The following is a 144179-nucleotide window of genomic DNA, read 5'->3' on the forward strand; positions in this document are numbered from 1 at the left end:
GATAGACTACCTATTTATCTAAAGTTCCATTAAACCAATATTCTTTCTGCCAGAAAATTTGACTTTGAAAAATCCATAGTTTAAGCAACTATCTGAATCATATAACAAGACTCAATTACACCAGGTGGTATTGACTGATATATTTGGTAATGTAATAAAGATGCCAACCCTGACAAAATTTGTTAGTTTGAAAATAGGGCAAAATGCCATTTTATTGCAAAGCTAATGAAAAATATTGCTTACGGAATGATGAGACCTATCAAGTAGATTTATAGTATACAATGTTTGAATGATCTCAAATTTTTCAAAAAGATTGGAAAGTTTATGCAATGGGCGATATGACTATTGTCTCTGCAGTATAATAAACACAAGAAAAAGAGGAGGGGTGATCTCTGACATTCAGACTTGCACGGTAGAGGGCTAGAAGCTTTCTGTGTAGTAAAACTCTTAAACAGAGCATGCTGTTTCTGGAGCTTATGCAAGCACTGTCATGGCTGGACCACCACCTGGATGTTTTGCAAGCTCCACAATTCAAAAAGATACTGCTTGGGGGGATTAAAGACTGTGAGTCGGATTCAGTGAATCCAAATCCAAGCAGAAGTTTGGCAGAGGACTGAGTCGGTTCCTGGGATGCCAGCATTAATGGCTGAGGGCCAGACACTAATCTCAGATGCACGGCACGTGTCACCTCCTATCTTGATTAAGCCACGTCTGTGGCTTGCACACACAACACATAACAGCAGATTTTCTAAGGCATATGCTGCTTCCAGTGACATACATCTTAGTTTAAAATCTGGTCCGTAAGGTATGACTATTTCTTCTCTTTTTTTCTTCAGCTGTTTGATGAAGAAATAAAAACAAAAGAAAAGGAAAGTAAAAATTTGTTAACAGCACTCACCCTGTTTTACCCCTCTGGCTTTTTCTTCATCTCCTATTCCCCTCCTTCCAAAGGATTCAATCTGTACTCACCAAAGATGCAAAGAAATTAAAGTAATAATAGAAGCAGCTCGAGAAGATTATTTTCCTTCATTCGTTCTTCAGTATATGTGAGACATGACAGGATTCTATAAACTCACAAGTATTTACTCTTTAAGCTAATTCTGCAGTGTTGTAAAACAACATGCAAACTGCAGGCTAGAGAGAAATAAGAGAGTCAGCATAGCAAAACTCGATTAGAAAGTTTGATTTGATTATCTGTTCCTTATTTGCATCACACTGCTGTTTCACTCAGAGGTACCTGACTGGAATATTTTCACTGCAATCTGAGCATGGAAACTGAAGCTATCGGCAGAATACCAGGCTGCAGGAAGCACAGCGTTTTATGCTCGAACATTCCAGCACTCTAATTGCTGCTTTGAAAATCATACTCCAAACAGTTTCTTGCTTTATTTTGTTTCTTGGTTTTGACAGAAAATGTCCAGAAGTTATGTGGTTGAGCTTGAAGATGAGAAATGGGAGACTGAGAGGCTGAAAGGTACCGTATGAGTGGATTGATGCAGTGTCTTAATGTACTGGCCTTGAACTATACGAACTTGATGGTGAATTCAGCCAGATTAAGGAGAGTGAGAATCAATCAGTTTCTGATGGCTCTAAAAGTCACAATATAAAGGAAGATGGTTGTGTATTTATTGTCTAAGAGCTACACAGAAGACCCTCTTGTGCAATAATAATTAAAAAGGCTCAACTAGAGAGGTTAGCTCGAAAAACATGGAACAAAAACACCTGACCTTTCTGTTCCTAGAAGAAAGCCCATTAACTGAATGATTGATTTTGTGCTTAACTTTTTCCTTTTTTCCTCAGCATGTATTTTTCCTCTTGGTCTCATTCTCCACATTACAATAAACACCCCAAAGTATTTTTAACCATTGGATACTTAGCCCAAACTGGGGACGGGTAAGTGGGGGGGTAATTAAAAAGTCCTGTTGTATTGAATTTCACTTTCAATAAGCTACTTTTAGCCCTTCACATTCTAGCAGGACAGGCACCAGAAAATATGCTGCTTTTGATTATTTTTTAAATACAAGGAAGAATCTGTATAGATTATGTATCAATTTTTAAAACCTTATCCCTATTTCACTGATGCATGACCACCAAATATAAATTAAAAATTAGAAGAAAATGACACCCTTCTTCTTCTGAAATGTTGTAACAAAGAATGCTCTTTGCTGTCACTGGCCCTGACTTCGCATAAGCCTCTCTCATGCACAGTGGAATAATATATAATGTAGATGAGATTGGTAGAGCCAGAAATCTTAATTTATTTATTGTATAAGTGTAATGTCAGCCACCTCCTGTTTTCATTTTACCAATCTAATGCCAGCCATTTCCTGTTTTCATTAGACCATTGTAATGCTAGACTCCTACTGTTCTCATTAGTGCAGGACTGTGTAATGGCAACCACCTCATGTTTTCATTATAACAAAACTGTATGGTGCCAGCTGCCACTTATTTTACTTTACAGAATAGCATTTGAACGTAGTCCATACTCTAACCAAGAGAATATATACAGAGATGTCAATGATCTTTAAGTCTAAGGCCCCTACGAAAATGTTGGGAAACACCCTTCCTGACTATTTTGTCTCTGGAAACATGGCAGAGAAATCATACCGAATATGCAGAGAAGAGGTTAAGGCTGGAGTTAACCTGTTGTGGAACACGGTTAAATTCTAGCAACTGCATTTCTGATCCATAACCTATCTGGGCTTCCAGAAGAAGACAAAAAGGTGGTTGTAGTAGTTCAAAGTCTTGGATTAGGCTTCTAGGGAAATCCAAGTTAAATTCCTGGCTCCAGCACATATTGCCTGTGCAGACTGCAACTTGTAAATTCTCAGTCTTACCAGTCCAGCTGTGACTGGTCTGGAGACAATAAGATTTCTTCTGTCCAAAGCATTGGATTGTTTTGTTTTGTTTTGCTTTGCTTCTGTATTATCTATGCAATACAAATTTTTTCACCCCTTATTAGAAGTGCTTCAAAAGAACTGTGACTCCTTCTTTGGGGTCTTCAAATTCTATTTTAATGATTTTAAATAGTACTAAGAACTGCATGCACAAAAATCTTCCATTGAGAGATCTTAAAAATGTAGCTTATTTCAAAGCTGGAAGGGTTCTGTTACTAAAGTGCAGTTAATCCAAAGGAATATGGCTATTTTAGTTTTTGAAGTAGGGACCAGAATAAAAAAAGCCAAAACCTCTAATTCTAAAAGGAATGAGGTGTTGTGAAAATAATTTTACTTACGTGTTTTCTAGTTATTTACTAAAAGTTTTCATTTAGATGCTCAGATTTCTGCTGATATTGAATTTATAGATCTCAAAAAGAAACCCAGTGTCATCGCTCTGTAATGACTATGTAACTGCTTTTTGGATGTCTTGTAGTATCATTGCAAATAAATATCTGGTTTACATAAGGGGACTGTGGCCTCAGGTCTATAATGAATGAGCTGTGTTTTAGTCATGAGGCAGAGCCACCACTTCTAGTGGTACACATACATCTACTGTCTCGATTCTGAAGCCTTGGGAGCTTGAAGTGCTTGCTATCAGGACCAGAAAAAGCACCACAGTGAAGGCCCTTATTCTGTACCTGACCAAAATTATCAGTTCTGAGCAGTGACTTTGGTTTTAATTATTCATGTGATTCCAGCTTGTCATGTTTTATCTGTTGTATGTTTTAATGATTTATAGCTTCACTGTAGCTTGTGAGGAGAGGAAAAAAGCTCTATGGGCAGGTACCACGAAAATAAAATTTTACTGTTATTATAAATACTGGTACTTATATTCATTTCTCTGGAAGAAAACAGCTCTTCAAAAGTATTTTTGTTCCACTCTTCCAGTCTTGATGGAAAAGTTGTAGTTTCAAGAAAAGGAAAGTGTTCTTTGTCATTCTCAGATTGCTGTATTATTAACATCACTGAATAGAGTAATTGACAGATGTGTACAAGTTTTGTTAAAATGATTAAAAGCTCTGCAAATCATAACCTGTCAGTGTTCCCTGGGAAACAAAGACCTTTCCATCTGTTAGGGGACTCTCTAAATGAATGTAATGAGTCACCTTTAAAATGACAGCTGTCACCCATAGGATTTGAGCCTTGAAGGAAGTACAAAAATATAATGAAATACATATAAACCGTCGATCAAAAAAGTATCTTTAATTTGTTATTATTTTGATCACCTCACTGTGGGCAGGGCATGATAGCTTGTAATTTGTCTGTGATCTCTAGTGTCTGGATTACATCCAAGTCAATAGGAAGATAGTTATGTTTAGCGATGTTACAGTTTGATAAGGCACTATATGCCTGCATATATCTTTGCACATTCTCTGTCACAGTCTTCACAATGAATAAAATTTTATGAGGATAGTGGCATGTGATAGTAGCACATTTGAAAATTACTTCTTCTGAGCTGTGGAAACCAAATAAAACAGAAACTGAGGGACGGAACTGAGGGGGGGGTGGGCTGGGTGCACTTTTGGTTCATTTGCAAAGATGGTACACCTGTATTCCCTTTCCTTTCAATATTTAAGTTGTCTTAGTAAAGGTAAGTGATTCATCACTCCTTTGCTTGTACCATTGTTTCCCCTTTCTGATACATTATCTGAACTAAGGCAGGTGGAGTCATAACATTTTCTGTGGAATAAAATGCAAATTCTGCTATGCAAATGGACCATTAAGAACTGAATTAGATTAAGCAGTGGTGGTAAATCAGCAATTATACTGCTTTTTCTTTCTTTTTTTTTTTTTCTTTTTAAATAGCAAGATTCCAGCACAAATAAAATCCAACAAGTCTGCAAAAAATGTTGTGTTAGTAATGTGATGCTAGTCACCACTAGAAGAGAAATCCTAGGGCTGCTGATGTGCTTTTCTGAATCTACTGTACATTTTACTACTGCTTTGATGCAGTCTTTAAAGCTAAGGATGCTGAGCAAAGTGCTTTGAGTCGGCTGGAAACACAGTATATTAATTACAGCTCATAATAACTTCCCTTTTTACGTAATTGCTGCATAGTTGTGCATGTTATGCCAAATAAAATCCTGAGTCTGGATTGGTGATTGTGATTAATATTTATGCTGCAGTTAAAAATGAGCATGTTTTTAGCTTCATCGATGCTGAAGATTTTCTGGATTGTTTAGAAAATAAAACAAATATAATAATGAAAGGAATCCCCAAAATGAGCAAACAGGTGGTTCTTCAAATACAATTCCAACTGAATTTTATCTGGCTGCAAAAGTGTGTTCCATGCTAACCAACACATGCATTGAACAAGGGTTGGTCCTTCTCCAGACCACCCTTTGAGGCTTGGAAACGTGGACTGGCATTTTCTAGTATGCCTTACAAACACTCAGGATGAAGGAAATAAAGAAAGTGAATGAGGAGAGCTGGCATCCACTTACAAGAATCTATAGGATTCAAGATTTGGCATCAGCACCTGGTGGCTCCTCACAGTTGAGTGTTGTCATTGCCCATAGAAGCTTGAATTTCTTCCAGGCAGGAGGTGATGTGAACAGCACCTTAGACTAGACAAATTACTGGTTATCAGCAGAGCCGTCTCAGGTTTACATTCTTGATCCCACAGTAAGCTTGGCAAATCTCCATGAAAGCTTTTTGAACATGAGCACTTGATTCAGGTGTCCTCCAATTGTTCCTGCTTCTCCTACTGTTGCAGTAATATGGTGGTTCCCTGATATTTCACCTCTGCTAAAGGGATAAGAAGTAATAGGAACTTAGAGTCTATCCAAAGCATCATATTCTTGTTCCTCCTCAAGCTTGATTTCTGCCTCCAACCACAATAACTTTTGCAGTTGCTGTGGTTTTAAATCTTAGCAGTCCAGAGAAGATTATTAAAAAGTACTGGAGAATGAATCATTTTTAAAGGACTATTTATTTGGAAAGTACAGCACTGAATGTACTTACTGGCATTCTGCAGGCTTCACCTTTTTTTCTAGATCTTCCGTTCCTCTCTCCTATTTCAGTCCACTGGAACAGGTGTACTTAGAAAAGAATGGTGGTGTATGTATAGTCATCAACAATGCTAATCAACTGTGTTGTGGAGGAAAAAGTGTCCATCAACAAGGTTTTATTTGCCTTTTTTCCTGTTTTTTTTTTTTTTTTTTTTTTTCTTTCCTTTTGGGTTCTGGAGACTACTTTTCAAAGCCTGCTACTTTTTCAGAATATAATTGTTCTTTTCCTTTTAAAGGATTGCAGTGTCTTTGACACGTACAAAAAGATTGTCAACTAAACAAAACCACTTTCTATCCACATTGCATCCCTAAATGAGTCAACTGAACAGACTCTCCTGAGGTAGCATTGGAGCACCGAGTGGCAGAGAGCTTGGTTCACTTACTTACACTGGTGCATGCAAGTGTAAAAGTTATTATGGAAGCATAATTACCAAACTCTGGAGTCTCTTACAGAAGAATATAACATGAAAGAAGCCCAGAGTCTGGGCAGTGCTCTTATTCTGGCGCTTTCCGCTACTATAGACTTTGAACTGAGGCAAAGCTTCAATGTTTTTAAGAAGCTTATCTTGTGGTCAATGATAAAGACTTATTAACAGTTGCTAATCTCTATTTTAAATCTCTTTTAGCACCATGGTACCATAATGTTATTAAAATAGTTTCACATGTATTCTCTTCTGCTATATTTACTATATTCACTTGGTGTTATACAAATCCTTATTAAATGACATAGCAGTAGCTTATATTCATTTTGTTCTCAATTTAGAATGAGACACAAGGGAATAGAAAATCATCGTTATAGCAAATACAGCTTTAAGCATAGAAACTTGTAAGGGTATTCAGAATAAATGCAATTTCTTATCTGGTCTAAGACAGTCCCTAAACATGTACTCATAATGAAATACATAGTTATGAGCCATATTATAGTTAGAAGATATTAAATGCATTAGTTAGTTATCCAGAATATACGTATCAGATGATTTTTTCTCATTATTTCAGTAAAAAAAAAAATCTAAAAAGAAATAATTTTCACTAAAGATGAAGTAGCTATATGCTTAGTTATCAAGGAAATATCCTGATTTAGAGCTGACTAGTTTACTAAGTGTGATACTACTTTCAACAGGATCTCCCACTGAACTCGCAATAACAAATGAAGTATTTGTTCACAAAATGATGTGGTTTATTCGGAAAAAAAAAAAAAGTTTTAATATATTTTGGTAACTTTAATATGATCAAATTTTAAAACAAAGGATTTTAAGAAATAAATGGAGGTCTCATCTACAAATATTATGATAAATATTTTTTAATTGTATGGTATGAAGTGTGAAACTTCTTTGAAGACATGAGAAATCTGCTCTAAATTCTCTACATGACATAAATTTACAATGCAAAGTATTTTAAATGGACATATGAGAAGGAGGGAGCGGTAACTAAGAAAAGGAATACTCGCAGAAATCATTATAGCACGTAGCATCATAAAAGATGTCTGTTGTAAAAGGGTTAAAAAAATAGATGCATGGAACATTTTCCCAAAGACAGTAATAACAGAAATAGATAAATGTCATTTTCTGGTGGTCAGACAGATATGGTGTTTCCATTTTAACATTGATGCCAGCACAGTAATCCATTTTTTATCACTTTCAAATCAAACCACTGAAAAGAGTTCTGTATGTGATTGCCCCTAAAATGATGGAAAATTTGCAGCTATTACAAAATGTAATTGCAAATTTTTTAAGGAGTATTTCTTCTTGCAAACATATTAGAAATATGTTTTCTGTACTCCACTAACAATCAACTGATTTCCACAAGCAACTTCAATGTTGGTTTTGGCTTGGAAAAAGTTGAGGATAACGGATCCCCTGGTTCTCCGGCAGCAGTGCAGTAGGTGCATTTTAATAACAGTTCCATAGAGTTAGTGTTCAAGACACTAAATACAATATGTTTTCAGAAATGGAATTTTAATTATTCTGTTTCTCAGTAGGTCAAAAACTAAATTTATTGTCCAATAATCTATGTTTCAAGCGATGTCTATAGTCTTCCTTCTTACCAGATAAATCACAGAATGTTTATGGACGTTTTGGTCTTGCCTCAATAAAAGGTATTATCTTTAGCCCCAAAGTATTAGAGGAGCCCTAAATAATCTAAAGGAGGGAACAATGTCAGAACACTATTTTCCTTTTAAAACTAACAAAAGACCCACAATTTGACCAGAATATATTTAGTAAAAAAAAAAAAAAAAAAAAAAAAAAAAGAAAAGTTTAGAAAAAGACATATTAAAAAGGAATAGTTCTCCCAATCAGAGAAAAATGTTTCTCCAAAACATGAACTAAACATTTTTGTGAGTCAAGCATTATCAGGAACCATCAGCAATAAATAAACCAAGATACTGTGCTCTCTCCCCTGAATTATAACATATGCATTATGGAATATACATCTCAGAAAATTCTTAGATGGCTCATTAATTCCCTGTTCCATTTCTGCATGCACTACTGATACTAAGGTGACCTTTCACAAATCAAGCTATACATACAGCAGAGAGCTGTCCCTTCTTTCTACTGGAGAAATTTCATTTTTAGGGAAACATTACTAACTGAAGAAATAAGCTTTCAGCTGCTTTCATGTCTTAGACTCAATAAAGGATAAGGATAGGGTATTTATCCCATGAGTGAACACCCTGAAGCAGTTATACGTGGTTGGCTTAAAGGAGATCTAAAAATCTCTGTCTGACAGACTGGCCATTTTCCAAATGAGAAATCAATGACTCTGTATTCTGGGTAAAGAAAAGCCAGGATGGTTTATGACTTGTTCTACATATACTGTGGATCCAGCCAAGCTCTGAATTACACACAGTTGAAGACAGCAAGACAGTAACAACCCATGTCCAATGAGGCCTTCAGCAACATAAGGTACATTCTGGCAGGGCTCTGCACAGACAGTGGCTTGCTAGATTTTGGAATTCAGCCTGTAGAAAGACAAATATATGTAGCAGGAAAAAGGGAAGAAAACAATGGGGGGTTTCTGTGCCTAGGATAGCCAGCTATATAGATGCAGGCTGGTTTTGTTTCTGGCAAGGAGACTTGCAGAAAACATGCAATGGGTAAAAGGTAATTCTGCCTGCAGGACTAGTACATATCCTCATAATATCTATAGTATTTTGAACAAACTAAAATTCTATTTTGCTGTCAAAAGCAATACCAATTTACTCAATTACTGGTAAAAAAACCCAAACAAACAAACAGAAGAACCCTAAACCAAATTCCCCAGCCCTCCCAAAAAATCCCGTGTGGAGGCTTTATACTATTTGGTATGTCATTTCTACAGTCACACAGAAGCAGACAGAAAGGGCCACATAAGCTGAGGGGTAGATCATGCTGCTCAAACAGAACAAAAAAAAAAAAAAAAAAAAAAAAAGGAAGAGGTTAATAAAAGTGTTAAATTATAACAACAAACTCAAAGAACCAGACATAGAACTAGTCATATTTTTCCCAGCATTTTGTCATGTTGTTTACAGCAACATGAATAAAATTATTTACCTCTTTTACTCAAGCTCTAAAGAAAGACACATTAAAAAAAAAAAAAAGAAAACAAAACCCCCAACCCTTTACATTTTTCAGATTTTTTTCTCCACTTGTATACTCAAGCAGTGTTTTGATCTTTCATGTTGGGCTGACAGTCTTTAAGAACTTATACCCGCATTTATAATGCTTTTGGTGAACTAGCACCAGTGTACTAAACCAAACTATCCTTTATTCAGCTTCATGTTCGTATGAGCAAATAACAGCCCGTAGGGATTCAGCACATCAGCTGCTTAAAAGATAAACCTACCCAGCTTGATGAAAACTCTTCACCACCTTCCTGTTGAGAGAAAACGGTTACACATTTCTAATAAATGAAACAGGAACTGTCATTTTTTTGGCAAACTGATAACTAGCTGTAACAACCGCATTGCCACAAGTTGCTTTTCCAAAGTAATTACCATCAGGCTCCCTGTGGTATGCAGTGTTTAACACATTTCTTCTGTGTTAATGAATGCAAAAGCAGGCAACACCACTATTAGTAATTGCTTTTTATTTGTAGTCCTCATTTTCCAGATAGGTCACATTAAACACAGCCATTAAACAATAGCGGTTGAGATAATCCATACAATGTATGCTGCTTTTGTTTGTTTTTTGTGTCATTCACCAGTCATTGGTGCAACTTTGAGCCATATGGGGAGACAGGGGCTGATAAATGTGAATGCCAACCTGTATCACAATTGGGCCAGAGAAGTCAAAACCATAATCAGGTTTCATTCAATTACACTTCAAATCAACAAATCTTGATAGCCAAAACTCCCATTTGAATTAATGCAATAATAATCACTGCCTAATGTTAAAAGAAAGTAATTAAACAATAATGAGTGGACGTATATTATGCTAGGCTTCAGACCCCTTCTTGACCTCAGCAATTTCCCTTCCATTGGATAGCAAGCAGCTTGAAAGTTTATTTGAATGATGTATCTTGCTCCACTATGAGCAATGTTTGTCTTCTAGGGGTAACTTGGACTGGGAAACCTATACTCTCAAGTGGCAAATCACAGTTCAGGAGAATCTGTTTCCTGATAAATATGCCAAGAAAAAAAAACCCAAAACAAAACAGAAAAAGAAAGTTCTGATTTGAGCGGGCAATTGTTTAAGGAACTCCCAGTTGATGGCTTCCATTAATTAGAAAAAAAAAAGATACTGAATGCCTTATTTGCTATTCACAGTGTACAGTACAATTTTATTAGTTACTTAGCTTGCGTCCCTTAACTCTGCCATTCTTTTTATAATCATGTGGCAGATATTTTCTTTCAGTCTTATAAAACATGTATGTAAAGAATGAGAGAAATAAACTATCTTTCATTGCTGCCTTTTTCTCCAGTGGTGATAGTCGAGATACCATGGAGAAAAAATACTTTTTGAATTCTTGTGTGTGTTGTACTTCCTTCACACACAATCGTGTTAATTTTAACTGAACGAGCAAAACTCACATTGTATAAGCTCTGCAGGTTTATTGGTTCATTACATGTCAAACAGATCTTTTAACCTGGGATATCCTTATTGGAAGCAGTATGCCAGAGATCTACAACAAAAGGCAGTTGTCAGCCAACTTAAATAAAAGCAAGATTTCCTAAACTCTTCTATAAAGCTGTGAGTCATGAATTCTGAATTACCTCAGAGTGGTAAATAAATAATCACTACTAAATACAGATAATGTGTTAAACAGCTAAAGCTAGTAAATCACTAGTGACAGAGAGCCTTAAGGTAAATTCCTCTTACATTGGCACAGCCCTTTCTCAGAATGTTGTGGTTTTATGTCTTCAGAAACATACATGAATTGTACAATTGGTTACTCAGTGTTAAAATAATTTATAAAATACACAAATTTCCATCACTTGACTGCATTTACATACTGGCTTAGATTTTGCTGAATAATGGATCTCACTGGCAGAGCTAAAGACTTGGTGCACAGACACTGAAGTGATGGGCACCACAGAAATACGTATAAAAGACTGATCAAACAATAAGAAATCCTCTCCACTATGGAATTTCAAGCTATCAAGCTATCAAGCAAAACCAATCTCGGGTCTCCTGGCCAAAAAAAAAATAATATAAAATTAACACAGACAACACCACATTTTAGATACATAAATTGTCCAAAACATGGAGAGTAGCTTAAGACATGTACAAGATCCCTTTTTTACATGTAGTTGTAGACTTTTTTAACAGGAGGAGCTAAAAGCAAACTGTCAGAATGGTTGTCTCCCAAAGATAATTCATTGTAGGACTGACTAGTTAAAATCACCATTTAACAGCAATCCCAACATCAAAACAGGCTGTTGGGTCAACTTTCTTTCTTGAACTGATGAAACCTATGGCTTTGAGGGATTTGAGATTGGCAACCTCTTTTACATATGTGTGTCTAGTACAGATTAAATTTAATAAACCCAATACAACATTTTTAAACACTGCGCCATAGTGGTATTTTCAACAGACTATCTGAAGTATATATGGGACAAATCCTGAGCTAAACATTATATTCATTTGCTTCTTCTTGTTCTGTGCAAGTTCATTTTGAATGTGGGTTGGTTTTTAACTTCCGTCTGAAGGGATTTTTGAATTTTTCAAATGCAATAAAAGTACCCTTAGAAAAAACAGTAAAAAGTAGAAACTATATCCCAAGTTATTTTGCAAATACTTTTCAGAACAAATGAAAACCAAACTAAAAACACCCTCCAAAAAAAGCAGTGTTTATCTAGAACTGCAGTAAACAATTGCACGTTCTAAAGAATCAGATAAAATACTGCCCATGCCCCATTGGTAGTGACATGTTTTTCATCTCTATGAACCTAACAACAAAACTTTGAAAATGGTGGCATCTCTTAAGAGGTCAATCAAATATTCTACATTAAACAAGGTGGCTGAATGTGTTTTAAAAAAAAAAAAACAAAAAAAAAACCAACCAAACAAACAAGCAAAAAACAACCAAGGAGGTTCCAGATGTTGGTTCGAGTGTAATTTTTTGTTGTTAAACATGGGCTAGCAATAGAAGCTTCTACAAGGACTTGCACATAACCATGACTGATGGATGTATTTGTAGGCCGTTCAGTTAGCTCCATCAGCTCACTCAAACACATTTTGAACAGATTATGTACTGCAGTACTTCGTAGACCATACATTAAACAAGAGACTTTGCTCTGAGGCGCTGCTTCCCACAATCCATGGGGAAAAGGAAGCAGGAAAAAACAAAACTCATAGAGTTCGACAGCTACTGAGGCAACACTTGCCATTTACAATATAAGCCCAAATATTTTTGCAACACAACTATATATTAATTTAATAAAATACACAATATAGCTCTTATACACTCAACAATTTGGCTCATATGCACTGAATCTGCAATAAATCAATAAAAATATGTCATTTGATGTAAACACACTGAATCTTCTTACATTTGCACATTTAAATGATCATGTGATTTTTGTGGATGTCTAAGACATTTTCACTTTCCTGAGCTATTTTAGTGTCCAAAAATGAATAAAAAAGTGTTAATAATGTTAATTTCTTTTGTGTATTACCCTTAAAGGTAACTTTTTTTTTTAAACTTTATTTTACTTCAGTTTTTTTAAAAGTTACTGCTAGCTATTTATAGGTTGTTGGACACTAAAATGCTAAATAGATATTAAAATCTTTTTTTTTTTTTTTTTTATCAAGTGAATTAGCTTATGTCTGTGCAGGACAAAATGGACTATATCATTTTACATTTAATCTTAATATGATATGAAGTGTTTTACTAATGATCAGGATATGCTTTGTTGAATAATGACCTGGAATGGGTTTTTTTGTTTTCTTGTTCTTTTTTTTTCCATATTTGTGGCAGATAACTTTGTACATAAATGTTTACCACAAATGAATGTTAATGTTTGGTGTCACTTGGACTACTACAAGAACTCTTTTTAGGACTTTCAGTAGAAGCCTGTGGTGACTGCTGGAAATCCACCACAGATCAGAATTATTCAACCCTGTTTTTCTTGGGGTTTATACGTAAACAGTAAAGTCAGCATCAGCTATTGAGGACAGTCTTAAAGTATCGGACGTATTTCCATTCCACCTTTCTCACACCTTCCTATCAGATTGTCAAAATGGCATGGTCTCTCCTTCTTTCATTTTGTTCTTAGTGTACTTGACTCTGTCCTAATGAAAGCTTGGTCAAAATGAAACCAGTGTTATCTGTCAAAAAGAAAGAGCAGTGAAAAGAACATACTTGTGGGCACTTCAGATGTTCACTAAAAGCCTTAAAGCAGCATTGGTCTTCCTTCATTCCTGTAAATCTGTTACAACCAGGGGATTTATTTATTTATTGACTTTTAATCAGCAGAAGAGGAACGTAACTGCCAGCCTGTCCTTATTTTCCCCCTCACTTTCTGACAGCCACAGGGTCGCTTCCCCGACAGTCCTGCAAGAGCTTGTCTATTTCTCTCACAACTTCCTCGGCATCCACCGACTCCCTGCCTAGATCCCGGGCTGAACGGTCTAACTGCTCCAGAACAGAGTCCATCTCACTTGAGTCTCGGCTCACTCGGGAATGCACATCTGCAAAGGCCCTAGCCATCTGATCTGATGCAATGAAGGGAGCGTCTTTTGACTGTTTACTAGGCGATAGATACTGACTGTCAGTTGACAAGTACTGGCTGCTTGGTTCAGCCAAGGCTCCTGATTTCACTTCACAACCATCCAGTGGTCCTTTTGTTGAGGTGCAAGGCTCGATGCATGTCTTGGTTGGGCTGCTCGATGCTGAGGGAACCTCCTGAAGCAGAGGACTCAGGGCACGTTTGGCTTTTAAGTAAGGTTTAACATTGGCAATGAGAATTGTGTGCTCTCTCTTGTCTTTCCCAAATGTACAAAAAGTCTTTTTCCCGGTGGGATTCACAGTTTCGTATGTCTCAGTCTCAACATTAGCTTCAACTGTGGGTACAAAGAGATTTGTGCGATAATCTGCGTTCTCAGCCTGACTGGCTGCAGGGAACTGTGGCATCCAACACCTGTCAGAATGACCAAGCACTCTGCATTCATCTGTGCAGTTAACACATTCTTCTTGCTCTGTAAAACAAAGGAGAAAGAGAAAAAAACTCTAATTATAAGTGGATTTCTCTAAACTAATGGATGGGCTATGATCAACACGTGATGGGCTTACTTGACATCTGGTTTCTTAATTATGGAGAAAAAGAAGAAGCTATAATTAAAATATTTCAGAAGGACTGCATAAACCCGTTAGTTGAGACAATAGATTTATTTAACTGTTCTGTATGTATTAAAGCATTCACACAGCCCAATGGAAGTATAAAGGGGTCATTAGAGAATCATTCTCAGTGGAATTGAGCTTCATCTGTAAACTAATCTGCTGTAGAAATCTGTTAGGCTTTGTTCTGTAAAACTCATCCTAGAAAAGAGTGAACAGTACTTAAGGAACTCAAAAGGCATTATCAGGATTAATTTTTCAAATCAAATAACTGAGCAATGACTGCCTTTCTGGAAATACAAACACTCATAAAAATCAGCAAGCTGGCTTTTCATTTTTGTCACCTCCATTTCGTTTATAATTTTTATGTTGTGTGACAGTCACAAAATAAAAAGGTTTTCTTAAAAAGCCTACTTTTCCTGCTGAGAACAGAGAACTAGAATTTTCCATCAGTATGCATTAAATATAAGCTTGTCAAAAAGTGCATATTGCAATTTTATTAGACATGAGTATGGATCATGTAATCAGTTTTCCCCTTTTTTATTTTGGTGCAAGTAAGTGAAAATGGATTTGCTCAATACATACAATTTGGAAGAATGACAAACCGTGACACACTATTTGAACTGATAATGTTTTCAGATAGGATTTCTATATTCCTATTTCTTTCAAAGAATATAGTTAAAGAAGACTTTTTTATTCATTACATTTTTAGAACATAAATTTTGATACTTTCGGTTCTATAATAAAAAGACATAAAGAAAACTTTCTGTTTAAAGACCTGAGGTTGTCTGTCATTTTACACTAATAAATATGTTTGGATCACCATTTACTACTTTATAATTGTATACATGACTCTAATCCAATGTCAGGGATAAGGAAAATTCCTAAAATACTCTTGAAATCTGTTTTTTAGAAAAACACAACTCTGATTCAAGTTGCTTTATTTTTCTTCTTCTTATCAGTACTCTCTAGTAAATACTGACAGAATAAATCCTTTTATCATCTCTAGGTTTCAATCAGCTATACATTGGTCTTTAGCTATTAAACATTTTCTTCCACAAAATAGGCAGATGGGTTCAAATATTCATTTTATTTGAGGAATTTAGTATTTACAAAATGCCTGGAATTCCAGTTAGACAAATAACTATGAGTATACCTTTAAATGTATGGGTGAAACATACACAAACAGACATGCATAACAGGTCTTCAGAAAAGCAGAACAAACTTGCTGACCCAAAGATAGGGAAAATTTAAGTGATCATCATCTTTCTAAATTAGGAAAAAGATTCCTAGTAATCTAATAATGGCAGTACTAGATTCATGGACAGTTGTACAGCAGAAGCCTGACACAGAAGAAACACCAAAGATGATCTGTTAGAATCCAATAGTGTAAACAGTTTTGACTGTTCACATTTCTAAAAAGACATGAATATATGTGACTTAAATTTAAATCAGACTCTGTTATGTCACAATGATCAGTTAAATCAGGGTGAGATAATTTACTCAGAACTGATACTTGCTAATGATACAGTTCTATGAAAAAAAGTTGTTCTGTATATGTGCTCCCTTCATTGAAGATTTTAAGATCTAAGACTGGTGTAAGCCCTAAAAAAATATCAAAAGCAAGACAGAATGAGGTACAGAGAGAGGAGGACAGAGAGTGATTCTTGAGGAAAAGAATGCAATGGAAAGTCTTTAAATATAAAATTCACAGACATGAATCAGCCTCACCTCTGTGCCTGCTAAGATCATGGAACAGGTCTTTCTGGAAGATATATAAAAACATATGGAATACAGGGAGATGATTAGAGACAAGCTTGACCAAGGGCAGGTTCTGTCTAACTAGGCTAGTGTCCTTCCACAATGGAGTGACTGCATCAGCAAACAAGGGAAGAGCTATGGATGTCATTTACCTAGACTTTTGTAAGGCCTTTAATACGGTCCCTGATAATATTCTTGCTGCTAAATTAGAAAGAAGTGGGTTTGATGGATGGACTGTTAGAGGGACAAGGAATCGGCTGCATGGTCGCATGCAAAGTGTTGCAGCCAATGGCTCAATGTCCAAGTGAAAACTAGTAATGAGTAGTGTCCCTCAGGGGTCCACACTGGGATAACATTATTTAGTATCTGCATCAATGACATAGACAGTGGAATTGAGTGCACCCTCAGCAAATTTGCAGATCACACCAAGCTGAGATGTGCAGTTGATTTACTAGAGGAAAGGGATGCCATTCAGAGGGGCCTTGACAGGCTTGAGGAGTGAACCCCTGCGAACCTCATAAAGTTCAACGAGGCCAAGTGCAAGGTCATGCACCTGATTCAGGGAAATCACCAGTATCAATACGGACTGTGGGATGAATGGATTGAGAGCAGCCCTGTGGAGAAGGGGGGTACTTAGGGGTACTGGTGGAGGAAAAATTGGACATAAGCTGGCAATGTGCACTCACAGCCCAGAAAAAACATTGTATCCTGGGCTGCAGAAACTGAAAGAGGAGAGATTTAGATTGTAAATCAGGAAGAAACTTTTTAATATAAAGGTGATGAGACACGGGAACAGGTTTTCCAGAGAAGTCGTGGATGCCTCATCACTGGAAGATTTCAAAGTCAGGTTGGACAGGGCTTTGAGCCACCTGATCTAGTGAAAGGCCTTCCTGCCCATAGCAGGCAGGTTGGACTAGAAGATCTTTAAGGTCCCTTCCAACATAAACCATTCTATGAATCTATGACTTCCAGGAAAAAGTAAGCTGCACGCTGGTTTTAATGTGCAATAAAAGTCAGAATTATAGTAACAAAAAGCAAGGGTAAAAGACATCCCCTACCCGGGCACCATAACATCGTGACAGAACTGAGAAGAGTTTAATGAAGAGATTTAACTTTGTGGTCTTTGATTTTACTTCACTTGAATGAGATGTCATTGGTATGCATAACCATAGAGACAACATATGTGGTGACAATTGCTTAATGAAAAGGGAGCCACACAAATACAAGACATTGCTACACACCTCGTGCTATACACCTCATCCCACCCATCAGTTCACCTCCACTAAAGTTCTCTGTATCTAGTTTTCCGGAGCTTCTACAGCATCAAACAGCTGCTGCTTAAAACAGCCAAGTGAAACTGCTACTCTCTCTCTCTCTCAAAAAAGAAAACATAAAACTCCACAAACCAAACAAAATCAATATATTTTAAAAGGTACATGTGGCAAAAGCATTGGAGAGAAAGGTTCCAAACTTTAGCATGGGATGGGCTAGTTAACACTAGCCAAATTTGATTATGTTTTATCACAGAAATCCAAGAGAAATAAACAAAAAAATTGCCCCAAGACCAACCCTTTCAATATTAATTCTAGAACTTCAGATTTTACAAATGCTTGCTATTTATTAATTTTATTCTTTTTCTCTTCCTCCTAATCCTACCAAGTCGGTTGCTGTCAAGCTTAGCCTCTAGCTTTAAAAGTGGACCTATATAGTAAGAAGAAATAATAGGTGTTTTGTTTAGGATTTTCTTTAACCATATCTAAAACCATTTTTTCTTATGTGGAATTCATGACAATGCTGAGTAAAAGTTTTCTGACACCTTTAAAGGTTTCCTTAAGTAATTAATCAGCTTTCCAACTACCTGTTTTATTTTGTTTACTTTTATTAACTATCCTTTGTATAAATTTTTGTAAATAATTTTGGTCCCTATTTAACAAAAGATGACAATAAAAACATGCTGCATGTTAGCTACCATAAAATGCCCAGAACTGCACAATCAATGGACCAACACTTTTCTCTGCTGCTCTCTGTCTTTTCAATTATTCCATTAAAGCAGGATTCCTCTTTGCTCCTTTCTTTTTCACAGAAAAAAAAAAAAAAAAAAAGTACTTCCTGTAAAACATTCTTTTTACATTTTTTAACATTTCTTTAACATACTTTAATGTGTCGTGTCAAGAGCTCATAGTGTACTGGCAGACCATCAGTGAATGCAATTGGGAAGATTTCAATGCATTACAAACTATTTCATTAAACCACAAAAAGACCATCTGTAGGAGGAAAACTCTTCCTGCCTTTCAGGTAGTATTCTGTGTCATATTGTTTTAAAATACATTAAATAAATGTTCATATGTCTATATACAATTATTTGCTGTATACATTGACAACACATATATATGCATATGAAATATATGACTGGGAAGTTCTATCTTGGCACTGTCTCTTGTTCTAAAACGTGACTGAACTGTATTTGGATTAAAAAAAAAAAAAAAAATTAATAAAATTGTTCCCTGAACTGAGATTGAAATTAACAAACTTCAGATGAAAGGTAAAGATCAGAGAAATTCTCAGCCACTGGAAATAAGTTAACTACACTAAGTATTCAGTACTGTGCCAAAAACTATGCTTTGAGATTTTCAAGACTAGACAAGATTTCAAGATTAAGTTAATTTTGTTATAAGCAAGTTGTCCTAGGATTTTAAATTCTTAGCTTTTATGCATGTGCATAAATACACACTGGGTATGACCATAAGTCTTACACAGTATTTACATTATTCATTACTGTCAATAAAAATACTAAGTTTGCTTGTAATCTCTAAGTAAAAGAGATATATATCATATAGCATATATATGTTATATATATTGTGTGCCATAACTTCCTTCCCCTTCTCATTTCCTGCATTTGCTAAAGCAGTTTTTATACTTGCATTCATACTCGCAGTATTGACTAACTTTCCATTTCTGCTCCCTGGGCATCCTAGCAGGGACTGAATTAAATATGAAGCCAAAAAAGAAGAAGAAACAAATACTGAATGACCTTGAAGTGAAAACCACCTGCATTGCTTGAGCTTTGGTGCTGTAGTCTTGAAAATCTTTGTCTTTTCACTTCACTCTTTTATGTCACATCATAGGAAACGGATTTTGAGTATTGATTATCATACATTATAAGCTGCTTGTCTCACTATTAACCTGTAATTTTGATGGCTACAGCTAGCAGACAGTGAAGAAAATCAAACAGGCACTTTTGTACTAGCAGCAGAAACTATAAACACGAGGTGAACTATCACCACCGAGGGCCAAATTAGTATATATGAGAAAATAGAATCAATTTAAAGGTAAATATATAAATATATATACGTAAAATAGGTCATACACTGTGCTGTACAGCAAGATGTGCTGGTAAAGTGATATGCACCATCAGTCTTTATCTCTATACTTGTCTCCCTCCTGTTGAAAATAAACCCTTAACAGCGCAAGTGTGTACAATAAACAGAAGCAGCCTAGAGGTTTTCCTAACTCTCTGGAGCTTTAAGGGTAAACAGTCAGAAGTGCTTTATGCACTTAGGGGAGAACATACACTAAAATAGAACTGCTAAATTATCAGCCACAGAAAAAAAAAGGAAACAAGCTATCTGGAAGCAACAGACACCTAGATAGGAAATGTATTCTGGATAGAAATTTAAGATGGTGTAGAATGAAAGTTACATTGGCAACATATAAAATGCAATGCAAGGTATGTATTTTGGTGCAACATAAGACATATCTTACATATTTTATTCTATATTACCAGAGGAGCTATATTTAACATCTGCCTTCTGTAGCAAGTTTAAAGCAAAAGAAACTTTTGTTGTGCTATCTTTAATTTCCTACACTTTCCTCATAAATATTGTGAACAGAATTAAATATGGGTACTGATTTCACCCTAAATATATTTCACTATAAAGTTAATTAATTAATGCTTTAGATAGCTGACTCCTTTCAATGTCTAAAACTGAGATATCTTAGTTTGACTTACTAATTATATGAAATTTGCATAATAACAAAGAAGAAACTCAAGATTTATTTTTTTTTAAACAGTGACTCAATGTAGTCAAACTGAGTTAATACATACAATATCTTTTCTAATTTAATTGGACCCTAATTATTTAAATTACACATAAGCACACAAAGCAGAAAAGCAAATGAAAAGTAAACAATCCATGTACATAAAACATCAGCATATAAACATTTTCAAAAAGTATTTCATGTATTATGTTTATAAGATGAAGAAGACTATACTCTGTATCAAAGTACTGCACATGTAAAGAAGTAAATGTTCATGCTTTGCTTTGTGTAGGGAAAAGTAGACTTTAAATATGTGTATATACACATGTACATATATGCTTCTATATATACGTATATATGTATGTAAAGATACGTATATATATGCATATATTTAAAACCTGATTTCCCCTATACACAAGCCTGGACCATAGACCTATACCTATACCTATACCTAGTCCTAGATATAGACCTATTCAATCATATTCCTCCCAAAACATGTAAATGATGTTATTAAATTGTATTTGAAGTTAAATGAAGCAGAAAGAGTTCAGATCATTATAATTTATAAAATATAACCTGGTAAACAGTCATTCAAGTGCATTCTGTTCTAAGAACTTTTTACTCACAAAGTATAAAAAAATGTAGCATATGTTCAACAGTGAAGGCTAAGTGAGGATATGGCTAGCTAAGTACATGAATAACACTGAATATTTTAAAATGTCAATAGCTTTCCTTATTTTTTATTGTCCCAGGAAATGCTAGTCTATCTTTCAGATATCTTAATTATTTACTCTTTTTTTCTTTCAACAGGTGACACCTAGTTTTTACTATTCCATAAACATCTCCTCCTAATTGACTTTTTTTTTCTTCTTTTCTATAAATATGGAAGCTTAAAAATAATCATTAATTGTCAGGGAGGTCTCACTGGCTGACTCAGTTGACTGGAATGGCTATCAACTAGCAGCTCCAAATTAAAAATACACTGGAGGACCCACTCCAAAATATATGTCTTCTTTTTGAAGCATGCAGTTTCACACTGCTGATACCATCTAGCTTCACTCTTGAAATGCTCCATTCTTCATTGCATTACAGGCTGAACAGTAATGCATATGTTTTCTGACCCTTGTTTCACATTACAAAGAGAAAGATCTGCCTTTGAGTGCATGCATGGGGTTCACATTGGCTTCCCTAGGAGACAGATTCATTTCACTCTTGATGTTGTGAATTTGTATTCATTATTGAAAATATTTCCTTTCAGAATTCATTCAATAATGAAACAAGATGTAAAATCCTTTGTAGCTTATACTTCTATGGTCTAAGCACAAACACATGACATAAAAACACCCAACCAGTACTTGCTTTAGACTAATAAAATATGTTTTACATAATTTAATACCTTGAATAGATATGAAAAATCTGTTTTTTATGGACATATGTGTAAACAGATGGACAATAAATGGCATCTAATTTCTAATAGAGAATATAAATAACTCTACCTTTCAGAACTTCAGTAATTTCTGTACTATGACCAGAAAACCTCCCAGAATTGCTGTCTTACTTTTTTATGGCTCATGGTGAAATGGTATCTTACTTTTTTTGAGACAGGCAATTGCCTTTACTAAAGAACTGAAAAGGCTATAAGTAGGTATTTATTACAGGAGAGAAATAATGGGCTGCTTTGACATGTCCTAAACACTGGGGCTATATGACACTTCTGATGAGAACAATCAGCTAAAGTACTACTACTGTGGTTGGATTCCTGTTTAATTACAATTGATTTTGACATAAATGAGCAGAGGTAAACAAATACTTCTATACACATGCTTGCTGTTATTAAACAGAGCTGTCTCCAATCTGAGTATTTATATTGGCTTGTCTGTTTAAAGGCTCCTTTCAGTTAGGCAAGGCAATTATGTAGCTCAGATTAGCAAAATGACTGGCAGTAAAATGAGAATGGACTGCTACTTTTTTAAACCTCTTGGATCTCTTGGTCTTTTCCTGATATCATAACTAAAAGCTTCTGAGGTCTGTAGTCCTTACAGAGTTTCCCATTGTTGGTTGTTGGGCTTTTATTAGTTTTTTGTTTGTTTGTTTGTTTGCTTGCTTGTTTTCTGGAAACAGGATAAAGACAATATATGTTTTTATATTGACATGGCATAAAACATTTTAAAAGTCATAAAAAAATAGTGGGCCTATGGATTTAACTCTATCTCACGTTTGTCCCAAACCATAAATATTGGAGGAATATTTCAGGATTCCACAGCGCACTACAGAACATTTATCGTTTTCCTTATGGGAACATTTAATATACTTCTTATGGAAGTATGCTTTAAATTCATGCTTATGATTTAATGGCAATCACATGTTTTTCTTTAAAGATGGTGTAAGAACAAGAAAATATTTCTGTTACCTGAAAATTTTCCATCCTCACAGCGGGCTGGTCCACAGATCCCAACAATGGGTCTTTGGCCTCTGCCTTGCTGTTCTGGAGGCAAATCAGACCTGTGAGTCACAGACAGGGATAGGCTCTGCTTCCAAAATTCACAACAACATCAAAACTTCCACAGGAGAAAAAACAATTTCTATCTGTGGCCCAGGCACAGCTCACGGCCCTTGAAATTTTTCACTATGCTTCTTAAAGGTGTAAACACAGAAGTCTATAGTTGGCAGTGAACTGAATATATATGACTAGTAAAAAAGGTGTCTCATTTCTTTGTATTAGAGGAGAAAGAGGAGAGGCTGAGAATGGACACCAGTTTTGGTTTCCGACGTTCACCTTGAAGTCAGTCTGGCACCTACTCTAATTTGCAGTAAAAAGACCACATTACAGTTATGAAAAGGTATTTTTGCCTCTTCCCCATCCCACCATAAAAAAACTCTTCCTAGCCTAGGGCTGCAGGGAGGAAACGTGCAAGGACTAGCTATGCCAGCCCTGTGCTTAGCTGAGAAGCTACAGGGAAATATTAGTGATCGGACAGATTCATAGTTTTAAACTGCAAATCTTTGTTGTAAAGCCCAAAAGCTGTTTCCTGGAAAAGAAGAGAAACAAAACTGCAGTAATTAACAGATGAGAACAGGCTTCTGGATCTGTTAGAAAGAACATTTTTAATATAACACATTTTCCTACTCTTGATCAAGGCAGTTCCACAGATTTCACAGTGGGATTGTTTCAGTACTGGCACCTAAAAATGCAATGATTCTTAAATCTGAAATCTAACTGAATTTGTATAATCATTTTCAAAATTTGCATGAACTTCACATTCTTTTTTACTAACTTTATTGCAATCTACTCACAATTATAAAATTAATAATTTCCATATATAATTTGTAATATTTATTTAATACTAACACTGTATATTGTACCGTGGCAATGTTTAGGAATCCAGTCATTAACTAGGCCCATTGTAAGGCATCCTATATGAATATTAATAGATTTTACAGTTGGAGACGAGGTAACAAGTGATTATGACTAACAAAAGCAATGAATGGGTAGGAAAGACACCATTAGTGAAAATATAATCAGGCTGTTGACATTTCCTGAAAATACCAATATAAAAGCTCCATAATTTAAAGAAGCTATCCCCATCTGTCACACCGTCAAGCCACCAACGATTAGCTATATATTACACCACTGAGCCTTCCTCAGTGGTTGCCAATTATCTCAGTATACAAATCTTTAATTAAAAGGCACCAAGGTTTTTGCTTTTTAAGCTTGTCTCAAATTTGGATATGACAACTTCTTTACAGACATTGACTGATGAGGGTGCCACTGAGAAGAAAGACATGAAAGGCTTCTGAAGAAATTTGTTTCTATGCCTTTTTGATAGCTCTCTTTACATCCTGACTATAGGTAGACTCTCTTGAATGGAAGAAGTCTGTCAGGTTCCACGTAGGAGCATGATTTTGTCCAAAACAGAATCAATGCAGTAAAGATTTTCAAATGCTGTTTTCCTGTACAAAGTCGCACAAAAAATGACTACAGGCTATATGGATGCTGAACCACTCAGAATATGGACACTTGGATGAAAGAGAGTAGTTTCCTCCACATTCCTGCCAGCATGCCTGGATTTACATTCCAAATCTCCTGTACCAGACATAATGGGACCACGTCTGTTTCATACTTATAGATGGAAAAGCCCACTGGGTATCATTCTCTGCTTCAAAAGGTTGATGTCATATACAGGTCATATACTTTGGACTTCATGAGTGGTACAATGCATCTAACAGGAGGAAGAACATTTTTCATGATGCTGCTCTCAGAAAAACGCTGAAGTTGTCCAGGCATCTTAAGGAGCTCTCACTCGTACATACAGATACAGAAATACCTTCTTAGGAAAAAAAAAATTATTTAAGAGCTTCATATAGAGTCTCCCCTATGCTATGCTAAGTAACATATTCATTATTGTTTGATTAGATGGTGCCCTAGACTATTGTTTAGCAGATTGCTGCTGGTATGTTTTATTACCACCTTCAAAAGAGATTTGCAGAATGGGATTACCCTTACACAAGTTCATGAAGCACCTGCATTGTCTTAGGAATTTGAGTTTCATAATGCTACCTTGCTTAGCTTTCTGCCCAGATAATAGTCCAATTAGATCAATCAAAAAGAATAATTAAGGATGCCTTTTTCAGATCTGACTCTCTAAATATAACTAGTTTGACAAAAATAATTGTACTTGTAAACATATTCAATAACATATTTTCAGGTTCTCCATGAACTGTAAATGAATATTCTGCAAGATGACTTCAGAATATTCACATCTTCTTTTCTCCAGATCCTTCATCAAGAACCTTAAATTCCAGATCAATTTCTTATATTTCAAGGATAGATGAGATTATAGATATTAACACTAATACAAAAAATCTTTCTTGCTAGTTACTTTTATTTGCAGCCACTGAGCTGCTCAACTGAGAGTCATCTTTTTACCTGTCATCTTTGCATTTGTTATAGCTTCAACTTTTGTATTGATGTCAGAGTACTGTGATGTGACAAAACATATCTTTAAGAAAAATTGGTAATTTGGGAACTATTTCCAAAGATGTTGTCATTATGTGTTCATTGTTTTTACTAATATCTTCACTCTTTAAGCCTGCTATACTGTTAGAAGCTATTTTTCTGGTCTCTAGCAACCACTCAACTGAGCCCTCATCATGTTCTTATAGGAAATTAATTTTAGTCCTGGAGAAGAATTAAAGGCTAGTTACAAACATCATGACCAAGATGCAGTCAGGGTAATTTCTCTTAGCTTTGCCCTCAGTTTACTTATCTGAACACCCTTCCAAAGAAAGCCAGCAGTGAGGCATTAGATAAGTTAAACACTGTTCTGGCAAAACAAGTAAAAGATGCAACTGCTAACTTTAAAGCTACTGAAGGATTCAGAATATGTCAGTCGCTGTCAGTCTATTGATTTCCTTTAAGAAAATCTTTACTCTGTAGAGGTGGTGAAGATACTACACCCCTAGAAATGGGGCAGACTTGCTATAAAATGCAGTAAAACCTTTTCTAGGCATGGATTATGTTCAACTTTCTTGGGGTATTTAAAGAGACCTTTTCATTTACTGGAACTTATCACTAAAATATTTATTTGATTTTGAGTTTCATGTATGCTTTACACCATGTCTTGATTTTAATGGCTCTCCCTCCTCCCAGCCTTTTTGTTCTATTGGAAAGAAAAGGCAAGAGACCTGTACAGTTATTATTGGCTTGAATTCTTAGTATCACAGATAATGGGAAGCAGAGACAACTGAGCCCAAATATCTCCTGCACAGTTTTTCAAAATCAGTCTCTGAGTTTCCTAATAAAAATGTAGCTTTTCTTTGTTATTCTTTAAGAATTGCTTTAATTCCCAAGGAGACAAAAATTGTGTGTGAAGCACCATATCTGAAAGCAAGGCTCAGCCTGACCTTGAATAAATTCTTTAAGGAATTAAGGTAAGAAAAAATTGTTTTACGGAAAAAAAGATAAAACTTTTTTTTAAGTCTACCTGTACAGCACAGGCATGGTTTGTATCCCACTTCTCAGGTATCTAAGAAACAGTTTAGCAGAGCTCGAAACTTATTTGTAAGCTCTCAAGTGACTCTCTGCAGTTCCAGCTGAAGATGGATACAAGGCAGCTAATTTGCTACCACCAAGGGAAAATGTTATAACATAAAAACATTCCCTCCCTTAGCTTCAAAACTGTCGAGTGCCTAGGGAGCCCGACTATTTGTAGAGTTGATACTACGCATATGCTTCCTCTGTAACTGTTACATGCATACATCTGGCATCTGTCTCTGTGTTAAACAGACTTAATTGCCCCAAGTATTACTATGTAAAAAACCTCTAACCTAGATGGTTAGAGCAAAAGAAAGAAATGAAAGGATATATGTGATTTTTGTAGAATTATTTTTGCATTATTAGCAAGATATGCAAAGAGCTCTGCACTATGGGTATCAGCGAAATATTTTAGCTCTGCCGTCTGAATAACTTTAAATAGAGATTACGCCCTTAGCATGACATTTGGCACTTTGTACAGCCTCTTAATCAAATGGGGTTGTTTTAGCTGGAATTCATTTTTCTATTTATCCACCCCTCTCCCTTTTTTTTTCTTTTTCCCCCTTTCTTTATTTTTGACCCTCCTTTTGTTACCCACATCAGACTTCAGAGCATTTAATCATTTGCCAGGCATAGCTGGACCGATTCTGAGGAGATGTCATCTCTTGTTTTTTAGGTGATATAAGGGTGACTCTACATGTGAGTACATTATTCAGCTCGCTGTTGCCAATGAAGTCAAGACTCGGGCAAAGCACTTGATTTCAGGTTTCAATATATTTTTAAAAGATCAAAGAGCATGGCAAATCTTGTTCTTTGGTTAGGCAGACCATGCAGAACAGTAAAAGATGGAAGTAGCTGCATAGAACTAATACTAAATTGAAGGTCTTTTGAAGTTATTTTAACCTTTGTGTCAATGTTCATCTCAAAAACACCAAGCAAAGTAAAAAAAGAAATAATCTAATTGGGAAAATACACAGAAACAAGTTCTTCCTGTAAAGTAAGATAAAAAAATGTGGGTGATTTGATATCTGACATTCATGATAGCAGAAATGAAGTATGCTCAAGGTACTCCTTGTACTAAGGTTTATTTCTTTGAGCAAGACTACAAAGCATAGTCTTTCCTAAGGCAACTGTACCTGCCTAAATTTATTTAGGATTCAGGGAAAAGGTATTCCTACAGCTGACATCTTCTGAAGAGCCTGGTTTCCTCCTACCATGTGCACTAAATCCTAGTGAGCAGGAAGACAGACCATAGATTTTTCACTCCTCCTGTTTAAGCTTTATTATCATGCAATAGGGAAACAAACCAGAGAGAGCTTCTATCTAATCTGCTATTTAAGGGAGAGTTCTTGTCAATCAAGAGAATGAAAAAAACCCCACAGGCAGTAGACTCAGAGGCTGAATATTAGTTTCATCAGATGCCTAACAGCAGCTACAAGAGAGAGAATAATTTCATTCAAGAAACAGAGACAGCCACATAATATAATTTCTGACAATTAAAATTAGGCTAGAATTCTTATGCTGCCTCTAGAATCAGTGGAGAAAGATGAATTCAACGAGCCATTCAGATAGTTGGTGACAGGTCCAGATCTAAAGCACTTCCCAGATAGGCCTGCCTATGAATGTGCACGAAGTTGATATCCTGAAGTTATCTACCACTGTGTTAGACATGTACATCCATCGGTCCTATTAGTTGTATTAAGCTTTTCAGGACTCAGAAAATTGCCTGGGTCTAAGGGCCCAATATTCCCTAATTTAATGTAGATGGGATTTAGGTGTTTAACTCAGCATCGCTAGTCCTCTTTCCTAAGATGTGCTCCTAATGCACATCATTCTGCCATTGGTAGGAAAATTGTCCCCTTGCAAACTAATAACTTAGTGATTGTATGCATATATAACTTCTCAGAGTTCCACAGAATATTCATTCAGAGTCTAGTCAGATTAAGTTTTCTGGTATTCAGTATTTTCCCCCTGAGCTATTTTCTTGCAAAAGTAAAGCAACTTTCCTTCTTCCTTAATACTGTGCTACCATGGTTATACTAAACTACTACATCTTTTACACAATTAAAATTTGTGTCAAAGTGCTGCATTTTGAATGCCTGAAAGAACACATTGGGATTTGCTGCTTCTCATTGAGGCAAATTGTAGCTGATCCACCCCCTTCTTGCAGCTGCAGCTCTGGCTCCAACTGCGATCTTGTCAGAAGCTTAGCAGGGAGTGGTTTTGCTGATATAGAGGTGCTGCCACCTTTACACAAGCAAGATGTTTGACATGGTGTGAAGTGGCCTTTTTTAAATTTTTTTCCCAGAAATTTAGCAAAAGAAATCCAGATCAACTGATCAACAGTACTTTGTCTACAGAGCAAGTTTGCACCTTATGTACGACTAGAACACCATCCTGTTGGAATTTAGAGGCAGAAGAGAGCCAACATCCTTCTTGCCAACTCTTCTGTCCAGCTGTACCTTGTTTTTGCAGCCCAGGCTCTGTTGGCTCACAGATCTAGCTGAATCCTAAATGCAGCAAAGTACTGGATACCATGAAAAGGTGCTAAATTCCAATTTTCCTTTTCATCTACAGTTCAACCCTACAGATCTTCTGCAAATATTACCAGAGCAAACGTTTAGCTTTTGCTTAACTAGGAAAATAAAAGGAAGGGAAGTTCATGAATCATAGCCCATATTTATGTACCAGATTTTTCATGCCTACCTGCCTGTCCTCAGAGTACAGAACTTCTAGCCTTGGATTTTGGAGTCATACTTTAATTTACCTGAGATGCCCAAAAGTAAGTCATAGTATATCACTTCTTTCCTTTCCAGGGACAAAAAAATTACTGATATAGAGCAGAATACGTGGAATTCCCACCAGTCAGTGATTCCATTCTTGGAAACAATTCTGATGTCAAAATTCTTATTTTAAAGTTTGAGTAGGACTGAGTTCTTCCATGCATTAAGTATGTGGCTTTCAACATCAAATGAAATATTCCTTCCTAAAATAAATTCTCAGTTTAAATTTGGTATGTGCTTTTTGATTCAAGTGTTGAATCGGTGTTTCTCAGACAGTCAGACTGAGATGATAAACAACTGTCAACAACTTTGTTCATAAAACATCAGTCACAGTTCTCTGAAAAGCTGACACACTTATTTAGCAGTTAATTTTTCTTTAAACATAATCAAGAGGAAAACCAATGATGGTAATCTTGTAGAGTGCATCTGCATTATCAAATGTTCCTGGGATATCTTACCATAGCTACTTTTAGCCCCTACAGCCCACTGGTCTACATGATATATAAATTCAATTGCAGCTTGATGTTACAAATTACCTTCAATATTTTCATCTGAAGCTCATTGCACCTGCATAACTTCAAGAAGAACTTCAGAGCCATACTGGATGGCGTAGTAAGGCTAATATTCACAACAAATATTGGGATACATCATGTACTGGGGTAGATATTTTCAGTTTTAGAGAATTCTCTTTTTAGTACAAAAAGCTAAGGGCTATTAAAAAGAAAATTGTCATAAGAAATGACATGAAAAATATAAATCTAGCACAGGAAATTAAAGAACAACTCTTGAATAGATTAACCATTCTGAATAAAAAGAAGTTACGTAAGGCTGTTTTTCAAAGCAAAAAAAAAAAAAAAAAAAAAAAAAAGAGAAGAAATCATATACTAATTCTATACGTTTATGTAAAATGTATTCCCTAAAGACAATTCCCTTCCTAGGATTAACCCATTAGAAATTAGTTTGTTTACAATCTTTCTTTGAAAAAATCATATCTAAAGTAATACATTTATTTTGCTTACTGTGGGAATCTGTTGTATAAAACAATCAGCAAATGTTATCCTTGAATATAATTGCCTATTTAATTTCAAACAGGAAATCAAAGTGGAGTAAAAAGATATATAATACAGCGTTACACACAAAGAGGGATATGTATATTTCTGTCACTTTTTATTTCCTACCTTTGGAGAGGAAAATACAGCATTTTCTATAAGCTTTCAGAGTCACAGTTAGCCTGCTCTAACTATGATGACAACATGCATCTTTGATGATATGGATGAATACATCTAAAATTCAAGTCTTCCTTCTAGCAAAACTGTAATCCTGTATGGAAGGTCAATGACAATCTGCCTATTAAGGCCAACTGTTTGTAAGTAGTAAGCAGCGTTTTCTTGTTAGGATTTTTCTCTCTGCTTTGTTATCTGATTTCTGCAGGGACATGCATCTATTTACCACACTAAATCCTGTTGTTCATCTTTTGCGTCTAACATATTCTTTGTTCATTTCCTAGAGGTAGGCAAACAGAACTGGCATTATTGTTAGCATTCTCCAAAGACACAGTCAATGCAGATCTAGCTAATCCCCTCCTACTTATTATTCAGCAATTATTGTCTGCCAATAGGATTTGGGAATCCCAAAAGACAATGTTTAAAGGCAAGGGTTAAATTCAGCTTGTTTTACGACATTCTCTGTTCTTGGGATCATTCATCATATTCATGGAATTTATTCCATGGAGGGATCTAAGGCTGCCAATTAAAATAAATTAAACTAGATGGACAGTCATCCGAGTGAATGAGATCACTGTCATGATCTGAAGTAACTTTATTAATGGTGAGAAGCTATGTTGGTACAGACAGTTCTTTTAATCTGCTCCAAAGGCCCACATATTCCTTGCAGAAAGTTGCATTTGGGAGGTATCACCTCTAGAGCTAAGCTCCCTGAGAAGCGATCATATTAAAAGAAACCTGCTGGGGTACTTGATTTAACATTAAAGTGAATTTATCAGCTACTCCCAACTTTTTCAGAGACTAATTGAATTATCAAAGGCTGCAATGGGGAATGTAAAGCCTTCTGAGAACAGATCTGTAATATAGATAAAATCCTTAACTTGTGCCATGTGATTATCTTAAAATGTAGTTATAGCCTGGGTGCTAAAACACACCCAAATTTAAGATTTTTTTTGCCTGTCTAAAGCCTCTCTCTACCCACCAAAATTATGGTAAATATCAAATGATTAGGATAGGAAAAAGATAAAATTATTCTAAAAGATCTTATTGATTCTGTGTCCTCTTTCAATATCTTCAAGTGTGCTGGTTCCTCACTAGGGTAAGGTCTATCAAATTTGTTGTTCAACTGTTTACAGTACATTTTTTAACCTTTTGCTTTTTATAGGCTTTCAGAAAGAATATGCAATTTCCCTCATTTTCAGTGGGATCACGCATGATTAAAATCAAACAGGAATGTACCATCTTCCTGAACTAGGGTATATAATAGTGACAGAAAAGCTGCTATTAGTTCAGACATTAATTTAATTTGTGAAAGTTCAACCTTGCCCAAAATTTGTCAAGATAATTATCTGACAATTTATTTTTATTTTCTAATTGTGTTTCTTTGATGTACATATAGGTTTGGAATTTTAGAAAAAATCCTGGCAAGAGACTAGTGGGTTGAGGGCAGGTGAGTTTGGCAAAGTTACAGGACAAAGGCAATTTATTGTATGCCACTGACACTTTGTCAGAGATCACCTTCATATACATACATAAATATAAATGTTCACAAAGATATTGTTAAATCTATATTATAGAGACAAATCTGGGTCTACAACACATACATTTTCATACATTTTTCACATGAATGTATGAGAAGTACTTAATTACTCTATTAACAATTATAAAAGTAATTATAAAAGTACAAAAAAAACATGTTAAAATTGAGGTAGGAGAGTAAAGCTCTCAAGACTTGCTTGACAGAACAAAAGATACAAGACTAGCTTTGACCCTGTAAACCTCCTATGCTGCAACAAAGTGCAGTGACAACAAGCTGGAGGTGTTCACTGCACAAAGAGGTGAAAAGAGGTGATTGTAAGAAGCATGAAGACAATTCTGTATCTATAATGCATTAATCTCAGAGCACAAGGACATCTGTTAAATGCTTTTTCTTAACAAGCAGCTTTAGAGATACTTGAGTAAAAGCAGGTAAAGAATCACAAATAGAGGATAATTTAACAAGATGCCATAAGGCATTAGAAAGGACATATATTGTAATCTTATTCTATCATAGAAGCATATCCTGTCTCATGAATAAAACTGGTGATAATTGTGAGTACTTAATAATTATACCAAAAACCACCTGCTTATCTCTCATGCACAGAGCAAAATCTGTAGCATTCTCAAAACATGGGGTGGTGCTGTTTGCATTTTCCCTTTGTCTAATGAAGACCTCCCATAGGCATGCAGAATCCATGGCTCAGGAAGTGGACCTGGGAGCACATCAGGAGAAGCTGAGGACCTATTATTTGTCTCTAATTTATTCTAATAAGTAGAAATTGTCTGCTTAAAGAATATGAGAAGGGAAAGAAAAAGACAACTCCCCCGTGCATTAGATGCATATATATTCTTTCAGTATTTGCAAATCAAATTTCTTGCCAGCCTCTCAAGGGCCTCAGAAGTCAGATTGCTTGTCCCTGATTTTTGGAGTGTCATTTCACTGACAATTCCATCTTCTGACTTTTCCATCTGCCACCAAAGGAAATTTAAACTTTTTCAGAACTCTTGCACATTCGCTGGCCTTCCAACTTTTTGGTTCCACTAATATTCATGGTCATGACACTTTCGTCCTCCATGAGCTTCTCCGCAGGGCTGTTTTAAATCTGTTCACTAGACCTGTTTCTGTTGCTCTGTCTACAAAGATTACATGCTAAAAATAACACAGTTCCATGAGTAATGGAACTAATTAAAGCTTATTTTCTGCAATGTTTTGTGTTATTATTGACTAACGTGTCTTGGAAGGCACAGTCTGCTTGAAGCTTTCTCAGTAACAGACACTGTTAATGACTTTCTTCAGTCAAGACTCTTCAGTGTCTAATAATCTGTGACATCAGTTTTTCACTTATATTGGGCATTTATATAGTCTATTACAGGTCTCTATATCCAAGAAATTTGTGGAGACTTATTTTTGAGGCTGGTGTCCTTGGACAGATACCGATTCAGAAGTTATGGGTAATCAGGGAAATAGGCAAACACAGATTGCAATTTCATGTAGTTATTTCTAAAAAAACCCTGAAAATGTATCTAAAAATCAAATTCTTTTTTTTATAACTGTTGTTGAAAGACTGATCTCCCTACATAGGATTGTTTTTTTCCTTCAGTATCTGGAAGGCACATAGGAGATCACGAATGTTACCATAAATGTAATCTATGTAACAGTAAACGTTACTACTTACTGGCTAGATTTTTCAAATATCACCTTGTGGCATAATCGATGTATAATATGTTTAAATGACTTCTTGTTGAGAAGCAGATTAACCTGATTAAAAAGATTCACTAATTTGCCCAAGCCGATTCTGACGCTGAACTAAGTCAGACACTTCCACTCAGCATGCAGTACTGCTTTGTGCTGTTTGCGCAGACAGGTACATACATTTACACCTCTCTGAGGAAGGTAAGTGGGACGTAGCCCCAGTTTCTGAAACTTTTGTGCTTCCAAGGAAGGTGTCCATCTGTCAAATAGGTGTCTAACTTCCCACTACAGTACATGGAAACCTACTTAGGAAAGTCAACACCATGTGTATGTTAATGTATATATATTTACAGTAGATTTAAGTCCCATTGCTAAATAGGTGTATGAATGTGGACCAAAATTGCACTGCAAATATCTAAATATAGATGAAGGTTACCATCTTTAGGCAGAACTACACAAAAATACTTGGTTCCCTACCCTAAATACAGTCTTGTCTAACGAGACACTTTGCATGAAATTTTGGCAGTGATTATGAGCAGAGCTGCAGAACTGACACCTAATTGGATTCCTTTTGTTTCTGTGTTAGGAAAGTCCTATTTTGATTAATCATTCTTGCTACAAAAATGTGCTATTTCTTTCTCAGCAGTTTTCAAGAAAGCTATTTTGAAATTTCTTGGAAGACATGCTCCAGCCTGTTGTGCCCAGCTGTGTTACATCACACAGCACCACACTCACACATGATTAATGAAAACCATACAATCCTACATCAGTCGAGAAAGAACTAAATTAACTAGCTTATATTCCTACCCCTTCCTTAAAGAAAAAGATCTCCTAGTGCTACAGATTAGCTTCTGTACTCTCACACTTGGAGCAAAGGACAAGCAAGAAGTTTCAAGAGATTACAGGACAAAATTAACCATAAAAGCCAACGTATTTCTATCTGATCAAAATATAAATATTAGGGGGGAAAGCCAAAAGCTGAGGAAGTACTTCTGCTGAGAATTGTTTCTCTAAATCAGAATTTCAAGTTTAGACTTAACCATTCTCCAGCATGCACTATATTATAAACCTTCAGACCACAATAAACATCACTTATTTGGATACAGTTTTAAATAACATCCAAGATCAGTTCACACAAGGAAAGGAAATTTATGAATACAAACTTTCAGGACAACAAACTTTAAACCTAGCAAGCTTAAATATGCTATTTTCTACGTAAGTAGAAAAAAATATTTTAAAACGGAACATTTATCAATAGATCATTCTGAAGAATTCAAAGCAAAAATTTACAAGTATGCACATAATACACATTGGCAATCATACAGTAAGAGAGAATGTCTGGTATATACCTGCTTTGCTTAAATGCAAAATCCTATTAATAACAAAAATAAAATAAAACTAATATCAGTGATTATAAAAAACCCAGTTCACCTTCTGAAATAGTTTCTTTTCCTCACTAAGTCAAAAATCCCTTCAAGCTTAATTTTTAGCTTATTTCAATGGTTGTGGTTAAACTCAGCTGTACTGGGTGTGGCTTTGTTTGTTTGCTTTTTTCCTTTACACTGTTTTTAAGGAAAATTGGGAAAAAAATTATGTGACACAAAAGAAGATTTTTTTCTCCAGTCAACTCTAAACCAGAATTCATTTCATCACGACATTTTTACTTGAAGATTGTTTTACTACTATTTGTTCTGTCATAAATATATAGCAAAATTCTGTAACTGTAACGACTTCCATAATCTAGAATTAAGAATTAATTTTGCTTTGTGGGAAAAAGGAGTATGATTAATTTTAAAAGATGTCCAAAACTGAGCACTAGCTAAGGCCTAACTTAAGTTGTTCCACACCTCCAGGTGAGCTGAAAGGTGAGCTGAAATGAAGGCAGCAGGACTTTTTATCCTATGCACATCTAGAGGATCTCCTTCTAGAAATATATACGTATATCTGTAGTGATGAATAGAAGAAATACCTTCTGAAAAGCATGTATGCTTTCATGAAATATAAACTATTGCCAAATATGTAAAAATAAATATATTATTTAATTATTCTTTTTTTTTTTATTCTTCAGTCTTTTGTTTCTTATCTTGTTTTTCTGTTTGTTTTTTTCATGCTTCTCTCCCTCTATTCATCCTTCAAAATGTGTAATGCAATGCTCTTTTGGTAGGTGACATAGGTTTTCTGAAATGTCCACAATTTTACTTTTTCATTGAATAAAAAAATCCAGAACTAAATATAAGCCACAGAATTAATCTCCAAAGCTGAAAAAAACCTGAATGGCTATAATCTTTGATTATTTTAATTTGCATATTGTAATCAGTTCTTTTTTTTTTTCCTCATGAAGTACAGATTTAATAAACTCATAATTAGGAGATTGTAGAGAGGTGGGGGTCGGTCTCTTCCCCCAAGTCACAGGTGATAGGACAAGAGGAAATGGCCTCAAGTAATGCCAGGGGAAGTTTAGATTGGATATTAGGAAAAAATTTTACACTGAAAGGGTTATTAAACATTGGAACAGGCTGCCCAGGGAAGTGGTTGAGTCACCATCCCTGGAGTTATTTAAAAGACAGGTAGACATATTGCTTAGTAATATGATTTAGTAATGCTTTTTGTCAGTGTTAGGTTGATGGTTGGAATAGATGTTTGGTTCCTTCCAACCTAGGCAATTCTATGATTCCATGAAAATTGTATACTGACCGCAGTTACATGACACCAAGTAAGACATGGAGTCAGTCACATGCACTCACACAGGCAAAAAGCAGAAATAATGTTTCAAGCTTTATATTTTTGGTCAGGTATAGAATTTCTCACAATATGGACAGGCAGATTATAAATTAAAAACTTTTTCATTCTCAGCTGAAATCTGCATCTTGCAGTAAGGCAGGTAATACTAAGACAAAGTATTTCATGCTTTAGCAAAAACTGCCTTTTCAATAAATTTACACTAGGTAGTAATGAGCTATATTATGTGGTGTTTAATCTGCTCTAAAAAAATTGGGAAGAAATTCTTTTGCCCAGCTCCCGGGTATTAAGTCCGTACATCTTTTATGTTGACAGTTCAGCTTCAGGCTATAAAACAGAAGAACCTGTTCTACATCTACTGTTTAAAACAAGAGCAGAAAAACTAAACCTCCATCAATCTGCTGTCTTCGTTTTATGGCTTATCTGTGGCAAAAAATGAATCATAAGAAAGATTTGTTCTGATTCCACAGACAGATCCATCAACTTGCTGGTACCCATGAACCGTGCTTTCCTGTAGAGATTGGTGGTAATGGCGCAGTTGCAGTATTAAACATACTATAACATTGAGCTACTGCGATTCACTTGCAATTACAGTAAGGTTTTGTAATAATCTAGAAAATGTGTGTGCACACACCACACACCTGAAGTAATACAAGTTCATGTTTTTCTCACATCTATACCTCTTCCAAATGGCATACTGTCTTTTAGAAGCTCTATCAGGAGCAAAGCAAATAGACTAAGACAGTGTTATAATTTTGAATGTTTTTTTCAGACTGAATTTATGTCCAAATCCTTTGAATACAAAATGCATACAAATATGAGGTTTCTTCATCAAATTACTTGTAAGCTCTTCAATAAATAACACAGTCTATTGAGCTCTGAGCTGTGACTTTAAGCTGTGATTTTTCAAAAAACAAACCCTACACCGTTTTCTAATCTCACATGTAAATTTTTTGTCACAAGAGAAGACAGCTAGCAGATGAAGTATTTGCTCACCTGAAAGAAGCAGTTCAACAGACTGAAGTCTACTTGTGATGGTATGTAGGGTGAGGATAGCAAAGGAAAGCAAAGTCGGGAATGCTTGAAAAATAAAATATGTTCAGTTAACAAGAAGAAAATTAAAACTTTGCGGAAAGGGTCCGTTTCACATTTGAATCCTTCTCCCCAAATGGTTTCTGATTTTATTGTAACCCTGTGAATAGCAATCTCTGGAAACGTGCAGTAGCAGTTGCATTAAAGCACACAATTCTTTCAGTTAAGGGCCACTGCAGAGTATTCAGGAATAACTCCCACTGAGGTAAATAATCTGCTTGGGGTAAAAGGAAGTGTACAGTATAGTGGTGATGCAGATGATTTAGTGTAGTAACTTGGTGTGTTGTTTCAGCCCCATTTTTTAGATAGCTCTATCCTAACAGCAATTTCATAATGCATTCAAACCCAGTGCCAGAAAATATCAACTAAGTGGAGCAAAAGATATGAGACATTCTTAAATAGATAGTTCAGTTTGCTTTAAAGCATGACACAAGTGTGAGAAAGGGGGACAGAAAAACACAGAAGGATAGTTTAGTAGCATTTATTCCATAAAGATTGTGAAAAATGTATCTTGTATATATTATTTGGATATTTGCAAAGCATGAAAAAATCTGCTAATTACATAAGCTATCAACAACTTCCCATGGAAAGAGCTTATAGGGTTTCTGACCTGATATCATATTCATTTAATCTAATTTATGAAACTGCTTGAGGAAACATTCAGCTGCTTTTTGAAAGACTGACTTGGGGATTATTGGAGCTGTATAATTGTTCAACTGATCAGACTTAAAAAGAAACATTTTGTTTTACATTAATCTTGCAGAAATGGGCAATGAATTTGAGAAATAGATTGCTGTCTAAAAGTCTTGCCAAAAAATGTCTAGCTGAGAGCAACCCCAACTACTTTTTTTGTTACAGTCTCATTTTCTTATTTTCAATCTTTATTCAACATCTGTTCTGTTCCCCCTCCTCTGTAACATAATTATGCAGAAATCCAGCATAAAACAGGTTGAGCAGTTAATAACAGGCAGCTTAAACATTTTTTTTCACACTGATGCCCTGCAGATGTTTCTTTCTTTTTCTTTTTTTTTTCCTTTGGTTTCTCAGTTAATTTGTATACGTATCTTTCCTGATCTTGAAGTATGCTCTCACAACATATGGAAGCACCTGAAAATAAGTCTGGGAAATGCACATGTTCATAAGGCCCTTATTGTGAGAGGCAGCACATTTAAAGGGAGAGAGTGAAATTCACAGTTTGTCCAGTTAAGCAGAATGAATTTGATTGAGATAGATAGTCTTTCATCACAGTCATTCCAGAAAGACTTGCAGACCTTTTAAAGGCATTATATATAAAGGTTGACAGTCTTTTAGTATATGTCTGTGCATATGCTCTCTTTTCTCCAAAATAGGCTCACTTTACTTGTCTATATTTGACATAAACTCACTACGCATCTCAAAAGTAATCATGGTTCCATCATAAATACTCTTCATTTTGCAATACTTCATTTCAGTAATTAGCACTTGACATTTAGCCTAAAAGAGATGGAAAAATGTTATACTGACAGATGTTCAAAAGGTCCACTAAAATATGAGCTCCTCCGTGTAGAAACAGGTACAAGATGCTGTTTTTCCCTAAATTTCCAAAGAGTTCACTGATTAAAATAAATAAAGATTGCTAATTCATTTGGAAAAAAAGTGTTTAAAGAAGTCGGGGTTAACTGAGAAAAAAGTGCTAAAGGTCTAGTAAATCTTCACTTTAGTTCACACCAGAAAAAAAAGGAAGATAAAAATTACAAAAGACAATACTATGCAGAAATAGAATGGATTTCATTTTATGTGATATTTGTAAACAAATAAAGCACAGTAAGTGTAACTGAATACACAACCTATTGTAATTGGAGCACTCTATCTTAAGGTTCACATAAATACTTTAACTGGAATTATTCTATGAATGTGGAATTGGTTTATGAAAGATGAAAGCCAAACAAGCCTGATATGGGTGAACATTTTCCCCATGGGTTTAGGAATGTAAAACTCCTCATGTTTGCATTCTGAGGACTGCATAAGCTGTTTTTTTTTCCCATATTGTCACTGGTTTATTTTTATATTTTTGGTATTTGAGGAAACTATTATATATTTTCAATATTTTCTGGCAGACTTGTGTAAAAAAATGTTGATTTTAATATTTTTCCAGCCTGCCTGATGCATGAAATTTTTACATTTATATGGAGTTTCACTCACATGTTTATTATATTATAGTTAGATGAGATACTACCGTCTATTAATGAAGCACCATGTAATCTGATGGCTCGTGGTGTAGGAAAAATATTTGCTTTCATTTGTCTCACAAGAGGTGACGAATAGTTAAAAATTAGCACATAAGACACATATCTTTGAAACATTTTTACTTTAAGAGGGTCACAAAACTGCAGCTTCTAACCTGCAGTGTTTAAAGGAAAAGAGAAATTATGCCATTGCAGTAGTAGAGTAGGTTTGACATAGATGAATAAAAGAAGGTTTCTTAACTAAATATGAATTTAAAAAAATATCTGAAAGATTAATATCTTTTCTTTGGGTAAAATTACATGTAGGGTAGTTACAGATTATGAGATTATTTAATTATCCTTTGTTCTTCTGAAAGATGTCTGGTTTCCCTCCCAGGCAGAAAGTTAAAAATCATTTTCAAATAAAACCAAAACAAAACAAAAAAATCAACCAAACAAACAACAGAAAAAACCCAGCCAAACCACACTCCACTTCAAATCCCCCCTTGTAATAAGGTAAGAAAAAAAGATTTGATTTTTTAAACAGTATCTAATGCTAGAAGCTGCTTTAATAATGAAAGATTACATGGATAGCTTTTGTAATGTGCCCAGTCAAGTTAGCCGTAAATATGTGCATAGGTAACAGAAAAATTCTTTTGTAATGCAAAATTTTACTTTGTGAAAAAATAATATTTCCATGAAGGAGTTCTTCAGCATATGCTTGAAAGGACTATCTTCATAGTTTCACTTTTAAATTATGGAAGTTGCAGAAAACTCTTTTTGTTCCACACCGTCCTCACCTGCTCCCAGCAAAGGAATCAAAGCAGAAGAGGCAGTTTGAAAGCAGGCAGGAAATGCTAAAGAATGTAAGAAGAAACTGAAAAACACTCTGCATCTGGTATATCCTGAAACTACCTTGGAAGACTGCTTAGAACTACCTACCATGTAGTGTGCTGTTACTTACTGTGCACTTGTGTGCTTAGAAAATTGAGATTCTTGACAGATTGCAATGTAAAGTGAAGTTTAATAGATTATCAGTGTCTATGTGGAGGAGGGGATGGGACGGGACGGGGGGGAGAGAAAGTAAAAAAGAAAAAAAAGAAAAGAAAAAGAAAAAAAAAGAAGAAGAAATGCAGTACCATCTTCAATACAAACACAAACATCTTTTTTATATAACATTGATATAACTGTGCTACAGTTTATGGTAGAGTTTTTCTGCACATCATCATAGTTTGTATGAGCAAAAAAGTAATGCAATACTGTACTATTGCACCACAAAGTAGATCCTCCTCAGCTTCACATGACCTCTTCCAAGCATCATACAACTTTCTTCAGTTTCAGCGTTTACTGATAGGAATTCTACAAACTAGATTACTAGAGTAAGTTACTACAAGGATTTAATTTTCTGTTTTATGATATTGGGCCCACTGCTGACTATGCTGATCTGAAAAAGATGCACAATTATATGTCCTTACAATGACTAATATCACCAGAATCTCAACTTCAACTTCAATCTCAACATCACAAAGACATGACTTCACAACATCAGGAGGAGCAATACAGAATACTGCTGCTGACAGCGGATGTCCACTTGTTACATGTAAAATGTATGTTATGGTAATAATGTATGTTAGCGTAATTCTGGGGAACTAATTTTATGCAAAACCAATTCTTCTTAGATTTCAAGTACAAAAGCAGAGAACAGTTATTTATTGTTAGAAGAAACAAAACCTTTCTATTCGATATCTTTTCCTACTATCCACCAACAACAGAGATTTTGTAATTGCTGTTAAGTAATTTTTCATGTGCAGCAGTGAAGATATGATTACTATATGTACACAGCATCACTTTAAGGTTCTACCAAGACATGATAGCTGTCAGAAGAAAGCAGTGCCCTCATATCTTTGCAGAGGGAAATTTTCCTAGCTTTAAAATATGTTATTTACAAAGTTGACAAGCCTCAATTAGACACACCGATATTTTTTATTTTCTTCTTCCATCTGTTAATCTGCTCTATACTGAGCTCACAATTCACTATATGCCTCTAAAAGAAAGATTGCCATCTTGTTTTCTTGGATACCCACATGATGTGCACTGGCAGACTGATATTTCACATGGTGAAATTTCTCCTGAATTATCTTATCTTCAGCTCATTTTTTTTTCCCCTTTAGTTTCTGATACTTCATTTCAAGCCTTTTTTATTTTCAATATTTGAGCTGTTCTACATACTGTGATAATTGTCTTCCTCCTCATGAGATCTGATTTGTATTATCTCCAGATTTCATCACCTGAGTTTTCTGACATTGGTGTCAAACTTCTCAGGAAATAAGTTTTATCTAGTATCTGCGGCTTGAATCTGTAGTCTTGTAAATAAACAATTTTGTGCAACTCTGCATCTATAATGTTAATGTTATAAAATATATATTTATACACAGAACAAATCCTTCAGGTATGATAACTTAATTTAAAATAATAATGTCTATTTATGGATCTTTTCTTAAAGAACTGAAAAAGGAGCTCACCGACACCTTGTTTATAATGGAATGGAAAAATCCTGGGACATTTTGACATATAAATGGTCAGACACCAGCATTACTATTCTTGCATGTGCCATTTCATTAGAGATTGTGAAAAATATATCTTGTATATATTATTTGGATATTTGCAAAGCATAAAAAAATCTGCTAATTACATAAGCTATCAACAACTTCCCATGGAAAGAGCTTATAGGGTATCTGACCTGATATCATATTCATTTAATCTAATTTATGAAACTGCTTGAGAAAACATTCAGCAGCTTTCTGAGAGACTGACTTTGGGATCATTAGAGCTGTCTTGGCCTGACCTTTGGCCTTTTACGTAAAGATAGAGGATACTAACCTACAAATGCTTCAGATTGACCATACCAAGAACTTTTTAAAAAAAACATAGTTCATGTTCAGAAGGCTTCCTAGCCTGTAGGATATACTTCAGCAGTAAGCACAAGCTATATGTCTACCAAAAGTCCCCAAATTCAATATAGCTATTCACTAAAAAAGAGGATCATACCCTAAGAAATCGGTGATCCAAAAATCTGAATTATGCCCTTTGCAGTTTAGGAAGACAAGCAATGACAACTGGAAGTTGGCTGGTGCTGATACTTAACTAGAACAGACAGTCAAATAAGTAATCTTTCCTTTCTTTGCAAAAACAGTATTCTAAAAAATGTTAAGAGATTCATCAACTGTAACAAACTGACATTCACTATCCAACCATTTAGACCCTGAGCAAGCTCAGTAAAATGTTAATTAACCAAAAAAATCTAACAAGTTTAATATTCTCGAAAATTAAGTCTGGACTTGGGTCACAGCATAGACTTGACAGTACGCTGGTGGTAGATCTAAAGAGAAAGATGAGACGTTCATTGTTCTTATACTCCTGTATGTCTGCATTATTTAATACTGTCAACCATAAGATCTGTCTAGCTTGTTTGATCTAGGGAGAATGTGTTACACCTTTTTGTCAGAAATGAGCAATAATAGAACATATCCACCACGACTAAGACCTGCATTTGTGGTGAACAGCATAACTATCAGTGTACTTTCAGGTCCTGTCTATATATCATGATTAGATGATATATCATATATATTAGGTGATATAATTCACCTGGTATGGACTGAAAAGCCAACAGCTTGCATGTCGCAGACAGCTTTACCTCTCTTTATGTCAGGAAAATTACGCTACCTTCACCAGGGAAATACTTGGACAAGATCAGCAGATGAAGGAATATTTACTAGTTCAGCAGAGTAAATGGTTCACAGAAGTATTGTGAAGCTCTCACAACTATACTATAGTCTTCTAGGGGTGGAACTGTACCACTGTAAAGACTAAAACAATCTGTGTTCTGGGAAGGCTGCATTGCTTAGATACGTAAACTAAGAAGTTAGCATTTTGATGCTCCCTACCTACTCAATGGAAAATAAGAGGCTCTTCCAGAGGGAAATTCAGGTTAAATTCTTAATATAGAAAGTAAAATACTTTTGGAGTAAGCTCTCTCTCTCTAGTTTGGCTACCAAAAATAAGGAAAAAGATGACCTCATGAAGTTCAACAAGGTCCTGCACCTTGGTCAGGGCAATCCCTGATACCAATACAGACTAGGAGGTGAATACAATGAGAGCAACCTTGCAGAGAAGGACTTGGGGATACCAGTGGATGAAAAACTGGATACGAGCTGGCAATGTATGCTTGCAGCCCAGAAAGCCAACCATATCCTAGGCTACATCAAAAGAACCATGGCCAGCAGGTCAAGGGAGATGATTCTCCCCTTCTACTCCGCTCTGGTGAGACACCACCTGGAGTACTGCATCCAGCTCTGGGGTCCCCAGCACAGGAAAGACATGCATCTGTTAGTCAGGGTCTAGAAGAGGACTACAAAAATGGTCAGAGTGCTGGGACACCTCTCCTTTGAAGAAAGGCTGAGACAGTTGCGGTTGTTCAGTCTGGAGAAGAGAACACTCCAGGGGAGACATTATTGCAATGTATCAATATATAGGGGTCTTATAAGAAAGATGGAGAGAGAATTTCTAATAGAGCCCGTAGTGACAGAACAAGGAGTAATCGTTTTAAACTGAAAGAAGGATAATTTAGATTAGATATTAGGAAGAAATTTTTTACTATGAGGGTGGTAAGTCCCTGCGCATGGTAGGGGGTTGGACTAGATGATCTTTAAAGGTCCCTTTCAACCCAAACCACTGTATGATTCTATGAATATATAAATTATGTATCTTTTGTGTTCTTTGTTTATATGAAGTTTTCACAAAAGTCAACCTATAAATAATATTTTCCCTTTTTGCTAGTTGGCTACAAAGCTGTCTCAGTCAAGCAGAAAGTGACCTGCCTTTGCTCAAGTCTTCACTTTCTGAGATGAAATGTCATATATCTTGATATAGTATTTCATAGTTCAATCAGAATGACAAATTTTAACTAGAACTGGAGTCCTTTGGGACATAGGCTACCAAAATTGCATTAATTTAAAGCTGAGGCACTCAGCTGTTTTCTCTTTCTGGAGAGAAAATGAGAGATCTTAAGTCAAGAGCTTAATACACCACTGGGAGGTACTCAGATACTGCTGTGATGAGTATCAACAGAATGAATAGGAATATCTAATACACAATAAAAGCCATGTGGGAAACGGTTGACTTTCAGAGAACTACCTGCTCTTTTTATGATAACTTGGCAGCATATGTACAAGGAGTGCATATATATTTATAATCCTTTCTTTTTCCCTACTGTACAGTGATGATAGCCATCTCCTCTTTTGCACTGTGCCCATTTGACAAGCCTGATTTCTTTAGAAACAGATACATGCCTTTCACTTCCAAATTGCAAATATGGCTGAAAGGCCTGGATGCTTTTAAGTTACTACATTTTGCCAGAATGAACAAGAATACTAATCATAAGCATGAAATAACTAATATGAACAAAAATAGCAGCAAACCATCCTGCTAGATGGTAGCACACTGGAAAGAGTGCAGCATAAAGATTAATAAACAAAAGACAAACAGTGAGGTGGATGACAGAGTACAGTTGCTATTACACTTTTTTCCTGTCGGACTCTTGTTTTGAAGAATGAATTTAAAAAATAATCTGGAAACAAAAGCAAAAAAACAAACAAACAAACAAACAAAAAAAACAACAACATTAAAAGATGTTTAGAGCAGGAAGGATTTGGGGCCATTAACCTTAACAGAGCTCTCTTTGCCCTAAGCAATCTTTGTGCTTTCATAACATGAGCCACCAATGTTCATTTGGAGACTGAGATGAAAATACAACTGTAATTCACTCATGTTTTGTTAAATGTACCCACTTAGTCACTGACATAGAACTCGCTTTCCCGATGCACCTTAAAAGAAAGTGCAATTATTCAAATGTGAAAACTCCATATAATTTCTTTTCTTGCTCATGTATTCCAGTAATTTAGGCTATGTCCAGGGTGATCATGTAATCACCTTCAAAGGTATTGCCCTAATCTATAGAGAACTGCCAAGAAGTTGCAAACTTAGCCTTCTAAAAAAAGAAAATCACGTAGCTGTAAACAAGGATACAAACTTCTTACTAGAAATAAAAAATAAGATTAGAAGCAATGTTTCTGATCAGAGGGACTCAAATTAATAGAATGAAGTTAGCTAGAAAAAAAAAGAATAAGAAAGGGAAAACCATGTAGGGAAAAGTAGTGAAAAGATTAAAAAGACATCCCTTACGCAAAATAGGAAAAAAGGTGATTAAAAGGTAAAAAACTAATTATAAGATCAGAGATAGAAGTAACATTCCATAATTAAGAGATAATAAGAGGGAAAATCAAATACCAAAGTGAAAAACAGTATGTGACTAGCAGGGATGATCTGAAATACTAAATAAGAAAGATAGAAAAGGTGATAGTGCAAGAAAAAATATGCAAAAACACCAAAACACATGAAACAGACGGAATGTTAAAAGTAAAATGCTGGGGGAGAAATGTAATGTAATGCTTGGATCAAAGGAGTGTGATAGAAGTCACACAAGTGTTACTAAGAATGATTAAGAGTAATAATAATGATGAAGATGATGATTGAACTGATTCATTTATTAAAAAGAAAAGCCAGGAACTAAGAACTGTTACGATGGAAATGAAATAAAATTCACAAAAAGACCAATTTGAGCCACTTGAAAATACCACTAATATCTGTGCAATCTGACTAAATGTATACTTCCTAATGCATATTTTAGTGCCCATCAACAGTACATAAAGTATTACACAGAAATGCATGCATAATAATAATACAAGCCTAAACCATTCAGCTGTATCACAAATAATAATTATCTGGGACACTAAAAGATCATGGCAAAAGCTAATCTAATAAGTCTTCCATTATCCTTTAATACTTTAAAACTGTGCCGTGAGCTAAACAGTTGTCAAAATTGAGTTCTGTTTACACCAAGCTGACTATCAGTGAAATAAACAGAGATCACTGCTGAGCTCTAATTACAAAAACAAATTGTTCTCTCTGTAATCGAGCTGAAAAGGTTAGTCTCCTTCTTCTCCTGCACCCCCGTCAGACTTTATGCTTATTGGAAGCACAAAGGCAGATGAAAGATCATATGTCATTTGTTGAGCAGATAGGAATTGTAGAGAGGGGACATAATAGAAAGACCCCACCAGATAACACTCATCAGCTGCTGCCTTGCAGGGATGAGGTCACAGAGAGCACAGTGACTACTTTATACTAGATATTGTATTTCATTTTAACTCAGCTAATGGCATACCCCCTTCCCTCCAAAGTGCAGTGGCTAAAGTGTGGTCTACCAGATAAGTGCAATCCATGGCTACCCTCCTTCTGACGGGAGGTACAGGCTGCAGAGGTTATGCAGAGAGGCACAGGGGATCTGTTCTCTGCTCAAGATCATATGGACTGCCATTCTCAATATCATAGATGTAAAATCTGCAGTTATATACACTCCAACTTATGCAAATATGACCTAGCATATATATTTGTGGAAAGGACCGCATACGGATTCAGGGACTATACTATTAATAAGCCTTCATCAGGAGACTGAGTTCAGATTTCATATGCTGAAGTACTGCCCATATGAATGCCCAACATGAGCAAAAGTAGAATAGCTCACTACTTATGTCCTCTAAGTTTTTATTCATTTCTATTGGGGAAAGATCACATGCTATTTGGTTTGCAGAAATAAAGTCTTACACTGATAGGCACTTTGATGTCCAGCACCCCACCTCCCAGCCCTCTTGCCAATATTTTTCTTCTATCACAATCACAGATTAGCTAGTGTCTGGCACCAGTATAGACGTTCATGCCTGAATATAAAATGCCGACTGCATGCTAACAGCCATGGTTGCCTATACCATCGCTTCTCTACAGACATGTAATTCATTTCTTGAAAGAAACGCTATTACAATGCAACTAAATATAACACAGCTCCTCAGCAGGTATCACTGTGGTGAGAATAGCCCATCACAGTCAGACTGTAAAAATTTGTTTTACACAAGCCAGTCTCTGCTTGTTCGCTGTCAGAGACAATACATTTTGCATCATCACTTACGTTGTTTTCCTTATCTGGCGTGATAGTTACAATCTATATTTCTCGGCTCTGTGCCCCAGGGACTAAAGCTACCAAAGTACAAGGAAAGCAAATACACTAATAAAAATGCAGTACCAACCCGTCTCATGAACAGAACCAGAGTCACCTTTGATTTCCAACATGCTCACAGCCCTACCCAAGACAGCTGCTAAATTACTACTTTAAAACACTGAAAGCCAGCATGAGAAAAGCTCTTATTTTATGAATAACTGGTACGTAGCACACACAGCCTAGTTCGGGTAAGAATAGTGATTCATTATAGCTAGTACACAGTTTTGCATCTAGAACTCAAATCAAAGAAAAGATTACTGAGAAACCTTATTACGATGGCAAAGCATGCTGCTCCTTTGAATGATGAATTACAAAAACAAAAACAAAAACTGAAAAAAGGCAATTAAATCTACTTAATTCCAACTTCCTACAAAACTACACCAGATCTAAAAATTTAAGGCTCATTTAAAGCAAATGGAGTGGGTCATTAACAGCTTATTGAAGATGTCAATCAACTGGAGATGTGGGAAGAATTCAAACACATGTAAGTACTGGCAGTGCTCATGCCTGATTTTTTTCTTCTTGTTCCTACTAAGGGGAAAATTTCAGTCTAGCACCCCTATTGGAACTAGAAATGGCTCCTAATGTAGATTTCCCTTTATAATTCTTTCATAACGTATCTCCTCTAATACTCGCGACATTAAAAAAACTCATGCTTTAAAAGTGGAATGTCTACCTTCTTTATCTAGACTACTTAAATAAAAATAATTTTAAAGTTTGCTATTAGCACCTTTGGACTTTTAACACATTTGACTAGGTGCATTGTATCTGCACTTATATTTCATTTGCAAAATCTGTCTGCTATAGATGTTGGAATCTTTAAAATTATTTTAAATTTGTTTCTTTGTAGTCCAAATATGAATTTTCTGTTGGGAAACAAATAATTTCACAGTAGCCATTCATGGTTTGCAAGAAAAATACATTATTCTTTGATATCCTTATAATTGCCCAATTTAAGGTGGGAGAACATAAAGTCATTACTCTAAACAGAAGTAAAAACTGAGCAGAAATTTGCACCATTTGCTCAGTCCAGAATGATGAAAGTACACATTTTCTTGAGTAGTTAATAGCAAAAGGGAACTTGTAATCTGATGAGGCCTGTAATACAAATATAAAACAATAAATAATGAATAATAGTGGAACTTTTAAACTCTTATATGTAAATAAGATTTATAATTGAGACGTGTCCTTTAAAATATGCCATAATATGAATGTATTCCATTTAAGAGTTTGATGTCTCATACTTTACACAATGATAGTTTCCATCTTGCTGTAATTCTGGTTGGTAATTTGAAAATCCAACCTACTACTTAAAAAGACCTTCATTTTTTGCATACTCAGAATGGGTATTCATTCATGCTGAATGCAAAACAAGTACCTTAGATTAGAAAGATAAAATAAAATAGGACAAAACTGCAGGAACAGATATTGTAAAATAATTTGAGACTACCTTGCAACATCTTGCCTATATCTAGCAGGGACTTCTATTCAAAGGATGTGATTTTTTTCAGAAGATGAATGAAGGCCTTTTTTTTTGTTGTTGCAGCATCTGTGAAAATGCACATGAAAAATTCTGTGCCAGAATATGTGTCTAATTCCAGAAAACTGTATAAAGTGCAACAGGCTGAAGTAACTGTCCACTTCTTCATTTGGTCAAAAATAAGATTTTTACCCAGAGGAGTAAAATAACCATGGCAGCTGCCATCTTTTTGTTTTGCTTTAAGCAGCTTTGCAGTGTGGATTCCTGACCTTTCAGGCTAGCAAACATCATTAGAAAAGATCTAGTTCTGACAGAAGCAAGCTTTTCTTTTCTTTAGGCTGTGGTTCCACAATATGTAAAGCTATGCCTGGCATCCACTCTGAATGTGTTTCTACCCTTTTTTAATGTTATGGTGAGCAAGTTCAAGTGGCTAAAAGACCAGAAAAAAAATCCAAATTGTTTTCTGTCAGTTCACTTTCCTGAACTGGCTTGCTGCAGGACCACATGAGCCCTATCTCCTTTAAAATCCCCAGCTGGAGAAAGGGGAACCTATCATGTTGATGGAACAAGGACTGTTTAACTGATTTAGACCAGTTAAAATGGTGAAAGTAACTTTCTAACACTGGAGAGACTGTGATGGACCATGTGGTCATCAGGAGCTAACACTTATCATGGACAGTCACGCACATTTTTATCTCTCCCTTTAATGTTAAAAGTTTCCTTCTTGTTTTAAACATATTAATGTCTTCCTAGCAATCCTCCTTCCTAGGCAATAGCTTCCTCCACTGCCAAAGAAAGCTGGTCACAGAAGGGACTTCTAAGATGTGAATTCTTCACAGCAGGGACAGGAGTCTCCCCAAGTAATATGGGACCACAAGTTACATGCTTTCTACATGCCTTATGAAGACAGTATAGGTACAGCTGCTACAAGCCACAAACTGAGGGACCCTAGCCTTACATCTGCTTCTGAAGTAATGTCATCAGAAAGGTGTAATAAAATCTAAAGGGCAAAAAATAACTGGTTCAAGGTCAGCCAGCTGCAGAAGAGTATGATGATGGAAGAAAAAAGAACATTCTGAATATCTATGTTAGGTAAAACTTCTGTTTCCTTGAATTGTATACCATGTGTTTACCCAAGTAGTACAAAGTCTCAAGTTCTCATTAGGCATGCAGAGAAAGGAACAGGGATTCCTCATTTTTACCTCAGTAAATATTGTCTTTTTTAAAAAGAAATGGATTTGATAACAACCATCAGTGTGATAATGTCTTCCTGCTCATACTGTTGTAGTTAGCATTACATAGAAATCAGAGTCAGGAACACAAGCGTAATATGCAAAGAACAAGAAAATCAATTGTTTAAAAGGACAAGCTACCACAACCTATCATATCAAAAATTCATATTTTCCACTGGTTCTTAATTTACTTTCAATGCCAGTTCAAGAACCTGGCCACAATATTTAAGGCTTTGCTGAGCAGCATGCATCTGAGAATAATTCTCTGTTCACTGCACAATGAGACAGCTGTGTCCCTCTAGGCCACTCTCACGAGTGTGAAGCTCTCAAGACCAGAAATAAAATGTTCTCAGTTGATGGCTGTCATTTGATGGAAAAGACACATCACAAGAAATAAACAGGGGCTCCAGTCAGATTCTCCTATACTGAGGAAGTAATCAAAGCAAGAATAATAATGAAAGTAAAGAAAAACTGAAGCTAAACAGCAGTAAATAAAACATGCCACATCTGTAAGCTAAGGGGTGGAAAGCTGAGCCTGTCATTAACACCTCCATGGCTGCATCAAACTTATATGGTGTACATATGGTGTATGGTGTACAAACCATGGCATATATGGTGTACAAACTTATAGGATGTACATATTGCCTCCAGCTCCCCATCCACATCCTAATTTCTATTCTTTTAATGGACATCGGGGTGCAATGAGTTAAAAACAGAGGTGTGGGGTCCCATCCCAGATTTTGTCCCAGTGAGCAGTTGAGAATAAAAAGGTCTCACAGTTTGGTCAAGTCGATATCTAAATGATTGAGGTAGCTGGTTCTCACGGGTTGTGAAAAGAGACACCTTTTATGTAATTAAGTGGTAGGTAAGATCTGAATCCTATTGACTTTAGCATACTGTACTTAATAAAATGCTGTATCATAGAATCATAGAATGGTTCGTGTTGGAAGGGACCTGAAAGATCATCTAGTTCCAACCCCCCTGGCATGGGCAGGGACATCTTCCACTAGACCAAGTCTTTATCTTTTCACTAGAAATGACTGACATTTTTTACATCTTCACGTGTTTTACAAGGAAATGGGAGTAATTTTGTTTCCTTTTGTATAACACTACTGTCAATTTTTATTTATTGTTTGCCCAGCCTCGCTCTTCTTGCACACTATTCCTACAAAATAGCTGGAAGAGCTACTTTGAAATCAAAACCATTTCTGCTGGATAGAACAAATGGCAGGATATGCTTGAAGAGTTACACGGCTGGCAGTCACCACTGAGAATAAAGCATATAATGCTAATTCTCAGCATGCAACAGGGTGGAATTCAAGCTCAGCTGAACAGAGTTGCAGGTAGCCTTGTCTACCTTTGAGCTGTTCAACCTGACAGTGCAGTGTACCATAGCTTTACATTCAGACCTGTTTTGTTCTTTTCAGTAAGGAAATCCCAAATACAGGATTGATGGCATTGCTCGTTTGAATCAGCAAGCAAGCTATTAACGGGACATGACTGGGTCAAATATTCCACAAGTTTCAGGTTTTATTGTAACCTCTTTTTAAAACAGAAATGGAAAGAAGTTTACTTTGCCTAAGGTTCCACATGAATATATATAGTAATTGGATGAGAATCTAAGAAAAAATGTAAAACTCCTCAGATAAACTGAGACACTCCTATCCTTGTCTAAGAAGATGTGAGCGACACTCTGTGGAACTCAAAATGTTGGTTCTTGCTCTATGGATTCTTTGGCTGGATCTGGGTTAGTAAATGTAAAAATGCTGCAGCAGGAAACTGTCTATACCATGTAACTACTCTACCTATAATGTTGATGCAACTGGAACGATATGGGGCACACATTTGTCCTGGGCCAGCTATCACTCTGCCAGGCTGTTTTAGACATGATTCAGAAGTCAGCATAGTCAGGAATCCCGACTGTGTGATCCTTCTAATCTTCTTGGATTTTACCTTGGACCCTCACAAAAACTGTGTGAAAAAGAGCCTCGGAAGTTACAAAAGGAGGTGACTTTTCTGTGCTGCAGGGTAGAAGAGACTACAAGTATGTCTGTAGCCAGATCATGAAGCTCAGTTTCAGGATCAGAGTACCTATGGTTTATTTGCACAAGGTAAGGCTATGAGGGTGTTACCTGACAGGATCTGAGCAATGGTGAATAAAGATGGATTAACAAGATGCTTCTTTGGTGTCTTCTGACTCTCTCTTTGCCAGACGCAGCCACGAAGCTGCAGCAAACCCCATGAAGCTATGGAAGCATAGTCAGGAGCCACAGCAACCCAAACAGATCCCACCACAGCCCATAAAGCAGGAGTGGACATCAGGTAGACAAGCACCCTGAGATATCACTTTGATGAAAGACCTCTGCAGCACATGTATGAACACCAGAGTACGTAAGAACACATGTACGTCTGGCTGAGGCTACCCTGAAACACTCTGGAAAATTAATCCTTATCAATTAAATGGGCAAACTTAAAGGAGATTTGTTCAATCGCATTAAACCACTATGTGGATATTCTTATATTCTTATTGTTACACTCTTATTCTTTATTTTTAATCTTATTCCTATTCAGAAATAAAATGTTCCTTATTTACTTTACACTCATTCACTTTGGAGCCAATTTAAGATCAACCAAACTAAGTGTATTTTAAGCCCAAATAAAGATATCTATACAGAGATTTAAAGTGATTTGTCTAATCCACCTGTAATGCTAATTTGGACAATTTTCACAGCTGCTCCAGTATAGAAAAAACTAAAAACATTCAGAATCGTGCTAGAATGAGCAAAATAGTAATAATAGTAATGGATGTTTGCATTCCTGAGTGGAATTCTGCAACAATAACTTTTGAAAGAACTCTGCCAGTATTTTTTCAAGGGTGAGGAAAGTCAAAATGACAACAAGGTAAGGAAAAAGCCTAAAATAGGCATTTGGCAAATTGTGTAACAGAGGAACAGTAAAAATGTCATTAAAATATTATCTTTAATGTGCATTATTACTGAAACACCAAGCAATAAAGGACATTGCCACTACATGTACTTAAAAACGTTATTTCTATTTGCCAAAACTTCCAAGAAGTGTGAGAATAAAAATCAGAAGGAGCTGAAAACTGGAAATTGGTGGCAGCCATTGGAGACTACCAATATAAGGTGGGATTTTTTTCCAGAAAAAGGAAGGAAAAAATTGCATTTTTACTTGAATGCTAGCAACAGGTATAACTATCAAGTCTCTCTTTCATAAAAATTCATTATGAAGAGACAGACTTGAGTCAATAGAATCACAAATGAAAGATAAAATTCAAGATGAAAATGAGATAGCTATGGATCTCTCTATAATTGATTTGGAATAAATGTGGAGGGTTTTTCTTTTTTTTTTTTTTTTTTTTGTCTTCCCCTGTCTTTCTGTTATGGCCTAAGAAATAATTGAAAATAACATCACATCTTTGAAATATTCCCACATTTCTGCAAAGATTCTGTTTCTCCTTTCTGATTTTAGACACTAAATCTCCTATACTTTTTTTGGGTTGAAAATTGACTTAGATAAGAGGAAAGTATATTTTAATTAGTTACTAAGGGAATGTTTGTAATGAATGGAACACATCCAAGAAGGGTAGGTATCATGCAAACCAGCACAGAAAAAAGACTGGTGACATTTGAATTGGTTATAAGAGAGTGGTTTTAAATTAAAGACAAGTGACAGGCATAGAAAAACACATTATCTCAGATAACTTGTCAGCTACAGTGAAGTCACAAACTGTGCACCCAAAAAGGAAAAAAAAAAAAAAAAAAAAGGCTAGAGTAAAAGTTAGCCATATTTGGAGACGGAAAAAAAGAAAAACTTCAACAAATAAAATCCCAAGTGAACAGGGATAAAAATTTGTCACCAGACCAAAACCAAATATTTACTTGATTTTATATGGTTTTTAAGTCTAAAAAATAAGAACTGCAGCAGCCGGTTCTAAGTGAGGAATGTGATCAAACAGATACCTTACAGAGGCAGTAGAAGGAAAATACCCAGTGGAACTCAGTGTAATTATAATGCCAAGATACAAATTATATAGGAATGATGAAGTACATTGCACTTAAAACAACTAGTAGAAGAGTCCACAAGAGGATAAACATCGCTTACTTGATTTACTTTTTAGCATTCAACAGGCCACGCTGAAAATCTAATTATCTACATGCTACAATGCAACGCTGGCCATAAAACACTCAAATTCAATGTCTCTTGTAGAAAAGAAAAAGGCAAAAAAAAAAAAATTACTATAGTAACATTTTACTTTAAAAAAATGGGAACTACCTGAACATGACAAAGCTTTTTAAAAGGAAGTTGAAAAGGACGACTAAAAGACTAAATGCTTGCAGATAGCATGACATAGTGCTTAAAGATACTGTACTAGGAGTTCAGAGTAACTGTATACCACTTATCAAAAACACTTTTAAAGGACAGAAAAATAGCCAGCAAGGTGAAACAGCAGAGTAAAGGAGGCCGTTAGAAGTAAAAAGATACTCTTAAAAAAGAGGGAACTGTGTGCAAATTTGGAAGAGAAAAATGCATAAAGTCAGAAAAACAAAATGCTACAATATTGCAGGGAAGGACAGAAAAGGTTTTTAAGATAATTTGTGCACGACACAGCAAGCAATGAGGAGAATTTAAAAAAAATCAGAAAAAAATGAAAGCCTTCCAGAGAATCAGTGGATCAGTAGGGCTGACGGAAAATCAGCGGATAATACAACACTGAAAAAAGATAAGTACCCACGCCTAAAAAAAATAAAAGAAAAGAAAAAGACAAAGGGAAAGGAAAATAGGTTTGAAAAGAAGGAGCCTAGGGAGATTCCCACAATGCATTTATTTGGGGGATAGAAATGAGTCATAAAAACTGCCTGCATCTGAAAGATTAATAGACTAAATTTTCAAGAAAATAGGTAAGATGACTCCTAACAAATAAGCAGACCATACGAAACCCAAATATGAAATTGGAACATTGTAACACTATCACTTAAATTAACTTTGGTACCAGACAAATGTGAGTAGTAAAATCTGAGAATGATTGTGAAGAGCTCCAGATAGATGTCATGCTATTGAATGACTACAGTAAAATGACACATGAGATTCAGTGTCGACAAATGCGGGTAATGTACATGATGAAAACCAGTGACAACTCTCAACACACAAACTAGGACTCTAAAACTGATCTTTGTATTTTTTTTGGACAGTTAAATGAAGATGACAGCTCATAGCTCATCAAGAGATCAGTTCGAATTAGAAGACATCTTGGAAAAGGAATAGAGATTATAACACAAAACATTACTCTGTTTAAATCCACAGCTGCTGTGTCTAGACTTCTGTATGCAATTCTGTTCATGCCATGTTCAAAAGAATATAATAGAATTGAAAAGATAAAAAAGGGCAGCAAAGATGATCAAAGTTATGAAAAGGCTTTCGTAAAAGAAGAGATTAAATAGACTATGTTTTTTTAGCTTGGAGAAAACACAACAAAGGGAAAATATGAAAAGATTTTTGAATCATGATTGTCACTGGGAAGACTAACAGGAAACACTTATTTACTGCTTCTCCTAAAGCAAGAACTAGGCACTCTCAATGAAATTATCAGGTGGCAGGTTTCAATCAACAGCTGTATGTTTGTGAACACACCTAAGTAAGTTGTGGAGATCATTGTGCAGGACATTATGGATGCAAAGGGTCAGTCACACAATTAGGCAAATTCATGGAACAAAAATCCACCCAGGTTTGATGGAAAAATGTCTTTTTTATTTTCTTGCATTATTTTCTTTAGACCCTTAATTGCACAGGGGTGTAATTGTCCTAAAGACTTTGCGCAATCGCTTGAGTGACAGGAAATTCCACAAGGTGACTCAGATGCTACATCTAGGTGGATGATTGAATTACCTTCAGCTAGTATAAGTGAAGGGCATATGTATAGTACAGTTGCCATAGACTGTATGATGAGCTGTACTTTGTTACCTCACAGTGACTTCCATGTCTCAACCCTTACTAGACAGGGTTGTTTTCATATGTTTTTAAATTCCTAGAGATTAATATCTTACATACTAAAGAAAATGTTCAAATCACTGTGGTAGTCGCTGAATCAGCGCTTGCACTGCACCTTCCCAGCAATTTTTATTACTCTTGCTTTCATATCTATTATTCTGAATGTCAGGGATCTATTTTTAAGTACTAGCTTAGTTAAGTTTAATAAAAGATATTAAAATATCTGCACCAGAAAAATTAAAAGAATTCCTTATTAAGAATTTAGTTTAATAAAATCAAATGCATATGTAGCTAACTGCATGACTGCTCTAGATAACATACATTTTACAGGAGTAAACAGGAGTTACAGTTACAGGACTAACATTTTATGGTCTGTGCTAGAAGAGTGATATAGAAAAACACAGGTGGGACCGGGATTATGAGAAGTCACAGAAAGTATTGTTAAGAATTTCATATGTACAACAGAGAATTTGGCTACCTTCTCAATATTTTTTTATTATGTATGTCCAGTATTATTATTATTAACTTATTGTTTTAGGCTGAACTTCCTTTTCAAAATCTGATCTGTTCTATTGTTTTCAACAATAGGATATGTAATTCTTACATTTATTAGCATGAAATTTTCTGATGATTTTCTGTGAAAGGAAATAAAAAAATTAGATAACTTTCAAAAAGCTGAGGGGTCTAAAGCCCAAATCAGAAACCATGTTCAGAGGCTAAATTGGTCAATGTTAACTCTTTTAATGTATAATGGTACAAGACAACATATAGAGATATGAAAAGCTGTGTAAAGCTGCAATTTAAAGGAAGTTTGATGCTACTTCCAGTAATGCACATTTTTACCTTCCCACTATGGAAACTAGATAAACTTGGAATATTTTGTGAATTGTAAATTTAACTGGGAATAGCAAAGCATAAATTAGTTTGACAGGATCTTAATTTGAACATTTCCCGTCATTTCTGAAATCTAAATTTATAGTTATTAAAAACTGTCTACTTAAGGGTTTAACAAAATAAAACAGTTATAAAACGGATGAGTTTTGTTTGGTTTTGTTCTAAATGTATTCTCCATCTTCTCTTCCTCTGTAAAAGTAATTAAATATTTTTTTTTTACTTTTTTTTTTTAAATAAAGGTCATGTTGTACATAAAAAAAAAGGAAACTAAACCATCAGAAGAAAGTAGTCAAATTTCCCAAAGTAAACTGACTACCTTAAAGGGGGGAAAAAATCCAGATGGAATTATTACTCTACTACTTGTTTATCAGTTAACAAAGTTGAAAGAGCAAACACAAAGCAAAAGACAGGTATTTGACCAAAAAAAAAAAGGTATTTGGCTGATGTACGACGCATACAATTTACTCTCTGATACAGTTCTGAGGGGGACTTACAGAATTAAATAGTTGTTATTAGGGTTACTCTGAACATGAGAAAATATGTAACACATTCTTGACAATCCCGTTCAATTTGCCAAAAATACAGCTCTGTCTCTATCTGTGTGAACCTTGTAAGAAAGCAGTCTGTGTTCACTGGTAATAACACTGATGCTGAATAGCAACTTGTGAGAGCAGATCTATATTGTGATCTATCTGTATTGCTGGCAAAGCCAGGTCATCTACAAGTGTAGAAAAAAATGACAACCCCAGTTCACACAGATATTTGGCAGAAAACTCTGACATTCACGTAGCTCTATGAATATATGTTTAGTTTAGTTTATCTCTTTCAGGGACACAGTGCAGAAAGGTTAGAAGGAGACCTATTTGTATCAGCATGTGCAACATCTCCAGCAGCTGACTCTGGTGATGGAGTTGAGATGAGAGTGGCAGGTGTACTCCTGCAGATAAACCTCACCTTACCACCAACAATGGCACATACTAGAGTGGGTTTGACACAACAGGATAGACCCTAAGTATCTTAAATAAATATTTACATAGATTTAATGGGATTGTTATTGTATGTTTATGAAATGCCAGTTGATTCTTAAATGTATTTGCCAGGGATTAACAGCTATTCCAGAACCCATTGCTATTTAATGAACATACAAGAATTGCCTTAGATGTAATAAGAAATTAGGTTTAATAAGATCATGAATTACTTCAGCTAACAAAATTATAAAAATTTACTGAAGATTAACACTATGTAAGGTACAGATATCTTATATAGAGGTTAATCCGCAAATTAATATGTTTTTATTCATCCCTTGGTATTTGATTAACTTAAATTATAATAGTTGCCACGGTCAGAAAAATATGTTAATTTATTTTGATTTTAAGTAGAAGTCTGTGTAATCTAAGACCATCTTTTCACTTTTCTGTGAGTCAATTCAGTAAAGCATTTCAGCACATAGGACTTTTTAGAAGCCAAAGTACAGGTTGATCTCAGATTCTAATTTTAAACCTCCAACACATTATTCTTTATTGCTTCTGGCGCCAGCAATTTGGCCATAAGAATTCAAAAGAAAAGCCAAATAGATGAATATTTAAGCAATGCATTGAAAGCTATAAACCTTACACAGGCACCCAATTTTGTGAGTGAAGAAACAGTTCCCAACTGCAAATACAGGGAAGAGGGAACAACAGCTGTGCAAACAGAAATCATATTTCTCACATGTAAGAGAGAACCACAACCTTCACATCATGATTCTGATGAAATGGGAAAGGTTTGCTGCGCAAATTAATTATGATAACTTCAGGATAAAATTGGGCTGGAACCATTAACATCTATAATATGAATAAGAGACATGGAAGCCAAAAAGCTGGGATTAACAATGCCCATTGTGCAAAAAGCTGGTTCCTGCAAAAAACAATGAACTGCAATTCATCTTTTATAACTTTAGATATCCACTATTATTGAACTCCATCTAAGTTAGTCATCTTTTACGAACAATAGAGAGGAATGAGCATTTGAGGGTGTGATTCGTTTAAAACAGGTCAAATGAATCATGTTCCAGAAGTACCTATTGCTCCCCTTGTTAATTCTAAAGTGCTTATCAACTAATTAAGTATAAAGTATGAGGGTAACTAGGTCAGAGGTAAATAAGATGGTAGGTGAAATGGTAGGTACAAGGTTCCTAAGAACTTGTGGACTGTTTTTTCCTTCAACATGGTTGAAAATGTAGAGGTTTGGGCTGTTAAGCTTTCTTTTTCTTTCCTTAACTAACAAAACCTTCAACTCCAGTTTCTCCAGTTTCCTTGTATTTATAGAGAACTATATATCTAGGAGAAAACCTAAGCCTTAGTTTTGAATCTATTTTAGAAAGGTAAAATTTACTTTAAATGAAGAGGCAATAAACTTTTAATTCCTGGATTTCATTAAGATTGTGAAGAGTATTTTTAGCTGTCTTGACCTTAACAAGTTTTTGCTTCTGTAATATTTTCCAGAGTACTCTGTTCCCAAATATTGCCAGTAAACTGAACAAAGGCACCAAAAACCTAAGTAAAAATATCATCATTTATGTTTTGAAGAAGTGTTTTATTTTTGTTCAGCTACAGAAGCCTATGCAAAAGAATGATGTTACCTGACATAGGATTAAAAATAAAAAGTTATGTTTTGTGGCTTTATAACTATAAATAGAAATCATACTGTATTGGTTCAAAACGGGCAAGGTGGTACAACTCTGCTGACTGATGAGCCTCCACCACAAAACCTCAAGCACCTATCTAATATAGAATTTATTCCAATTTAGGATTATTAAATTGCAGCTAGTGTACAGGAAAAATATAAATTGTAATCACTTTTGGCAGATGGTTACATTCAATGAAAGCACACTACCTCTAACAGTAGGACAGTTTCCTATTTCATAACAAATCTGAGTGTGTTTTGATTGCTTGCTTTTTTCTGCTCTGTGTTGCATATTATCTTCCCATACCTTAAACTTCTAATATTTTTTTTCTCTTTCTTCTCCCTGCAACTCTTTCTCTCTTTGTCTTTCCGTACTTCTGTATGTCAGAAAAAGAATCAAGTTTACAATAAGGAAAGCAGCTGTATGGTACTTATCTTTCAAATGTACTTGCAAAAAGTTTAAATATGAGAGTCTTCTTTTTAATAAACAATGAGCCAGCTACTGTTGCCATGTATACCTGTGAAAAGCTACAGAAATGCAATAAATTTACAATGATCTGTAATTCTACTGACATCTGAAGCTATGTCTTTAAAAAAATTAAAAAATCTTTACGTTTTAAATAGCAAAGAAATTTTTAAGCTTTAAATAGTAGCTTATTTTGTCTTACTTAAAGAGGTTACACATCTCCTGAGATCACAGTAAAATAAAAGTGAATTAGCAATGGGGTAAGAGTTCTTAAAAATAATAGTAATGTGGGTTCCCAATTTTCACTGATCGTCTAATTTGTCTTTGAGAGACTCTTGTGTCAAAATTCTAGCAATATATATATTTCTGCTATTCTCCATATACTAAGAAAAAATGTGAATGTACACAAAATAAAACACATAAGATTAAAAATAAAGGAATAAAACTAAATATTATTAATAAAGAATGAATATATAGACTCTGAATGTAACAAAAATATGGATATTATCAATAGTTTTGTATAAGGGAAAGGTATCCATAGGCAAAATTCACAAATTTTATAACTATATATCCATAACTAGGCTTAAACATTTTGTGGGATTTTATTTTTACATGAAATATCATGAATCCAGAAAATTTTGAGATAAGATTTATTTTGGAAGTCCAAACTACTCAAATTCTCTTCTTAGTTTGAAATAACCGGACAATGATAACTGAGTTTTTACTACATGCTTCAAAGTTTTTGATACTTCTGTTCAAAATTTGCATTTTTATTAATATTTTCTTATCAGTTGAAAATTGTAATGAATGTTAAATTTAAGTGTACTAAGTTAATATAATAATGCTTGCTTTGGGGACAGTTGCAATCTGTAATACATTTTACGATACATTACTATGTGAAGTTTCCAGTGTTATCCCATTGAAATATATGTTTTGAGAATGTCCTCATTTGTTTATTATAAGCCTGAATGAAAAAAAAAAAAAAAGTATATATTAAGGATATGCATTATCAATTTTACATATTCTTTTTTGTTTCAATTTTTATGGTACAATTCAGTAGTGTGGTCTGGCTACTCTGCGGTACTCTTTAGAAGCAAAAAGTAGTTGCAGCGCACTGCCATATTAAGCTGGATTTAGAGCTTTCCTCACAGCAGTAGTCTTAGTGTTCAATATAGTTCTCTTTCTCCATCCCTCTCTACTCAATGCACTTCCCCTCAAAAACGTCTGCCTTTCCTATGCACCCAGGCATTGTTGGGTCATAAAACTTTGAATTGAGAATAGAGAGGAAAGGAAGTGGTACCTGACATAACTCAGGGTCACATTTGACTTTCTGTGTTTTATAACATAGACACAAATCTTACAAATTGATGTAAGATGATCAGAGGGATGGAGCACCTCCCCTATGAAGACAGGCTGTGAGAGCTGGGGTTGTTCAGCCTGGAGAAGAGAAGGCTCCAGGGAGACCTCATAGCAGCCTTCCAATATCTGAAGGGAGCCTACAGGAGAGCCGGAGAGGGACTCTTTGTCAGGAGATGTAGTGACAGGACAAGGGCTAATGGTTTTAAATTGGAAGAGGGGAGATTTAGATTAGATATTAGGAGGAAGTTCTTTAGTGCGAGGGTGGTGAGGCACTGGAACAGGTTGCCCAGGGAAGTTGTGGATGCCCCATCCCTGGCAGTGTTTAAGGCCAGGCTGGATGGGGCTTTGAGCAACCTGCTCTAGTGGGAGGTGTCCCTGCCCATGGCAGGGGGGATGGAACTCGATGATCTTTAAGGTCCCTTCCAACTCTAACCATTCTATGATTCTATGATTCTATGATAAATATTTTAGTTAAACTGTTTTAATTTGCCTTTTTTGAAATTATTTCCCTATGGGCAAATACTGTGTCTATAAAAGAAATCAGGCTGAGAATTTGACAGAAATTGATTTCATAGACTATTTCTCAGTTTTTTCATAGAGAAAAATATTGGTCCTTTTTAGGAGTGGCTGCTCAAAAGGGACATATTATTAGGGCCACATAATATGATTTCCCATATTACATGTTCAAAATTTCTACTGTAAGTAAAATATTCCTATAAAAGAGATGTGAAGCTGGTACTTCCTGAGTTATTATAAGGGTGCAGTATGAATTTTATATAACTTGGGGCGGGGTGGGGGGAGAGAGAGAACAAAATAAAAGTTATTTCTTCTTTAAATTAGAAGTTATTTTGGATAAACATATAGACCTTCATTGTCTTTATTTGAACTTTGCTTACAACAACAAAATATCATAGGGAGAAGGGACAGAATTCTCACTTCAAGTCAAACTGGTAAAGTAGAAAAGAAATATCATGTGCTAAAACTGATCTCACACATGAAGTGTAGGACTAGTCACATTCAGCAGTGCACACGAATCCAATATATGCTTCCCTAGGCCACGCAGATTACAGATATGCTGAAAAAGTCTCTTCATAGTATCAGACCAGACACAATTCCACTTTGTGTTGGTTTTAGTCTGTATGTTTGACTCAGAGCTTGGAAGGTTGTTTGGACTGTGTAACTGCCTAGAGATCATGTCCAATGTGCAACCTAAATCGCACTTTTTATGTAAGAACAACATTCATTTGTTCAAGCAAAAAATGGGTCAGATAATAAAAGTCTGTATGAAAAATATAATTCAAAACTCTGAGAAACAGTTGATAGACTACCCTCTAAAAATCTAATACATCCCTATAATATTTAAGCAGACACTGCCATTATATTATTATATATAAAATGTTATATATGTACATTATATGGACAGTACTATCCATTATTAACTATGTATAAGAACCTTCATTTTTTAAATACTGTTTTTTAACTGTATACTATATTTTTAAATGACAGCTTTTGCCTCAGCAGTATTATACTTCCCCAAAACAAGCTTTATGATGAAAGTAGTTTTATGTAAACAAAAATTTGTGAATTGTTCTCATATTTGCAGTTTTAAAACAAACATACAATGTTTTAAAGCTTTCAGTTTTCCATATAGATTGCAAAATCAAATTTTCAGGGACATGAGTTAACAATGTCTTATTTCTGTATTTGTGCATGAGTGTGTGTACATATATAAACACATGAATGCTACATGTACATATACACTATTAATATTAAAAGAAACATTAAGAGATGAAGGATTTTCCCCATGTATTCACATGAACTTCCCAACTGATTTATATGAGACAGTTTTTGTACAAAAAAGCTGGAAGAATCTGGTCCTAAATTTAAAAATAATAAATTTTAAAAATACATTTACTTGTCTTAACTAAAGGAGGTTTTTTTTCTGTGCCACAGTATGACTTGGTTATACTGGGCATATGCTCCTCTCCATTTCATGCTGCAGAGGGGAGCAGATGGAATTAAATATAGCTTGGCATGCAGCACAGGGGCAGCCATGGAGCAGTGTTTTTTAGTACCACGCAAGCACTACCAGCTCCATATACATTAGAGATGAAACACAAAAAAGGGCATGTCACCTTCAGGAAAGGGTAGTAGTCAGGGAACATCTGTTATACATGCAGTGTTCCCTGTAGAAAGAACTGAAACATGATGAAATATGCATCAAAAGTTCCCTATGCACTGAGGTACATTAAGTCCCTTTCAAACCATATGAAGCCCACTTGGGGAAGGGAGGTTATTTGAGTGCGGCAGCTGGAATAGGAGAAAGCAGCAGCAGGGAATGGAAACCAGCTGTTCTGCCATTCTGGAAATCAGGATGGGCAGTAGGTGCACAGACGCTGTTACACTGCATGCGTATATCACTGATGTACAGGGAGTATATAGAAAATAGACAAAGTTTCACTGAGCAGTAATTAGTTAATCATGCTGCAGCTCTGCCTCTGAGCAAAGTCCACGTTAAATGCTAAGTACTATTATATTGTACTGGGGATTCTTGTTGTGAAGCACCACGTAATCCACGTTCCCTGAGATTCTCTAACATGGTGAGCTCTTCCCGTAGCAGATGTTTGCAGACAAAAAGCTGAAGAACAGGTCAGTGCAAATGTTGCCTTTCAGGATGTTTTACTCAGGACTAGACAATACATTGCATCCTCACATTTAATTATGGCATCATAAAAAGCAGGGCTAGAATGGATCCTTTGGTCCTGGGTAGGTTAAAATAAATCTGGGTTACCGCTGACAAATGTGTATTTAACCTGTTTTAAAAACTGCCAGTAACGGAGATTCTTTAACTTACGTGGGTAGCCTGCTACAGTACCTAGCTATCTTTATAGCAAAGTTCTCCCTCATATGTAACCTAAATAGCTCTCCCAGCAAATTAAACCAACAAAAAAAAAAAAAAAAAAAAAAAAGGAATGAAAAAGCAATCACCATCCTATTTATAACAACTTTTTTTATACACAAAGACTTTATTATGTTTCCTCCCAGACTTTGTTCATTTAAATAAACACAAATTCTAAACAAACACTTCTTTTAAACTTCACCCACAGGCCACGTTTCGTAAGCTTCTATTTTCTGCCGTTATTCTACCTCTTTGTTGATTTTGAATTTGTCCAGATCTTTCTTAAAAATATCCCTACAAACTGAGTATGGTGGCTTGTCACTAATTAAAATGTGCTGCAACTCTGGCCCAAATTAAATTATACTACTTTTCTCCCTCTGCAAACCAGGACATAGGAGAAAAGTAGTATGTACACAGAAAAAGAGGCAGGAAAAGGACAGACTGGATTACTGTACACAGAAATTCGGAGATATGCTTTGTTCCAGAAGAATAAAATATAATTAGAATTATTCCAACTGAAGCATTGCTGAATGGAATAATTAACTCCCGTCTCTTATTCTGTTATGTCTTCCCCAGCTGGACATAAAACTATTGATAACTACAGTCCAAGTTCAGGTTTCCAATTAATGCGTTTCAGCCTTACAGTAACTCCATCTGCAGAATATTCCTTCCTTTTAGTAACAAGAATGTGACTGGAATAGGATTGTGTCAAAACTTGACTAATATTGTTGTTCATCATATCTGTATTTTCTGCTGACTCAATAAAAGGAGATGCAATCATAAAATCTTGATTTAAAATGAGAATGAGAAGACAAAATGTTATATTTATTTTAATTGTCTCCTTTATATAACTGAATAGACATACTCTCATACATGTTTTTTAAACTAGAATTCTGTGTATGTTCAATTAAAAGGAAACTGTAAATACACCATACAAGGACATTTTCAGACAAAGACTAAGAGGCAGAAATAGACTCTCTAGTCCTGTTACAATAGCTTCCATGATATTAAGTATCCATCCAATATATGAATATATGCCCTAAAATTTTCATTAACAAAAGTAAGCACAGACAGAGAACATCCATTTACCACCCAGGGAAATGCCTAAAGCCTGAAACAATGAAAACTATCTATTTTCTGATTTCCTTGTTTCAAAAGTTGTTGATCTTTCTATGCCCCCACTTTTCTTTCAATTTATAACAGAATCTGAAAAGAAGAAATGTTAGCTGAAGATAATGATTTTGACATACAAGGGCCTCGTCTTACTGAGAACTGCAAATCCTTCTCTTGCTTTTCTAATGGGAATAAAACCAAAAGATAACTTATGGATTCTAAGCCTCCCAAGAACAAACTGCAGTACAATGACTGTGCTCAGTCGTGGGAAAGGTGGTGTCAAAACAGGGAGTAGAGAAAGGAAGTAATGAGATTTACACCAGTGACAAGGGAGGGATATTCTACTCTGTTGCCTCTTAAAGTAAAACATGAAGAAACGAACACCAACACCTACAGCACCCAAATGTTAGAATTTGCACTTTCATCTCAGACATGAGACATGGTAATAGACTTGTGACCCTAAAGTGTATGTTTTGCATTAATTTGCACATAAGCTAATCAAAGAAAACTCTAAAAGTTATTAATACTTTTATTGCTACAGTCTCAACCTCTTAAGGTGTTAGTAATGATCAATCTAAATTGATTCGGTGGTGAGGCTTCCAATGAAAACAAAATATAGGGCAAAAATAAAGATAATTTTCAACCACTGAATTAATTTGTAATTATAAAATAAATGGGAATAATGGGGGGAGAAATGAAATTACCTGAAAAATATAACATAACACATCAAATGGTGCATAGATGAAGCTGTGCTGAATGGCTATAATCCCTTCTTTGTGTCACAGTGACATATTTTGTGCATGTATAGATGCAGAAAGCTCTTTCTGTATGTTTTGAAAGTCAGTTATAGAAATCCCCCCCCTAATTCGTGGATAAATACATTAATTAAATGTGGGATATGCTATTCACAAAACTTCACTGCTACTAGATACAAGGTGATAATAATCTGCCAGATGCTGAAACATGCACCTGATTAAAAACCTGGTTTGGCAGAACTCAACTCCAGTTGAAAAGCAAGATAATAGGCAATAACAGGCGGCAATAATAGGCTAAGATACTCTGATGCAAAGTGTATTCACTGTCACTTCAGCTGCCAGAATGTTTGCCCTGCTTTTCTATTTTGTATCAACGAAGGCAGATAAGTAAGTAGTCAAGGTATTAAACTAATCCATCCCTTCTCCATTAGGATGCCACTTCACTTCCTTTTCTGACTTTTTTTAGGACAAACACCTGTTTTTTCAAACTTCTCCTTCCTCACCTGGGTAGCTTTGCTTGAAATCCAAAGCTGCTCATATACTTACAAGAAGAGCACACCACAGAGGGAAGCTGTCCCATCTCTAACGAGGAAGCACCAAACTGGACTCTGCTTTGAAGCACACCTGATTACCATTCCAGTGATTACCATACCAAAAGAAATTTGTCATTATTTTGCCCAAATCCATCATATAGTTTGCTCAATACATAATACAGCAACAAATATGTCATAGATTACTGAATATTAGCATGAGAAAGGTTATAAAAATTATCTGTACAGCAAAGGCAACTGACCTGTATTCCTCTCTCTAGATCATTAACTTAGGTGCAAAGGGCTAATATTATCTGGTATCTATCTCAAAAAAGGACATTACGAACATTTACATAGCCTAGCTCAGCCAAGGTAAGGAAGTCTTGCAAAAGTGTTACCTAGATCAACTTTAAATGAGTCTTTGAGATCAAGGCGCTTAGAACATTTGAAACTTTTATAAGTACTCTTCTGACTAAAAGTGAAATATATTAATTTAAAAGTTTAATATGAATAGAAGTTTCAATGTGACTATTCAATAAGGACTTCATAAGAAGGATGAGACCAACAATAATGCCACTAATTCTCTAAAATTTAGAAGTATTGTTTCGCTGAACAATACAGCAGAAAAGTAGGAAGGAAGTACTGGCTTCATACTTTTCTTAAAGCCATTAAACTGGCTTAAATGTCATAACTAATTTGTTAAACACAGTGGAGTAGACATCAAACAAATATAAATATGACCTTAATCTTCATAAAAGTCTGTAATTCTACATACATTTTCAGTCTTAAATTGAAAATCCTACTATGAGAATAAGGTGACAATCAAATATCTCCAGGGTGTTGATAACAAATTTGGTCAATCAGAAGCAGTTACAGAATAGACAAGTTAGTCTTTGACCTATGCTAGCCTTCATCTAGGATCGCACGTGCTTGCATAAAGCACAGAACAAAAAAAGGAGAGAGAAAAATGTGTGGAAAGGAACAAATGAAAGCGGTGGTGGTGGGGAATAAATTGCATTTTGTGTGGGCTTTACCTAACCATTTCCAGAATTTACAGAATTCTGTGCTAGAAACAGATACTATTACTAAGTCATACTAAGAAAAAGAAAGAGACTCTCAATACAATTAAGTTGCCCTTGTAGCTTGCCTGGATAACAATTAATCAGATGAAAGTGAAGAATGGGTATTGTATGCAAGTCCTGATGTACAACAGCAAGTTAGCACCTTACCTGACTGTGTAATGGGTAAGAGAGTTGAAAGGGATTATAGTCCTGGACGTAAAGACTCTTAGGTGACATCAGAGCAAGCAGTGCAGTCTGACAGATATTGACATTCTAGACACAGAGAGAATGTGAAAGACGATGTTCTGTCCAGGGGAAAAAAAAAAAACCACAAAACAAAACAAAAAAACAAACAAAAAAACCACAAAAAAACCCACAAAAGAACCAAACCTATAGGAGGAAGCAATGTTGAACAAAATATTTCACAGGTTATGTCAGATCTGGGGGGCTCCCAGCTTCCATTAGTTTCTCAGTAGAAGCCATCACTAGCTCTGAGAACTTAGAAAAGAAGTATTTCTCCACAATCTTCTTTTTCCATTACCTCATTAAGCTGATGTACTCGTAAAAGAACCTGTCATCCCCAATGGCATGGAAAGCATTGGTGATGATGTCAGACAGCAGAAATTTGCTTGACGAACTTTCTACACTTACCAGTCTAGAGTGATTCTCACTCAGTTAAACAGAATGGATTTTAATTATCCTACAGACTCAAGCAAGATTATGGCAAGAAAATCAATGGATAGTTCCAAAAAAATCTTGGTAAAAAATTCTGATAATTTCTGCTCTGCTGAAGATGGATAATGCAGGATACTGGATTTCAGGGATCATTTCTGTTTAGAAACTGAGAATATAAATGTACAAGTTACTACAAACACATTCTGTGAATGTGTTCAGTGGACAAACTGATAAGTTAACAGTATTCATAGAGATTCTGTAACACTGAAATAAATTTTATTCCTAAAACTGTTGCATGCAGGATTGCACCAGTTGTGATGCAAATGTGTATTTGTTTTGACAATGAAGAAGGAAGCACTGTATTTTTAAGCTATATTTAATGTCTCTTTTTTCCCTGAAGACACATTATGGTCCTTTTATACTAGCCATCTATATCCTAGCTTAAAATGGTACTGTTCAACAGAGAAGCCTAGTGAGCAATAGAGGTCCTAGAGGACAAGAATGCTAAAGAGTTTCCTTTTACCCTTCCTCCAAGGAGGTGCTTCCATTTTCCATTTATTCTCAGGATTCGTGCTACTGTTAACAAGGCAACAGCGCATGCAGAAATGCCCCCTCTATGGGATGCAGGTGTGGACAGCAAGCAAATGTGTTTGAAGAAAGATATAATGCACAGTGATAAAGCAAAAACTTAGCAAAAAAGCTACCGAATTTGGAGACACTTAATCCCTTGGATATTTTTGACATGACATGAAAATGTAGACTTATGTTAAAGCAATGTATTGGGTTTTCTTTGGAGAAGTTCATGAAGAACTGTCTCCTTTAGCAGGGACCCCACGGTGGAGGAGGAGAAGAGTGTGAAGAGTCCTCTCCCTGAGGAGGAAAGAGTGGCAGAGACAATGTGTGAGACCAGGAAGAAGGGAGGGGTGGGGGGAAGGTGTTTTAGGATTTAGTTTTTATTTCTCATTACCCTACTCCGATTTGATTGGTAATAAATTAAACTAATTTCCCCATATTGAGTCTGTTTCACCCACAGCAGTAATTTCTGAGTGGTCTCCCTGTCCTTATCTCAATCCACAAGCCTTTCGTTATATTTTCTCCCCCTTGTCCAGCTGAGGAGGGTAGTGATAGAGGAGCTTTGGTGGGCACCTGGCGTCCAGCCAGGGTCAACCCACCTCAAGGAAGAAAACACAGGCAGCAAAAACCAAAAGGAAAAGGAAGGAAAAAATCCTGTGAAAATCTAACAAAGACAATGATTTACGAGTTACTACAGAAAAGTCCCTAACTCTGTATTGTTTTACTGATTATAAGGTAAACCTATCCAGAATTCACTAAGAAAAGTATAAAATGTACATCTTGCTGTTGTACTGCTTCCTTGTAGATATCATTTATGGTTTACAATATCATTTTCAGCTTTGGTTATCTTTTCAAGAAATACAAATTATTGCTGTAACGTTTAAACCATACCAAACAAAACCATTAATCTGTTATTTAAATATAAAATGTGGAAAATATATGCTACTTCAGGTGAAATAAATAGGTTATTTGACAGATGTTCTTGTAAGACTTATAAGTAGGGTGATCTCAAACTGTCCAAACTAGTGATAGGGTTTAAAGTTTCAGCAACAGAAGTGAAAAAAAGAGAGGAGAACAAAACAAGTCTATCTAAAACTATTCTGTTGAAAGAGTAGCAGACATATGGAACAAGCTGCTTAGTAAGACAGCTGATTCAGATAGCATAAGTAAGCTTAAGAGACAGCTAGATATTTTTATGCAGAAAGTGGCTTGGAATTCACAGCAAGAGGATATATGGTTGAGATAACTAAAATGGGACATGCTTATTTTAACACGAGACTTACTGTCCTGGTAACTTTTATAGAGTTGGGGTTTTTTTCCTCTTTCTTTCCATAAAGGTCAAGTGATAAGCTTTCATATGCACTTGATAATGATATCTAATTTGTATTATCTTTCCCATTTGTGTGAATGTTTACAGTCACCACCAGACAAAACTTGCTATCTGGACATATTTTCCTTGAAATCAAGTATTTCAATAGCAAACTTACTGAGGCTTTACCATCCACTGTTTTCACTATTTTAATGGAAATCATAAAGTAAGCTTGATTGCTTCCCATCCCATGCTGAAATCAGATCTCTTGTCTACAAAAATTATTTTTTCATAAAATTTCCTACTTCTCTGTTACTGATAGAAGCACAATTGTTGTAGTGCTACTGACACAATTTTTGTCTCAGTATGATCATTTAATTCTCAAGTTGTCTGGGCTACAGTTGCTACAAACTGTAGTTAAACTACTGGTACCGTTAGCATTCTTATTACTGCTATAGGTAGAGTTTGACTGGTGACAATTGTGTTCAGAATTACATACAGGGGATGGGAAACTCCAACTTGAATAATTTTTAAATTAGGAACCTCAAGTCAAGATACTGAATTAACAGTTAATCCTGATCATTTTTCAAAAATGTCAGAAGATCTAATAATTAGCACTATTCTAATAGCAGAAGTCAAGCTATTTTAAATATCTTTAAACAACAATAATCAAGTCTGAAAATTTGCTACAAAATAGTGAATTCCCATCCCTGCACACAACTCAGAATGATGACAGAACCACAACTTCTGGTACTGCTTCAGGAACTGCTGGAGAGAATTGTCTCCCGCAAGCTGTCCATCTCCTTTTCCTGGAAAAAAAAATTCTCTAAAGAAAATTCAATCCTTTTTCTATCCTAATCACATATATCATATTCCTCACCCTCCTTCAACTTGGCTTATGACTAGAGAAAGCAATTTTGTTTATCTTCTTTCAAAAGGGAAAAGTTACTTTGAGCTGAGAACCCTAATCATACTAAGCTCAATGACAAGCGATCATTGATTTCATTGGGAACACCACATTGCACCACATTTGTTACTGCAATGATCTGTAATCCCACAAGGTGCTCACTGCAGGTTCAGTTTTCATAACCTGCCAGTGATTTTACTACAGCACACTTGAGATGGAAGAGTTTGTACAAGTAAACAAATGGATATCATTACCATTTGTAATTATATTTCAGGGGGAAAAAAAAAAAAAAAGAAAAAGAAAAAAGTAGTTTATCTCTCTATCCTCATTCTTGTTTTTTTCAGTAAGAAAACTCACATAAACACCCGCTGCTGCATTTCAGTGGCTGACAGTACTTAACATTCACAGTTTAATATATGTTTAATAAGAATGTGAGGAATTCCTATGAACCACTGGAATAAGTTTTTTTCTTGATGAACAGGGTCTCTCATCCAGATATAATGACAAGTGCAAACCTCCATATAACTCTTTGCATTATAATGAAAAAAAGCCATAGGAATGGTTGACTTAACCTTCTTACTAGACTTATTATATTTTGACCAGAATTGGGCTTGATGCTCCTGGACAACCTGCAATATTGTGAACTCTGGCCATACAGTTCTTTTCTAGAAAAACCCACACATTTTTTGATTTGAGTGGCAAATCATTTTTCTAATGAAACTTCTAAACTCTCAGAACTCTTTCATGGCTATACTTGATAGACAAAAATCCAGAGATTTTTGTCTTTTTCTTACACAAAACTGAGAATATTTGACACAAACTCAAACAGGAAAAGAAAAAAAAAGGTCTAGTACTGCATCTTTATACGGATCAATGTCCAATTATAAGCAGAGAGTTGCTGTGGCAAAAGGTCAGGAAAAAATAATCTTTCTGGCATTTATTACTTGGAAAATAAGGTCAAATATGAGGTCAACCTTCAAATATATACAGAATAAATTATACTGCAGCATTCTAAATATTCTACACAGCAAAAATTATATTGCAATCTCAACATAATCAGAAAAATGAAATTGAGCATATATTTTCTGATAACTGTACTACAGATGAGACTAGCTAGGCTAAGAGGTTAAAAACCTAGGTCCAATTCATCAACAATTAATAAAAAGCTTATAATATATTTCTGCTTAATTCTTAAATATAGCTTCTTATTAAGGCTGACATATAATAATCTTTTAACTGTCTTTAACACTGAAGAATCTTCCCTACAATGAATTAAAATAGTAGCAAACATACAAAACATTTAAAAATAATTCAGTGGCAAACTTCTTTGTTGCTTACAGCCTAGAAGCAAAACACAGACACACACAAGGCTGGAGTACTTGGTCTGTCTGATGCCTTTAGAAAAAAGAAGTGTCTCTTGAAATAAAAGACCTCATATTAGATAAAACACATCTGGAAAAAAATGAATTGGACACAGAGTTTGAGGAAATAAACATGCTTGTTTGTCAAAATGAATGCTGTCAGAGAGCACTGTCATTGTCCTGTTACAAGTAATTTTAGCTGTTTCAGACACTCATGTTTAGTACCTCCACACAATGTGAATGAAATTATATTGAAAATCAGATTATGTTATTATTTGACACTTCTCACACTACCATTAATTGTGAAATCAACATTACAAATAGGAAAATACATCCATGAAATGAAAACATCTTCTGATTCATTTTTACTCGTCTGATATCCCAAGTCTCTTTTCTTTTCCTCATCCCCAAACTACATGAGGAATGTAAATGACTGGTGTTCTTTTATCTGTTGCAGTCACGTCTAGTTTGAATTTCCAAATCACGCTTTGGTAGAAGGACTGTGTATAATATATCACAGGCAATGCCAGTGGAGATAAAGTATTTTCTAATAATTTTAGAAAAGTACAAATTTATTTTTTTTTAATCTACTTTGGATACTTGCGGTATCGTTTCATGTTCATTCCGAAAGATACTGAGTGTTCTTTGCTCTGGGCTAGCTAGAAGATTTACTGTTTTCTCTGATAGTATTATCAGTGGGCTATTCCACCCTGATAAACCGTAACTGCAATACTAATAGGTTTATAATGACGGCTTAAACTTTACACTTTGTAAGCATTGGAGGCTTCACTCACCTTGTTCAAGTGGCTGGCTTTTAGTTGAAGTAGTTTTCATCTTGAGTGCCTCCCTAACAGACATGTCACAGCAGGAGCCTTTGTTAGTGTCTTGGTCACTGTCAGCCTGATCACTGTCCCCATGCCCGCTGTCCCTCAAGCTGGCTCTTTCTGGATCCTTGAATGTGGAGCTACTGAAATACATATTTAAAAAAAAAAAAAAAAAAAAAAAAGAGAGAGAGAAAAAAGAGAGAGAGAGTTGTATTTACTTGTTCTAAGTTGAATTGTACTCTCTGGCAAAGCAATTTTGACAAGAATGCAAATGGGGAAGCCGAGAAAGTTATTTAATAGGCCTTACCTTTGAACAAACTGCTGCCTGCTGCCCATGTAATTGGGCTCTGCGGGAAAATTGTCTGTCTGTGAAAGAGAAGGAAAAAAATACGTATAGTTGTACACTGGACAAATCTCCTGCAGAGCAACAAGATTTCCTAGAGGAGAAATGATTAATAATTCAAAAATTCCCTTAATCTTCAGATTTGTACATTTTAATTAAATTGGAAAATGCTGGCATGTAATTATGTGCTCAGAACAATTAAATGATTCCGGTCCACAAATTACCTGCTAAAGTAAACAATGAGGCTCCAATAAGTGGCATTCTCTGTTAGTAACCTGACAGATGACACTGTTTATGTTTTTTCATTAGTTAGATATTAAGACTGATGGTTATTGAAAATGAGAGAAAAAATTACTTTTGCATATTACAAAAGTGAATTATTCAATAATACTAATTTTTAATCATAATTACATCATCTACTGGGATTCTGAAGCCCTTATTGCTGTAATACAATTTTATATATTGCTATATTACTCTTGAATTGAAAAAAATAAGCAAAAAAGTCAAGAAAATTTATGGCTGATTAGCTGTGGGGTTTCTTAAATGCTACTGGAAAAGTGCAAGTATGAAAATATTTGGATTTTCTCTCTTTAATTTTCATCAGTATTAATAGCTATGTCAGAATAATGAGAACCACACATGCAAACAAGAACATTAAATGATTGTTGTAGACAAGTAGTTTTTAAAAGAAGACACTTTCATTAAGTCTGTCATGAGTATATTTTTAGCAGCATGAGCTAAGTAACTGTAAAGCAGAAGTATTTACAGCATGCAGACCAACATGGAGTCCTGCCAAAGGGAACTGAATTCCCCTTGTATCATCAGCTGAAGTTCTTTGGGAGAAAGAGAGACTGTATCTTTCACAAAACTCCATATACTGTACATTCACACACGTCACTTCTTCTTGCAGCTGACCTGGTGACAGAGCTTCTACTGTTTTCTGCATCACTTCATATCACACCACTATGCTTGGCAGCAGCTATAAGTTTTGCAACAGCATCTAGCCTATCAGTATCAGTAACACAGGCAGCGCTCAACTAATAGAGCAGAAGGCCCAAGGTCAGGTTTAGTGTCACACAAGTGTTTACACAAGAGCCTGGTCTCCTAGATATTTGTTTTTCACTCCCACTCCCCACTCCATTTTTTTAGCTTTGTTTTGATTTTATAGGTCATTAGAAGTATTCGCTACTGCTTGTATGGCTGGAATACTGGAGTTTGGAAATGATTCATGATGTTACATCGGAAATTTAACAGTTTTTGCCGTTTGCAACAGAAAATAGTTAGCCACCTGCCATTCTCAAGGTGCATGTGAAATATACAGGTTTATATACCACCGATATCATGTATGATTTAGGGAAGGGATGGAAGTTAAAGAATTATCTCTGTTTGGCATGTGTGAAGTAAATTTACACTGTGCTTTCTTCTTGTTTCTAGTTAAAGCCTTTGGTTCAAAAATTAGGATTATGACACACATTATATTCACATTTTGAAGTTGTTTCTAATTTAAGCTGTGGACTACATACATAGCATTGTATGCGTCATTGCAAAAATAATCTGATGTTTTATCAGTGAATTTTCTTTTATGATAAACTGTATGACAGAATCAGGTTTTACTCATCTGTTTTCAAAATACAGCAAAAAGCTCCTATATTTATAATTCTAAACGATTTTTTATCACATCAAAATCGCACATAATTTGGAAATCTGCATGTTTATGTCCAACTGGAGACTTGTTCTTCAGCAGCATTATTAAAAAATGGGCCTGTGAAAGCTCTTAAATACTGCTTAAGAAATGCAAACAATATGCTATATTACAGAAGGATATTTCTCAAGATCTGGGACATCAATCTCAGTGTTCTGACACTGTTTTTCCAAGTCAGTGTTTCAAAAGCTGATGATTTCAGCTACAGGTATCCAAACTTTTTAAAATCTGGCCATTTCAACTAGGGAGCAGGTTAGTGCTTTGCACTTAAAATCAGACAAGATCCTGTTTTTAATATATGCAATTAGAATAAAAGCTTGTCTTTACTTTTAACATGTTTCAAGTTATAAAAACAAACATTGGAAACCAGAAAGAGAAAGAAATGGAGGCACAAAGATAAATATTTCAGCATTCATAAATGTAATCTCTTAAATGTAGCACATCATATTTTGGAAGCAGCCTTAATCCTGCCATTTATTCTTTTCTTGATGCAAATTGTAAGCTAGTATCCCTCTTGTGTGCAGCAAATCCACCCCATATATATACACATATAATCATTATGACACTCACAGAGCCCAATACTTCTCAATCTAAATAAATCTTTACAATGGCAGAACCCATGTCTATTTTCTAGGTCTAATATCTCAACTACAGATGCCCAGGAAAACTGACCTTATGCTTTTACTTACATAAGAAATCTGCCTCCTCCTAAACACAGCTGCTACTGGAATCAACATTTCCATTTTTCATGTCTTTGTCAGGCAAAATGCCCACTATAAACTGCCTTTTCATCAATTGTCTGCCATTAGAAAAGTCGGACTTTTGCCCTGGAGTTAATTATAGCACCTCCTTAAAGGTGGCACTAAGAACTTATCTATAAGCCGGACCACAGTAAGAGCCGGTCATATCTTTTTTTCTGCTTTTTCATAGTAAAAAAATCATTTTGCACACCCTGGACTAGCCAAGATATAAATTTTAAATAGAAGTTATGACCACAACTTAGCTGCCGTCCTAAAAATGGAAGCTGCTTCTAAGAAATTCTGTATTTATGGTAATCATTAATGACCTTTAATTCAATAATTTGACCAATTTCCTTCGTATTGCATTTTGCAGCAATACAGACAGTTGAGTGCATGTTACAGTGAGTTCATTGCTGCAAAAGAACAAATGTAAATACTCAATAACCATATACAGCTACAGAGCTCACAGTTGAATTCTTTTCCTTCTTCTCTAAAAGCACTAGACCTTCTCCTACGGACTACGAAAGTATGATGCTTGTGTTGAGCTGTAACAGAGCACCCTGAGATACAGGCAGCAAAGAGAGAATTGCTCCATGTGTGATAATATCTATACAAAAATTGGGATAATAAAGAATCATTTAATTTTAAGGCTAGGTAGTTTAGAGGAATCTTCGAAAGATAAGCATCTGCTTCACAATGGGTTACAGAGAGATATGAGTGTCTAGCTGCCTTAAACACTTTTTTTTTTTTTTTTAATCCCAGTAGAAGTGAGAGGTCATATACTTAAAATTTTTACACTTTAACATCTATGGAAGTGATATTAGACATTTCAGCTCATGCATTAATCATACGTCTTTTCAGTGCATAGCTGTAACACTGAGAAATGAGTGCTACTTTAAAAATCTATCAACAGCAAATAAACTCTTTGTTCTTCTCTGGATATATAGCCCTTTCTAGGAAATTGGAACCACTGTGTCTCTCTGCCTCCAGTTTTAAGGTGGGCTTCAGTTCCTCTGCAGATAACCATCTAAAGCTAGGCAGCTACTCTAAGCTAATCAGCTAAGGTCCTTTTATAAGCACTAGAGACACACAAGATACTTTATCCCATTTTGGGCATCTAGCTTAGGTACCTACTGCTCCTGGAGATGACTTTCTTCAGTCTATGGGAATCTAGACGACCAGCAAGATGTTCAGTGTAATAGCTAAAGCTAAGTAAGATGCATTGTATCAGACGTGAATGACATGGAATTACAATCTCCAGATAAATAACCAAAAATTACTCAAATTCCAGCCGTGTTAACCTCCTGAACAAAAAAAAAAAAAAAACAAGCTCCACTCTCACACACCCCCCTCCCCACCACCTAAGAAAACCCCCAGAAACAATCTGTCTCTAAAAGTCACCAGAGTTAAATAGTAAAGACATGTTTTCTGTCTCTCTGATTCAAGGTTGAGGGCTGGAGTATCCGTTAGGTCACCAACTAGTAAGATACAAGTTCTTCAGTAGGAAGAAAACATCCTGGGACAAATGGTCTCTAAAACTAAAGCAAAAGCAGAACTGTCCACTGCCCTGGTTAGATACTGGAGAATTAAAAAGTCTGAGATATCAACCTAACTGTCTCTAGCTCACCTAGAGAACAGGTCCTGGTTTTTCATGGCTCCTTTTCACAGATTAGTGGAATCTGCTCATTTCCAATGAGGGTATGGTGTTAAACCGTTCAACAGATATACTTTTTCACAGTGGCTACAATGTCCCCTTAAAAATACTTACTTCCATCTATCTGTTCTAATATGTGACCCTAGAGTAAATTTGAAATTTTAGGAACACTGCCATTACTGCAATGTTGCAGAAAAAATCCTGAGGATTCCTGTACACACGTTTAATATAACTTTCTCAGAAGGATGAAGCTCATAAAAAATGCCATTTTGAAAGAGATCAGACTGCATATAAAGCTTTCAAAAGCTGCCAAAATTTAAAAAAGGGGGTTACTACCTTTCAGAAAATATCTTACAGTTTGATTACGTTGCCTCTTTCATCAGGGAGTTGAGGAGGAGGAAAGTAAAAGAACAGGCAAATTGAGCCTGTGCAAAATACACTGTTACTGGTATGGGGTTTCAGATGTGACAATATAATTGCAACAGTCTAATGATGTGACTGGAAGAATCATTTACTGCCCGGTGTTTGGATGAACAACATATAGACTATCCTTTCAAGTGCTATTGTACACTGCCCGTGAAAGCATTAATTCTATTACAGGGGTTAGGTCTTGCATATTAAGACCACACAGTGGCTTAGATAAACTACAGTTGTTGCTAAGTATTGCTCTTATATGGTGATTTTGGAATACTGAATTTTAGAAATTCAAAACAAAGCCATTCAAAAATTTGAAAGTCAAAAGCTAAGGTTCTACTAATTAATTCTAGAATGGCTATGTTTTCTAGAAGTTCCATTTAGAGAAAGGAAAATGAAAAATTATGGCCAAGAACAGAGGATCAGAAACAAATTCCTCATAGGATTCATTAACCTTAAATACTCTCATAAGAAAAAAAAAAAAAAATAAAGAGAAAGCTTCATCACAGGAAACAGTTTGAAGCAGTCTGGACAAAGGATTACACAATGAATTATAGGGAATACTTTTAGCAATGGGCTACTTTAATCTTGCTTTTTTTTTCCATAAGTTTATGTTGCCAAGGTATATGTGTTTATTTCTGTTGAAAAGTTTTGATATTTTTATAAATAAAAAGGAGTTCCACTGTGGCTCTGCACACAAATATATTTTTTTCAAAAGTCAGGATTAAAATTACAGCCCCATATTAATCAAGAAGATTTCAGGGATTCTACTGTTGCTCATTAAGACAATGGTAGAGGACTTCACAAGGCTTCTGTTTTCAAGAAGTCCTATAAAAAGTATGCTGCCCATTAAAAATTAGAGGTTCCTAGCGATTTTCTTTTTTTATTCTTTTTAATAAAAATCTTTTTTATGCCACAATTCTGAAGATTTCTAGTAATCTTTACTGTATTCCATAATGTTTGACTAAAACTAGAGAAAAAGAAGAGAAAAAGTTTTCAGTTCGACCGGTCTCTCTCCTAAAAAAAAATAAAAATCCTAGAATCAACATGACTACAAAGATATAGATGGGAAAAGTGAGCAAGAGAAAGTCGGCCGGGTTGGGGGGGGTGGTGGGGGGGGCAGAGAGAAATACAATACTTAAGTATTCTTGATAAATTATGTCCAGAAATAACTGTCATATTAGGGAAAGATATATTCTGAAATGTAAAAAAAAAAGGACTGAAACATTAATCAGATTTATGAATATTAAGCTACTAGAATATTCATAATTTTTTCTCAGAATTACAAGAACAAGTATCACATTTTCAGAAATGATTCAATGCAACTCCATTTTATGTAGGTGTTCATACCTGGAACTATAATAAAGCAAAATGTCTTTGCTGACTCTAACTTCTTTTTAATTAAACATTAAATGCAAAAATGAAATGAAACACATCTCCCCTTTATCAGACTGCCACTTAATATCTAACTCAAGCATCTTCTGTGTCTTTTCTTGAAAAGCTTAATTCTGAGTATTCACCCTTCCCCCATGTAACAAAGATCTTATATAATGGCAATCACATTTCAAGACACAAGAATTGTATTCTGACAAATCTAGTTTTGAAAGAGCACACAATTGCCTTTATTTTGTTAGGAACAGTTTGTGTTCAACATAGTACAATTTTTCACAAAGACTCCTCAGTATAAGACTGCCAGTGAGTGTATATACTTAGCCAGAAGTAGTAGTTTTCTATTTCAGACTTCCTTCATTAAGAAAACGTACTTGCCCAATAGCAAAAACACCCAAAACCATCCAACCAACCAAGCAAACGAACAAACGAACAAAAAAAAACCAAACTGGGCATAAACTTCTAATAAGCTATTCTACCTTTTTGAAGGACAAAATTGAATAGAGTGCTTTAACAAATCTTGTCCTAATACGTGCTCTCCACTCACATTCTTTTGAAAATGTTTTTAAGACATGATTTATATGACATGGACATATTTGGGAAGTTTTGCGCTTGCTGCAAAATGTGTATTTTGCTGTTACAAGACCTGCAGTGTGTTTATGTGAATTTCTGACGTATGCAACGCTCTTCAAAAGCACATTAAAAACACTGGGCAACAAAACCAGTCGGATCCACAATGCAAAAATGTTCACCAGGCTGCTTCACTCTTTATTGCAGAATGTTGGTAGCTCATGTTTTCTCTTTCTCTTGAATGAGAAAAGCAAAACTGTGAGGTAAAGAGGTCCTGAGCTATTCAATAAAATGCACAATGACCTCTGAAAAGTGAAACTCTGGGGACAGAGACTACCATCCTTTCCTGTAAGTGAAGGAAAGAAGATTCTCCCCATATAAATGCCTGGTCCATGTACCAAAAAAAAAAAATTATTAGTGATTTATTGCTTAAGCATTCATATTAAGGCATTGCAGGTATTTCAGCTGTATTTCTACTACTGTCTTACTGAAAACAATTATTTCTAAAATTTTTACAGGGGTTAACTCTGCAATGTACAAGGCACAAAAGAAGGCAGAAGCCTAGACTGCAGGGATTTAATACAGTGCAAGGATTTGCAGTCACAAGGCCCAGGCAAGCTTCCTCTCACCTCATTGAAGGTTGCACCAAGCCTGAAGGCTGAAGAAGCTAAAAAGGTCACTATAGAGAGACATATTTTTAAGTGATCCTGGTAAAAAAGTAGACTTAAAAGACACTCAAAAGATGAGGTGGGACCAGACCCCGATCAGACATTTTTTAGTATGAAATTTAGTATGAGATTGAAGCCTTTCAGGAACAGGTTTACCTCTTCTTCAGTGGACAAGTCAGCATAACAAAAGCCTTCAACTCCCCTGAGAGAGCAGATGCAGGATTTATGTATGAATGCAGACTTCTTTCTCTAAGAAAGATGGGACTTGGAAAACTTGTGGAAGCTGAACCCAAAATTTCCTTCTGCTGAAAGGGAATCAAGAAGATTTTTCCGGACCACACTCAAATTGCTGCTTATTTCATGATAGTTTCAGGTTTCTGAGCCTCATTTTATTTTCCACTGGGGAAACATGAAATGTGAGCATCTAATGAAATTAGCATGGTCTGGGAAGAGAATGTGGAAAGATGTCAAATGGGACTAGGAAATGTAATTGTAATATGAGCTCTTAAGATGAACTACTTTTTGGAGAAGGTGCAAGATTAGAACATAAGAAGAGGTGCCAAACATCACACCACATAAAAAGCTTCAGCTGAAAGTACAATAGCGCTGTTTCTGCTATCACAACGTCAATAAATAAACATAATGAAATTCACGACACATTATTGCATTGCTCTGTATTGCCTCTATTCATTTAAAAATGAACACATTTAAAATAACTCACAACTTGTCAGATGCCTGTGAGCAGTGCAGTTAGACTGGTGCTTTAAGAGGCTTTCTTGAAGATCTTATGAGAGAGCTTGATATGACTTATATCAAAGTAAAGATGGACGTAAGAGAAAACACAACAATAACTACTTCACCTGAATCTGCTAGTACAGTTGCATCCAATATATTTACACTGTTCACCAATGATATGTACCTATTGAAGCTACTCTGTCAATAAAAACCACATTAAGAACCTTTTGAAAGAGCTTCCCTGTCAATTAGGCTGCAGATACATTCTATCGCTCCAGTTTTTCTGTCAATTTAATAAACTGGATCATATTAACAGTACTGGCTTGTCAATAAGGCAAATCCGAATCCTATTAATGGAGTTATACTGCCAATATAATCGGCTTCCTATTTATCGAGCTCCCCGGTATTTGGGAAAGCTGTGAAATGGGATTATAAGGTTAGGTTACATACATCTGTTTCTATATTACATAAATATTTTGGGAATTGTAGCCTGTTGTGTAAAGAAACACATGTAATCATAATTTTCCATTATATAAACTTCAGATGACAGAATAGTATAATTGTTTACCATTGCTGAGAAAACATTAAATCATTCTCATTTATCACATTATATTTCCTGCTTGCTCTAAGTAACACTGTTATTTTAAAAGTCTACTTGTGTGCTACACATACAGAACCGCTAAGAGGTGTATGCACTCCACCCCACCGGCACAAGATAATATCAGCTTCAGAAAATAAAAGGAAAGAGATAAAACACATTTTAGGAACAAAATATGAAGCGCTCCACAATTTCACTGCTTATTTAGACCTTCTACTATGCTGTATAATCTTGGTGGAACTGAGGCTTGTAAGTATAATTCCAGTGTAACAGAAACCCCTGGAAATAATTAATAAGAGGTAGTAGTTCATGTATAAAAAAAAACAGTAGAAGTTCAGCAAGCCTTCTATTTAATAGAAGCCTTAATGAAGTTGAACATTAGTTGCTTTTAACCACATTCAATATTAAATAACTACTTTGACTAGATTAGCAGAATATACAACAGACCATTAAACCTGATTATATTTAAAAAAACGTTTTGCTTAAAAAAAAAGAAAAAAGAAAAAAGTAATTGCATTAAAATGTACTGGGCATTCTCTTATCAAATTAACTCTCTAGGTCTGACTTGAAAATATGGATTTTAAAAAAAACATGCTCCAAAATGACAGTTAAAGGTCAATGAATCAAGTTGCCAATTATATTTTCTGGTAGCAGATGGGTGCAATGAAACCTAATGATTAAATTTGAAACGCTTTAATGCACCTTTTATCTATGGCTCCCACCATGTTGAGTCTACCTCAGTATTCCTAACAGATACTATGTTTACTCCGCAACAGACTCACCTACAATTAACTAGCTAGAATGAGATCTGCACTTATCACCACATCCACCTTATTCTAAGAATATCATACCATGAACTCAAAATAACAATACATTTGGGAGTGTATCTTTGATAGAATTTGGGTGGGGTTTTTTTTGATTTTTCATTCTAATCTACATGTTAAACATGAAGTCTGGAAATTAAAACATTAAAATTAGAGGGAAACTTAAAGAAATAGTGACTTGAAATTTAAGGAGATGATCAAAGTGTTTGCTATAATTTCAGAAATATTTTTCTTTTCATGTGTTAGAACCCTTTTTTTCAGTATGGAAACAACCTTATCTTTTTTTTTTTTTTTTTTCTTTCTTTCATGCACACAGATTCTACAGTGCAATTGTGAGCTCCGGGCATTTTATTTTTAATTTTGAGATATCTCTGAAAGCTCTTACTCAGCAAGAATTCCCAGCGAAGCCAGTAAGTGTTGTAGAATTTGTCCTACTCTTACCACTGGTGTTTTCCTGTTTCTAAGAGCAACATATCACAAATGTTTTCTAAACAGATAAAAGCTTATAAACACTGCAGTACTCTATGGTGGAGAAGGAGATCAAATTATGGCCTTTTAACACCGACAAATTGTTTTGTACTCACAATATTTAGTAAGGGGAAATAGAGACACTGGATATTTTAAATCTGTTAAGTTTGTGTTAACATCTATCCACTATGTTTACCTTCTTCTGTCCATCTCACTAAAGGCAACAATAAAACTCCCACAAGCCATGACCTGAGGTCCGCTGAAATCAATGGATGTTTTCAAATTGGTTTCAATAGCCCCTGGATCAGTCTGCGTACTTCAATTAGGGGATAAGGGAGTCTTTACATAGTGTGCTACATTCCCACAGATACATATGTTGTATGCTGAAGAAAGCTGCAAAGGAGCAGGAAGAAGATTACAATAGTGATAGGAATTGAGAAGAAACTCTTAAACATAAAATTCCTTTATCGCAGCATATGGTCTTCTCTATGGACGGCATTTAAACAGATTTGTAATGGCAGTGACAGGGAAAGGTGATTAGCTAGGCAGCAAACACTGTATGTGGCACAAGACTCCGATTCTATGTTTCTTCCCTACAGAACGAGAAAAAATTAGCAACGAAGATAAAGCAGAACTTGATTCTGAAGCCACACTGCCTGCACAGAAAACACACATAAAGTCTGAAGCTTTCTTCTTAGGCGATGATCAGAAGAACAGAGGTAAATCTAGATCACCTCCTTTCCTTTAAAGCCACAAACTTATCCCCTTCCTCATCCCAAAATCCTTCTCCAGAAAAGGAATGATTCACTTAAATTCCTTAGTAATTAGGAAGAAAAGGACAGATGTTAAAACTTACATTATTACCTTCTTTCGATTTTTTTATTTTGGTCATACAACTATTTATTTCAACATTTTGTTAAAAATCCCCAACAAGGTATTCTATAAGCAGTTTGTGACAGGATACAAAGCCCTACTTTCACACAAATACCTTGGCATAATTATTTCCTCTTAGCACTAGAAAAAGACACATCACTAAATATGCTGCCAAAATAATGGCTGAATTTATGACAGAATAGTAGATCATCAAACTTTACAGCCTCACATGCCTGTGCAAGGAGATTTTCAGCTGTAAAATGGTGATGAGTTGATGTATTATTTGTGACATAAGATAAATAATTTAGGCTTGCACAAATTTAGCAAGAGGTTCTGTCCCTAAATATATTTTTAAGGCCATAAGAGTCACGTGCCTATGATGAGGTACCTCATAAAATGGAAAGTTTGATCGAATGCACCGTGAATATAGTAACAGCGCTCAAGTAGGCTTGGACAGAAAAAATAAGGCCTTTCGATTATAGGGCTTTGTATAACCATCCACAACTCTGTCACTTCAGTGTTAACCTACTACAATGTCCTCATACAGGACTCTATATAAAGTTGATTCAGAACAAGTGAAAAAAAAAAAAGTTATCTTTCTCAATAGGATCACCTCATTTTGAACATGTTGAACACAACACCCGCTTATCTAGGGATCTCCACAGCTAATTTTAAACTCATAGGTATTTAAAGGCTGACTGTGACAGGTAAATTCATAATAGTCTGGGGAAAAAAAAAGTTTTGGATTACCTGTGTTGTTACAGCTTGCCACATCAAGAGTCTGAAATCAGATTTTGCTGTTAAGATAAGGAAGATCTACATAAGAAATGTTCTCAGCAAAGAGTCCAGGATTTGGAAAACTTTTCTTTCTGTTCCAAACCATTGTTAGTATGTCAACATCTAGGACACTGCTGCAAGTTTCACCAGGGACAGAGAGACTGAATATGAATACTAATATTTGACTGAGGGGCTAGTTAGAATACAGTGATTAACTTATGCGTTTGCCTCTGTATCTAATTAGCAGGATGCTCATCCAGCATGTGAGTACCTTTTTCAAAGAGAATGCATGCAATGGCAACTGGATGCATATATATATTATTTATTTATTTATTTTACTCATTAACTTTTAAAGAAAAAAGCTAATGCAACCTTTTCTAACTAATATCCACATCACAAAAGTCCCCAAGCCAACATTCAGTAGAAGTGTTTGTCAGGGAAAGTCTCTTTCAAAATAGGAAAAGAAATGAAACTATGACAGGTGCAGTGCAAGAAATCGCCCCCAAAAAAACCTCATGCAAAGGGGAAAAAAAAAACTTGTTAGGATGGTTCACACTGCTCTTCCTGAATATTCAAACTGGATAATGTGTAACACAGACTGATGCTGCTCCCTGCAGGTGGATCATGAGCCCACATGAAGCCACACCAACTTCCAACTTCATTGGAATTCAACATGGAGCTAGGTGCTTAGCTGCAGAGAGTAATCTGCAGCAGCGTGCCTTTGCATGCAATTCTTCTACACATAAAACCTCAAAACTTGTTTTCAGGTTGAAAAGTTCATTAGGAGATGAATTGGATTGCTACCATAGAAAGTGATTCACTTACATAATTTCAGGGCCATCTTAACTTACCGGTGGTTCCTTTCTAAATAAACACACCATTGTGCCATTGGGAATAAAATAAAACCCATACAATACTAATGAACTACTATATGGCCTTCAGTTCACATGCAACTTTATTAACTTCACCGTAAATTGCTAAGAATGAGTAAATGTTGGTTGCTTTTATTTAAATCTTGTCAGGCATAAAGTGAAAATGCCTGTACAAAATGTACAAAATGCCCTTCTAAAATATGCTAAGATCAAGAGCAAACTCATTCACTTTCCATGAAAATAGAATTAAGGATCTTACTCCTAGGACCTTGTGCATCAAACCTCAGCATAGAGACTTTCCAAGGTAATGGTATAGGGGCCTATTCCTAAAGATTTAAAATAGGATTGCTGCTTTAACCTTAACCACAGCATAACAAACAGCACCAATGTAATCATAATCCAAGCTACCAGCAACCTTAAGAATGTGCAAGGAATAGACAGATACTGGCAGGAATTAATCTGCCATTTTCACACATCTGCCCAAGGGAGGTATTGTAATTGCAAAAATTTACTCTTAGACTGCTGAGACTCATAGTAATTATGTTTCTTTTTTAATAGAAATAGCCACAGGTAGTAACAAATTGGGTTCTGAGATGGGGAACTGGGCATGCATTCTAACCCAAATTACTATGTAATTGTCTTTATTATAAAATACTATAGAAAACCTATGACTCAACATTTAAAGAATAAAACATTTCCTTTAAGTAAACTCTTCTCTTCCTATGGCTATTCAACATCTATGCCTATTTCTTCATTTACTGGTATCAGCAAGACCAGTATGACTGCAAGCAATTTACTTTATCTTCAGATCTTTACCAATATTAACCAAAATACCTGAGGCTTACATTTGCTTAATAGAAACAGCTCTCTCTTGCTTTACTTTCATGCACGTAAAGTAGACTAACAAGTAGGTCAAAATCTGGAAATTTAACTACTCGTTCCTAAGATTTCTTTGCCAGTATCAGGGGATGAAGAAAACAGTATGTGTGGTCTACGTATATTTTAAATTAGCTGAAATTAAAGTTTTCTTCAAAATTCTGAAAGCCTGTTTGAAACAAATGAGCGCAGGAATGTACTTAAAATGAGTTATTTCACGTATGAAGGAATTATTATTTCATTACCGTCACATTATTGTGATAATGAGAAGTGTACTGTTGAGAAAGATCATATATATGGTGGCCAACGAATAAACAATAAAAGAAACTTATCCAGTTACTTCTGCCCATTGCAATACTATATCCTGTTAGGGCTGAAAAGAAGCTACAGGTGGTTTAAGCAGAAAAAGATACATTTACAGATTTAGACAAAATGAAGATCATGCATTGAAAGAAATAAGACAAAATTTTTTGGTTTCCCCTCTGTTTCACCCGATGGCTACAAAGCTGACTGATACGTTCCTTGCCTTGGAGCTACGAGATGCAAATTATCATGTGCTTTTTAATACCTAACACAGCTGATGGAAGCAAATGAGTGCTGATTATTCTCACATGCCACATGACTTATACCTCCTTCTCATCATTACTCTCAATCCTGAAGCCTGATAGCGAGATACAGAGTTTTAAGCAAGATGTATAACTTTCACCATGACGTGGAAAATGAGGTCCTTCCTTACCTATACTCTCGCCTCGGGAAAAAAATGACAACAGCATTTGTCTCTAAACTTGGTGCTTTCTAGGTTGCAGCAAAAGGTGTGGATTGACAGCATCTTCCAAAACACTGTTACACAGCTATGTGCAGATCTTATACAATATTAAAAAAAAAAAAAAAAAAAAATAGATGCACATTGGTAAATAATAATGCCTTTTATCCAGCTAGAGAGTTCTTTTGAATCCATGTTGCTCTCTTATCTATGTATCTCCACATAAGCATTCATACACTCAGTTATATTACCTGACATACAGTCTAGAAATCTAAATAGTTTCTAAGGCTTTGTGGCTGCCATTTTTAAAAAGCTTTTAAATTCATTATTTCCCAAGCACTCTAAATTCCACTATATTCTTATTGCCATTTGATCCACTGAAATGATGAAGAGATCAGAAAAAAACACACTTGGTGCTTTACAGCTGTGACTGGATAATCTTGCTCATGATCATCAAAGCGGGATTGTTTTTATGATCTTCAAATCTGCATATCAAATTACGAAGTCTATGTGAAAAAGCAAAAGTATCAAATATTCAGACATCAGGACTATCTCAATAGAGTACTAGAGAATGCAGTTGGAGGCTAAGTGAAACGAACAGCTTTTGCAGCTTTGCAGTGTTCTTAAAAAAAGGAGAGAAGCAACAGGGAGCAGTTCAGCTAACACAGACTCATAGATTCTGGGTTGAATTCTGCATGTGCTTGCCCGCATCAGCAACTCCATTCCTGTAAGCGATCTATTTAATTCAGTGGTGCTACTGACCTAAATTAAAATATTCACTGAATAAGTGTTTTAAGGATCATGCCTTGAAAGACACAATACTAACGGACTTATACATATATAAGTTAGTTTCCATAGGCCTTGAAATTACTTATGCACTGCTTAAGGACATGATCCTGCTCTTTCTAGATTTGTGGAAAAGCAGTCTTTTCCTCAGTACTTGTAGGAACAGAGCCCAAGTGCTGAATCTAAGATGCGTTATCAAAGCAATATTTTTTTTTTGTCACCTTTAAAATTTTATAGAATTTAAATGTTTTCATTAAGAATTCATGAAAATTTGTTTAGCCCACTTCAGCTCACCTTTTCTTTTTTTTTAAACCGGAGTTGTAGCTAAACAATCTTAGCCATAAGTGGTTGCTTAGCAATCAGCAAAGAACGAGACAGAAATATAGTAAGTAAAGAATCTGACTGACATGTTTTGTGTTTGAATCACGGCATTCATTAAAAACAACAGAACAACACCAACAGAAGTTTGAAACAAATTTCTATTAATAAAAGAATACATATAACTGTCTTTAGGAACAAATTATGCATTTAAAAGCTAAAAATTGTGATTCACGTGTCTGCTCCCTATAAAAAATCCTTCAGCTATTATTAAAAATACATTAAAATCCTTCAAATTTTGATGAAGCCATTATTTACCTTTTGTTTTTAATTCAATTGTCAAGTGTGCTTCCAATGATTTTAAAAACAGTATATATCTACAAAGCAAGCAAGAGTTTATAGCTTTGAAGACTTGAAATTGATTTTTAATGCACCAGCTTTCAAACACTACAAAGGCTGCTCTCTGCTGATAAAGACAGTAAACAAGAAATTGTCCTTTAAATGTTCCCTTTAATGTTTTTCTTTAATTAAAAATCAATCAAAAACCACTGCAACATTAAAATTTTTAAAATTAAGACATTAAAAATATTTTAAGTTTTTTGACACGCGATGCATTCAAACAAGAATGAAAACTTATGATGTTACTTTTGTTTACTTGTGTTAGTTTAGAGTTTCTTTGCACTGTAAACATTGTTAATCAAGAAATAAAACCACATAAAAGTATTTTATCACTGAAGACAGCTATTTTTATTGACTAGAAATGTTAAAAATATGATGAAATAAAACTAGGCGTTATAAAAGTACTGAAGTAAAATGCTTTTTTAATACCTTTAGATTATTTTAATATATTCCTTTCCTCTAATCAGACCAAGGCCTATTTATGTAGATTAGTTACATCTAGAGTCTCATTTATCCAACCTGTATTTATCCTTTGATCACAAAGCTTGTTAACTTAAATGGTCTTTTATTGTTATGATTCGTTTTCCCATAATTATGCAGTTTAACTGCCTGATTTTTTTTGAATAAATATATGCAAACGCGCCAATCATATTCAGCAGTGTTATGCTGGATGCTCAATGAACTGTAAGAGCCATTTCAATACAATAAAACTGCCTGGAAGTGTTCCAGGGCAAGGACTGCAAATACCAGTAATCATAGTGTCACTAGAACTAGTACAGGCAAATACAAGCGTGTCACACATATATCAATAGATGGTCTAAAACGCTGCCTGAAACTAATTTCGCATGTCTATCACTGCAAGAATTTACAATGCATCGATCAGAGGTCCCACCCACACAGCTGAAACTGTGCATTTGTATCTTGTAACAACGCTTTTCCTTTCCCTTTTAGAGTCCTCCTTTGGCGTGCCATGGAGACTGCAGCACGCAACCACCCAGCAGGGAACAAGATGCAATTAGAAACTTTTCTATTATGGGTAAAACTATTTTATGAACCAGAGGAACTCTGGTCTGATACATACATCACAAAGCCAATAGAAAGGTCCATGGCTAAAATAAAATACTGTTCACTTGAAAGGTTTTACTTGACTAGGTTGCTTATAGCATACTAAATTGAAAATAGATCAGCATGGGACTGATTGTCTTGAGGGCTGGGAGAGGAAATATCTGCTCACTGCACAAAAGTGAGATGCACCCGTACAAGTAACACAAATGATTGGCAGAAACTATGTAGTAATATATGTAGAGGGACTCCTAAATTTTGAGGACACATCATCAAAAAAGGAGCTATCTTCTCATCTCAAACAAGTGAGAGCTGAATTGATCTTATGCTATCATTTCTGTACAGGTAACCACACTAACTAGTAGAAGCAATTCAGTAGAAGAAAGAGATGCTTCTCGTGTGACCTTAATAAGTAGGAATTGTATCAGCGGCCTTTGGGATTTAGCTAGAAAATATATGACTGCTCAAGGAGGTTATTTAAAGCACTGCCTAATATCCTAATTAACAGGGATATTCATATGAATTTGCTTGTTCTTGAATGTAGTACTTAATACTGAGTATTTTATCTAAAATACTTCATAATTTATCTATTTTTCATTCTCATAGGATTTACAGTAATTAATCCAGATTCTTCTTCTGTTAAAAAAAAAAAAAAAAAAAGTCTACAGCAGACTAAAAAACAAAGGTTGCACAAAAAAGACCGTGATAAATATATTACTAGGACTTAGAACGCACCCTGGCTAAGATTTATGGCAAGCTGTACACTACTGCATTTCATCTCATCATATCAGCAAAAGCAGCAACAACTAGTTTAATCTCCTCGTTGCCCCCTTAAAAATGTAACAAATGAAACACTCTAACTCAAGGAACGTTTCCCCAAAATCATTTTGCCACTCTCTTCCTAGTACCTTTTTCTTTTTTTTTTTCCTTTTTTTTTCTATTTAGGTAAGAGCCTGCAGTCCCCTGAGAGTTTCACTTGTTTCCCATATCTTTGAACCCTTTAGCATTAATTTCACCACTTCTCTTCTTACAGCTGAAGTAGAGATACAATTGAAAGCATAAAGCTCTCAGGCTATCCGCTGCAAAAATTTGTCCCAACTGTTCTACTCTGACCTTTTGACATCAAAGGATTGCTTCGATACTTTTAAAGATAAAAACAGAGCTGTGTTTCTGCTCAGGTCAACAAATCATTGTTTAAGTTCTTTTCACAGAAAATTCTTACCTGTTGGAAAATACTAATACTAGTGTCAAAATGTCTTTTCTTTATACGTGCAGGCACTCCTCGGTCCTGAAAAGGTATCTCAAGACCTCTGCCATACACCCTATATTTTTTCTTCAGAGAGAGAAAAACAACCCACATAGATACACTTTATATATGTAGAATGAGTGTCTTGCATAGCGAAACCTAAAACTAATTTAATTAGGCATTTTAAGTTTTGTAGAAACAACAAAAGAAAGACAAATCCATCAGGATCTTTAAAGACATATGGGTAAATATTACACAGTATGTTAATGTTTCCTGGGGAGAAAGGTAGTGGAAAGGAAGAAAAAATGCTGGGGGGGGGGGGAGAGAAAAGAATAGTTTTTTATTATTATTATTTGAAGACAAAATCCTAACTGTTTTACAGTCAAATGTTGTGACTCAGGAAGAAAGTATTTTTTTTAATTACATTTTTCCCTAATTAGAGAAGCTAGGTTGTATCTATGTTTTTTAAATACCAGGAGTTATTTGTGAATATTTTACACATACCTAATGATATTTCTCCATGTAACAATATTTGCTGAATTTTAAGAATAATGCTATACTATGCACACTTTCAAAAATATATGAAAACATGAAAATATATGTTCAGCAATATGTTCAGTGAAGTCTTTGATTTCTTCTTTCAGCTGCACACCTGATTATGTTACAGTTCACATGATAGTTACAAAATCTTCTAAATTGCAGTCTCCTTAGTTGTTTGCAAAGAAGCTGTAAGAAAATATCACAAAAAGCTGATATCTAAAAATAAAGGGCCCAATCATACTATTCTTAGCTGCACTCTGTACGGCTCTTAGTCACAATTTACTCTTGAACCACTGAAATCATTGATGAAGTCAAAATTATGCTATTGACAGAAATATGAGTAAGAACAGGCCTTTTCTTCAATGTGGGTAAAGATAATAGAAACCTGACCAAATCTATTGTTAAAAGATAACTCTTCAAAGGATGTCATTGAAATTGCACTGGTAATCACAGATTTGTGTGAATTTTCCCATTTAAGATTAGGCATTGACAGTGAGCATCAAGATTAGGAAAGTTCAGACAACTTTCAGAGCTAGTGAGAGCTGTGATCCAGTAAATACTATATGACTTGCTCATGTCTTTTATTTTAACTGCACTAACTTTTGTCAACTCTTATACGTTATAAAGCAGTAAGTTCTACAGAGACGTTATTATTCTTAATTTATTGGTTAATGAGAATTGCTGTTCTGGCAATGCAATTTTCTTTCTCATATTATCAATATTCTACTTCAGACTCTTAAATTGCCTTTTTCTCTATTATGTTTCTTGTTTTATAATGCAGCATTTCATCTTGGAAAATTCTTTAGGTCTCATATGGACCTATATATCAGGAATGACCCTTTTGAAATAATCTTGCTATAGACAATACTGGCAAGGAGCTAAAGATCAAAACCAGAGCAGGTGTAACATAAAACAGGAGCCCAATTCTGCTTCCTCTGCCTATTTCAGCAGCCAGGGCAGATACCACAGTAAGCAGTATGCTGCCAGATCTGGTCCTAAAATATATGCACTTTGTGTCACAGTACTATGCAGTGTATCTTGCTGAAAAATGAAATTATGTTTCATTAAAATATAGAAAAAATCCTGTCCTGAAATTCTTACACAGACAACCGCAGCATTGACTTCACTGAGTAAGTAAAATTAAAACTACAAAACAATGTAACACAAAATCGTATTAACCGCAGACTGCATTTACACAATGCAAACACTGACAGGAGTTATTTTGTAAGAGATCTAACCTTGTAAAACACTGTAAAAACTCACATAATGCATCTTGGTCAGGTAGTTTGAACTTTCATCTAATGACAATTCAGCGTTCTTAGCTGCATAGAATATGCAGCTGTGAAATTTTGAGAATTATGGACTACAAACCTGCAAATTTGCAAATGGGTAGAACTGCCCCAGTATCCTCTTGGTGCAAAATGTTAACTTCTACTAGCTCTAGTGAGAGAGAATAATATTCCTCATTTGCAGTAGAAGATACAGAAACAAAAACCAAATACCTCTGTTTTCAGATAGGAAGTTAAAACATTGAGAACAAATGCAACTTCTGTAAGGAAATCTGCTTCCCATACTACAGCAGCTGCAGACTGCTTTTTTGCAGTCTTGAAATTTCTGAGCTGGAGTTTCTCAAAGTAAAGCCTGGAATAGTATATCTAAAGACAGAGCAGGACTAATACAGCTTATGGTTTTTGTTTGCCCTGAAGACTCTATTGTCTTAGGTCCTACTAGACACCTGGCAATGAAGCTGCACTGGGACTTGACAGTAATCTGTTGACACATCATAAACATCAGGTGCCTGAAATATCAAGAATGATCTGTACTTTATCTTAAAATGCTACAGCACTGCCTAGTACAGCAGCTTTGGTGGTTCCCATCTTGAGAACTACTTGCAACACAGTCATTCTTTTTTAGCTGTTGTTTAGCAAAAGCTGTGACCGTCGTTTTCTTTATTCACTCCCACCTCATTCCTGGTATATTTACAAACCTCTCCAAGTTGCACCACAAGTATAACCATAAATAATCTCTAGGATGATCAACACTCCTTATATATGGAGGTAGTTTTCTGCACTACTGTTATGTCACTTTGAGGAACCCATTTCGAGAATCTATTTGTTTAGATTAACTATTTGTTTCCCTTTTTTTCATCCAATCTTTTATCTATTGGAAACCTGCAAGAAGAAATTATGACTTGTTCACCCAGGAAAAGGCAAACTGATTAACTCAGAACTTTTTGGTAGCAGAGATATGAATGTATATGTGTATGTTTGTGCATGATATTTCTTTTTTTAATGGCTGCTCTTCAAAGTAAAGCAAAATCCTGTTTTTCTTAGTCAGGCGAGTAGGTCAGCTTGATTCACTCACCAGAATGAGACGAGCAGAATTTACCCAGTAGTCTTTAAGGTCCAGAGTGAACAGAAATCTTTCAACCACATAGAGTTTCCGTTTTCTCCTGCTTTCCTTTTTTTTTCTCCCCGATAAAAATGAATCATTTGGACCTTAAGTGATTCAAAGGCCACATGGAATTCTGAATCTGGCAATGAGAATTAAATAGCACTGGCCTATATCTAAATATTTTTAACTGACTTGCATTTAAAGCACAGTTTCTAAAGTATGTTTAGAATATGATTGCTGAAGGTAAAACCGATGAAACAAGACAAAGTGTAGCTGTTCTGATTTCCCAGTATGTTAGTAAACACTGTTCTTCATCCATATCAACTTCATGTGTGCATCAAATCACAGACTGTTTTCAGAAGCCCTTACCCCTTGCAAGTCTCTTGCGCCAATAAAAGCTGGAGGTATACCGCATCCTTGGCTATCCATCCAAAATTTTATATGCATATATATATATATGTATACATGTTTAAACTACTTAATTTTTATGGTACTGAAGAAGTTCATTGATTCATATAAGTAACACATGCAACCATGGCACATGGCTGGATGCTACAAAGTAGTGAGTAAACACACAAGTTGTTAAACCGTGTGACTAGTGTGCAGCAGAAGTCACTTAAAAAGGTAGGAATACACCACTCTTATACATATCAGGCAATATTTTCTTCAACTGCTGGTGATTTTGGGTCAGTCTGAAACCCATAGTCACTAAGTGACACTTTACTCCACAGGTATTCATTGATATAAATGGGGTTGTCAGTAGAATAAAATACTATTCATAAGAAATAAGTAAACCATAAAGCCTATTGACTTTATAGCTCTTATTGCAAAGGAAAAAGCAGTTATGCATGCCTAATAAGAGTGAGAAAATTTGGATCTTACTGAGAAAGAAATTATTTATTTGATTTTAAATATTTATAGACTCAATTGGATGTACTGAGTAATAATATAATATTTAGTATGTATGTATATATACCCATGGGTATATACATATGTACGTGTGTATATATATATAAACATAAAGTTTTAATAACACACTGCTCCTAGAGCATTCTGCCACCAAACACTTGCCGAGAAAATGAGAGTGAAGTAAAGCAGTTCCATTGTATGAATTATATAGTGTGAGTTTATTGTGGCTCAGCAATATATCTGGAAAAACTGAAGTGAATATTCACTAGAGAACACTTACACAATCATTTACCTTTCCCTTACTGAGGTAATGAAGAAAACTGCTTTTCTGAATTGACTAATGAAAGGAGATGATAAAGCAGCTGTTTGAATTCTGTATCTTTCTTTCCACTGGCTATACCTTTGATTCCTAACTGTGCAATTTACTTTTCCAGACAGGTTTCCTGGAGTGATTAAGGATATGGTAGATCCAGAGAGGCCTGATCCTTTACTATTTCTCCCTAAGTTTGCAGTTTGAATTTTACATGAGGCTTAAGTACAGGACCAGACACGAAGTAGTATCTACAGTCTAAATGCAAATTTTATATAAAATTTACTCCAGGGATGTGGAGATGAAGAATACAAAATGTATTTTAGTACTACAAAATTACAGTGAAGAGTATCATCTAGCTTATCTAGCTACTTTAAGTCTGGGCCTTTCCTAAATAGAAACAAACTACTCTGCTTCATACTGTGTATTTGTTTTGTCAATACAACTACAAAATGTAGTATCAATAAGTAAGTTTGAGCAGGTTGTTCACTAGGGAAAAACGAATGTTTCCTAATCCACTGGTTGGACCATCTAAACATCCAAAATACTCTGTATAGATGTTCAGGGAAAGCAAAAACAATATTAGATAAACCAGTATGTGCTACAAGGAGTTACGGTTAACAACCCCACAGTTGTCATAATGAAAACTGTTACAGAAACCACAACACACCTTTTTAAGGGAGGAAATTCCTCTTTTAGCTTTATATAGATCTCAGAAAAAAAATAATCATGATTGATATTATACAGTGAACACTGTAAAAAAAGGAATCATATTTTCCAAAGGGATTTTACACTACAGTTGAATCTTTACTACTCAGTAGCATCAATACATGAATTAATTGCTTTATATAGACATTACATGGTTGCAGGAAAGTATAATTTTCTGTCCTTTAGTAACTATTACACTTGTCAGTAGGAAAAAAAATGAGGTGTTTTTTTTTTAGCATTCTGACAACTCCATTTTACAGTAAAAAAGTTGACATTACTTAAACAAGTGTCATTGAAAGTTATTTGTTTTTAAAACATGAATTATAAATCAAATTATCTCTGCTTGTGCCCTAACCTAAACTCTTTCCTGAAGTGTCACTTTTTGTTAGAATCAATTTCAGATTTTAAGTATTGCTCCACTCACCTAATTGATAGCAACACAAATTCATGATAGGCATAAAATTAAATTGTTTCTGTGACACAACTCAATAGTGGGCTGAGGATTAGTTTACAGTGACCTTGTACAGCCAGCCTTTTTTCTTTTTATTTTTCTCCAGTTATAAATGTTCAATTTACAGACCATCAGTTACTGGAATTTTGGTTACTTAACCTGCCAATTACCAATGGCTGCTTCTATTTAGCTTAAAACATTAGATGCAGCTGGTAACTAGAACATTCGGTGTTCACGGACCGCAGGGTATGATAACTCAAAGGTATTATGAATTTCCTTTTGGTACATCAAGTGTCTACAGCGCAACTTCTTTCCCACTAGCTGCGTATACAAAACGAGTCTGTGTCACTTCTGATACACTCAGCTCATTCCCCTATGACTCAGAACAGCATATTAGGAGAACCACAGGATAAAACAGATATGACATTTCAAATATATTTAATAGTCATTATCCAGAGCCTGCTTTCAATCCAAATGTTAAAAATCACTTTGGAACATACCTGTAGTATTTGAACATTAAGCTGCATTAATCATGAAGTAATACTTTAAATTAAATCAACTGGAGCCAAATTCTGCCCTCACCTTCACTCTGCGAGTTCACTGCTCTGGAATACATCTTCTGAGTTTGGACTTTAAACTACCTGCTAAAAATTAAGTCATTCTTTGATTAGTACACTATATCCAATGGTCCAAATTCTGCCATTTCTCACACTCACAAAAGTCGGTAGAGGACAGTGTGGCTATAACTGGCAGCAGAATGCAGCCCAGCTGTAATTTCTAGATGAGCTTTGGTAGAAGACAGAGCATGTAAGTCTTTCACTATAAAGCAATCATCAATATTGACTCAGGCTACTGGAAATCTGACTAGTTGTTTTGCTGTTTTACGACAGGATGTGAGTTTTTTTTACATTTGGGGGTAGGAGGGAATCACCACATACATTTTCTTTCTATTTGACTAAGCAGATCTTTCAACGCTGAAGGTTTGGTTGTTTATGGGGAGAGGAGGAGGCAATGGGGTCCCAATGATACCGTTCTGCATCAAAAAAATAAATATTTATGTATATATATTCTAAAGAAGGAAATTAAAAAAATTTAAAACATACAACTTGGAAAGATAGCTCATATTTACATACAGGATTGGAGGGCTATAATACACTGTTGCAATAGATGTCCCCAGTGTGTAGAGTTTCTCCCATGTCCTGTTAGTTACTGCAGATGATATGACTGCTTCAGAAACTCCCTCCCCCTTCTCCACCCCAAACCAAAGCAAAGTAAAACCTGTGGAAGTGCCCACCTCTGTCTGATGATCATCTGGGAAAATACCCCAGCATGACTCAAACATACTAAACACCTGCCCGTACTCTCGCATGCACCTCTTTTACACTGCTGTAACTCTGTTTCAGTGGGCATATATTTTTGAATCACACCGGAAACACCAGTGTGACTGCAGAACCAGACCCACCAGATGTGGCCTGGTTCCACTTTCATTAAGTCCACCTCTCTTTAGTGACTTGTGTTGGTCCCTTCAGTGGTGCCTTACAGCAGATTTCACTGCAGACAAAAGGTAAAGTTAAACCAGCGTCTAAAGTGAGGTCCAGGGTATTCTAAAAGTCTCCTACCTGAATTATGGACATCCGGCTCGGGGGAGCCTCGCTGGCGTTAGTCCCTTGCCCTGTGAAGCTGGTGTGGCAGCCCACATGTCCCTGGGGTACAGTCAGGTTGTTGGAGGCGGGCTTCAGGTACATCACCTCAGACCTGGGAGAGCTGAGGGGCAGGCGGGTCTGGTAGTCAAAGTACATGGGTGAGGTGGCCAGGGATGGGCTGCTCACCACGTTCATGACATTGAGGGGGCCCCGGCTGTCCTCACCCTCACTGGGCACCAGCATAATGTCATTCTTGCTGATCTTCTTCTTCTTGCCCTTGCCCCCTCCACTGCCACTGCCTCCTCCTCCCCCGCCACTGCCTCCCCCTCCTCCCAGCTGAGGGTGGCTATACTCGGCAATGCGACAATTATAGGTGCGGATCTCCTTGTTCTCTCGCTTGCACTTCACAGCAATAGTGATCATGGCAGCCAGCAAGATGATGGAGACAGTGCTCAGCGTCACGATCAGGGGCAGCGACAAGTCCCAGTGTGGTCTCCGATGCTGCTCGCCATTCACCTGTGGCTCACCAGCCTCAGGCAGGGGCCCTGCCAAGGCCCTGACAATGAGCTTGGCCACTGCAGAGAGGCTGGGCTTGCCATGGTCACTGACTTTTACCACCAGTTCAGCCACAGGGCTGAGCTCCTCCCAGTAGGGGTGCAAGGTGCGTATCTCACCGCTAGTGGGGTCCATCTCAAAGAGGTGCTCCTCATTGCCTTCCACAATCTCATATGTGAGGCGCCCACTCTCCCCAAAGTCACTGTCCAGGGCACGGACGGTGCCCACAGGGTAGCCCACCCCAGCATTGCGAGGCACCTGCAGCTCAGCAGTGTCATTAATGAGGGCAGGCAGGACGATGAGGGGCGCGTTGTCATTGACATCGAGCACGGTGACTCGTACCGTGGCATTGCTTTCGCGGTGGGGTGAGCCTGAGTCTTTGGCCAGCACGCGAAACTCAAAGTGCTTTGTCTGCTCATAGTTGAAGCTCCTCAGAGCGTAGATAGCACCATTGGTGGGGTTCACGGAGACATAGGTGTAGATGGAGACGTCGCCCACGTGCCCAGGCAGAATGGAGTAAGAGACTGTCCCATTTTGGCCCAGGTCAGGGTCCTGGGCCAAGACAGAGCCCAGGTACTCTCCAGGAATATTGTTCTCGGGCACCTGTAACACATAGAGGTTCTTGCTGAAGCGGGGTGGGTTATCATTCTCATCGAGGATGCGGACGGAAAATGACTTGGTGGAGTTGAGTGGGGGGTTGCCCCCGTCACGTGCCACAATGGTCACATTGTACTCGTCTTGTGCCTCACGGTCCAGGGGCCGATCAGTGACCACAGTGTAGAAGTTGTCATAGTTCTCCTCCAGGGTGAAAGGGACGGCTCCGGGCCCGCCACCACCTCCCAGCACCCGGCACTGGAGCTGCCCGTTCTTGCCCGAGTCACGGTCGGTGACCCGCACCAGGGCAATGACGGTGCCTGGTGGAGCAGCCTCACTCAGTGCTCCCTGGCGAACGGATACAAAGCCAATGGTGGGGGCATTGTCATTGCGGTCGATGAGGCGGACAGTGACCTTGCAGTGAGCAGGGATGGGATTGGGCCCCAGGTCCCGAGCCTGGACATCGATCTCAATGAGGCCACTCTCCTCATAGTCCAGGTTGCCCTTGACACGGATGAGGCCACTCTGCGGGTCGATGCTAAACAGGTCGCGGACGCGCTCGGGTGCATAGCCACTGAAGGAGTAGAGCACCTCTCCGTTGGTACCCTCGTCGGCATCAGTAGCATTAAGGTCAATGACGGCAGTGCCCAGTGGGGCATTCTCTGGCAGCTCTACCACATAGGAGGCTGCCTCAAAGACGGGGCTGTTGTCATTGGAGTCAATAAGGCGCACGTTGATCTGCACCGTGCCTGAGCGTGGTGGGTCGCCACCATCCAGTGCCGTCAGCACCAGCGTGTGGTGGCTCTGCTCCTCACGGTCTAATGGCTTCTGGATGACCAGCTCTGGAAACTTTGTGCCATCACCACGGGACTTCACATCGAGGGAGAAGAGGCCATAGTCGTCCCGGGTGAGCAGGTAGGTGCGCAGTCCATTGTCCCCTGCATCTGGGTCGTGGGCGCTGGTGAGGGGGAAGCGGGTGCCCGGCGCAGCATTTTCTGAGATGTCCATGTCCACCTGGTCAGAGGGGAACGTCGGTGCGTTGTCGTTCAGGTCCTGGATCTCCACCTTGATCATGCAGATCTCCTGGTCGTTGGCGAACACCTCGAGGGACAGCTGGCACTTGGCGCTGCGCCGGCACAGCGCCTCACGGTCGATGCGCTGCTTGGTGTAGAGCAGCCCGCTCTCCCCGTCCACGTCCAGGAGGTGCGGGGCCGAGTTCTCCAGTACCCGGAAGGTGGACTTGGGGCCGCGGCCGCCGCCGGGAGCGCCGCGCTCCGCGGGCAGCATCCCGCCTCCCGCCGCGCCCGCCGCCAGCCGCGCATCGCGGCCGATGTTCCCGATGACCGTGCCCGCTCCCTGCTCCTCCGGCACCGAGTAATTCAGGTTCTTCAGAGACAGGGCGGGAGCCCAGCAGAGGAAGAAGCAACAAATGGAAAGGTACATCCCCGAGCAGGGGGGGGTGTGGGGGTGTGGTGGCAGCTGCAGCGGCGACCAGGTTTGTCCCCGTCTTCTCTGCCTCCTGCGCTGGGTATGTTCTTCCTCCTCCTCCGTCGGCTCTCTCTTTTTTTCTTTGCCTTCTTTCTCCCCACCCGTATATTTTAAGTTCCTGAACCTGTTGCTCTAAAACATCTGCAGAGACACAGGATGAGAGGCAGCAAATGGACCATGTAGCTCAGAGGGAGGGAGCAATCGGGGGGGCCGGAGGTGGGGAGCCGGGGGGGGGGAAGAGCGCCTTCGGCAGCGTTTCAGCAAGCTTGCCGTGCTTGCAGTCCCCTCGCAGTTACTTCGGCTGTCCAACTTCGGCAGTGGGAGGATTTCAAAAATCAGAAAATTTGCAAAAGATCTTCTCCTCCGGGCAGGCGAAGCGTTCCCGATCCTTGATTCCCCGCAGATGTACAAAGGGTAATAAAAATAATAACAATAATAAAAAATCGGCGGCAGTGGTTGTTCTTTCTAAAAACGATCAAAAAGATATTTTTTTTTAATATGTATATTTATATATACATAGGAACGGGGGGCGGCCACAGGTCTGTAAGCAGGGCTAGAAAAGCTTATTTGCTACTCATCGCTTGTGATGCGATTGATGGAGTGGAGGGGTGGGAGAGAGACAGAAGGGGAAAAAAAAAAAGTCGGCTTGTTGTTGAAGCCCTCTTCGTGTGCAGTGAGAGGCAGTGAAATGTCTGATTGCACCGCGGGGTTGTTGGTTTTCAGGGAGTGTTTTGCTGCATTTAGAGATCTAATCTTGCATTGCTTGCGGCGGAGAGCTGCATCTCCCTGCCATCGGTATTTCCCCCCTCTCTGTCTCGTACACCCTCACTCTTTCCTTCCCGAACCAGAAGGCGAGGGAATGAGGATTGCAGGGCAAGAAGGGAAAACAAAACACACCAAAAAAAACCCCAGCAAAAACTAATGTCCGGATTTGTAGTTTCCTTTCTCTCCCTCTACTACCAGCCTCACACTCGTCCTTTTACAGTGAAAAAAATTAAGAAACCCACTAATTGACCGCCATCATTAGCAATAAATATGTATTTTGAGAGAAACTACAGGCTGTGCTCAATCAGATGCACACTTGGGTTTCTTTAAGACAGGCCAGTAGCCGCCGCCACCACCACATCCTTTCTCTCCGTGTATCTATGCGTGTGTGCGTATGCGTGTCTGAGGAGCTGCACTTTTCTCGATGCAGTTTAATTCCAGTTTGCTTTTCTCTCCAGCCGAGAGGAAATCAACAGGCAACCCGTGGCTGGACGCATAGATTTTAAAAAGAGAGCAAGAGAGAGAGAGAAAGGGAGGGGGGCGGAGGGGGAGAATGAAAGAAAAGCCACCACACACACACACACTCTCTCTCTCTCTTAGTCTCTCGCTAAAAGGGAAACAGTCTCTGTATTCACAGGGCTGCGCTGTCAAGTGCCTCTCTTTTCTTTCTATTCAGCATCTCCTTCCAATGACACTGCCGCCTAGTCCTCTTCATTTAGGGGAGGGGAGAAGAAGAGGAAAAACAACCCTGGCGATGAATAAAGTGGTAGATCTTTTAATCGACTAATTCGCTTATATTAAGCCCTATGCAGTTCCGCGATTGGTGTGATGCATTTTTTGCAGTCTTTTCAAGCTTTAACAGTCTCTCTGGGCATCTTGGTACAGGGGAGAAGCGCGGCGGCAACGCCAGATGCGTTCCCCCTCTCTGATATACCTTTCCCAGCGATATGGTGTGTAGGTAAATATTGGGAAGGGTAACTAAATTTTATTTCAGGTTCTTTTAACAACCAGAAATAAATGAATGGCACATCCAGAAATGCAGGCGTTTCAATCTGCTGGATGAGTCAGATCCAGCGGAACAAATCACATTCACTATCGCCTCATGTTCCTCCCTTCACAGACATTAGTTGCAGCTTCTTCCTAACGCTTCCCTTACTCACTCTATAGACAGGAAAAAAAAAAATTAATCAGATTTATATTTTGGAGGGAGGGGTGGGGTGTGGGGGGAGAGGAGGAAAAAAATAAAAAAAGAGAGAGAATGGGAGGGGGGGGTGGGGTGTCGGATCCAGCTACACTTTTACTATACCTCTTTCTCCGGGAGACTGAGGATCAGGAAAACAAGGCTGTTATCCACTCACTGGCACAGAGGCGCGTCTGTTTCCTGCTTTGCTGAGTGTTTTTAACCACCTTTCCTCAGTGTTATGTGTGAAATAAATCAGAGATCTTTCATATTAAAAAAAAAAAAACACACAAAACCAAAAACAACCCAACCAAAACATAGGTTCCCAATACATAGCTCACAGATCTAGTTCCGAGTCTCAGTTCTGTACTGTTTTGTTTTTGTTTTTTTTTTCTCCTTTATTTGAGTCCGGACCCAAAGTACACAGTTATTTCTGCAACCTGTGGTGGAGAGGCTTTCAAAAGGAAAAGAAGAAAAAAAAAATTAAAAACAACAAATATTCTTCTCTGCCTCATTGATGGGTGGCCCCTTTCAAACAGACGGTCGCCAGTGTTAGCCAGACAGCACGCGAAAGCCACGCCGACTCCCGATCAACCAGATCCATTTCACCAGCCGCCCCGCCAAGGTAAGTGCAGCGAAATTCAGCGAAAATTCAACAGTTGGAGCCGCTCTCTGCCTCTCTCTCTCTCTTTCCCCCCCGCCTCCTCCTCCTCGCCTCCCTCACTGCAGCACTGGCGGGGCCGCCGCGCCGCGCCGCGCTCGCCCAGCGCCGCTCGCCGACTGCCGCTATTCACCTCACGCCGCGGCTTAAACATTGATACGGATTCCCCGCCAGCCAATCGGCGGCGGCGGCGCCGACCGGCCCCCGGCGCCGGCCTGCCAATGAGAGGAGACGGGGCGGGGCGTGGGGCGGGGCGCGGCGGCGGCGGGCGCTGGGTGTCATTGATTAGAGCGGTGCGGTGGGAGACGGGCAACGTGCGAAGGGAGCGGGCGAGCGGGCGGGCGGGCGAGCGGGTTGCGGTCTCTCGTCGCCCCGCAGCGCCGCGCCCCCGCCTCTTTCCCCCTCCCCGCCGCCACCCCCGGCTGCTCCTGGCTTCCCTTTATTTATTTATCGTTATGCCCTCCTCCCCCTTCTTTATTTATTTAATTGATTTTAAGACATATTAACAAGTCTCCCGTGATGACGGGTGGGAAAGGGGGCGGGGGGGAGCGCGGACACCCCCGCGCTCTTCCACACAACCGCGAGGGGCGAGGACTTGACTCCGCGGCGCAACACCCCAGAGTCCTGTTGTCGTCCACCGCCCCGCCAACGGGGGGCCGGCGCAACACCCCACCCCTCTCCCCCTGCCTCGCCGCCTCGGGGATGTATGATGCGGGGGTGGGGTGGATGGGGACACACTCCGCCCTCCCCCCCCCCCTCCCCCCTCCGCCACCACCCCTGGGTCCTGCGGGAGCCGCCCTGAGCGGGTCTCGCTCTCCCCGAGCATCCCCCGCTGCCCCCGGTGGGGGAGAGCGGGGGACGGGCGCGGCGTGAGCCCCGCGGTGCGGATCTCGGGGCCGCAGCAGCGCCTTCCCCTCCTTTCCTTTCCCTTCCCTTTCCTTTCCCCTCCCGTCCGTTCCTCTCCTTTTCCTCCCCCTCCCCGGAGCGGCGTCCGCCCCCGCGGCGGCGGGCGGGTTTCGGCCGGGGGCGGCGGGCGCGGGGTGGGGAGGACTGAGGCTGGAAAGGTGAGTGCTCGGATTGCCGGGGCGCCGGTCTCGACCCGCGCGTACAGAAATGAAGCTGCCATTTGTGAGCTGTGAGTGACGAGCGTGTAAGTAGCATGAATCATTTAGGGGGAAAAGAAAGAAAAAAAAAAAAAAAGAAAGAAAAGGAAAATATCAACTCTGGAGCGATTAAAAGATGCTCCTGACGATTATTTTAGGAGCGGCTCTTAAAAGATTCAGTTAACGAAGGTGCTCTTTCTCCCTGCTCGATAGGATAATCCTCAGCCCTTTCTGAGTTATTATGTCCATAAATATAATTTGACTTGGAGAAAGTCTCACAAATTTATAAATTCAAATACGTGTTCTTGGTAGACCCATCTTCCTATCCTGAAGACCTTTTTGTAGCTTTGAAACGGATAGTTTGCCACGCAGAACGAGTCTGCTAGTAACCATTATAAAACTAATGCTGTGTTAAAATGCAGTATATAAATAAACTGTACATACATTAGTGGCAGCGTAAAATCACTACTCTCAGACGTGCCAACTTTCAGTGTGAGAGCGACAGACAGACGGAATAAAGGATATGTTTACAAGACGGGCTTTGCTTTCTGAATGAGGGCTTCAGATTGGCTGAGGAAAATCGGCGTATTTGGCTAAATCACTTATTTGGAGAAGTCCCCTGTAGGAGCAGCACAATTTTAAAAATGGAACAAACACCAGAGTAAGCCCCTGAGCTACCAGGAGACTTCGTTTTCCTGTAACTTAACTCCTGTGCTTTCCTTTCCTTACTCCCTACCCTATGCCAAATCTGCAGGATGTCTCAGGATGTCGAGAGATTTTTTTCTACGCAAGCTCTGCTAATTGAGGGGGGGAAAGGGTCATTGTAATTATGTAATGGCTCCCTCTAGCGTGCTAGAGATACTGCTGCATTTGGGGTATATACTCGGTGTGTGTGTGCCCAAGCATATACACATACGGTAACTTTAGTTTCCTTTCAGAAGGATCAGCAGAGCACCAGCAGGATAAAACAATAATTTCACTATTACGGTGGCATATACTAAGTAACAGATTTCTGATAATGTTTCTCATGGTTTACTTATGTTAAAAAAACCACGAAACCCAAGATGAATTTGACTTTTTTTTTGTTGTTGTTTTGTTTTCAGGAGGCTAGTGTCTCCATCACTTTTTTTCTCCAGCCTAGCGAACGCCTTTTTCTTTTTATATGACTCAGCATTACAAAATAAATACTCTGACTCCACAATGAAGTCAATAGATTTTAGGGCACTCTGCAGTTTGTAAAACAAGTACTCAAGACTCTGAATTAAGGGGAAAACTATACAACGCTTTATCCAAGTAACTGGAGCCTTTGCTTGTAAAATCTGCCTTTTTTATCAAACATCTTGCAGCTTACAACATCCCATTGATACCAACGACATGCATGGAATACTTAGAGGAAAAATAAAATCCGAATCACTAGCACTAGATCCTCAAATGTATGACTGACTACCAGGTGATGATCATAAATGAAACGCTTACCCCTTGCCCTTCAAGTCACTGTGGTTTTTAGCGTTAACTTCAACAGAGCTACTTTTTAATACTCATTTTTCAGGTATGGTTGATTATTACAAGTTCCTAATGATTTATTGGAAATCATACCATCCTGACATCTTTAAAAATTGTGGCTCTTCAACCTGATAAAGACTTAGGTGCCTAACTGGAAAAAGCCAGATAAAAAATTATGCCTGCATATGAATATATACCTCTGCCAGGCTGATGTTTGTTACATCAGACAGTTTATAACAACAAAACGGCATTTATTGATTTTAATCCACCTGTGCAACTAATGAATATTTTATTTGTTCGATGATTTTACAGCATATCTAAAATGCTTTTTCTGTCAAATTTGTAGCACACACTACATATTTGATAGCTTAGGCTGGCATCATAATTTTCTATACATTCATCAAGAAATTGCTGTATTTTTCACACAGAAAAATCAGACATAAAATATATGTATGAAGGTAATGCCAATGAGTGCAAATAACACCTATGTGCTGTGCCATGTCACTGTGTGTTGAATATATAGTGTACATTTTCTAGGGAAAAAATGAATCAAAATAAAATCAAAATTTAAAAATGCTTATTAACAGCTTATTGGGAAAGCTGTACTTTGAAGCAGCTAATACATAGACAAAACGCAAATGCTTAGTAATAGGAATACACGTATAGAAAGCTTACACTATCTGACAGATCAAGAGGAACACATTAAATAGACTGTATAGGAGAAACTCAACAAAGGAGCAAAGTCCAATACAACAGCCCTAGCAATAATCTATATGTGGAGGGGTTAAACTGTGCTTTAGAAAACTACTTTTTGATACTTGAAATGTTTGTTGGAAGCTGTAGTCTGACATCAACCAAAATAACTGTTAGTAAAAGGACACATCTCAAAACCAACTTTTTAAAAAGTCCTGATTAATCATAAGCAAAACACACCAGTATCCAGACTTTTTCAGAGAAATGTTCATAACAAAATCTAGTAGTTTATAATTCTGTCTATTTTCAAAAAAGGAAATAAATAAGAAATATCCTCAATCAGAAGTGTTGAAATTAAAATCTTTTGTCTCAGCATGGAGGGTACTTAAGAATAGCACAAAAGTCTCAGAACAAATATCCCTAAATAAATAAAAGAAAATAGGAAGGCAAGGAAAAAGATCAATATAGTTAAATGTCAAGGTTCAATATTTAAGTTATTTGAGCCTAAAATGTATCATTGGGAAAGCCCAAATCCAATCATCTTGAAAACAATAGAAAGAAGTAAAATTAGAAAGGCCAAGGAGAGAATTTGAGGAACAAGGAATCCATATATAAGAGAATGAATTACCTGCTAAAACCCAAACATATGCTTTACCGATATGAGGAAGCCATGACAGAATTGGCGGGCCTGTCAGCTGGCCAGCTATACAAGAAAAATATTGCAGAGAAGTTAAATTTCTGTGCTCTAGTATCCACAGAAAATGAAGGCATTTCCTCTGGTTAACTTTTTTTTAGGATCAAAGATGGGATGTGGGTGTTGTCGTGGTTTTGACCGGATTGGCCAATCAGAACAACACATGGCCCCTCCCTCCCCCCTCTAAGGAAAAGAGAAGAGAGGAAGAGACAGAAGAAATTTATGAGTTTAGAAAAAACTAAACCACTTTAATGAAAATATTAATAAATAATGAAATAATAAATAATAATAAGAAAAGAAAAAAAAAGAAAAAAAAAAGTATACAGTATATACAAAAGCGTATCAAGCTCCCAGGATGATGCTCATTTCACCAGCAGGCACACGGGAAAGTCCCAGGCTGGACTCAGTGATGGACAGGAGCTGGATTCTGGATCTGGAGTCAGGAATGCTCGGATCAGGATCAAAGGGTCCTCCTCGGACGTTGGCCATTGAAGGAAGAGAGTTGACCCTTTGATCCCTCAGCTTTGCATCCCTCCCATGATGCAGATGGGACGGAATACCCTGTTGGTCAGGTTTGGGTCACCTGTCCTGTCCGTTCCTTCCTACAGCTGTGACCCCTCTACGCTTTTCTGCTTCTGACCCTCCAATGGGGCAAATAACAAATTTACCTGACCTTGGTTGTTATAGCAATAAGTATAAGCAAGGGCCTCTCTGCATACCATTCTTTGGTATAATCTGGTTTTATCGCTGTGAGAGTGAACAGTTTCTGAAAAATATGCTGTTAATTTCAGAGTTTAGTTAGTTAGAAGAGGCCCAGCTGAAAAGGTAAAATTACTGAACAGGAAAATTAACTCTGTTTTACCTCAAACCAGGATGGGTGTGTACTGAGGTGTCAGCTGAGATTCCTAAAGAGGGAAAAGCATCTAACTAAATGGTAGTCATCAAGCACTCTTACAGAATCTGAAAATGTAGTAAATGAACTGTTAAAAATATGCAGTCATTAAGATCAGTTACTATGTGTGAGGATTAAAAGGTATGGAATCTATTCATCTTTTAGAAGTACTAAAAGTGTGATCAAGGAATTACGGTGTGGCAACCTTTACTTTTAGTGCTAGGAAAATCAGTTAAAATGACAATTAAAAATAGAAATTATATAGCATCTAGAGAAATGTAAGAGAAGTACTGTCCAGAAACTCAATCAATCAATAGAAACCTTTCCACTGATTTGATTCATCCCATAATAGCAAAGTATCACAACTTACATAGATTAAAAGGACATTTTTTCCATTTGCTAGTATTGTTTCAAAGTAGCAACAGAACAATAGATAAAATTACTTATGTCGCTCTGTATGTAAGTAGTTTTATGTCAATTTAAATGTGAGTCCACACCAGCAAGGCATGTAGGAGAGAGGATAGTTCCTGAGAAAGGGAACAAGAAATAACAGTACAGTAGGTAAAGGCAAGAGAAGGTAAGTGTCTGCACTTTAGTGTCTGCGCTTAGTGGACTAATGGAGGGGCAGGGGCCAAGAAGAGGGAGAAATAAAAGAGTGCTGAAGTGGGGCTTAGGGCTATTTAAAAAGACTTCAGGCAAAGGGAATTAGCAAGTAGGAGATAAGCATGAGATTGTCACTGAAGCAGTTGATGCCTACTTTTTCTGTCAAGCTGGGAAGTATTACTTTTACAGTTGTACCTGTGTCATTTTGGAAACAAACAAAACAAACAAACTCACTCAAAGATTCATTAGGCTTACAGAAAGGGTGATTTGTCAGGCACAGATAAGTGGCTTAAGACTTGGATTCTCATGCCTCTTTTCAGGCATGTTATGTAATGACTGTTTAGCACAGAATACAGAAACTTTTTTTTTTTTTTTATTACAATGAAAATAGGACACACTTTGAGATCAAACCCAGTGCATTTCAGACTAAGTAGAAGTTTTCTTAATGATTTAAAAAAATTAAGCAATTTATTTAAGAGCAATTGAACTAATGAAAACCGGTTTCCTACAGGTGTATCTTAATTTTCCCACTGCCACTACTACTAGCTTCCTCCTGTTTCTTCAGTGATGGTTACCCCACAGATGTGAGTGGCTGGCTGAGAGGGACGTGCTGCTGGGCCAGGCAGCAGCTGCCTGGAAAGGTACAATGGCTATTTTTCCTTCTTTCAGTTAGGGTATCAATTTATCTCCCTTACATACCCACCAACTGGATTGAAATTTAAACTACGATCAACTTTGAAATCTTTGTGTTCCGTCCCCCTCTCCCTTCCTCCCCCCCCCCCCCCCCCCCCCCAAATTTTGATTGAAATTGTTGTCCAGTAGGCAGAATGATGGAGAGGCAGAGAGACACTCGGGTAATGGTCAAGTGGACTGTTTACTTACATAGCCTCCTTTACAAAAAAACTAGAACATTAAAAATTAAAATATTTTAACCATTTTATTAGAAAATGATGCTAATCCTGGGGCTACGGTATGACACAGTAATATGATCATATGATATGACTTGGCATGTTGTCATAATGCATGCACTGATGTTACCAGTGAGATAGGAATCGACTATGTGAATATAGACATTAGGTTTTGTAACAGAGAATAGAGAATATTTGCATTTTCAAATAAAAAATATTCTCTGAAACATGTAGAAAATTTTCTGAAGCAAATATTTTATGGATTTTTCTTAAACCTGGCAATTTTTGTTTTCATGGTAGATTGCATTATAAGATCAGCAATATGTTCTGTTTCGCTGAATAATGAATACTTTACTGATGAAAATCCATTTTGTGAATTATTTGTGACAAGTTTGTTAAGAGATTAGAGCACATACACTCTTTATTGTTATAATGGTTTAAATATTTGTTTAGAAATTTATAAATGACATTAAAATTTATTAAATGCTTGGTTTGGTAAATGTTGTTTAGTTTGTCTCTGCAGTTGTTGTAGGATGGTATCTCGTATGTCCTTTAAAGATTATGTGGCAGGACAGGACAGAAGTTTGTCTTCTTGCTCCCCTCTGGGTTAGGCTACACTCTGGAAATGGGGTAGATTATGCCTTCCCCGAGAATGCACAAATGAAGAAACTCACGGAAGTGCAGGATAAAAAAGAAGGAGGAAGGGGGGACAAAAAAAAAAAGACAAAAGTGAGCAGAAACTCCAGAAAGTGCTGAGAAAAGTAGGGAACAGAACTGCTATTCGAATCTTAGAGAGGAAGGAAAGAAAATGTTCTCTGGGCTTGGGGAGGGGGTTGTTTGTAATCCTCTGCATTCCTGCAGACCTGGTAGACTGAGATCATACATGGACAAGCGGTCCTGCTGTCTCACAGCAGCGTGAGCCAGGGGATGTTCATCTACACCTTTTCTATTCTGTCTCACTTTGGATGTTTTATGAAGCTTTGTTTTGGAGTAAAATCTGATCTTTGGAGTTTAATTTTTTTTTTTTTTTTTTCTGGGAGCACTGGTATTACTTGCTTTGAGGAACAGGTAGAAGCAGATATGCTCAAAGATCTAGATAAGTGACATACATTGTGCGGATAGAAGGACTGGTAGAGAGCTGTTAGAGGACAAAGTTGGAGAAGCCAAAATTAAAGTAACATTTCAAGAAGAATGCGTCTGATGATATGGAATGTCAGGAAAGCCAAAGAAAATGGGAGCCCTGATGAAAGTCTTGACAAATGTGTGTTATGAGAGCAGTCTAAGGTCAAAAGCACGTTCTGTGTGGAACTGTAAGAAAGATGGTCTACCAAGCAGACTTTAAGGTTATGCCCAGTAAGGTAAGGTATGGAACAAATCTTTTCCCTTCTCTTCATTAAAAACCAACCGACCAAAAAGACTAAAAAAATACTGACCCATCAGAGTCTGAGTATCAGAAATTCACCTCTGCTGATATTCTTACAGTTACTCCCCAGGTGGGATGAAGATATCATGGTGTTTGAAACTTTTGGTTTCCAAGTGTAGTGCTTAGTTTCCTGAAGAGAATAAGCCTGAACTGTAAGTGTAAAGTAATCTGTGTGTATAAATTTTAAGGAGATCAAATTCCTACTGGAAACAAAATGAAAAATAACAACAACAAAAAGAAGAAATTAAGCCATGTTTTTGATTGTTGATTATTTCCATACTTTTGTCATTTTAGTTTTTCTAAGTTAGCGTTTTACACCCTCTGACAAAATTGCAAAGTCTCCCTAGGGTTTATGAAATTTCTTATACATTGCATAGTAAAGATTCTACAAGCTAAATTTGCCTGTTGTGCAACTCTTTTGTTCCCAAAGTATTCCCTTATTCAGTTATGCAGTTAGTAGCTCTACTTTAAACATGACTGATTGCAACACTGTAAACAATTCTGTTGCTAAATCTCACAGAGAAATGGAATCCCATTTACTCTCTCCTAGCTGCAATTTCATAAGATTAGAAAGAAAGAAAAAAAAAAAATCCCCAAAGAAACAACAACAGCAAAAAAACCCCAGATAATGAAACTGTCTCTACTCTCCACCCCAAAAGTCCAGAGACACAACTAGGAATAAATAATGATAATAAAAAATCTGTTGAGTCAAGTGTCACATTTGTATGGCTGCCTTTTAAAAGGGAGGGACATCTTTAGACCTTCTGTAGGTGAAAACCATTCTTCTCTAGTTTACACATCTATTGAAACCAAACATTCAGTTTTGTTCCTGCTAACTCTTTTCATTTGTATACTCCTGTGTGAGCTCCAACATAAACAAGACTCGTAAACAGCAGACTATAGATAAGCTTTCAAAATGTTATGTGGCATTTTACCCACATATCTGTCAAGTAAAAGGTTAGAATCTTCACTTTTTAAAGAAAAACATACCAATTAGCAGCAAGGCAGGGCTGTCTGGAGCATGAGGTTTTCAAAGTTTGACACGTCTGTAGATGCAACACAACCCATTTTTTATTTGTATGAAGCTCCCTTTCATTTTTCTGGTGGAGAATGAGGATCCAGAGAGAGCCCCACCTCTGATGAATGTGCAAGTGCTCACAGGAATTACAAGATGAGGTTCTTTGCCTGATGTGTCTAGTATACTTACAACTGGATAACAGGGTAGCAGACAATTGCTTTGCCTTGTTTGCCTACCAATTTGAGGCCTCAATACTGGTTTCAGCAGCATAATTGCCAAATAGGGTTGTCAAATGCTCTTATCCCCAGTGTGCAGAAAAATAAGGGAGACTTGAGGGCTTGCTTCTTGGCATGGGCTGGTGGCACTGCAGGTCACAGCGAAAGCTGGAGAGTGATGACAGCAGCATGTACGAGGCCACCGGTCCTGTTCCTGATGGGGCATTGGCAGCCGGCGCTCAGGGACATGCAGGGCTTTGGCTTCATCCCCTCAACACATTGGCCATCTGAAATGAGATGAGCTGTCCTGACAGTTGGCTGCCAGCACAGAGCAGTAGGAGTTTGCGCCCCCCCTTAGAGCCGGGGGCAAGCAAGAGAGGAAATTATGTTTCTAAAAGTCATAATTCCCTTCTCCGTTTGCTCCTGGGATGGTGCTGCTACGCATCCCCCTTTCTGCAGGCAAACTGTTGTCTTACAGTCTTGTCATAAGTGATTAGTCAGAATCCAATGCTATAAAAAAACCCCAGAACCAAATGTAATAACCAAGGTGCAAAATTAACATTTAAAAAATCCTCTAACCTGCTGCAAACCCAAAACCAGATCCTAAAATTAAAATTTGAAATACTGTATCCTTGAGACCACTAAAAATGCTTAGTGAATTTATCTGTCCTTATGAAAAACATTTTAAAGAGGCTTGATTTTTTAAAATTGAAAAGCGTTCATGTCCTGGAAATTAGGTCCTTTAAGGCATCTTATTGATGAGTACATAAAGTCACTTCTTACTCTGAAAATGTTAAAGAAAAAAAGCACGTATTGTTGGATTACCGATGTGAAAGACCAAGAAAGGAAGAGAAACAGAAAAAAAAATTCCATAAATCCTAGCTAGCATTTCTAGTTAAGTTTTATCTGTTAGTACCAAAATAGTTTTATTTTTATACAGGAAATGGATTCATGGCTTCTGTCCTGTGGAATTTATAGTGTCAGTAAATTAACATAGATTAATTTTGACAATTTTCTGTTTATTATAATATCTTAAATTGTTAGCAGACTTAACAGCTTTACATACATCTAGAGATAACATCGGAATTGCAAATAAATCACTACAAAATATATGTTGCAGACAGTTTTTATTTAATGTGCACAGTCATTAAGTATTTAAATGGCTAACTTCTGACATTCGCCCGTTCCTCTAAATGTGTCCACTGTAGTGTGTAAAGGGGAGTGTACTGTATTAAGGTGGGTAATATTTTAAATTAAGATTTGGTTTACACTACAAGTGTTTAATTTGGATCTAATAAGTCAGTTACATTGCTAAAGTAGGAGAGTTATTTTAAATATATTTATTCAGATGTAGGGAATATATAATTGATTTTTATCCTTTTTTCACTTCTGTGTCTCTTAATAGCTAGTTCCTGTTTAACGTGTAGTGATTCCCATTAAACCTAAATTAAATGCTTTTTGGAGGATTGCTATTTAAAGTTTTACTGAAGAAGTAAAAATTACTTTTTAATTAACTACTTAATTTACATGCCAAATTAAGGATATGTAAACATCTCTGGGGCACAAGAACATACCATTTTGTTATGGTGAATGATGACCCAGCATCAGTTATATCCTCATTTCTGTAACGGCGAGGCCGTATACCCTCATTGTATGGGAAACTCTGGCTGACAGGGTGCTGTAGTGCAACTCCACTGTAATGCTGGCTGCCACCTGACGTGTGAGAGCACGAAGCCTGTCTCAGGGTGTATCTGTCAAGTTCAGTGTCTCACCCTTATCTGAAGGTGCTTAATGATTCAGGGTATTGAAAAGTACGAGTCCTTCATGGAGACTGTGGTTGACAATTTTGCTTCTTGTCCCGGTAGAGCAGTCTGCCTTAAATATAGTTTATCTGGAGAAGGACCTGACACCTTCGGTGGACAAACCCGATACAGTGGAATGAAATCCCGTGAGATACAATGACCATTTTATACCTCAGCAAGTTTCTCTTTAGGTTCAAGGCTTTTCTCTTCACTTATCTTGTTTTAACAGAAATATATAGCAAAATTTATATGTAGGTAGCTTTAGTTTATTAAGAGAAAACAGCTCACACTTTTTTCTTTGGAGCAAGGATGGCAGAGCAAAATTAAAATAGATTAACTTTTACTGCTCAGTACACTAATATTAGATGTCATGCTACAATAATGAATGTCTATCAAAGTGTATATGACCAAAAGAAAGATAAACTCACTGCTAATATGTGATGTGTGCTGGTTTTGTCTGAGATAGTTACTTTCCTTTGTAGTAGCTAGTATGGGGCTGTTTTGGTTTTGTGCTGGAAACAGTGTTGATAACATAGGGATGTTTTAGTTATTTCCGAGCAGTGCTTACAGGGAGTCAAGGCCTTTTCTGCTTCTCACCCTGCCCCACCAGTGAGTAGGCTGGGGGTGCACAAGAAGCTGGGAGAGGATACAGCTGGTACAGCTGAACCCATGGATATTTCATGCCGTATGATGTCATGCTCAGCTCACAAAGCTGGGGAAAGAAGTAGGGGACGTTTGGAGTGATGCTGTTTGTCTTGCCAGGTAACCGTAATGCATGACAGAGCTCTGCTTTCCTGGAGATGGCTGAACACCTGCCTGCCAATGGGAAGCAGTAAATGAATCCCTTATTTTGCTTTGCTTGTACATGCGTGGCTTTTGCTTTACCTATTAAACTGTCTTTATCTCAACACATAGCTTTTCTCACTTCTACCTTTCTGATTTCTCCCCCATCCCACTGCAGGGAGTGAGCAAGTGGCTGCGTGGTGCTTAGTTGCTGGCTGGGGTTAAACCACAACATGGTGTCAGGGACCCAAGCTGTATGAGATATATTAGGTCACCAAAATGTCTGAATTCAGACATTATTGAGCTCTTATTACAAAACATAATCATATAGAAAACTGCTGAAGAAGTGCATTTTAAATTGATTTGCTATTTTCTCCGCTAAGAGAAAGTGGTGTTCCTGATCATTGTCTCTGATCTTTAAATGCGGTAGCCATGCTAGTGTAGCATTCACTTCTTCAGCAGACGTAAATTGTCTCTATGGTGTTATGGCTGTAATCCTGATTCTGGTCCCTTTCAGAACTTCAGCAAGTAGCTACTTGTTGAGCTTTTCTACTAAAGGCTCATCAAAGCACAACCAAATTTAATCTTTCACCTACATGATCGTCTTGTTATCATTTGGCCCGTCTGATGCAAAAATCAAAGCAGCCCCCAAGCAACTGAATTTATAGAGAAACACATTTAATCAATGAATCTTGAATCATGACATATTTCAGTTTTTTGGTTTGTTTGTTTGTTTTGCGTTGGTTTTGGGTTGGCGTTTTTGTTTGTTGGGTTTTTTTTGTTGTTTTTGGTTTTTTGTGTGAATGTTCTTAAGCATTTTATATAGCAAGCCCTTTTGTTTACAGGGGCCATTGTTTATTGTTTTGTATTAAACTGCAACTGTCTCAAACAACTTGATATAGTACCCTGGGAATTGGGCCCAAACCTCTGAAAAGCCACTTATCATACAGTAAGTGCATAAAAGAAAAATTGTAAAAAATATGGAGTAGATTCATAGGAGGGTTTTGAAAAACCTCAGAGAGACCAAATTGTTGCCTATGCTGTCTAGTTCCAAGAGTTTAAAATAAAAAATAATATAAAGTTACAGCTGGCAGACCTAAGCAATATGTCACTAAATGTCCACATACACACAGTGTATAGCCCCTACTAAGAAACTAAGCTTCATGTGCCAATTAATCTTTAATCTCTATTCTGTTTGGTGAAAATATTCTTTTTCAGTATGCTCATTTAGACTTGAAGCTGTGGACTCTCTCTGGCAGATTCTAATACACATGTTCTCTTTCCAGTCAGTGGACCAAAAAGAAAAATGACAATAGTTAGTGTTCACACCTGATCACATAAAAAGAACAAAGATGGTTAATAGAAAGAGGTAGGCAAATACTAATACTTTGGGAGACTTTCTCTTGTGTATGACTGACATGAATTTAAAATTATTAAATAATTTCATAGTCGGCTATAGTATAACCTAGGCCTAACTCTTACCCTACTGAATAGAAGAACAAATTCTTGTTGGGTTTAATGGACCTTTTCTGGTATTAAGCATATTTATGCAATTCATTAGGAAGAAAAAAATTATAAAAATGTGCTTTTTCCTTTCTGTGGGATAAATAGCTCACGTCAAGATTAACAGTAATGTGGCTAATATTTCTAATGTACCAGGAAAATTATTTGGAATATTGACCTGCAGAATAAACAAATATTGAGGTTTTGTCATGCTTTGTAAATGCCACAGCACTGAAAATCACACAGGGACAAAACTGGAATGTTAAATGGAAAGATGCTGTGTTCCACAACAACAAGGAAACAGACCTATAAGCTAAAAGCCCGGGATGACTATTGGCAGATTCTAAACAAAGGCATATACCTTTTTTCTTTCCTTCTTTTTTTTTTTAAAAGTAAAAACAAGAGAATATCTTTATGTCATTGCTTCTGTCCATACAACACATAAGGAGAATTTACTTCCAATTATATGTTGTTTATTTGCAGTCAAATAAACAATTTTAAGTAATTTGCATTGAATAATTAATTCATTCAATTAATTAAATAGGAAAGTCTAGGAGACAGATAGCCGGATTAAAACATGGGGAATTATCTTCATCCTACTGAAATCAGATAGAATTTTGCCATTGATTACCATAGCAGCAAAAGTACACACTGTAATACTGAAAATAGGTTTGGCTTGGTTTTGGTTTGCTTTTTTTTAAATATTTTTTTAAGTCTTCATATAGGTGAGCACAACAATGATTTAGTTTGCAATCAATGATTTATAACTTTTCTACCATACCAGCCAGAGTAAAACTATCCCAGTAAAAGGAAATGGAAATTATTTAAAATTAAGTGCGTAAATATATTAGGCTAGCAAACTGAAATAGTGCTCTAATTTGGTTCAGAGTTATGTTGAAAAAGAAAAAGTAGTCTGTTCCAGTGGATTTTGACTTTTTTTTTTCTTTCAAATAAGATACTTTCAATCAAAATATTTAGACTTACTCATTATCAACACTGACTCACCAGCACCACAAAGTGGAGTGTAGAGTCTCTGGTACATTTTTACTAGGACCAGTGCAATCACACGTGACATTAACAGGTGTGATGGTATTTAACAAGATGTGTTTTAATTGTAGACGTCAGTGTTTCTAGCATTGTTGTTGTATTTCAAAGAATGAATAATAAGCAAACTCCTATCAACATTGTTAGAGCAGATAGATGAAGAGTTGGCATGCATTGTAGTCTATGTCTCCAGATGTGTGGAGTATATGTCACAAATAATGTGAATGCATGTTTGAATTTAGGCAGCTAGTGATCAGTGTAACATGTTGAGCTCTCAAGCAGATTAATTTCTATATCACTTTATGATGACACATTTTTATCTCTTTTGCTGTTTCAATTACTTTGATAAATTGGGGAGGGGGATTGTTTTCCCACAGTAGCATCAGATACAGAAAATTTCAGTGGACTTTTTTTTCCTCACTTAACTCATCTACATGTTATATTTTAAGAAGCATACTGCTAATTAATCAAGTTAATTACATATCAAGACGCAAACCTTGTGTGGCCAGTCTTTTTTTTTTTTTTTTTTTTGCATTTCTTCTGTTAGTTCTTTTCATAGTGAAGCTAAAACAAATGGATCACATACACCACATTTGATTTAGAAAGAGTTACTGATTTGGTGCTGCAAGGTTTTGCTTCCATTTCCAACTGCTTCTGTCAATAAAACTGAAAACAGTTTCCCTTGGATGCTTCTGATAGTATAATATCATCAGAGTTAAAGATTTACCAACGTTAATTTAACTGACAATAGATTATAGAATCTTCTTGCCTAATAGCTGAATTATAGGGAAGATTTGTGTGATAAACAAGCTGAAATGCCCTTTGCTGGAGGGAACTCCTGGGAAGAAAAGGTTCTGTTGTGTTTGTGGCTTTTCTTTCTTTCCCAGCTTTTCTTTTTCTTTTGAGAGAAGAGAGATTAAACTGCTACCATAAACTTTCCTCCAACATTTTAAACTGATATAAGTCTTGCCTATGATTTCTTTCCATGATTCACTTTTTTGTTTTACAGATTTAGGTGTACCTGCCTTTTTGCAGTAAGAGCTGTTTCATTGAAAGGCAGCATATTTATTTCAGAATTAACTATGGCACAAGTCTCTTTTGAGAAAGTCACAGTACTCATAGCATGCTGTCAGGGGTCTTGTCTTAATGAGAATCAAAAGTGTGCTTTAGTCTGTGATAAAGTCCAAGCTATGGTTTAAATATGTATCAGCTAGTTGTGGTGAACCTTCAAAGGAAAGGCAATCTGATGAGAAAGTCAAATTTGTCAAGTATATCTGACTCACACATAGTAACCACTGTGCCTTTTCCTTTGCTTGAGTATAAAGCTGGAGGAAAAGAGAATTGGAGACATCATTTCTGTTGTTTACTTAGCCTGAATATATTTAAATGCTGCTTTGTATATTTATTTACAGTGTGGTGTAAGATAACAAAGTAAATTTAATAATTATTATTATTTCGTCAACATTGTTATACCTGCAACTTCACAAATGCCTCGTATTTTCAAAAACAAGACTCTTCCCCCAAAGCACTCATAACCAAATTTACACAGAATGTGTAAAAAGTCCTGAAAGAGGAAAGTGAGGTTGATTGGCACGATAGAGCAGAGAGGATATTTTAGGCACTGAAAACGGTTTTGGGAATAGAAATCGGAAGTCATGCATGAGATATGGATACACACAGTAGGCAGGACTGTATCTGAGCCAGGAAAGAGTAAGGACTCAGTCCAGCGGTAGGCAACGGCAGGCTCTTGCAAAGCCTTGAAATTGCAGAGGAGAAATTTGACCTTGTAGTGTAATGAGACGGAAAACCACCTGAGGGACTGAGACATGACTTGACACGATCAGAGTGGTGAACAAGAAAGATAACCTTGGCCACAGTGTTTGGAGTGGACTAGAGGAGGAAGATTAGAAGGAAGAAGGTTACAGTGGCTAAGAGGTCACAGCAGGTGAGAGATAATGAAGGCATGAAGCAGGGAGAAAAAAAAGATGAATAACTAAAGATACTGTAGATGGAGAAAAGATACGATTTGGCCAAGAAACCCAAATTTGGACATCTCAAAGTCGATGATTACATAAAAAAAATGTATTCAAGGCTTCTGGTGTGTTTATTTACTATTCTATTGGCATGCTGCAGCCAATTTGCTGTAGTAAAAGTCACAAAGGTATCTAGATCATCTGTATCTTTATCTGTCTGTACACATTCACACCTGATAGATATTTTTTTATTTTGACTGTAGAGCAGCAATATGGAAATCAGGTGACACAGGTTTATTTTGCTGGCTCTACCACTGATTTGCCCTGTGATCTTGGACAGGTTATTTCTGTTTGCTGTGCTACAATTTCTCTGTCTGTAAAACAGTGAAAGAAGTTCTTTCTTTGTACACTTATAGACAGAAAATGATAGATATTGTTCAGTGGACTTAGAGTTCTCTGTAGAGTTTGGTTAGAAGATGCCCCCTGGGCCATCCCATATGGACGCCTTCACAACCACCACTGGGATGCAATGGTCCCTTTATAGTGGCAGCATAACAATTCCAGATACTGGGGTGGGTCCAGATGTGTTTAGGTTTGCAAGAAAGTTAGAAGTGACTGTACCCAAGTAGGTAATTTTGACTGGAGGTGTGAGAGTTCAGCTATGTCTGAAGCCATCATAACCAAAAAATATTTGCAGACACATTTCACCTACCAGTTGGCTTGGTGGTATTACACATGGCTTTGAAACGTGCTATCGAAAGACAGTGGGGGTTTTCTTCCCTGAGAATGCTTCATTTAACATGCCAAAGGACTTTACTAAAATATTGGTAAAATAAGACATTAAGCAGACAAAATACTTGTTGGGAGTTTCAGCTGGGAATACCAATATATTTGGAGTGTCACAATTCTATTTCAGAAAAACTGCAAATGATCATGACATAGATGACAGAAAAAAAAATAAAAAAACTAGCTGGTAGATTAGCCATAAGCCTAGGAAGCAAGAGCACCTCAGCAGTAAACACAGACATAATAGTAACTATAATTTTTGCTAAATCACAGACTTAGACTCTGCGCTGAGGAGTAAAAGAAAAAAAAAGGGTGGAAGCTGGTAAAGAATATTCTTTCCTCTGAGGCACTCTTGCCCTAAGTCATCTTTGTACTGCTAGTGCTGAAGCTAAGATCCCAAAAGGATGAAGAAGAGGGGGGAAGTCCTTCACCACAGTGCTAAAGGTGGTTATAGTTGCTAGTTTTTCCCCAGATGAAATTCTGAATTAGTCGGAATTCCTGAGGAGGAAATTTCTGTGGCCATTCTTCCTGGTTTTCTTCCTATAAGATATGGGTATAGAAACCTGTTTGAAATGGCTACTGTGCAGATTAGTCAATGTTTAGAAAAAAAAAATAGGGATGAATAGTAGCATTTAAAACTTTAACTGTGCATTAAAAGAATGGACCAGTAAATCATATGTTTCGTGCTTACTACAGGAAAGCATGTTGTTGAAAAGCAATGGAGTGACTTTCTTAGAGAGCAGAAAATTCCTAGAGGGATAAACTCAGGAAGAGATCTTCCCAGTCTAGTGAAGGAATACATAATACAGAAAAAAATCTGTTGAATATTTAAGATACACTTTTTAACTTTCTAAATTACATTGTTGCCATTTGCTCCTGAGACAATTAGCAGGTGTCAGTTAGAAGACACAATAGATTATGTACCCAATTACTTTCTCTTTTCAGACAACAGTTTGCAGTCACAAGAACGTGTGAGAAGGTTTAATCAAAGATTAGAACTTTTTAATTAAATAGGGCTGTATGTGACTAGTCATTTGACATTAATTACTGTTTTAGTTGGATTCCTTTTGATTTGTAAAAGGCCCTGAGCACTGCAAAAATTATGTCACATCATAGAAACTGCTGATTATTAAAACAAAAAGTTTTCTTCATCAGCCCATCACTCTGCTGCAAAAGAAACATAATTTCAAAAGTGGAAAAAACCCAGATGCCTCAGAGAAGGAAACCAGTGAGTTTTAAAAGCAAAATAGCAGATGGTACTTCAACGGACTCCCCTTAGAAGGGACAGTCTGAAAACACTTAATTGTAATGATTGATAAGGTCTTCTGTCAATGCTCAGCAAAACTTTCAAGAGGCTAAACAGCTGGCATGAGGTTCATTTGGAGTTTTAACTAGTTGACTACCCTTTGGGGTGTCTTAAAGCTAACTAGCATCACTGATATTAATAGAGGACATCAATCAAAATGAAACGCTGTAGCAGAAACTGATCTGAGACTTCAAGTAATATTTTAATTTGTCGGCCTACAGAGAGGAGGATAAATGTTAACAGTGTCCTTGTGTGATAGCTTTAAATTCAAGTCCAACGGTGGCATCAGTGTTTGCGAGTCATTCCTTTGTGAGTTTTGCTTTTTCATACACTCCACTTATTCAGAGGAAAGTGGGAACAGTGACAATGAAAATCCTTATCTGAATAGCCTGCAGAAAGAAAAGAAAAAAAAAAAAGATAAAGCTATAAAGGGAGCAGGAATAATTCTTAACTCATGTAAAGATTAGGGGTGAACTTCACACAAACACACACTCAGAATCATTGTGCCTTCTGTGGTGAACTTTTAGAGAGATGTGAGTGGGGGGGAATATGTCTGTCTGAAGGTGAATTAAGAAAGAAAAATCTGTCCCGAACCTGCAGCACTACAGTGCAGTTTCTGCACATGGTGCTCGGGTTCATGTACCTGCAACTCCTTTCTTAGCCTACCGAAATGGTGCTCCGTGCCAAGCGACTGGATGTCTGCCACACAGCTTTGTCTTAGGGATCACGAGATGCCCAGCACTCAGGGTGGGCAAAAAGATTACTCATGGAGAAAGTTTGGAAATGTTTGAACTTGTGATAGTCAGATCGCCAGCAATGTTAAATCAAAATCTGGGCTCTGTATGCCCCTGTCTTACTACAGTCTAATCATACTAGTAAGTTTTAAATCGGCAAAGCAATTAAAAAACTGTTTTGCACCCCAAATTAACAAAGTGCATTGTATTGAAAATCTTTTGTGGGCAGAAGTATTGACATGGTAGAAAGAAATAATATTACTTGGAATTAGCTACTCTCCACAAATTGATACCAGATTTACATGCAAGTAAGCTCCTTAAGGCCATCAGCACAGGAGGTTTATCTGCAGTTTGAATCATAGCTAAAGGGAGCAAAGTTACTTGATGGAAAACTGAAGTCTAGCTTATAGCCTGGACTGAAACTCAACAGACCTGGGTTCATTTCTGTGAGAGTCTTCCTATATGACTGGGAAAAAATGTCATTCAATTTCTCTGTAATTCAATTTCCTAACTAGGAAGATGGCAGTACTTTTGTACTTCATTTAGTAGACAGTAAGACTTTGAAAAGAAAGGGTACCTGTTACTGGTGTTGGTGCAGTGCCTGGAACAAACAGGTGCTTCTAAATACTGCTGTTATTTCTACCATAAATTGTATTTATACCTATTTTTCTAGTTTAACCTCCAGCCTGCTACAGTCTGAAAATCACTATGGAAACTGTGGTAGTAAATGTGGTATTTAGAAACCAGTCTTCATACCATGTCGAGGTTAAATCTTTTCATAAAAAATCTAAGTCACAGTGTATTTCCTATAGGATTGAAGCCTCTCCTGAAATGGACAGAAGTGTTCACTCCATTCGGATAAAATGTTTCCATTTAAAGTGAAAAAAACTATCAATAGTGTAGGAAGCCAAGCATTGTACGAAACTTTTGTTCTAGAATGAGTGGGAAAAGGTATGTTTTATTATTGAAGAGATATTGTTTTTCAAGGAAAAAAAAATCCACTGAGGAGAAACACAAAATTATCATAGCATTTTGTATTCACTGCATCAGTTATTTCCCAAAGAAAGCCTATCAGTTAAAATGATGAATTTTAACCTTTACTGATTCTTCTAGAGAACATTCAATTTATATTCTTCAGGCGCTTTGCTACTTGTTCACCATACTGATGCAAAATTATTGTTTTTGTAATATTTATAAAGATTAGTTACAAGTTTTCAAGGACATATTTCGTATTTTTTTTTCAAATCTAAACCCTCTAGTATAAGTTAAGGTAGAAATGGAACAAAAAGGTAACGTATGATACAGTTATATGCTTTAATACATTAATATTTAAATACCATATTATATTGCATACAAGTCTGGTGGTCAATAGAAAATACAAAGGTTGCGTTACCACAGAGTACAGAAAGCTTGAAGATGTGAATACCAATGGATAAATATTTCTGCATAGAATCTTTTCTTTTTTTTTTTTCTTGTTGCTCCTATGAGATCAAATAATGCCCATATGAAATCAATGACTTCAAACTCTCTTTATGAAACCAATCCTGTAAATGTTGTTGGCAGTACTAAATTTGGAAAAACAAGCAAACAAACAAAAATCTAAATCAGTTTGAATATAGGTTCATATTCGAGCTTTTCTTAATTTGTATCTCAAACAATTTCTGTAGCCTTGATGTCAATTTTTATTTAGGTACTCTAGGCTTCTGGGCACCATTCTTAAGAGAGCAGCAGTGTCACAAATTAGCATTACAGCCCTTGACTGCTGCTGCAGTACTGCAGAATTAGGTGCTGTCCTTGCTCTGCAGTGTAAGGGTGTGTTGGGCTGATAGGCCTGGGATACAAAATGCCAGCATACTGAACAAGATGATGATGAATAAGAGTGCCATGAAGAAATAGATGTTTACTTGCCTGCGGTAAAGATCACTTTCTTAGGGTAAGGTTCACAACTGTAAATCCTTCAGAGAATTTTCTTTTACCTTTTATTTTTTTCTTTTTCACAATTTCTTTTAATTCGCTGTTCAAAATTGTGTTTTGATTCCCTCAAAATGAGTGGGCCATGTGGATTCCCTCAGTAGGGGAATTTGGAACCTTTCTGGAGAACATCTGAACAAGCACAGAGATAGGAAGTTCTGGGGCTTGCCAAGGGTTGGAGGAGTAGGAAGCAGGGACAGGTACAGCAATGAATTGGGGTCCTACAGGTTTTGGGAAAATTGAAAGCCTTGGTAGAGGCTTCAAGGATGACAGAAACAAGGTCCCTACTAACTGCAGAATACTGTGCTGTTTGCCTCAGTTGGGAAGCAGCCAGGTTGACTGAAAAAAGTGTAGAAGCAAGGACTTACCTTTAAAATGATGGAGAAATAGGGGTGGGGGGAAATGGTTTATAAATTAATTAATTAATTAATTATCTCTTGTAGTCAATTTGAATTTTTCTGTCTAAAAAATAATTGGCTGATTTGGGGTCCTGCCAAAGGTCTTGTAGGTATTCCAGTGGAGCTGAAATACTCGGGATGTATTTCAGGCTTTGCTATGGAGTACACTGAGTAATGCCTATTTTATGAAATTTGAATCTAATGATCTAGACAACTACCAATTTAATGCTGTCAGAAGTTCGGAGTTAATATGCATGGCCTCTGGCAATAGGTTAGTTATAGTGGGGATATTACCAGTGGAAATGTTAGTCACCTCCTAAGTGATATCAGAGATTTGCAAATGTCACTGGCACAAAACCTTCAGATGTAGATACCTAGAGCAGTATTTGCAGCCTAAGGACCAGCTCCAGAGGAAAGCTTGTGTGTTAGTGTAGATTCTTTGCTGTATGCCAGGAACCAAATTTTGCTGAATTAAGCACCTAAGAACAGAATACACAAATGCTGGAGTAATGAGCAAGGTGATTTCAAGATCAGTCAACTAGAAATGATAAAGAATAGGTGTCTAAACACCCTTTCCTGTCCAATTTGAGAACCTAACTCTGGGACATAAATAGCTGCCTGAATAAGACTGGACCTCGTTTAAGAGTCTGCTTTTCACACAGTAGCTTGCTGGTTAGAGCAATCGCCGCAGAAGCTGGAGATTTGGAATTAAACCTATTTCTCCTATCTCATAAGGTACTGCATTGAGCAGAGAAGAGCCAGATTTGCATTCTGGTCCATACTCTTGCTGTTGCTGTAAGTTTTTTTATGTAATGGCAATTTAATGTAAACTGGGTAGGGAAACCAGCGCCCAGTTCCCCCTGCTATTGAGTACTTCAAGCACTGTGCTGTATTGTTCCGCAATTGTTGTGCGTGAATGTAGAATTCCTGCTCAGCACCCACATTTTGAATTCACTCCAAGCTCTTCTGAAGCAAAAGTTTGATTTACGTATGTGCTCAGTTCTTTCCTAAAGTTAGTCTGTACTAAGTTTGAGAATCTGACTTAGGATGAACAGCAGTTGATATGACTATCAATCATTTAAATATATATTTTTTTAAAAAAGTTAATAGGTATTTTTTCTAGATTTTGTTATTGTGCAGTGGGAGAAAAAAAAACTGTGACAATGACAAAAGTGGACAGATCCATTTTAAGCTTGGCTAACTGACACAGGAAATACTCTATATCTATAAGTAGCTAGCCAGCAACTTATTCATCCACATTAGGAATGAACAAGAAAATGAAATAAAATTTCCCCTGCAGAATTAAAAAAAGTTCTCAGTTTGACAGAGGGGATGAAACTATAAGACAGTAACATTGAACATAGTGATTTTCTACTGCATTTACCTCAGGCAATAGCACAGTGATATTTAAACAAGATAGTAATTATATGAAAGATGTCAAATAAAACACATTCAAAATTCAAATTTATATAAGTCCCTGTGAAAAGAAAGAGATATGTTAGTTCTCCTAACTTATATAAGTAGCTAACACAAATCCAAAGACAATTCTTTTTCAGGATGTCATAAGAGTTGTGGGTGTAACTGGTGTATCTTTGGTAAAAATGGAGAGTTCTTAGATGTAGATTTTCTTTGATGTCTCTCATTACATGTCAAAGTCAGTACACAGTAAGTCACTTTATCTCTAGGGAGATTTTTCACCCTATATTTTTGCCAGTCTTTGTAATTATTGAAGGAATGGCTGAGGTATACTTTATAATGCCTTATATGGTCTACATGGAAGATAGGCAAAGAGTTGAGCTATAGAAGCACATCCCCTGCACTTCAGCATAAGAAAAGACTGCAGCTTTTCTAAAATACCCCATCTGAAATGCTTATACTGCAGAGGATAGATCGCTTGAATGAATGGTTTCACTACATAGAGTCACCCCTATTGCACTATACTGCTTTCTAATGTAAACGTACCTTCTAATCTCTAAGTCTTCCATCAAGCTATTCTAAAGTCATTAGATTTTCCGGTATTGTTCATGGGTTGCTACAGGTTTTGTATCTTTTCTCTTAAAAAAAAAAAAAAAAAAAGTTTACATTTCCTTCCCTTCTTAAGCTGCTCAATTGGTGTCAGGTATAGATGAATAAACAGGATATCTCAGTGACACCCAGGCAGTGACATATCAGAGCTGCTGCCTGTTTGCACATCTGAAGAGGTGGGTTTTTTTTCCTCAAGACAAACTCTATTGCAATTTCGATCTTTGGCTGATAACATCTGGAAATATTTCTTTGCATAAGAACAACATGGATTCATTCCTTAGATAAAAGGTTTTGTGTTAGAAGGAAAAAATATTAAGATCCAGAAACATAATGGATGGGAATTTCCTGATATTCCATTGGTGACCTTGGTATAAATGTCATGAGCTACAGAGCATTGGGAGAAATCACTAGTTCAATGGAAGATCATGATATGAAAAAAAAATTGATGACATGGGTGACTGTAGTGTAGAATGAGAATGAAACATACTTGTGTCGAGTGCAGTATCATTATCTCAGAGAGCAATAAACTGGGAGCTAAATCAGATGGGAGTGAAAAAAAGAAGTAAGAACTAGCTGTAATAGTCTATCAGGGAACAACACTCCCTCACGAAGCAGCTCCCTTAAAAAGCAATTACAACCCTAGTATGTATCAGGTAAAATTACTTCAGCATAAACAGTAGAAAAAGAGAAATATTAATGTCTCCATACAAGGAATTCTAAATTTGAAATTTTAGTTTATATTGAAATCTTCCAAACTGCTGAAATTATTCCTCTGTTCTCAGACATGCACATTTTGTAGGATTCCTTTTTCTGAGATACAGATGACATGGAGTATTAGGAGACTTGTCAGACAGAACTTTTCAGGTCTGGTTTGTTTCTATCATCACCTTACTTCTAAGTTTTTTTGCCAGTATTAGATAATGTCTCCTCCAATGCTCCTGTGAAAAAGACAGGAATTCTTGCTGAGTAAGACTAGATATGAAGGAGGTAATGCCTTACAACAGATTAACTCATAACTAGTAAAATTAAAGGTACACATGGAAATGTTTTACAGTGTTGAAAAAGAAATATCAACATTCAAAATGAAATTAGTTTGAAGACAACAGCACTGAGTTTAATTTTGTGACATTATTCATTTACACCATCTGAGAGAAAAGGTATTTGGAGAAATTGTGGGGGAGAAGGTGTTAACAAATGAGAAGTTTTAAGATTATACATCCTGTCATTGGGATAATGAAAACTTTTGTTTTCTGTTCCTTTTGAAAAAGTAGAATTTGCCATGGAAATATTAATAGCATTCCTCCATCAGCATAAGAGAACTAGAAGGATAAATATTTGATTAGTAGATTGTTGAAGATAGATAAAAACCACAGACCTTGTGCTAGAGTCAAAGGGATGACAAGCAAACCACTGATAGAAATTATTAACATTTTCTTTCTCTTTTCAGCTGCTGGCCCTGTAATAAGTTGTAATAAAAAATAAACATATATATGCTGGTTACATTTAGGAAACAGCCACCAAAAATGAACATAAATATTGGTTAGGTCTTATGTAATTGTTTGTTTATATCTCTTGGTTCTTGTCCTTTAGACCAGAAAACCCCTGTATGTTAACTACAAGAAAACAAAAGATACAGTCAAAAGTACCTGGTGTGAGAATTAATTATCAAATTAGAGATCTCATTTTTGATTAGTAAACAAAAGAATCAAATCTTTTTTGATTTTGGAATCAAAAAGAGCTAGTGTGGGAATTTCAGTAATGAAGATGCATATAGTAGAAGTGACATCTTTCACCTACATGGCCTTGTCAGCCTTGGTGCATTTAGAATATGGTATAATTCAGAGCTGTGGAATAACATTTTTCTACAATAGGTCTCTAGTCTGTCTAGCATATAGCCAGTACCAAAAGGTCAGGAGGTACTGTAATGCATGAGATGAGGCATTTGCCGCTGAGATCTTGGAAGCAAGACTAGTCATTAACACACATACTGTTGGCAGTCTAAATTGTTCCTGTATCACAACCCAGAGTGTTAGGAAATGGAAACTCTCATCTTGCCTAGTAGAAACTTCACTGTGCTCCCTACATACTCACTGTGGTGTTCCTCACCAGACAGAATAAATTGTGCTTGCGTGGCAGAGCAAAGCCTTCAGGCCAGCACAAATTTTCAGTGTCTCAGACACTGAAACCTTTGGAGTCACCTTCCCAAGAACATTTTATCTTTTTTAGAGATACGGGACTTTCCCTCTTGTGAACAGGTCTTATTGTTCCCTGATTTTGGCCAACAAGGTTCATGAAGGGAACGTGTTGCAAAGAGCTGCAGCCTGTAGGCAAGTGGACAAGCAATAAAACTCTGCTTATTTCCACCCCAACAGCTGCTAACACTAGTAGAAGTTAGGCAGACACCTGCCCTAAGTGATTTTTTAGACTGAGTGTTATGTTTCATGCAAACAATAGACCATTGCTGCAAAAGCTGGAAATAATTTTCACTACTAGCATTATGAATAGATGATGTATTGCTCCTATTCCATTTCTAAAAATATTTGCCTTTTTATGTCTCTTTCTGTCTACCTCTCTTTCCCTTTCAGCTCTTTTCTTTATCACAATTTTTGGTGGACCGTGTTTTGACCATCTTCCCAGAATTAAAACTTCACAAAATAGTACAGAGGAGGCCCGGTTAAGCGAGCATTAGAAATACTGTAAAGAGATATTTTCAATCCAAGCAAGTAAACATTTTCCAACTTTGAAATTATATGAACATATATCTGCTAACAATACACTGTCAAACATGGACTGGAGTAAAAAAAATGAATAAAAGAAACATTTTGTTTGGGCTCAAACAGTGTGATCTTTAAGACATTCCACATTTTAATTTATTTTAATTTCTTCTAAAATTCTCTAATACATTATTTCCCAAACGTTAACATAAAATTGTTATTGGAAGTTACTAATTACTCTATTCAGCTAACCACATGGGGCCTTAATTAAAAATTGTAATCTGCTGCAAAATGTACATGCGTATAATGAAAACACAATTCAAATATGTTGTCAGATAACTGGATTTTATTACTTAAACTAAAGGAAAGAGATACATTTTCTAAAAAAAATGCTCAGAAAGCATGATATTTCTCGATGTTGCAGTTGTTCTCTACTATCCAGCAGTGAAAACAATAATTATTATCAGTTCTTCATGTTCTTAGGGTTGGCATTGATAATTGTTTGCATGAAGAATGCAACCATGCAAAAGCACAGTAGCACTTTAGAGGAAGAGAAGCTGCCAAAGTCTCTGGTGAGGCTTGCCAAAAAAACAGTCACAGTAGGGTGTCTCTACTAGCTCTCTATCATAGTGCATACAGGTCCTGCTCTTAAGGATAATCACCTGCTACTGAATAGAACTATTCACTGAGGCTGAGGGAGTGACTAAACACAGTCTCAAGCCTTTCAAAATTGCAAAGTTGCCAATGCCCTCATTTTCTCAGGAGTCTCCTGATACTTGGTTAACTTGGGCTTAGTGCCATGTTAACGCTACCACCCAGCTTTGGAATTGGAGTCAGCTTATAGCTGGCCAGCTGAAATTTGGGATGGGTTGTTATATGAATCTTTACATCTGTCTATGGAGCAATGTCCTCAGTCTTTCAATGTATTAAAAAAAAAAAAAAAAAAAAAAAAAGTCCTGATGGAAAATTCAGTCCTACTCATGCTATCATCCTTCTTTTTTATTTTACATGAGACAAGGTTAATTGAGCCCAAGAATGAAAATGGTATGGTGAACTCAGATATATGTCACTCAGCTGAGAGTAAGTAGCTAGTTCCCATGAATAAATTCTTGCTCTGATGTGAAAGAATTCAGATGAAAAGAGTGAGATGCTGATTTTGAGAGCCTACACACCTTGGGGGAATAGGCACCAAAGGGAATGAGTTTGAAAAGTGGTGATAAATTGCACTCCCTGTCTTTTGAACTGTAGGCTGGCAGTTAAACCATTCATCCAGTAAGCAGATTTTCAAATCTTGAAGCAATTGATGCCTCCTGCTCCCCAGTACAGCAGTGGCCTTAATCACCAAGCTCTGTGATTTCCTTAGACAGGAGCAGCAATTTGGTGAGGAGAACTGCTGATAAATGTTTGCCTTTGGTCTTGCAATTAAGCCATTGTATCCAGAAAAGTCAAATGACCATAGAAAGGGTTCTGCAACTGTCCTTTGAGTGGGACAGAAATTATATTCTTGCTCTATCTCAGAATAGATATGTACTTCCTATGCCATTTGGTTACAAGGACAATAGTCCTGGCACTAAAGACCTGAAAAAAATATCAGATTTGCTTCTTCTCTACTAAATGCCATAACAACCAGGAGACAGTCACTCACAAACTTGCAGTCTCTTCTAATACCATGACTCCTGCTTCATAGAGGTCCCACCCAAGCAGGTGGGTGGAATATGCCCTTTCCTGCGGCTGTCGTTAAGATTATGGTCAATGCTGGCTCAGGGTCTCCAGCTTCTGTGAAGAAGAGTTCTGAGCATTAAGAAGATGTGAAAAAAATACATAGAAATATTTTCAGACTTTTCTGGAGAAGTGGGTAGCTCTATGACTTAATATCCTCTTGCTATACCTCAAACCAGGACACCTCTGATTAAACATGGAATTTATCTGGGCAATGGGCATATATCTTCAGTAGCCAGGTCTGAACAAGTATGTTCAGTTTCAGCACTAGCAAACTTTAAGCCACACAGGAGGGCATTTTATAGATTTAGATATTTTAAGGATTAGGCAGCAATGAAAAGAGATGACCTAGATAATGGTCTGGGCTGTAGTCAAGTTTGGTCTTCTAAACCTCAATTTAGACTGATCTTAAGTGATCCTTAAATTCTCTTAGTTTCATTTTAGGCCAAAATCTTATATTGGATATGGCCCATAAGGTCTTTCTTGGATCTGGCTTGTGCTGTTAGGTCCTCAAAAAGACATTTTTCCTTTGAGTTTTGAACAGATTTCTTTTTTTTCCAAAGAAAGTGTTTCTGCATAGAGAATATCTGTGATTTTTATATTTTTGTAGTAATCCCCTAATTCATTAGAAGCAGTATCTCCATTCAGAAGATTACTATGTAAATATATGTGCATAAATCTAGTAAAGTTAACTTTTAAAAGGGACAGACACTTTGGTTTTAAGAAGCATTTTTATTTGTAATGTTGTTTCCAGCTGTGATAAATAAAGGTCTGAATTGCAGTGGAGAATGTAGAAATCGAGACCTTGATCCTGCACTGAATTCCAAGTGGGCAGGAGGTTTGCCGACACATAGTTCAGTGCAGGATCAGGGCCCTAAAATCTGAACTTACAAGGGCTGACTTTTTTATTCTGCAGTGCTCAAATGGACTGCTTAAAAAACCTATAAATGCTTCATCTAGACAGCAGGGCACCATTTCAGGAACTGATTGCCCATTATAGTACTGACAATAAAATAGGAAAATACCCCAAGGGAGAAGGAGCAGGGCCTTATGACTTTCCCATTGAACTCAATGTGAAACTTATAATTTCCTGCCCCCACTTTGCAGGATGCGTCAGTTTTCAGTGGCCGTTGCATTATCCTCCTCAGCCTCTTTCAAGGAAGTCTGAAATGAGGGGGCTTATTACAGTGGAAAACCAGAGAAAATCATGGCAGAAATCTGAGTTCCACTACAATAAATATTTCTTTCATATATACAAACAAATTTATATATATTTATTAGTTATTGTCTTCTGTCTCCCCCAAAATCAATCAGCTAGAAGTAACACTCCTTTGATTTACATTTTCTATGCTAGATTGTGAAAACATGCTTGCCATACATAGACATGAGCATATCTGTTTAAGACATCTTTTAAGATCTATTTTTTCAGAGGCATTTTTAAAGGATCTCTGAAACAATACTCAGGGAGAACAAATCAGACTCATATACAGACTCACACATTCTCCTTTCCTGCATCAGAGCTAAGAAACCAATATACACCCTCCTCCTCCCCACACTGAATCTCCTTCGTGAAACTTCCAGCAGTCTGTGGTAGCAGAGAGCACCTGTCTGGATAATGTGAAGGGATAAGGGAGTATGTTAAACAAGGGCAGAGGGAATTGGGGAGGGATGCAGGAGACACAGAGCTAATTGAAGCAAAGCATTTTATTAATCTAGAGTGCTGTCTCCAGGCATGCCTGAAATCTAAATAATGATACTGAACTTCAAAGGCCTTATTCTCCATTCCTTATGTACTCACTATTCCTATTTAAGTCAATGGGACTTCTAAGTATATAAAAATGCAGAATCATACTGTGAATAAACTGTAAGAATCAATTGGCAATAAAGTCTTATACTTTTTACAAAAAAAAAAAAAAAAAAAAAACAAACCAAAAAAACAACAAACCCCAAAAAACCAAACCACCTTTGTCTAGTTAATTCTTTTCTGTCTTTTCTAGTAGCATGAGTAGCTTGAACATCAAGGTATGTGATTTTGACCCTCTGGAGAGCCATCTAAAAGCCTGAATCTCCTTTGAGAATTATTGTTTTCCAAGTGATTTATTCTGCTGTTCTGTTCTGCTGTCGTTGGACACTGTGCATACATGGTACATCAAGGATTGCGTAGAACCTGACTAAAAAGTTGAGCAGCTTCTCAGGTGAGCTCCGGGATTTGGCTTGTGTGCTTTAAAAGTCTCCTGTTCTTTCAACGTTGTTGCATATTGAATTATGTTAATTTCATTAAATAAACATTAATTACTTGATGGTTTCATGGTGCTTTGAAGCTGTAAGGTATTCTGAAAATGATCATTGTTAATTGTAATATGTACCATTGTTATTTCATCTTTATTTTTCAAAAGGCAAAGAACTGATTATCCTCTTTCTTTAAAGGAGTCCACTTACGCAGAGGCACAGGACCCGGTTCTTCATCTGACTCTTCAAGGGGTGCTCATAAGGTTGTCATTTGCTGGGAAGGGGGCACATTGGGAAATACTGTTGCACAAAAAGCCCAGTTATTGTTACCTTCAGAACCACAAATCCAGGGCTTTTCTCATTTTTGCCTTCCTCTAACAATATCATCAAAATGGACATCCTAGGACTCATCTCTCTCTGAGCTATGATGAAATTGGTCTTATCCATTTTCACGTGTAGTTTCATTTGTTTGGTAGGATATAATCACTGAATATGCTACGGGAGAGACTACAGTATAAAGCTGCTAAGTGTCTTCCTCAATTGCATTTAAATATTAAAATTCACATGAAATGTTTGGGGTTGGTTTAAATTTTAAAATTTACATGGCAGAATGTTTTCTAAACCATTTCTGTTGCTAAAGAAGCTTAGCTAGCCTGCTGATGTTGGCGTAAAACATTAATAATAATTGGCTGGTTGATATTTTTTAATGAGAAAAGCATTTCATGGAGAAATGGGAGTTCATTCAAATCAATAGGATTTGTGAGAAAATGTCTATTTTAATTAAATTGATTGGAATCCAAGCAGGAGAAAGCTAGTCTCAAGCTTTGCTTTGTTTTATAACTAAAACAAATTAAAACAAATTTGTTTTCTGTATTAATTTATTTATTGGGTGTCCATGGCAAGGTGTTGGTAGCAGAGGACTGCAGGGGTGGAGAGGTTAGGGCTGCCCTGTGCTGGACACAACTGGTTCCAGACAGTTTCATTGGACCCACCGCAGGGCATGGCTGAGCCCCTCAGCCAAGATGGTGCCACCTCAGGGAAAACGTATTTAAGAAAGGGTAAAAAACACTGCACAGCGGCTTTGTGAGAGAGGAGTGAGAAAACCATGAGAGAAACAGACCTGTAAACTCCAAGGTCGGTGAAGAAGGAGGGGGAGGAGGTGCCCCAGACACTAGAGCAGATGTTCCCCTGAAGCCTGTGAAGAAGACCATGGCGAAGCAGATTGTCCCCCTGCAGCCCATGGAGGACCACAGTGGAGCAGATATCCACACTGCAGCCTGTGGATGATCCCACTCCAGAGCGGATGAATGTGCCCTGGAGGAAGCTGCAGCTGGTGGAGGGCCTGCAATTGAGCAGTGGAAAAGCCCAAGGAGGAAGGAGTGGCAGAGAGGAGCTGTTATGGACTGACCTCAACCTGCCGTTCCCCATCCTCCTGCACGGCTCAGCATGGGGTGGAGGTAGAGGTGTCAGGAATGAAGCAGCGAATTTGAGCCTCAGAAGAAAGGGGGGTAGAGGGAAGGGAGTTTAGTTTAGTTTTTGTTTCTGACTATCCTACTCTATTTTTAATTGGCCTAAATTAAATGAATATTCCCCAAGTTTAGTCTATTTTTTCTGTGGTGGCAATTGGTGAGGGGTCTCCCTGTTCTCATCTTGACCCACAAGCTTTTTCATCTTCTTTTCTCACCCAGATCACTGAGGAGGGGGAGGCAGAAAGTGGCTGGATGGGCACCTGGCAGCCAGCCAAGGTCAACCCACCACAATGAAGCTTTGTCTAAAAAAATGTTTGGGGGTTTTTACTGTGAAATTTTCTGGTGAAACTTTCATGAGTGCTAGTCAAACCTGACTTTTGGTTTTTACTTAAAGAAAATCTGTTCTTTAAATGTTGTCATACAAGGTAAAAGCTAAACCAGCCTCTTTTTTTTCTGAATGTTTTTTCTTCAGTGTTCTCTGAACAACTTGTTATGTAGTTACCCATGCACCTGGACTTGAGGGACTTAACTCTAGTTTCACACTTCCATTGACTCCTTCAAGTTAGAGGGCAGAGAATCCCATCTCCGGTCTTCTGATTTCAATGGTCTTTCTAGACACTGTTTCAAAGGCTGAGAATTAAAAAAAAAAAAAATAAAAATCTTTTCCCTTTGCTCTCTTCTTCAGAGATAAAAGAGCAGCTATTATTTCACTATCCTGACTCTCTTTAGTGGAAAACACCCTGGAAAGAGATTGGAAACTGCTTCTTTACCAAACGCTTTTCTCTGCAAACTTTTTCTCAAGGGAGATGAGAGAAGTAAAGAATAAGAAGATGCTAATGCTAAGTTTCTGAAACATCTCTGTAAGTAAACTTCTAAGATTAGTACAGCAGGATTTGTTAGCCAGAAAGAGAATGTGGAAGGAGAGACTACAACAAGTCCCCCAAACTGGATATATTGTTTTACTAGTGCAATTCACATTGGTATGGTTAATGCTTTTTGGGTACAACCTGACAAGCCATTCTTAAATAGTAACAAATATAATTTGAACACATAAATAATCCCATGAAACTAATGAGTGTGTTTCAACGGATGATGCTAGACACATGCTTAGATCTCTGCTCCAACTGAAGCTTATTTAATAAAAAAGACATCTCTTCTCTATCCAAAAGTCATTTCAGCACCACTAATGGACACTTACTGTTATCAGGTCAAGGGAAAATGGGAAGAAGGAAGGGAACAAATGTGGCCAGCAGGTTGAGGGAGGTGATTCTGCCCTTCTACTCCACTCTGGTAAAACCCCACCTGGAGTACTGCATCCAGCTCTGGAGCCTTCAGCACAGGAAAGAAAATGTTGGAACAGGTCCAGAGGAGGGCCAGAACAATGATCAGAGGGCTGGAGCACCTCTCCTATGAAGACAGTCTGAGAGAGTTGGGCTTGTTCAGCCTGGAGAAGAGAAGACTCCAGGGAGACCTTATTGCAGCCTTTCAGTACTTAAAGGGCACCTACAGGAAAGATGGGGACAAACTTTTTAGCAGGGCCTGTAGCAACAGGATAAGGAGTAATGGCTTTAAACTAAGAGGGAAGATTTAGAGTAGGTACAAGGAAGAATTTTTTTACCATGAGAGTGGTGAAACACTGAAACAGGTTGCCCAGAGAGGTGGTAGATGCCCCGCCCTTGGAAACATTCAAGGTCAGGTTGGACAGGCCTCTGAGCAACCTGATTTAGTTGAAGATGTCCTTGCTTATTGCAGGGGAAGTTGTACTAGGTGACCTTTAAAGACCCCTTCCAACCCAAATTATTCTATGATTCTAACAAATGATCATTACAGGATAATCAACAGAGAGGACAGAAGGAGTACCAGCAGGGGTGAGATGGAGCTAATGCTACACACAGAAGTGACCAGTGCGTCCCGAACATTTTGGCAACACTGATTTATTCCCAGGCGATGGGGAGATTACAGTATGGAGAGAAGTTCCTATGAGCATAAAGTGAAGATGATTGTATGCTGGGAAAGAAGCTCCACCAGGGAGAAGTTGCCTGTGGTAGGAGAAATGCATGAGCATGTACTGAAGAGATGTAGTTAAGGTTAGCAGTTAGATTTTTTTTTTTAAAGTTGCTTGGAGTTCTGCCTGTGCAACAATGGGACACCATTGAGGGCAAGGCTGCTGAGGTATGGTGCTGGGGTATAAAGTGGTGTGAGATTTTCACCAGGCTGGAAAACTCTTGTGACATCTTTCAGGGCCAGTGAGAATTTTAAATATATTCAATGCTATTATTGGGATGAAAGTTGCACTGCAGAAAAAAAAAAAAAAAATCAGCATATAACCCTGTTCCATTCCATTGAAATTTCTCTGGTTTTGCTAATGTTTGCTTAATGTGTACTAGCACAGTAGATGCATTGTAGAGCAACCATTATTTCAATTATGAGACAAAATAGAAAGTCACTAAAAGATTTTTAATGATATTTTTATGTTAGTATTTAGATATATAAAGAAGTAATGCTTTTACAGTTATTTTTTGCACATCAGACTAAATTACAATAAGAAGATAACTAATTAAAGTGGGCTGACAGTCTGTTGATTTTGCCATGCATTTTGCTATTAGTCTTCCTTATTGAGTTCTGATCCAGACCTTTTCTTTCACAGATTACCAGTCAAAAACAATGGTCTGCCTGGGGAGAGCAGGAAGAAGCAGCTAGATAGCAAAAAGAAGGAGGAGATTTAAATGTATTCAGTGATATGTAGGTGCTTGGTCCATATTCACAATTCTTTAAATCCTGACAAAACTGCTTCTCAGGTTCTTTGAGTAGCTGGAGACGTGTATACTCTGGCTGTCTAGCGCTGAACATATTGATGCTCAGGTTGGGACTGAATTTGCTTCTGATTGTGGTTTTGATCCAAAAGCGAGAAGATTTTAATGCAAAGTCCTTTCAGAGTATCAGTCAAGAGGATAGAAAATGACAGTATACTCTAGTACCAGCCTAGGTAAATTGACACTTGTATTCTAGTATTCTGTAGTTATTCTCCAATATTGCTAAATATGAGACACAGACACTGTGTCTGGAACTGTCTGGGACTCGCAATCCACCGACACTTGGATACAGAACCATCCTCTGGTCCAAAATATTTTGTCTTCTACGTTATACAGGAAAATGAAGAATACATCTTTTCAAAAGGTATATTAAAGAATCCATATTGGAAAATTTTGTTCTATTTTCCTCGTTCTAGCTTCTGAAGTTGTATTTGATTTAATATTCAGTTTTTGTGGCAAGTTTTTTTTTAATTACTTCTCAGTTACAAAAAATTCCTGAGATGAAGAATGCTATAGAAAGCATTTATTTATGGATCTTCCCAGCTCAGGCCCTGAGATAGAGGAGCTCTGCATTTTTCTACAACACATTGAGACAATATATAACCAAAAGAGAAGCTGAAACTCTGGAGCTTCTATGAGCCATTTTAATGGTTCTCTCAGTCAGCTGTTTGAGCAAAGAGCCAGTTTCCCCAGATTTGTTAGATTTTTTTGCTGTAGAATCTATATACCGTTACAGATGGAGTAACAGGTTCCTTAATCTTTTCACAGCAAATAAGTAGCTCTTTTTAGTAAGATAAAATTGTAATAGCTTGATCTTTTCAGAAGCAGACTAAATGTACTAGGCTAACTAGCAATAATCTCTTGAGTTTAAATTACTGGGATTTCTACAACTGGAGGTAATGGCAAGATCAATCATGACAGCTGAACATGAGAATTTATGAGATATGTTTGAAGTCCTACACATAAACATTGTACACTGATGAATACTATTACTAAACAGAAACTACACAAATGATCAACTACTCATAAGAATAGGGTTTCAAGTATTTTCTTTTGTGATACAAAATATTAAAAATTACCATTAAATTATTAATATTTCAGCTTGCTTAAATGTCTTTCTCACTTATTATTAGAGCTGCTATGAAAAGGAATTCTAGATGATTAAAACATTTGTCCTGGTTTTGTAAGAAATTCTTAATTTAAAACATCTATTAATTCTAAGTAGTGTTGAACTAACACAAGTCCACTAAAAAAAATCTGCCTGGGATTTGATGTCTTCTTTGTTAAGTTTTATCACATCAGTGGTAAACATTTGCCTTTTTGCTTGAACCTTTTAGTATTTTTTCCTGTACAAGCCCCAAAATTTATTGAACATCTGTAGTTGAAAAATATGAGCAGAAGCTTTTCCTTTCCTTTGGCCATACGTATCATCTCACCTGTTAGGAAATTATCACCAACTGGTTTTCCAAGGGAAACTGTATGACTCTATAGATGATTCTGTATGACTTCTTGTCATACATAGCTGTTAAGTGTTGAACTACTTAATTCAGTAAGTTTTCTCAAGGATTAGCAACAATTTTTGTTAATATAATGAAGTCATTCCCACATCCACGGCTGCATTGTTTGAATTTATTTATACTATTTCTTTTCCATTCAGTTTTGTATTGCTTTTCATATTTCCTGATTTATTTTCTGCTTTTACTCTTTCACCTGATTTGCCTTACTCTTCCCACTTCTCATCAGACAACACTACATTTTTAGTAATGGTAGCACTCATGTCCATGTTTAAGTGTTACTATTTATTCTGTCTGCATCTGGAAGATAATCTTTATTAAACTTCCCATTCTAAACTTGCTAAACTCTCTGATACATTGAGGAGTGTAATTTTTCATGAATAATGGTTGTTAAATGACCATATCTGGATATGACATGTTACGTATCAAATCCTGTATATTACCTAACACAATCAAGCTTTTATTGCAAATGTAGAGACAAGTAACTTTCCAAAAGCAATTAGAATTACTGGCAGGTTATAATATAATCTAAATTTTCTCATGTGAACTTTCCCATGAAACATAGGGTCAAACTGATGTTAAGAATGCCTGTATATTGAGACATCAACTACTGTGAATTTTATATTTCTTGGCAATTAAGTGTTATATGGCATAGATTTTCTCTGTAGGTGAAGTTTGTATGGGATGATTTAATTTCTATTGCTGCACAAATATAGAATATGTACTTTCACTTATAATCTTTGTAAATAATCCAATATCTGAATTTACTGTAGTGGAAAACTAGTCATCTGAGTCATATAAGGTAAAGAAAATAGTAAATAGGGATGATTCTTTTAATTTACCTTTACATCTGTATTAAGTAGACACCTACAACTAAGCTATTTGCGTAGGTTTCTTTTATTATTAGTGGGAACAGGCGCTCAGTCTGTGATTCATATAACCCTAAAGTAGATGTATATAACTGGTCACGTAAACTTTATTCTCTACTGCCTATTGATTTCCCTTGGATATAAAAGAAATTGAAAGAGACTAGTAAATATGCAGATGTCTTGTAGACCTCTAAAGTTAGGTGAGATGTCTCCTGACCACTTACGTAAATGCTATGGTATAAATATATTATGTTCCTGAATTTTTTATTGCTAATTATTTTAAACTATTGCAATACTTTTATTCTGTGCAAAATGTATATCTATTATACTCTATAGTTCATAAGACATGGCAGAACTATTTGCTCTTTCCATTGCAATGGTTATTTTTATAGCTCAATCATGTTAGTTGGGAAAATATATTAAACTTTTCATAGTTTGCATTATTTTTTGTAACAAAACACAAACTATAAGAATAAAGTATTTTAAACTGAAATATTTTTGGCAATTTAGTGAATACTTAGAAAATATTAATTTCATATAAAATTGACTTGTTTAAAAACTAGATGAAGAGCAAATATGGATTTAAGAAACTGATTATGAATAGAAAATTATCAGAAAAAAATATTTTTTATATCATTTATTTTCAATAGAGATTGAAACTTTATGAGATCTGTTTATTAATGATCATCTAGAAAAAGAAAAAACTCACTTTGAAAGCATAGAAGCAAAATGAAAACCATGATTTTTCTGAAGTTTTCTTGCATACTACAGTATATTTGCTTTTTCAGTAGCCTCCTGTCATCACTGTCTTTTTAAGACTTTGTTTTCTTCAGAATCACATTTTCTTTTTTTTTGCTCTATAGCTCTCTTTTTCCATGTTTCCCAACTTCTCTAAGTTTCACTGAATTGCAGAATCAGGGTGAACAAAAAGAATTACCCTGTTCTGTCTCAGCTGGGACAGTATCTGCAGCTGGCATTACAAACATGAGAGTGAATCTTGTAAAGATAAATTGTTTCTGTTTCCTTTATAAATAACAAGTAAGCTCACCAGTGGAACTAAAATCTTTAAGAGGAAAGTACAGTTTTTACCCAACCCCATTCAATTGCAATACACTTTTCAGCACCTTGCTATTATATTTGTGCCAATGTCTTAAGACATAAACCTTGACTGCTGCTGTTACTTAAATGCAAATCCTTCAGTAAGAAATTCATACAAAATTATGTAAAAGAAGGAAGTGACAATAACTGTACAAAATTAACAGAATTGTAACTAAAGACTGTTTTCTCTAAAAACCTTTTTCTTTAGCAGACTTTCAGATTTCCAAGTGGAGAAAAAAATCAGTTTTAGATATTTGTTTGGCATGAGTGAAATTTATAGAGGGTTTTTAATCAGAGAAACTTCTCTAATGCCAAGAAAGATTCTAATAATCATATTTGTTATTTGCGAAGAAAAATTAAGGTATGACTTTTAAGCACATATTTCAGTGTTGTTTGATAGTTATTAACCAAGTACAGTCAGAAAATATCTGGTAAATGAGTACTTAAAGTAGATTAAATATAACATGAAATACACATACTAATGAGGGAGAGGAGGTTTTAACTTCCCTTGTTGCAGTGGTTTTTGTTACGAGGCCTCCCTGGTAACATTTCCAGTACTGATAAAACAAGCAAGGTAAAGCAAGTAGTAAAGGCCTCCATATCAAACAGTAACTTCAACTGCAGTTATGAAACAATATCAATGTTTTCTACTATTTTGGATACAATAGATCCATGTTTTCTTGTTACAGTGGCTGTTGTCTTGTTCAGAATGACTGATCAGAGAAGAATTTATCAAAAGTATTAAGCCACATCTAATCTCAATTAATTTAACAATAAACAAGGCTCTAATTTCATTGTAACTCTGTGCTGGCACCAAAACCAATCTGTTCTCAGAATACAGGGTTATGTGTATTAAACTATATTGACGCATACTCCAAAATTATGAACAAATTATGGTGATTTATTTAAATAAAAGTTTGGTCATATTTTGGTTTTGTCCTTTCCTTAACATTTTAATTTATCTTTTGATATTTTCATATCTACATAGTCTTTAATTTTCAAAATATCAAAACCAAAAAGTCTTATTTAAGCACAGAAATAACACTGGTTGTGAACCTACATTTATTGTTGCACACTGAAAATATTTTTATTAACATTACTCTTCTAAATCAGAAAAGTGTTTTTTTATAATTTGTTATTGAAGGATTTGTTAGTTGTCGTCTTGTACATATTTCCTGATTAGTGCATAAATAAAACTATTTTTCTAACGGAGATCTAAAGCTCAAACTGAGATTTGAAAATCTTTTTTTTGGACCAATGACACTTCCTTCTGAACAAATTTTTCCTTAGCTATTTTTTCGTTGTTTTTCTCTCAGTATATCTATGTATGTTAGCAGCCTAGCTTAATTAAATGGACCGTTCATACAGATATGCAGCAGAGTTTGGCCTTAAATCACAACATTGCTGATGACCTACAGAAAGAAAAAAGGCATGGCATGTTGAGGTGAAAAGAGGAAAGAGTCAAGAGGAAAGGTGAGGCAAAGTGAAGTGAAATGAAGTGAAGAGAAAATGTCCTTCATAGTTCTATGAACTTTGCGGGTACAGTCATAGAAACCAGTGTTTTCCTTAAATGTGTGATTGGACTGAACTGTTTTTTTGTTGTTGTTGTTTAGCTATACATTCCACATTCCTTATTTTCTAACACTCTTTGAAAATGGAGCAATGGGACTACATTTAAACCAGCTATAATTCCACTTAAGAGAGAAAATAACCTCCAGATTAATTCAGTTTCAGAGAATTTTCATTGATGACAATGAATCAGAAGCACAGAAAAAAAAATTTCTTCCATATTAATGGAAACACCCCCACACTAATATTTCTTACTTTTACCATGGAGAGGGCCTTTACTCTTCAGGACCTGGCCCTTACACTATCATTTGCACATCACATTTTACCGAGAGTCCAAATATTATCACCCTATAAGGTTACTTGCATTTGCATGCCCATGCTGTACTGTAAAGTGACATTTAGCAGCATTTACTTTTTTGGCTGCCATTTCCTCATCTTG

The 144179-nt window shown here is 36.7% G+C and overlaps 1 protein-coding gene across 1 annotated transcript; it reads right to left on the minus strand.

Annotated features, from left to right (window-relative positions):
• Nucleotides 1-13830: 13830 nt before the first annotated feature.
• On the minus strand, nucleotides 13831-101718 carry PCDH17 (protocadherin 17). Its single transcript, XM_074153148.1, has 4 exons — nucleotides 99103-101718; nucleotides 74402-74460; nucleotides 74065-74237; nucleotides 13831-14568 (listed from the first exon to the last, which is right to left on the minus strand). The coding sequence occupies exons 1-4, from the start codon at nucleotides 101716-101718 to the stop codon at nucleotides 13886-13888; spliced, it is 3531 nt and encodes a 1176-aa protein (XP_074009249.1). The 3' UTR covers nucleotides 13831-13885.
• Between the last annotated feature and the right edge of the window lie 42461 nt (nucleotides 101719-144179).

The sequence above is a fragment of the Numenius arquata genome, chromosome 1, assembly GCF_964106895.1.
Source record: "Numenius arquata chromosome 1, bNumArq3.hap1.1, whole genome shotgun sequence".
In the NCBI taxonomy this organism is placed as follows: Eukaryota; Metazoa; Chordata; class Aves; order Charadriiformes; family Scolopacidae; genus Numenius; species Numenius arquata.

What these genes read in the sequence shown, in the direction of transcription:
- PCDH17 (XM_074153148.1), bottom strand. Translation starts at nt 101,718, where the DNA reads ATGTACCTTTCCATTTGTTGCTTCTTCCTCTGCTGGGCTCCCGCCCTG. An exon ending in AGGCAGCAGTTTGTTCAAAG is followed by an intron (nt 74,238 to 74,401) that starts GTAAGGCCTATT and finishes TATGTATTTCAG; the next exon opens with TAGCTCCACATTCAAGGATC. An exon ending in AAGCCAGCCACTTGAACAAG is followed by an intron (nt 14,569 to 74,064) that starts GTGAGTGAAGCC and finishes TTTGTTTTACAG; the next exon opens with AGCAAGAAGAATGTGTTAAC.